At 37.5% G+C, this 115,088-nt stretch overlaps 1 protein-coding gene across 5 annotated transcripts; it reads right to left on the bottom strand.

Moving 5' to 3' along the window:
* Window positions 1-12,178: 12,178 nt before the first annotated feature.
* Window positions 12,179-98,969, bottom strand: LOC131067087 (uncharacterized). Of its 5 annotated transcripts, none has more exons than XM_058002013.2 (8): window positions 98,579-98,969; window positions 98,393-98,502; window positions 16,129-16,337; window positions 15,836-15,983; window positions 13,471-13,537; window positions 13,247-13,349; window positions 12,757-12,899; window positions 12,179-12,656 (listed from the first exon to the last, which is right to left on the bottom strand). In XM_058002013.2, the coding sequence occupies exons 1-8, from the start codon at window positions 98,807-98,809 to the stop codon at window positions 12,555-12,557; spliced, it is 1,113 nt and encodes a 370-aa protein (XP_057857996.2). In that variant the 5' UTR covers window positions 98,810-98,969; the 3' UTR covers window positions 12,179-12,554. The 5 variants fall into 5 exon arrangements, with proteins under 5 accessions (XP_057857996.2, XP_057857999.2, XP_057857997.2 ...); XM_058002016.2 differs by having other exon boundaries at window positions 13,471-13,542; window positions 15,847-15,983; XM_058002014.2 differs by having other exon boundaries at window positions 13,471-13,534; window positions 98,579-98,968.
* Window positions 98,970-115,088: the final 16,119 nt, after the last annotated feature.

The following is a 115,088-nucleotide window of genomic DNA, read 5'->3' as shown; positions in this document are numbered from 1 at the left end:
GTTATTTTTTTAAAATGTAATATTTTCTAAAAATATTAAAAAATTCGACCTGTTGTACCTGCAACTATTGCATCTGTACAACAAGCCAAGGAGGGGGTTTTTTTTTCAATTCGAGATGACAAAGTCCAATTTCGTCGAATGAATAGGCAATCTTAGGGTTTTTAGACATTTTGAACATAATGGCAATGTCGGATTTTGGCCAAAGTGCTCCAAAATTGCAGATTGCTTATGGGATAGGTAACCACCCTCCACCTTCAAACAACTCTAGGTTTGGCCTCGGGAGTCAAATTTGGACAAAACAAAAGGCGATTTTGACTTGAACTCAAACCTTCTCAATCCAATGGTGACCTTATAATTGACCCACCAAGCTCCAATATTGACCTGCAATAGAAAGCTCCAAAATATAAAACCCCAAATTACATCAAATTTCTCTCAAATGACTATCATGGCACCCTATAGGCTTTGAGACCATGTGAGAATTTGCCAATAACAACCAAGATCTAGAGGCCAATGAATACCACAACACAAGAGAGACAAAGATAGATGAGAACAAATTGTATTCTCATCAAGGTGCAAAATTCGATCAATCAATTGGATTCACCAACCATACAATGTATATGAGCCTCTTATAAAGGCAAGACCGTATGGAAATGAGAGCACATAATTATGACATGTGGCTCCATGAGATACAAGGGTAGGTAGGGGTAGGTAGGATAAATAATAGAATATTTCACTAAAGATGGATCACCAACTGAAGGCGGAATGTGACAACAAGATAACACCACAAAAGGTGGAATTTCTCCTACAACCATCTTCCCTAGATGCACACTTCCCTAAGTGTCTCATATGCAAACTACAACAAATTCATTATCCTAAGTCAACTTAAGTTAAGTTTAATTATGAGACATAATTTACACCTATAGAGTGGAATCCCTTGCTTTATGTGGGGTATGTGCAGCAAAAAGCATTAATGTCATACTTGAAGAATGAGAAGGAACAAGGGGAACTATACTAGGCTTATCAAAAAAGGGATAAGCCACACCCATTGATGATTATAGAAGAATCAGTCAATCCTAACAAGATTGTGGTTGAATGGGTCAAGATAACTAATAGGTTAGAAGTAGCCATGAAGATTCATGAATGTAGGGAACGGGATTACCAAAAGTTTGGAACCTTTATGCATGCAATAAATAAGGAAAAGACCATGATTCACTGCCACAACCAATGGATAGAATTACCCCCAAAGGTAAAAAGGAGGAGTTGTACTCCATCCATCATTTTATTGCCTTAGATCTAAGAGCACACAAGTACATGAAGTCCTCAAAAGAAACAGTAACATCCTCGAACCCATTCATGTTCCATCCTCCCATTCTTCTTTATCCAGTACCACATTGAATAATAAAGAAAGTGATAGACATGACAAGGGAGAGGGAATGATGGGAGAAGATTAGATAAGATAAAGGAATTTACTTGCACCAGTTCTCAGGGGTCACTAAGTCTATAGAATATAGGCTATATGTCTTAGGATTAAACCTTAGGCCCTAGTCTACTTGAGGACAAGCAAAAGGAAAAGTTGGAGGGATGATGAGTCCTATAATTGTCTTCTTTTTACCTATTTCTTGCTACTTCTATTAACTTATTATATGTTTTAACTATCTTCTGAACCATACTATCACCTAGTTTATGGTATATACATGACATGTTAATATACAAATGTAATGTCCTAAATTGTACTCCCTTACAATTTTGACCTCATTTGGGCCCTCACCTTAGCATTCACGTTCTAAGGCATGAATAGGACCTAATTATGCTCTTGCTTTGCATATTTATCACCATTTTCACTATGTGCATCATCTTGCCCTCAAATTTTGGAGCATGATTGGGTAGGACCAAGGCACCACGACCTGGTCCCCTCTTAGGACCAAGGCACCATGCCCTGGCCCTCCCAATTAGGGCCTAAATTTGGGCCTCTTAATGGTACTAAAATATGAGTGGGAAATCTATCCCTGTGTCAACTCATATCGAAAAATTAATTTGTTTTTCAACATGCAAGTAAAAAAAGAGGTCTTCCCTCTCTCATTTGATCATATCCAGGAATCCACAAACATGAAATTCAATTTGATGTCAAGCAATCAAGCATTCAAGTTCAAGCAAGCAAGAAATCAGTCCTCATTTAAGCATTAGACCATAGATAAAGTCAAGATTCAAGCATTGGAGTTGACATTCATTTTTGTGTGGAGACAAAAAAACTTCACAAGGAGGTATTGTTGAGCACAATGTACCACTGAGAGGGGAGTGAATCAGTTGTTCCTAAATTCTTTTCCTTTTTACAACAACCTTAGAATATCGGTCATCAGCCCTAAGCACTAAACAATCAAACCGGTAATACAAATGTGGATATCAAAAGAGACAAACACACAAATGCAATCCACAACACAAGATGCATGAGGAAAACCCAATATGGGAAAAGCCTCAGTGAGAAATGTTGCTGGAGTCTACTGCTCCAATCCAGCCTCACAAGTGAGACAATGAATTACAAAGATTTAGGGCACCAACCCCTACTGATTTAGGGCACCAAGATCCAACTTGGTGATGTACAATGAAATATAATTTTGATACAGTTATAGCATCTGGTTGCAAATGAGCTCTGCAACACTTGATCAATAGATTTTTGCCTATTAACAACCATCTCTTCTTCACTGGATCTCACACTATCGATTATCAGATTACTCTCTCTGATTCTTAGCCTCTCTTCTTTCTCTCTCAACCTCACAACACACTATGTCACACTCAGATGCCTTCTTGATCAATCACACCTCACTGGTTAGCTTAACCATTAGACCTGCAACAATTTATCGGTTCCTCTGTCTCTACCAGTTAAACCCTCTCACCAATTCGCCTGCTAACTCACTCTGCAACTTTCTTAGAATAAATTCTAAGGAAGATGATCTTTTCTTTTTTTCTCAAGCTCTCTTCACTCTCCTTCTTCACATCAAGCATCAATCATTTTTGTCTCGAGCTCACATATTTATCATCTAAGGTTCCCGCAAAAACTGCATTCAAATAGTGTCGTGTTAGGTTTTGCCTTCACCAAATATATCCATATTGGATTTGATTTGATCTAGTTTTCCAGGGAGATGATCTTCATGTCATCAATCAGCACCACACACACCTCGCATTCCAATGTATGTTTTCTAAAACTGGAGGTCTGCACCATTCTTTTCTACTTTTCTCTGTCATATGCCATTAATGGCTCAGTTGTTTCCTTCAGCAAACGGGTACAAAGATCAAATCTTCTTACAAGATAAGTTCAATTGCATGCCAGCTTGTCTTCCTCAAGCCGCAATCTTTTGGCATCCTCCATGACTTGCGGGTTCTTCATAAAAGTTGACCTTCTTACTAACAGTTACGTCGATGCACACTTCACCGACCTATGCTTTATCACCACCTAGCTTCCAGTTGTTATGTTTGTCGACATCCACCTCTACTTGGTTTGCTGTGTCAGTTTGACATTCTTCATTGATCAAGATTGACTTCCGGTTCAATTCACCTTACCGGTATAACCAACAAACTAAACAATCACTCTTACCGACAACACATCCTCCTAACAATTCATCTTGCCTTCCGGTATGTCTTCATGCCATTCTTTATGTTCTGCTCACCGGGTGTTGTTGTGATTTATATAACATTTCGCCTCTTCATCACAAACAAACAACCAACCTTCATACCAGTTCATGCCTTACCGGTAAGCTCACTTTATCGGTAGATGACACAATTCATGTGTACCGGTAACCTTCCTTCTGTCTACTTACTCACATATGGATTGACATCATATGTCTTACTTTTCTTATACCGGTCACCACTTCTTACTCATCGGTGACCTTGTCAAACCAGTTGACATCAATGACAACTTAATGTCTGTTGGTGTAAATAATTATTCATCTTGGATATTATTACACCTTACTTAAGTTTACTTAGGTACATGCATTTCATAGTAGTTTGGGTATGAGACACTTGGGTGTTTGTACCACATTGGGATAGTGTGTGTAGGAGAATTTCCACCTTTTATGGTGTGATCTTGTTGTTACACTCCACATTCAGTGGGTGATCCACCTCATGTGGAATATTATATTATTTCTCCTACCTACCCACACCTATTTCCTACCTACCCTTGTTTCTTATTGAGCCACATTTCATGTTTGTGTGCTCACATATCCATATAGCCTTGCCTATATAAGCAGACTCATATTCATTGTATATATCGCTTGATGATCTAGTTGATCAGTAGTTTCATCTTGATAGAATACAGTTTATTTCTATCATATATTTTGTCTCTCTTATTTATGCTTTCCATTGCCTCTTGATCTTGGAAAAATCTCACATGGTATTAGAGTTAGTTCATGTTTCACATGGTATCAGAGCCATTAGAGTGCCATTGGTTTGTCAATTGAGAGAAATTTGATGTTATTTAGGGTTTGCATTTTGGAGTTTTCTATTGCAGGTTATTATTGAAGCTTGATGGGTCAAATCTGAGGTTACCATTGGATTTAAGAGGTCCAAGAAAGTCATTTTTGCCTTTTATTTCATCAAAATTGGACTTCAGAGGCCAAATCTAGAGGCATTTGAAGTTTGACGCTGCGGCGGAAATTTTCCAGAAATTATAATTTGGTAGGCAATTTTCAAATAGCGATATCTCACTCATCCGTACTCGTTTTTTCGAACATTTTTTTTTGTTTTGGGGTAGAATTTTATGATCTATATAGTAGTGTAGGAGTTTTCTAATTTTCGGATACAGGTTTTTCAGAAATCGTGAAATCCCAATTTTTACAACTTTGGAGGCTTCGTTTGGGCTCATATGGACTCCTTTTCAGGTGCCATTTTCTTTGAAAGTGCATATTTTTTCATCTACTTTCATAATCTGCCATCTATTTGTAGTGATTTTAAGTAGAAATTGTACTTTCAGTATTTGGCCATTTTTGGCATATTTGGTACTTGTATTTTGCTTGGATCTCAGTTTAGATCACTAGCAGTATTTGTTGAAGTCTCTTAGATCTCATTTTTGAGAAGTTGTAAATTGAAATCAGAATTCCACCTTGCCTTGTTTTTTGCAAGTGGCCCATTGTATACGCACTAAGTATAAAGTGCCAAAATCACCATTTTGGGGGGATTTCCTGATTGAGTATTTTGGGGGGGTGTCTTGTGTGATTGTGCCTCTCTCTATCTTGTTTTTTTTCATTTTGGTGCTATGGGTTCTCCTAAATTTCCACTTTTAAATCCTCATAATTATGCATCATGGAAAATTAAGGCATGGAGTAAACTAATGGAAAAAGGACACATTCATTATGTAAATGAAACTATTACAGCAACACCTGATCCTAAGGCTTATCCTAATACTCAAATTGAATGGCTTGCTAAGAATTCTATGGCACTTGGAACTCTTAGAAAGTATGTATCAGATGACCTCATTTTTCACATTGATAAGTGTACAACAATTAAAGAGGCTTGGGATATTTTTAAGAAATTGTATGGTCAAGTTGATGAGATTAAGGGCTACAAGCTTGATAGTGAACTCACAACTTTGGATCCCAAGGATTTTGATACAATCCAAGATTATGTCACAAAAGCAACTGAGCTAAGAGCAAAGCTAAAGGATTGTGGAATTGACAAAAAGGATGCTCAATTGGTTTATAACTTGTTGAGCAAGCTTCCTTCAGAGTATGCAGCCTTTGTATCTAGCTTTCACACCCATAGGTTAGCTCAAGGTTCCTCATACACTTCTCCCTCATTTGATTCATTCACGGAGATGTTGATACTTGAGCAATCTAAGTTGACCACAATGGGGATTCTCAAATCCTCAAAGTCACAAGCTTTGGTGGCTAATAAAGGGAATCAAAGTAATCAAGGAAAATGCAAGAATCAAAAGCAACCTAAGTCTAAACCACAACAAGATGGAGCACAATCTTCCTCTCCACAACAAGGTGATTCACCATTCTCACCTAAGAGGAAATCATATAAGGACAATCTTTTTGTGGATATTGCAAGAAGTCAAGACATGATGAACATCATTGTTATAAGAAGGATATTGATGAGTTGAAGAATCTTCTTGAGAAGAATAGAATCAACCTACCTTCTAGAATGTCTACATCGACTTCTTCTTCTAAGGATAAAGGAAAGGATTGCTCTTTTGGGATAGATAAAGGAAAGGGACAAGCTCTTTGTGCTACTACAAGTCATGATTCAGGGAGATGGCTTCTTGATTCAGGGGCTTCTCATCATATGGCATCTTCATAGTCTATGTTTTCTACATTTGAGCCTTGCCACATGCTACAGATTTGATGGGTAATCATACATACATGGATGTGATTGGGAATGGATCTATTGTCATTGGGGATAACTCCTTCAATGATGTGTTGTGTGTACCCCACTTGACAAATAATCTTCTTTCCATCTATCAAATCACACATGGGGCAACTAGGAAAACTGTAGAGTTCACACCTGATTTAGTTATCATTAGAGACTTGGAGAGTGGAGCTATCATTACGACTGGGGTGGTTGATCATGCATCTCGGTTGTACTCTTTTTCAGATTTTGGTCCTATTGATAAGGTTGGTTCTTCCTATGTTGATGATTCTGATTTTGAGGAGAACTTTGGGCATGTGAACTTGGGGATTCTCACATGTGACCCCATTCTTGAGCCTTGCATTTCATCTCCTTCTATTGATATCACACTACCTATTGCACCTAATGATGCAGCTAGGGCGACAGTTTTGCCTTCTTATGATTCAGTGCAGCGGGATATTTCATGTCTTCCAGCTTCAGTTGATTGGGATGCCTACTTGACAGACATTGCAAGTTTGTTTATGGACTCCTACATTGTAGATTTGGGAGACACCATTCATGACATTCATCTTCTCTTTGATGAAGATGGTCCTTCTTTGATTGTTGCGAGGGATAACTCTGACCCTCTTGTGCATTCTCTACATGATCAATCTTTAGAGGTTGACATGATTGTGGATACTTTTGTACAACACTTGGAGGAGGTCTCTTTATCTTTTGAGACATATGAGTCTTTGGATATTGTTCTACATCCATCTCCACTAGATCTTGGAGTGTCTTTTTCAGCAATGTGGCACAGTTTACCACCTTTGGAGGGGGTATCTTTCAGCATCAACATGGGGACACTTGAGCAGTTTTCAGAGATTCCTTTCATCATGATTATTTTTGGTTCATCTTCCCTTCATGGTTGGGGAGAATTCATGGATACACCTTTGGTTTTGTTTCTTCCTAAGAGAAGGAATGTTAATCGACGTTCACGGAGCAGTTTCTTCATTCATCTTCGAACTTCTATCATTGGTGCAGATTCCAGATTGAGGAGGGGGTTCCTAGTATCTCTTATTATTCTCTCATATGGGGGGGACTTTTTCCTCACATGGGGTTTTGTCCTTCACATACTTCTATGAGGGTTCTTTGTATTTAGTTTTCATCTCTCTTTTGTGGGAGGGTTTTTTCCCATATGGTTTTTCTCTCTTTCCCCGCTTTGTTAGAGATTTCCTTGCATTGGTTTTCATGCATTTTCATTTGTACATGGGTACCTAACATGGCCTCGTAGCCGGGACCCATCTTGCATTTCTTAGTTGCATTGTAGACTTAAGTGCATTCCCCTAAGTTGCACTTAAGGGGGGGTGTTGGTGTAAATAATTATTCATCTTGGATATTATTACACCTTACTTAAGTTTACTTAGGTACATGCATTTCATAGTAGTTTGGGTATGAGACACTTGGGTGTTTGTGCCACATTGGGATAGTGTGTGTAGGAGAATTTCCACCTTTTATGGTGTGATCTTGTTGTTACACTCCACATTCAGTGGGTGATCCACCTCATGTGGAATATTATATTATTTCTCCTACCTACCCACAACTATTTCCTACCTACCCTTATTTCTTATTGAGCCACATGTCATGTTTGTGTGCTCACATATCCATATAGCCTTGCCTATATAAGCAGGCTCATATTCATTGTATATATTGCTTGATGATCCAGTTGATCAGTATTTTCATCTTGATAGAATACAGTTTATTTCTATCATATATTTTGTCTCTCTTATTTATGCTTTCCATTGCCTCTTGATCTTGGCAAAATCTCACATGGTATCAGAGCTGGTCCATGTCTCACAATGCCAATAATGCCAACAAGTATATCATTTGCGTTTTGGTCATTATTCAACATCTCCCTCAAAAGGAGAACATTTCCTTTACTACAATCCAATCAGATTTCATTTCTATTTCATGGTTAATTTCAAAACCGGGGTTTGACGTAAGACAAACCCATATTCCCAACCTTTTTCCCTTCCCTAGTGTGTGCAAGAACAAGTATGGAGCTATAATCTTCAGGATAAGCTTTATTTACAGAGACGAATCAATTCCCCATTGGAGTGCAAAAAGTTCAGAGGACCAGAGCGACCGTCACACTGGTCCCAACAAATTAGGAGCTCATTTCGGGAATAGGGTTGAATCCTCTTACAATCCTCAAATCTAGGTTTGTGGCTCAATCCAACGACTGTAGCTTACTCTTTATGCATTTTTACATCAATTCTAGCACATTTATCCTAATTTCAGCAAATTCAATAAATCTATTCAATTCGTGTGTGTGTGTGTGTGTACAAGATCTAGTAATGAACACAAGATGCATACACAATACATGGAAACAACAAATTCAATAAATCAATTCAACTCGTGTGTGTGTGTGTGTGTGTGTGTGTGTGTGTGTGTGTGTGTGTGTGTGTGTGTGCAAGATCTAGTAATGAACACAAGATGCATACAAAATTTTACATAGAAATTCTTGTGGGAGAAAACCACAACAAAATATTATTTTATATAAAACTTCTCTTACAAATTTTGTAGGCACCAACCCACTGGAAGCACCAACTCAATAAGATACACCAATCTCTTTTCATAGGAGGCACCAACACCTTTTATATAAGGCACCCACCTCATCACAGTAGCATCGTTGTCTTCTGAAAATAAACCTCCTCAAATTTGCACTTATTTATCTGCACTTTCAAATCTACACTTATTTACTTTCAAATTTCTAATGATATTTTTCTCAAATTTGCACCTTTTATCCTCCCAAATCTGCACTTATATATTTCCCAAATATGCTCTTATACACTTTCATATTTGCTCAAATATACCTTCAAAAATCTACTCATAATCCCTTTACAATATCTTCATAAATCTGCTATAAATCATGCACACATCTGATCATACATATCTCATTAATTTTACTTTAAATCTACTTTTGAACTCCACATACATTCATCATTTATATCTGCACTTATCTTTCATTTATAAGCAGCATAACTCATCTCAAAATCTGCTCATACTATTAAAAAAAAATTGCTTATAGGATCTACTCTGGATCTACTATGAATGGAATGATATTTAATGAAATGCTTGGTTCAAATAATCCTCTATGGGTCTTCTATTTATATACCCCTCAATATGCACCCTTTCACCAAAAGAAATGCCTCTCCAAGGTGGTTGGCCAGGGTAGGCATAAATATATTTTATTGATTTTAATTTCATTGCCAAAGTGGGTGCTAGAAAAAAGGAGGTCGATCATCCTTTACAGTATTTTAAATTTGAATTTCATTCTTGGCACCAAGGCATATGGGTCTGCCCATATTTGATTTCATTTTATACAAGGTCGACCCAACATAAGTTTAATTTATTTATGTAAGAATAGGTCAGCCCAAAAGAGTAATATTTAATTTAAATTCATCATCTTTATATCTGCATATTATCTAGTCTTAAATCTGCATATATTTCTTTTTTTGATCTTCTCAAGTCTGCAATAAAGTCTGCTCCAAAATGATGCAATTTCTGATCCAAATTCTACCTTTATTTTTGCTCCAAGTCTATTATAAATTTGTAATAATGACTAATCCAAGATTGTCTTATATCTCTGCTCAAACGTTGATATGAATTGCCTCAATAGACTGATATATATTACCTTTATATGATGGTAGGATTCACCTCTATAACATCTAAGTTTTCTATAAAGTTTCCTCAAAACTTCTGCTATAAATCTCTTTAAATATTCTCACAAACTTCCTATATGTTTACTCATAAAGTCTGATGTACTTCTACTCTAAAATCTGTCATCTGTAACTCTTCTTTGACATCAAAGACAATTCCCCCTTAGATCAATGACAAATTCCAACAATTTTGACTAAGCAATTTGGCATCAATGACAACTTTCAATAATCTCTCTCCCATCTTGACATCTTGACATCAATGACAAACAATTCCAACAAAGTTGGTTGCTGAGACAATGTAGAATAGCCATAAAATAAACCTAGTGAAACTTGACCTTAAACAAAGCTAGATATGAATTTCACCCTTCATTTGTTGAGGTCCTTGTTTAAGGCATCTTTGATAGCAATCTCGAAGCCTCAATTCTAGATCCTTAATTCAATTTCTATTTTCAACTATGGCTTGTTCTATGATAAACCCAAGAAGTTGCACAATGTCAGATTTCTTATACACAGTGATACAATTTGTATTGAAATAAGTGCATAGCTTGAACTCTGCCTAATTCTATTTGGACTCCACAAATTCTCAATCTGCCATTTTACCAATTCCCTTCTAGGTTCGAAACCACAACTTGCACAAGTGATTCAAGTTAGTTGTGTGATTTGTAAAAATGAACCCTAAACTTTTAGTTTTCAAATTCAAATTTAATGCCAATCTAGCTCTTCCAGCTAATTGTTGTGTCAATTTCAAGTGTGATACATTTCACTTCACACCTTTGGAGTTTTTTTAGGATTAAATTTAATTCATTTTTGAATCATTTAATTTTTTAATAAAAGCAGTCAAGATACATTTACTTGCATAATCAAAGTATTTATTATTGCATTACTTTTTTGCATCATCATCCAAGGCATCTCTTGCATACTTTCCTCAACTTTGATTATTTCTAAAAGTTGTTAACTCAATGTCCTACGAATTTTTATTAGAATACTTGCTTGCATCATCAACTAGAACTTCCTCTTGCCTTTGATTATTTCTAAAATTTATTCACTCGATGTCCTAGGAATTTGATGAAAGGAAGATATTCCTTGTCATTGACAAACAAGTTTTTATGGAAAAATAAGTGTCAAAATAAACTAAAAGTAAGCAACAAGATTAGAACCACGCTTGTACTAATCTTATAATTGTGAAAGATAGACAAATGTTTATCTCTTCAAACATCCATTTAGTTGTTCTTGATTTTCTACATATTGACATATCGCTTACAACCATCCATCACAACATATTTGCATCTAATTTCCAACTGAATACATTTATTTTGTTCATTCAATTTTACACATTTATTTTAGTACTTTATTCCAAATAATTCCTTTCCCATATTTTATAATTCTATTTAATCATCTAGCTATTAATTGAATTATTTACCTTAGAGATTTTATGTAAAAGGAATTTTATTCCCCCTTACGCTATTATATGCTTGAAACTTAATTATTTAGTCTTCTTTTTTCGTTTCAGTTGACATCAAGCCATAACCGTTATGTGAAGGCAAAACTTAAAATGAATTAAAATGTGCTTATAATATTGTCTTCCAATATTCTACACCCACATTTGCTTCAGGCTTGGAGTAAATTATAATTTTAAAAATCTTTTGAAGATGCCATTACATTTAACCTTGTTGCAGCTAAACCAAACCAAAAAGTAAGGTTGAGCTTTATCAGCATTGTGAGATTGTTCTCTTACTGTCGATGTCCACAACATATGGTCAGAAATTTGTGACACCAAACCTAATTCATTTTTTTGTCAAAACAAATCCTACTGTTTCCAACAAATTTATTTAACCAAATTAAACTTAACAAATAAGAAGAAACAACCAGATTAAATTTAAAAAAAAATAAAATGCCTTTCACTGGAATTGGTAACATCAATCAAGCTTTAGGGGAAGACCTAAAAGAGTCAACAACTCCTGTTTCTAAGAAGAACCAAACTCGCCAATGCAATTAGATTAGGTTGAGATGTCCACAATAGTCAAAATTTGTGATAATGAAACTTCATTTTATCTGGGAACAAAACAAATACTTTTACTGGAAATGATACTATCATTCAACTTTATTGAAAGACAGAATTTCAAAAAAACCCTCTGTTTCTAAGAACCAAACTGCTAAATACAATTAGATTAGCTTGAAACAAATTTTGATGGTCATTTGCTATGACTGTCATCTTTGGACCAATTAGTTTAGGCAAACATTTTCAATATACCAATTTCATTCATTGTAGATGAAGCCGTTCTTAAAAATTACATATAATTCCCCATAAACTTTGGCCTTTGTTTGGTAGGTAAATTCGCAACACATCATTCTAATTAGAAAAAGACTCTTTCTATAAAGCCAATATGCAGATGCACTCAAAGAACCGGCATCAAAACATGATTTCCTACTCGATTCAAGAGATGGTATTTATCAGTTATTCTTTGTCCACTATAGATTATCAAGTAGCAGTAATGAGCATAAACAGTATACAATAAACTATCTTGGAGGCTTCTGGAACTTCCCATGAACCCAAACACGCTGCATTTTCTGTTCTTTTCTACGATTGAACAGTTGCACACAACAATACCGACTCTCAATCTGTATCACAACACAAAGTGGTAATATCACCATCAGCATAAACAAACAATGTATACATATAAAGGTGCTGAGTTTCTTGGGCACCAAAGACCTACAATACCTCAACAAACCCAGCACTTGTAAAAAGCTCCCTTAGAACATCCAAAGAGAAATAGTAGGAAAAGGTGCCATCTCCTCGTACATAATGACGATCACCAATGTTTTGAGCAGGAGGAAATCGTAGCATTGTCATGTCATAAAGACCTGTTCAAAGAATGCAAATAAAGCATCTTTAAGTAGTTAACAGAAGTCTCGAATTTAACACTTGGTCATTTAAAAGGCAGTGATGAACAAGGTCACAGAACTGTTGTTTAATGCACCATATATGCATCAGATAAGGATGACACGCAAATTAAAATGTATGTGAAGTGAACCAACAGAAATTGTGTCCTACATAGTCTCCAATATTTAATAATGATGTAAATTCGAAGAGTTTATTGTACCATGATAGGTTTATCTCCTTCCGACTTTTAAGGAAATCAACCATCCTAATATCCTCAATCCTTCTAGAAAATTTACATATAACTGTATTTATTTAATCTAGCACTTACCATAGTCTCTGAAAAATAGCATCCCCCCAGGCTTCAGAATCAATAAGCACTCTTTGATGACATGCACCATTCTATTCAAAGGTACTGAAGACAAAGTGAATATCTGTAAAGAAAGCCCAAAGGAGCTTATTTCAGTTTACGTAATTTTAAGATTTGCCCAAATTCTTTTCTATTGAACATTACAGTCATATATATAAATAAAAGAATAAAGATAACATCTGTACATGCTCGTATGCAACTGCTATTTTTTGGCAAAGCAATGCCTTCGTTTGCATGGAGTTTTTATCCCTGCTGAACTAAATTTCAATTTGTCACTTAAAGGAGATCATGGTAGTGGTGCTGATAACAAATTTAAAAGTAATGAAAGCACAAAAACTGAAAAGGACATCAATGATAACAGAAGGATTTAAAATAACCTTCAAAAAGTTCAAAGAGGCCCTTCAGAAAATTCAAATTATCACTATAATTTTTGGAGAAAATAGATATTAGTTACCAGTTGATCAATGACATATACACTTTAAAAAGAACTGTAGATAACTATTTCGCCGAGTCCCAGCTATCAATAATTTATTATATCAAGAGAAAGATTTGTTTGCATTCCTTAAGAAGATTCTAATGGCTGGTTAAATTGAAGGAAAGCAATTGATGCATAGAGGTGTTTCAAGGTTGGTCATCATCTATTGTTGCAATCTATACCTATACAAACCCCTGGATAGGGGTGCAGCATGAAGTCAACCATGCAAATTCTAGAACAAATTTTCCAGCATAGAATGGTTTCTTGAGTTGCCGCTGCTCAAATCAAACCTGTTTGCCATGATAACTGTCTCTCTCTCTCTCTCAAACCAGGCCATAAGATATTGCAAGAAGAAGCCCTTGGTGTATGTGATTGTGATGATGCCAATCTTGCACTTTAATAGTGGAGAGGAATTCACTATATATTATGGTTGGATATTTTTGTAATGGACACAATGTACTTACATGATAAAAGCATTTCGCTGAAATAATGGAAAAAACAAGGGCAATTCAACTTAACTCAATGCAGCGTATATATAGTTGTCCAGTTAAAGTAGGTAGGTGGGAAATAAACATTCAGAAAGATCATATAAATTCGGGTTATACCTTGGAAGGAAACAAAAGAGGGCAGTAACTTTTTAATGTTTATCAGGACTTAAAGATTTCGGAGGATTTGTGGTTTTATGAGAATATGTACAGAAAACAAGATATGGTATCAATGTCCGAGCATAAGCAAGGCAGTTAGGACTTAGCCAACTGAATCATTAGGATGGTTTCAACTATCCATAGAATATGGAGATTCTGCAAGCTTACACATTTTCATGAAGCACGGGCTTAGTTCTGTAGATTTTAGACCTTAGGTATGTTAATCAGACTTAGATAATTAACTATGCCCTAGTTTGTAATCAGATTCACAGTATTTTAATAGACCAGCAGAAATTAAATATGCCCTAGATTATAATCAGATTTGCAGTATTTAACAAGTCAACATAAATCAGAAATAAAACAGTAGACAACAAGCATACCCTGGGAAAACCTCTAATGAGGAAAAAACCCAGCATGAAAGACCCACAGGTCAGATTATATATTCTCCTCTTAAAATGCACAATTACAATACTTAGCTCTTTCTATCAGATCTGATCTATTTGTGTAGCAGATCTGCTCTTTCATGTTCTTCAAGATGCACAACATCACTTAGGTTATCTTGCACCAATTCGCATAAGTCTGAATGAGTTCGCCTTCTTCCTTGTCAATTCGCACTTGATAAGCAGAGCTGTTTTCCCATTCGCATAGGTGAATAATGAATGAATGTGTAATAACTTGCAATTTGTCACTTATTTATATATGCATCTTTTATTCCTTGAAATGCAAGTCGGCCTCCTTGGGTTTTGGCGCTAATATTAAATGGTGAGTATTTTTGCATAGCGTGGTAATTGTTTGTGCATAAGATAGGGTCACGTTACCCTAGGATAGGACCCGGTCCTAAATGGGGTTTGGATGTTGCCTTAAGGCAATCCGAACCCATATAACCCTAGTTATAATCAACAAGTTCTTAATTCCCAAGTTGGAAAATATTTTGATAAATAGTAATATTCTCCTATTCCATTGGTTGCAGAAGAATAGAAATTTTAGAAGTTTTATGGATATTTATTGACATTCATACAAGACTCCAAAATATTTAGAACTTTAGCCAATCTTCAGAAGTTGATAATCCATACAGACAAAAGTTAAAACCAATTCCAAGAGCAACTTGAAACAGCAACACTTTGGATTGCGGAATTTTTAGCATTTTGCAATGTAACACATATTTCCAAGCATCTGAAATGATGAACTAGAGCTTTATAAACAACTTGGCAGTTTTTGGAATTTCAGAGGATTTTCCCACCCTAAGCCACATTTCACTCAATCTAAAGATACAATTTCTACACAGCAACAAAGTGCTCAAGATAAATAAGTAAAAAATATATAAATAGAACATTTTACACATGCCACTTACTTCAGGCATACAATTTCTGTGCTGCAACATGTGCGCAAAGCAAGGAAAAAGCACAAAAAATATAAAGAAGATGAATTTACCTGTTACTCACCAATGTCACAAAGTCTACTCCACCGGTGCAGCACTGTTTATTCCTCTGATCAGCATTTTCTTTGATATCAACACCTTTGTAAGTTGTAACGCCATAGCCCTTAGCCAAAACATCATCAGCATCAAGGTGATAATTGCCTGGACACCCAATGGTTTTGTGACATGTAAGAAATGAGCTACACAGTAAATTTCAACAAATAATTTACATAAAGCTACATTCTTCAAAGCAAACAACAAAAAATTTCAGTCCATGGCATTTTCTTAACATTCCACATTTGAAAACCTTTCTCATCCTCTAATTGAGGCTGATATGATTCTTGGCACAATGTACAGCATAGCCAACTGGGAAATGTTCCAATAGAAAAGTCACAACAGAAAGGTTTGAATCGATGTGCTCCAGATATTCCAATTGTAGCAACCACCATTTCTTGAGCTCTCTCCAGAGCAACCATGCTACAGTCGCATGCATAGACAACAATACTGCTATTTTGCCTGAAACACCATTTCATTGGTATAATAGCGCTTTAGTAGAGGTAAAATAGAGAAAAAGGATTCATCCCATGAATTTTGCTTCAACTAGTATCCTAAACAGCAATAATCACTAAGTGCAAATTAGAAAATACTTTGGTTTTGAGGAGTCAGAAAATTGCGAAACCATCAAAAATGTAAAAAAAATTAACTTTTAAGCCGAACAAAAGTTTCTCATGTTAACCCAAAAATAACATGAAAAGGTTGATGAAATTTCAAAAGAAACCACTCATCTTTAACACAAATTCTCTTCAGTGTACAAAAAATTGTAAAGCATCTGAGAGACTTATAGTTTAAAAGTTCTTGAGCATGTGCAAGAATTATATTAGAAACAAACAAAACTATAATTTTTCAGCATTAATAATTTGCTTCTAATAAAATGGGTACAGGTTGTCAACATAATTTGTGAGCTAAAATGCTTGTGTAAACACTGCACATATGCTTAGCCCCAAGTTCAGTAAAGGGTATAAATAGCCCATTGCCAAGACAATGTGTTTTCAATATAAGTACACGTGATGCATGATCATCCAGGTTCATGAGCAACCCTGCATCATCCAGAAACAAAATGAGGTAGGCTAATAAGACTTTTAGGTTCATGAGCAACCCTGGATCATCCAAAAACAAAAAAAGTGTTCCAGCTGACTTTGGCAAGAGTAGAAACATATAGTGCATCTTCAGTACAACTAGTTTCACTTTGACAGCAGCCTATAGCATCTTCAGCAGCACATGATTTTGATCGCAGCATGTGTGCAACTTCAACAGGACCATTAATTCACTTCAAAAATGGCCTAGCAAGAACAAGGAACCATTAAGATAGATATTGGGCCAAATCATGTGGCATGATGGAATAGTCCTTCCACAACAACATTTGGCATTTAGGGCAACTAAATTGAATCAAAACCCTCTGCACACAAAAAAAAATGGACAAAAGAAATCAGGCAGGTCAATCTTAGAACAAAACGGTCTCTGAATTTTGGACTGCAAAGAATATTTCGGCAAGGGGAAAGCAAATGGCAGAGCAGATAGTGAACTATCTAAAGAACAGACATTATGGAAAAACTAGTGAACAAATGAGAATAACTAACAGAAGAAAGATCAATGGTTTCTTCATCCATCTAGAGGAATAGAGTAGAGTCATGCCATTTTCTGTTTTGTAATAGTTAGGGCATTGTCATTCTCTACATAACTGTATGTCATGGAAGGCTGATTTCAATGTTAATCCAAGTAAATCTGATATTTATTCCCTCTAGTGTCTGTGGCTGTTCTTTGAATTTTGTTAGGCTACTAGGTAAGGCTGTCTCTAGTAGTAACCCCAACCTATTCTACACCAAATGGTATCAAAGCAAGCTATCTTGTAGGGGTTAGTGTCTTGAAAAAGCTCTAGAAAATTATTGTATATGTAGAGTCTTGAAACTACAAAGAGCAATGAGTGAAATACATGGCACATAGGGTAATATTGAGAGAGCTAGGGTTGAAGATATTGTAGAGATATTGATAAGAATTACAGTCAAATTGGATGAAACGCTGATAGTACAAAAGAAGAGGAGTACATGTTGAGGATGTAAGTGATGATGAAAAAGTAGAAGGCCAACAGCCTGAAGTAGAGGACCTGATGGATGAACCTAAAAGCATATTTTTGAAAACTATTTCAAAGATAGGTAGTAAACCAAAGTTGGATACTTGTTGGTGTGAAAGGGGTATTTTAATTAGCATGTTCATCACCTAGGTTCTAATCACACATGTTACTTAAGTTTACTTAGGGTACACATAGGTGCTAAGAATATTTCAAGAAGTCTTAAGTGTCATGTGATCTTATCTATCACATTTACTTCTTGTTTCCTTGGTTATCTTGTTAGTTGTCTCAAGTCATAAGATTAAGACATATCATAATCTTATGCAATCCTATGTTCATCTTGGCCTATATAACCAAGGGGTCCTTTTTGTAATCTCGATTATGTTGTAAGTAATCTATCATTTGCATCCTTTGATAGAATATAATTTTCTTTCATTGTTGATCTCTCTTGTGCTTTCATGAAGTGCCTAGATCTTGGGTAGCTATAATCTTCATCCAATCTTGGATGGCATAGAGCATTCTATACCATCTCTTACACAGTACTAGAACTTGTGGGATTGCTTCTTGTTAGTCTATTTGAGAGATCTAGATTGCGAATCTTGGTAGATCTCCAAAAATTGATTATGCTCTTCTCTTGCATTGAATGATGATCTAGAGAATTAGAAAAGCTTGATTGAAATACCAGATTTGAGAGTTTCCTCTATGTGGCTTTGTATTGCAGGTCAAAATTGGAGCTTGCTAGTGCAAATCTAAGATCACTATTGGGTTCAGAGGGTTCAAGAAACTCAATTTTTCCTTTTCTTTCATCCAAATCAAACATCGAAGGCCGTATCTACGAAGATTTGAAGTTGGGAGGTGGTTGCTAGATCCAAAAGGAACCTACTATTTCAGAGCATTTTGGGTCAAAACAGACCCTGCCATCACACTCAAAAGGCCCAAGGACCCTAAGGTTGAGAATCAAAATTTCAAAATCCAAGCACTTAACCCTAAGCCCTCAGAAAATTTTTGACCCCCCTCACTGTGTTGTTGTCCAGACAACCATACGGACATTAACGCCATCACTGGTGCAATCATGGTCGCAGGTCTAGTAAAAAATAAATCTATTTTTAAACAATTTTTTCAGATTTAAGAAAAAAAAAAAAATTGTGGTTTTTCTAAAACAAATCCTACAAGTGCAAGTACCCACAAGTACACGTCCCTACCCCCCATCAGGCCACATGTCAACATTTCATTCAGTGTGTAGACCTTCGTCATATGACCATGCCAGCAATCGGCAAGCGAAGCATATTCCAAGGAATATTCCCCCTACCCACTCGAACAATATTTTGAAGACATCTTCAAAGCCACCTATCACCTAGAGAGAATATTCCAATAGAAAGGGGAATATTGTATTAGCCCCTATGCTGACATCAACATTGCATCAAGTTCACATCAATAGACCAATCCCCAATGAGCCTACCCCCTTCCTGGCTGCATTTTTTACTTTGTAAGCAAACTTCAAAGGCTCATAACTCAATCATCCAGCCTCCTTTTTGCAAGAAATATATTTTTATTTGAGATAAAATTGTGTACTCCTCACAGTGGTGCAATTGGGTTTTGATTTTAGTGCCTAGTTTTTCCAGAAATTGCAGCTTTCCACAGGAGTTGCTGAGCAGTTCTCATTTTGGGTACTTTTGGAGCTTCGTTCTTGCTCCTATGATAACAATTTTGGGTGTCATTTTTTAATTTCCTATACTTTGCAGTGGAGTGATCAAATTGATCCCATCCTATGTAAAACGTGTACTTTGAGCTTGTGGCCAAATTTGGCATCTATAAGTACTAAGATCAAGTCTAAATTGTTGTTTTTTGCATTTAGCACCAATAAATGCACTAAGCATAAAATGTCAAATCATATTTTGTTAGGGGGATTCTTGATTGAGTGATTTGGGGGTGGGGGGGTGGAAGCGGGGTTATCTTGTGGTGGTTGATTGCTAAGTCACCAGGTTCGAATTCGAATTTGAAGTTCGACAGCTTTGAAATTCGAATGAAGTTCGATGAGGAAAACATTTGAAATGTATAAAATTTGAATTAAATTCGCCATATGTAAATTTTTTAACTTTTTAATAAATATATGTAATATATCTATAAAATTGCCTAAATAGTTTAACATTGATAAATAGATTTGAAATCATTACAAAAAGATGACACATTTATAAAATATAAACCATAGGAAACATATACTTTCACGATTGCAAAGATGTTCTTTTGTCAAAAAGGTACAATAATAGTTAAAGACTTTAGAACTTTAAAATAACTCTAAGTCATCAAGAGCACTTGGTTGGGATGCCAAATCATCATCATCTGTATCACTACTCAATTCATCATCTGCAAAGTCAGGCTCATCTGCATCTGGCATTACTAAGCCTTCAAGAGTTTGTTCTAAAGAAGTGTTCTTTGCTGATTTGTTCATCAGCAATTTCAAATTGCTGCTAACATAGACAAGATCTCCCAACTTTCTAGTCAACAATTTGTTCCTCTTTTTGGAATGGATGTGGTCAAAGCAACTCCAGTTCCTCTCACAAGCTGATGAACTTGCTCCCTGACTCAAAATTCGAATAGCAAACTCTTGCAGTTCAGGAGCTGATGATCCATAAGCGATCCACCATCTATATCCAGGCATATGTGGCGAGTCATATTTGGCTTCTGCCCCTCCAAACATCCCTTCTCCTCTCTTATATTGCCAACTTTGATCTTTGATTAGTGCTGCAATTTCTGGATCTGGTACATACCTGCTAATGGCTTGGTAAAGCCCTGCCATGATTTCATTGTCACCCCTTCTATCAATAGCAAACAACTTAGGCTCCAAAAAGCAAGCTGCTGCATGTAAAGGTGTGTGCATCATTTTCCATTTGCAATCAACTGTCTCCCATATCTGCATATATTCTGCTTCTTCATTATTTAGTGCTTTTTTAATAGATTCCTTACACCGGTCCATGCTTTCATAAAGCATGCCAAGGCAAGGGGTGTCACCATCAACCATACGAAGCACATCAACAATTGGTTCACATACAAGCAAAACTTTTGCTGCACTTTCCCAGAAATTGTTGTTTAGGATGATTTGCTCTATGTTCTTCCCCTTAGGGCCTTTAGAAAGCACTGAAATTTCCCACTGATTGGAACAAATAACAGATCTCAAAGCTGCTTTTTCTTCAACCACTCTTTTCAAAGTGATATAATATGAAGCAAATCTTGTTTCACAAGGCCTCAACAATTCCTTTGATGCATGCTGCCTATAAATACTCAATGTGAGACAATGATTCCGTATGAAATTTGCAATTGCCCTCCCTCTGTGAATAGCTTCATTTACCCATGTGAATTTAGCCAAGTCATGAAGCAACAAATTGAGACAATGGGCTGCACATGGGCTCCAATATATCTGTGGGTACTTCTCTACAATCAGCCTCCCAGCTCCCACACAATTTGCTGCACTATCAGTTACCACTTGAACAACATTTTCCACCCCTACGTCAAGAATGGCTTCCTCTAATATTTGAAAAATATACTCTGAAGTTTTTTTGTGGTTCATGGTGTCAATGACTTTAAAAAACACAACACCTTCAGGACAAGACACCAAAACATTAATCAATGGCCTTTGACACATATCTGACCATCCATCACTCAATATAGTGCAACCTGTTTCCTTCCAAGTGGCTTTGACATCAGCTAATTTCTCAATCACTCTATCTTTTGACCTCTGCAAAAGAGTTGTCCTGATAGCCTCTGAACCTAGGGGTGTGTACCCTTTGCCAAACTCTACAATTTTGTGAATTGCATTACAAAAATGTGGATTTCTTGCAACATTGAATGGAATAGCACTTGTGTAAAACAAATCAGCAACTGCATCATCCACCTATTGTTTCTCTACTGGTTTCCAAAGGTTGTTCAGTGTTCCACTCTGTTTTGATACGCTCACCGGTTTGGATTGCACAGAAGAGGAAGACATGATAGATGTGAATCTAGATATATCTCCTTCAATTCTCTGTTTCTTTTGTGCCTTCTTCATTTTGCCTACCATTAAAGCAGCCAACTCTCTCTAAAATAGCTTTAAGTTCTGGAGTCACACCTATACATGCTTGAACACCTCCACCTGACCCCCTGTATTATCAAGGAAGTGGTCCCTAAGCCTTGTTAAAGTTCCAATTATAGTTCCCTCACATAGGTTACATTTGATGTGAGTTCCATTTCGGGTCACATGCTTCCATGCCTCAGACGTTGATTTAGGAGGAGCCATTAAATGGAAATCTGCATTTTGGAAAGAAAAATTAAAAAACAAAATAAACACTACATTTATTTCAACCTTTCAAAATAGAAATACTTAATTTTAATAAAATATTTATTAATATATTCTAAATATTTTAGCAAAAAATAAACTAATACTAATTTCTATTTTTGTTTACTAAATTTATAAACAAAATAAAATAATAATAAACTACATTTTTTTAAACAACACTATAATAATTATTAATATTTTATTTTAACTTTATAAAATAAATAAAAATTAAAAATCAAATAATATAAATAATAAACAACATGTCAAAACAATTAATAATTTAATACAATAATATTAAACTATATATCGTGTCTTAATAAAAACTAAACATTAAAGTATTAAACAATATAATATTTTGTTTAAATAATATAATATTATAAACAATAAACAATACACAAAATATTTTGTTTATTTTGTATATTGTAATGTCACATTACAATATACAAAATAAACAAAATATTTTGTTTGAATAACCTAAAAATATTAGGTTTAACTTTTATCCAAAAAAAAAAAATTCAACCTAAAAATTTCAGCGAAGCCTACTTGGGCAAGGAGACTGCAGGGCGTCGAATACGGCAGAGGCAAGGCGTTGAACATGACAGGGCGTCGAACACGACAGAGGCAAGGTGTCGAACACGGTGGTAGAGGGCTGAGGCGAACTCACTATGTCGCTTCCTTCAGCTTCTCCCGCGACTTCCTTCGGCTTCCTGCGGCTTAAACACTTCTCCCGCAACTTCCTTCGGCTTAAACACTTCTCCCACGACTTCCTTCAGCTTCCACACTTCGGGCGCTCATTTATAGAAAAAAAACCGAAAAAACCCTAAAATCGCAATTAAAAAAAATTTACTTGTTTCAATATACGAAAACGAATTTTATACTCCGTTTTAAAGTTAAGGCAAATTTCGAACTTCAAGGAAGAAATTCGGCCGAACCTGGTGACTTAGGTTGATTGCATTCTTTGTGCTTGTTGTGTGTTCATGCAATGGGGAAATCTCAAATTGAACTCCTAACTCCATATAATTATGCATCATGGATAAAAACCATATGGAATTATCTCATGGGAAAGGGTTTATCTTGGCTATCTAAAGGAAACAATTTCTCAACCTACTAATCCTAATGCACTAATAAGATGGGAGATTGAATGAGAGAAAACACTTGGATGTATATGTTCATTAGTTTCATTTGATTTGCAGTTTCATATTGAATCATGTAAAACAACTAAGGAGGCATGGGAGACTCTTGAACAATTGTCTAGTGAAACTAATAAGATCAGGGGATATCAAATTGATAATGTTTGATGAATCTTGATCCAAAAGATTTTGACCACATCCAAGACTATCACCAAAATCAAGCAACTAATAACAAAGCTAAAAGATTGCAATATTGAAAAGGAGGATTTACGATTGATTCTAAGTGTGTTATCAAAGCTTGGTCTTGAGTATTCAATGTTTTGTTTCTAGCTTTTTTACCCATCGGTTTTCTATGGGAGCATCATATGGTCAATCCTAAGTTTGATGATTTTGCAAATCTCCTAATCCAAGAGAAAGCAAAGTTAATTCAAATGGGTCCAATTGTCTTCTAAACCACAAGCATTGGTGGTAAGTGAGCCTAGGGTACAAAAAGAAAAAAAGAGTCTTGATAAGGAAGAAAAAGAAGAAAAAGAACAAGCTAAACAAAGAATCTCAATCCTCTCCCTCTCAAGGGGAATCATCTAAGAATGAGAAGCCTAAATGTGCATATTGCAAGAAATCAAGGCATGATGACCACCAATGTTATTCAAAACAAATTGATGAGTTGAAGCATCTTATTAAGAAGAATCAAATCAATATCCCCTCCTATAATAGAAGTCTAAGCTCAACTTTATAGACTAGATTATGAAAAATGAAGAAGTATTTTGACTGAGTCAATGGAGGATCCTAAAAAGTAAAGTTTGCCTCCACTAGAATGAAAGGCCATGCATCCTTTTGGTGTCATGCCCCACCAAATTACAGAAAGCAATAAACAAATCACATTGTGGTCTTTATATCAGCTAGGTGATGTAATAAAAAAAACAACAACGATTTATTTGGAGGCCGACCTAGATTAATTTAATTATGGAGATTAAAATATTACAGAGGCCAGCCCACATTAAGTTTAATATAAAATTCATTATGGGGGCCGACCTAGATCAGATTCAGTATAAATACATATAATCGGCCAAAACATAGGGCAGCAATCAGATAGAGGAAAAAGCAGTGCTTAATATGTGAAGAGGTGCGATTTAGAAGAAGTGTGATCTGCGAGTGTGCAGTGAATTAATTCTGAGGGTTATGTCCCTTGCAAAGGCAATGAACTTAATGAAAGGACGTGACTCTCCCATCATGAAGATATTAATAGGAGGGAGAGCCATTGTTGAAGGCATCAATCCATCAATAAAAAGAATATCATTCAGCAGAGCAGAAAACAACTAGCATTGCTGCTCATAAAGAGCAGATCAGTCATAAGGTATCAAACAGATCAAGAAGAGTGATCTAATAAGCATGGGTGCCCATAAGAGCAGATCAACACAATATATCATCGAGGGAGAAGATATCAGATTCAGACATCAGCAGTCCAACTCAGCATGCAAGAACAGTATTACCTGCAATTTAGCATGGAAACGAACATGGCTAATGATATGGATGTTTAGTCAAAATTACCTTCCTTGAGACAATATAGGAAAATGTTCATATACTCTCTTATACATACATATATTTGTATCATATATTCTTTTATATGGTAAATAAGGACAGTATTGCATAATCTTTATGTGTTTGATTAATGCTATCAATCATGGTTAAGGAATAAGGGGATATAGGGAGGGGAAACAGCGATAAGGTCCTCTCCTACGTACGCCACCTCATGGTGGCGACCGAATGGTCCCATGAGGCCAATGGGGCACAAGGAGTGTTGCACTTGGGCTTACGAGGGAGGGATTCTCTGGACACCCTATTGCAATCGTCTTGACTTCCCTATCATAATTGGCCATGAGATTAAGGAATTCAAGCATAGGGGAAGATAAAGGAAGGATGGTAAGGGAAATGGCTACAAGAATCCTCACTAGGTACGTGTTGACGTGTATTTTGTACGCTATCAAACACAGAATAAAATACCCACGGGTACCTTATCCTCTCTTGAATAAAGCCTCTGATTGCTGAAGATGTCGCGAAAAAGGATCAATCAGGATGACTCCAATGTTCTTTGATGTAGGGTCTCTACGTGTGGATAAGCACCAGTGGTCGTTGTGAATGCTGTTTCATCAAGGGGTCTTACGTATCCGAATTGCAGGAACAGAAATTTCCTAAACTAACAAGTTCTCAAAAAAGATCAAAAGATAGGGTTTGCAAGAGATGAATTCTAACCTAATCCTAAGAATAACTCAATGTAGGCTAGACTTGGTAAGATTCTACCAATTTCAGTATTGCCAAGGAATAACAACTCTATTGAAATTGATGCGATCTTCTAAGGTGACTAATGATTTTTCAATTCATCAAGAATCATAGACACTACCATGAAGGTACATATCAATAGTTCAATAATGATTGAAGGTTTAAGCAATCCAAATATCTCCAGTTGACCACACAAGGCGTTCTTACAATCAGTAAGAAGCTAGTGGTTTGGAACGTGAATCTCACCAAAGATCAAGCCCAACACTTAGTCCTTCAAACTTAAATACTATTTCGATTGAGAACGATTCAAGAAAGTAAACAACCATGAAGATAGCCACAAGAATTGCAATAAAACACTATAACTTCAATATTTTATTGATCTCAAAGCCAAAATAGACAACAATTGCTTGAAATTCCTTCTTCAATGCTCAATCTTGCTACAAAATAACTCTCTTCTCTCTAAAATCTGACTTCTATTCTCTCATCTAATATCTAATATCTCATTTCTAATGACAAAATGAAAATGAGTGAGGATGTACATAGCATCCTCAATTACAATGAACAGCCCAGATCAAAAGAAAATCAACGGCTGAGATTCTGACACCTAAACCCTAATTAGGGTTTATTACAAAAAGTTCCCTTTTTAGTTGAACAATATTAAATGCATAGCCAAATATTTAATTGGCACAAAAATCTAGGAAACATAGACCAATGATAATTAAGGTGCCACATCATCTACAACAACCTCTCTTCTAGAACCTTATTCCCTTTCCAATGCTCTTTCTTAGCATATGCAATGAATCTGGACACAATTCCTTCAATCTCAGCAATAGGAATCTCGGGAAGATTCCTCATTCGTTCCTCCAAGTGGATAACCTGATCAAAGGCCTTGAGAAGAGCCGCATCCCATCCAGGTTCGAGTTCTTTGATCTTCTCAATCAGGAGCATAATAGCGAACATTTGATCCCATTGCCCATCTGTGATGACATTCTCATCCTTGCAAAAGATGACCTTGACCCTTTCTTCCAACTCTTGAAGGTCCACATCCGTTTCAACTTCGATCCTCCTGCCAAAAATGGTACATAACACCTCAAACACCTTGTCCTGAATTGGATGGATGACTCTTTCAACTTGATTGCATTTGGTGCTGATGTCTTCGAAAAGAACCTCCTTCATCTGGAGTAGAGTTGAAGGAGGTCAACTCCAGTGGTCAACTCTACTCAAGATGAAGGAGGTTCTTTTCGAAGACATCAGCACCAAATGCAATCAAGTTGAAAGAGTCATCCATCCAATTCAGGACAAGGTGTTTGAGGTGTTATGTACCATTCTTCGCAGGAGGATCGAAGTTGAAACGGATGTGGACCTTCAAGAGTTGGAAGAAAGGGTCAAGGTCATATTTTGCAAGGATGAGAATGTCATCACAGATGGGCAACGGGATCAAATGTTCGCTATTATGCTCCTGATTGAGAAGATCAAAGAACTCGAACCTAGATGGGATGCGGCTCTTCTCAAGGCCTTTGATCAGGTTATCCACTTGGAGGAACGAATGAGGAATCTTCTCGAGATTCCTATTGCTGAGATTGAAAGAATTGTGTCCAGATTCATTGCATATGCTAAGAAAGAGCATTGGAAAGGGAATAAAGTTCTAGAAGAGAGGTTGTTGTAGATGATGTGGCACCTTAATTATTATTGGTCTATGTTTCGTAGATTTTTGTGCCAATTAAATATTTGGCTATGCATTTAATATTGTTCAACTAAAAAGGGGACTTTTTGTAATAAACCCTAATTAGGGTTTAGGTGTCAGAATCTCAGCCGTTGATTTTCTTTTGATCTGGGCCGTTCATTGTAATTGAGGATGCTATATATACCCTCACTCATTTTCATTTTGTCATTAGAAATGAGATATTAGATATTAGATGAGAGATTAGAAATCAGATTTTAGAGAGAGGAGAGTTATTTTGTAGCAAGATTGAGCATTGAAGAAGGAATTTCAAGCAATTGTTGTCTATTTTGGCTTTGAGATCAATAAAATATTGAAGTTATAGTGTTTTATTGCAATTCTTGTGGCTATCTTCATGGTTGTTTACTTTCTTGAATCGTTCTCAATCGAAATAGTATTTAAGTTTGAAGGACTAAGTGTTGGGCTTGATCTTTGGTGAGATTCACGTTCCAAACCACTAGCTTCTTACTGATTGTAAGAACGCCTTGTGTGGTCAACTAGAGATATTTGGATTGCTTAAACCTTCAATCATTATTGAACTATTGATATGTACCTTCATGGTAGTGTCTATGATTCTTGATGAATTGAAAAATCATTAGTCACCTTAGAAGATCGCATCAATTTCAATAGAGTTGTTATTCCTTGGCAATACTGAAATTGGTAGAATCTTACCAAGTCTAGCCTACATTGAGTTATTCTTAGGATTAGGTTAGAATTCATCTCTTGCAAACCCTATCTTTTGATCTTTTTTGAGAACTTGTTAGTTTAGGAAATTTCTGTTCCTGCAATTCGGATACGTAAGACCCCTTGATGAAACAGCATTCACAACGACCACTGGTGCTTATCCACACGTAGAGACCCTACATCAAAGAACATTGGAGTCATCCTGATTGATCCTTTTTCGCGACATCTTCAGCAATCAGAGGCTTTATTCAAGAGAGGATAAGGTACCCGTGGGTATTTTATTCTGTGTTTGATAGCGTACAAAATACACGTCAACAGAATTGGCGCTAGAAGGAGGGCTGAACCACCATAATTCGGAGAATTAAAGGAACAGTACTATCAAGAAAATTTACCCAGAAAAAAAAAGTACACATTCCAAGCATGATCATGAATCATGATGGTGTTGCCACATGAAGGATTGAATCAAGTAGTGCAAGCTAATTTGGAGATAAGAAACATTCAAGAAGATATCGTTTCAGGATTGAATCACCTAGCGTGGAACGCAAGGAGAAGTGAAGCTGAGTATAACAGAGTGAGGATCATCTTGGAACAAGAAGAAGACAGAGTTGAACAACACCGAAGGGCTGCCGCTAGAGAGCTTCGTAATCAAAGGAACCTGCAATAATCTCCGCAAGACAAATCTTCACGCTGGATCGCATTGGTTCTTTCTCGCCCGAGAAACATCAAAGAATATTGAGGTCGACACCAAGCGTCAAAAATCTGGGCGAGCTTCAGTTTACTTCAAGGTCGAAGCGAGTCAAAAGAGAAGATACTCCTAAGGAATTTGAACTAAGATTAGAAGAATCTCCTGAGTCATCACAAGCTCTGTCTCTTCAAGAACAAGTACAAGCAGCAATTCAAGCAAGTATCCAGGCGATTTCTCAACCAACAAGCCAAGCCAATTCATCAAGTCTCTTGTCAAGCTTTCAAACTTCAAGAAGCATGATGGCTCACAATGCTCCTCCTCCTCCTCCTCCTCCTGCTCATGTGCTTAACGGCGCTACTTGGCTGATCAACAACCCATCACCATTGGAATTTGCAATCTATCACGATATGCCAAAAAATCCAGAGCATTTTTGTTCCAAATTCGATGTCAGTGATTTCAATCGTACAGCGGAGGATCATATCAAGATGTTCGAAGATCATCTTCGTAACAGGCGAATCGAATATGGAGATGTAGCATGTAGGCTTTTTCCCTACTCATTGGGAGAAGAAGCATACTTCTGGTTCATTCACTTGCCTACGGGGTCAATCAGGACCTGGGACGCGATGAAGGATGCATTTATTGCTAAGTTTGGCATACCAACCACGCCAGCCGAGCTATATAGACAATTTGTTGAAATCCGGAGGAGAGAACATGAGCCAATCACCTCTTTCAACAATAGGTTCCACCGCGCATACACGATGTTAGGACATCCCTACCTCATTGCCGACCCAAGGGAAATCTATTATGGAGCCCTAGATCATCTTACCGCCATGTTCGTGAGGACACATCCTATCCCGAATGATCTAAACACAGCATATGCAAAGGCTATTGAAGTCAGTAAGCACATGGGACAGAATATTACTGGGCCACTACTACATATGGGACCCGTTGCAGCACCAAATCAAATGCAAGCAGTTGGTATGGCATTGGCCAACCAAACTCCAGTTATGAACCCCATTCCACAGGCAACATATCCTAGTGTTCCACTTTCACAAGCCCCACCAGCACAACGTGTGTACTTGCAAAACACAACAAACTCCTCAAGAACACAGGAGGAAAAGGATGAAATGAAAGAGTTGATTGAACAAGTCAAGAAGCTGTCAACCGAAGTAACTCATCTAAGGAATCAGAATAATCAACTCCAAAGCATGCAGAGGGTCAACCACGGCCAACAAACGAACAATCAAAATTTCCAAGGAAATAATAATCAAGGTTTCAAGAACAATTATCAGGGAAATAACAACCAAGGCTTTCAAAGGAAACCATGGAATACTGCTCCTAATAATGGAAACATGGTGACGCCACTAGATAACCCATCAAATTCCCAAAATCAAGAGAATCCTCCTACCAGTAAAGTCTTTCTAGCAGAGGCGGCCTTATCCAGCTGGTGTAGACTCCACAATACAAACCAGCATTCTGAGTTGCAGTGTCCTGAATTCAAAATTGCGGCCGACATATTCCAACAAGAGATGCGTAGCAACGATCAACCTGAAAATTCGCCCATGACTAGATACGAAATGGTCCCAACTACACGGTATGATCAAGCCATGATTGTGGAAAGTTATAAACATTCACCAGAAGAAGATAATCAGGTTCGAAATGGGAGATTTCCACCAGAATCTGCTAATGGACCAATGGTACCTCCGGGTTCCCAGTTCCCACCTGCATCTGCAAATGAACCCGTTGAAGACTCAGAATATTATTTTCCACCATTGAACAACAATGTCCTAGTCGAAGGAATAAAGGAGGTATTCCACCAGTCCTCGGGAGGCATCAACCAGAGAGTATATCATAGAAATCAGAGAAATCAAGAACCCCTAACTACATCGATACCTCCAAACAATTTCTCTACTCCTCCAGATCCACAGGCTAGTAATAATCCAGAGTATCCTCAGCATACGCAAGAATATAGGCAAAAGAATATTGCACCTCCCCAGGGCAATGAAATGAAGAGATTGGCCACGTTGGTGTTAGAAGAACTCAAGAAAGTCAAGGTTAGCCTACCGCTCTACGAGCTACTCAAAGTCTCAGAAATTAAAGATGCAGTGATTAATAGCTTAAGTGAGTCAAATACAGTAAGGTCGAATGTTCAGAATCAGGCGGTTAACCATGTCCAAGCTACCATCAACGTGACCCAAGAGGAAGTTGATAACAAAGAGCAATCTGAACAAGACGAATGCATGGTCCAGACCATAGCCTTCCCAACCAAAAAGGAAGATATGTTGGAAGGCAAGGTATTACTCAAAAGAGGCAAGACTAAGAAAACTCAACCCGCCATCAAAGAAAGTCTCACCACTAGTCAGAATCTTCCAGAGAAAGAGGTTGCCGTTAAGAAAGATATGGTCAAGAAAGGGAAATCTCCAAACAAGACGAGCCACTCAAAAGAAGAGAGCCCAGCAAAGAATGACAATCTGAAGGTCAATGAAGTGAAACATCAAGAACACAGTGGGGATTCCTCAGTCCTTTCCCAAGGAAAAGATGAACCGGCCCCGGTCCTACTATCAGTCAGAATTTTTGGGAAATTACTACACAATTGCCTTTATGATTCAGAAGCTTCTAGTAATGTGATGCCCCTGGCTGTCTGTCAGAGACTAGGAATAACTCCTGCTCCTACCAAAAGAAAAGTCACTTAGCTAGACAAGACAGAAGTTCCAGTCATGGGAGAGTTGAACAATATCCACATGCAATTGGCTGCAGACCCAAGGGTTCAAAATTTCATCGACATATCAGTCGTAGATATTCCTGATTCATATGGGATGCTTTTGAGTAGAGATTGGTCACGAAAGTTGAATGGGTATGTGTCAACCGACTTTGCACATATGTGGTTACCATGGAGAGGAGTCCCAAACCAAATCAAAATCGACAACACTCCAAGATTGAGACTTATGATAACTGAGTATGGGGAAGATAATGAAGTCCTGTTCTTAGAATCGGATCTAGGGACATACAAACCTAAAGTGGAAGAGGTCCTGATGATACAAAACTTGCAAGACAAGGACACTCAACAAGAGGTGATGGAATCTACAGAAATTGTTGTGGAAAGTGACCAAGGATCCGACCAAGAAGATGATGGAATGTTTGAGAATTTCAGAAAATTCGTACATAGAAACATACAGCAAAGTGTACAACTCGGTAACTTGGCATCCGTCCGAGATCTACTCCTCCCCAACTGGTGTAGGATACATAATGTCGTCCATTCATAACTATCCTGTGCTTTGTGCCAGACTGCATTGGAACAAGTATACAAAAGAGTCCCACAGACATTGATTGTAAAAAAAATGGAACATTCAAAAGTTGAAAGCTCCTCAGAAGATGAAAGTCTATCCGACACATCAACCGAAAGCCAGGAGGACCGAGAAGCGGAAGACCAAGAGAATGTAATATGGACATTAAGGTTCGATGGATCTAAGTCCAAACAAGGATCTGGAGCAGGCTATGAATTAATTAGCCCGACAGGAGAAACTTACCTTGCCGCTCATAGATTACAATTTCCTTGCACCAACAACGTAGCTGACTATGAATCCTTGATTCACGGGTTATTGATGGCTATCAAAAAGAAAGCAAAAATACTGCAAGTATATGGAGATTCAGAAATAGCTATAAGACAAATCAGAAGGCAATATGTCTGCCATGACAAAAGGTTGACCAGATACCGAAATCGAGTTTGGGACCTCATCGAGAGTTTCGAGGCCTTCAACATCGAGTCTATATACAAGCATCAAAATCAAGTGGCTAATTCCCTTGCACAGGCCGCCAGTTCTTTGATACCATTAGCAATGGAAGGATTGAAGAAGTTCACAGTAGAGCTAACCTCAGTACCTTCAGTCCCGGATAACATCACCAATTTTCAAGTTTTTGAAGATGACAAGCACATACTGGATTTCTTGACCAACACAGATGTCTTCCTAGCTCAAATCATTGATGAAGAAGAAGTGGAGGGAGCAGAATTGGATGCTGAAGGAGTTTTGAATTTGAAGATAAACACTATTCCAAAAGGTATGGTGGAGTTAGAAAGAATCTTTGATCCCGACAAATTGAAAGAGATGAAAAGCCACAGTATGGAAGGAAACATGTGCGACACAATCAACATTGGTGATGACATACAAGTTAAGAATGTGTTTATTGGAAAGGCCTGCACCGCACCAAAAAGAAATGGAATTTTGAAAAATATGAGAGATTTCCCAGACGTCATCGCATGGAGTTATGAAGATCTCAAGACTGATGACACTGCAATTATCACTCACACAATCCCTTTGAAGCCAGGAAGCAAACCATTTAGGCAGAGACAAAGGCCGGTTAATCCTTTATTGGAACCCCTGATATGTCAAGAAGTTAAGAAGCTACTCTCAGCCAAAATCATTTTCCCAGTAAGACACTCGACGTGGGTCGCCAACCTGGTTCCTGTTAGGAAAAAAAGTGGAGAGATCAGATTGTGTGTTGATTTCAGAAATCTCAACCGAGCTTCAGAAAAGGACAATTATCCTCTGCCGTCGCTGGATGAAGTATTACAGATTGTTAATGGGTCACAAATGATGTCCTTCTTGGATGGATATTCAGGTTATAATCAAGTTTTGGTCAAGCCTGAAGATCGACTAAAGACCGCTTTCACTACCAAGTGGGAAACATTTGCATACAAAAGAATGCCTTTCGGACTTATCAATGTCGGGGCCACATTCCAGAGAGCCATGGATATCGCCTTTAGAGATTTAATTGGAAAATGCATTATCATATACATGGACAACATTACAGTTTTCTCCAGAAAAAGAGAAGATCATGTGGATGACTTAAGAAAAGTCTTCCAAAAGTGCAAAAGATATGGTGTTTCTCTCAACCCGAAGAAATGCATATTTGGGGTAACAGAAGGAAAGCTTTTAGGACATGTCATTTCAGAAAGAGGAATCTCCATCGATCCTAAAAGAGTAAAAGCTATATCTACTATCAATTTGCCAGCCAGTAAAAAGGAACTCAAATCATTCTTTGGCAAGATCAACTTTGTCAGAAAATTCATCACTGGATTTGCTGAGATAGTCAGACCTTTGAACGAGATGCTGAAGAAAGACGCAAAGATCGAATGGTCACCACAAGCCAAGAGGGCATTCGAGGAGATAAAGACGGCAATTGCAGAAGCGCCAGTATTGATCAGTCCTGATTACCTCAAACCCTTTTACCTATATTCCTTCGCTTCTGACTACACTTGTGCTGCTATTCTCACCCAAAGAAGTAAAGAAAGGGACGAGAATCCAATTGCATTCATGAGTACCCCGCTGAAAGATGCAAAACTCAGATATCCCAACATTGAAAAACAGGCATACGCACTGGTCAAGGCCATTAAAAAATTCAGACATTACCTCTTAAGGGCCAAAATTTATGCAATAGTTCCAGATGCAGTGGTCAAAACTCTCCTCATGCAAAATGAACTAGGAGAAAGAAGAGGCAAGTGGGTCGCCATTATCCAAGAGTTTGATATTGAGATCCAACCTATGAAACTTGTTCGAGGACAAGCTTTAGCACAGACACTGGCAATTGACGGACCCGGATTAATCCAGCAAGTTTATGAATTAGAGGATGTCACCCCTGATGAATGGTACAAAGAAATTGTGACATACCTGCTCAACAACAAATGTCCTGCTCACATGACACCCACACAGAAAAGAGCACTAAGAATAAAGTGTCAACATTATATGCTTCAAGGATCCGTTCTATATCGCAGGAATCACGAGGGAATATATCTGAGGTGTGTTGGCAAAGATGAGGCCAAACAAATAATTGAACATTTTCACTCCAAGTTTGGGACCGGACATGGGGCCAATCTCGCTACAGCTCATCAGATCTTAAGAGCAAGATATTACTGGCCTACACTTTTCAAGGACACATTTAATCATATCAAGACTTGCCACACCTGCCAGGTCGCCGCCTTCAGAGAGAGGAATCCTGCCATGCCATTGAACCCAGTGAAAGAAGCAAGACCATTTGCCAAATGGGGAATGGATTTTATTGGTGTCATCAACCCCGCATCCTCGGCACAACACAAGTATATCATCACTGCTACTGATTATTGTACCAGATGGTCGGAGGCTCAAGCTCTCAAAGTATGTACTACCGAGGCCGTAATTAAATTCCTGGAGGAAAATATTATCACAAGATTTGGATGTCCTTATGCATTGGTCTGCGACAATGGTTCAGCCTTCACGTCATTGAGATTTTCGAATTGGGCTTTTGAGTATGGAATAACCCTCAAATTTTCATCAAATTATTATCCTCAAGGTAATGGGTTAGCTGAGTCAACTAATAAAAACCTACTCAGTGTTATCAAGAAATTACTGGAAAGGAGTCCGAGAGAATGGCACACCCAATTGAGATTTTCCCTTTGGGCAAATAGAATCAGGACCAAGAACGCATTAGGGATTTCACCTTATTTTTTGGTTTATGGCCAAGACCCGGTATTTCCCATGCAACTCAGGATCCCGACTTTGAGATTTATTCAGGAATACATGGAAGACACCGATGCTGTCCAAGCCCGATTAACACAATTATTGAATCTTGAGGAAAAGAGAGATCAAGCACTGGAAAATTTTGCAAAACATCAAGGAGTTGTGAAAAGATGGTTCGATCAACAAGCTAGAGTCAAGGCGTTCCGGATCTCAGATCTTGTCTTATACTGGGATAAAGCGCACGAGAAAAGAGGAGAACATGACAAATTTGATAAGCTTTGGAAAGGCCCTTATCAAATTTCAGAGATTTTGGGAGAAAATGCATTCAGATTGAAGACTTTAACTGGGAAAGATGTCCCATTGCCTGTCAATGGGAGATATCTCAAACATTATTTCCAGTCCTAGGATGCAAAAGGCCTTCCCTTGTACATAGCTAGTTTAGTTTGCTTTCGTTTTTCGTTTGTTTGGTTTGTTTTGTTTTGGTTTGCCTTTCGCTTTCTTTTTGGTTCCTAGTTTAGGTGTCTTGTTTGGGTTAGTTGTTTGTCCTGAGGGGTATCCATTTGAAATTGGGTGATTTTGTCATGTAGCACTCTGACTTCTCACTCGATTGAGGGTTTCATTTGGACAATTATGAGGTCTTTTGGAAACGCAAAGAGGTTTCTTTTGATAAAACTTTGAGTCAGGCCGTGTTTACAATGAAGTAAGATTAGCTTATTGAACTCAGATATTTTTGTCCTCCAGTTATTATATCTTTTTCACACTTATAATCTCCGAGTCATTGTGGTTTTCAGGCAAAGCTGTGATCGGTGAAAAATCTAAAATTTGGCTTCAGCGCCACCGCAATCCTCAAACCCTAGTGAGCTTCACTGCTTACAAGCCAAAGGAATTGATGGAACAAAAAGCAATATCAAAAAAAAAAAAAAGAGAAAATGAAAATAAGAAAGATCAAAAGAAAAGAAAATGAGCCGACAAAGAAATATCAAATTGGCTAAAAGGGAATATACGGATAACTCCATCGGGGCTATAGATGCCTGGCTGGCAATGGAGCAGTGTTCATGAGCTTGCGGCAATAACCTCGTCGGGACTATGGACGTCTGACTGGCAACGAGGCTCTATCCAAGATGCTTTTGAAGTTCAGATAAATTACGTAGCTTATCACAGGGGAACCTGGAGGATCATGATTGTCTTGTTGAGGGGAATTAACTCATTTGCACACACATGGGTAACTGTGGACTTGATACTTTGTCTCAATATGAAGATCTCTTCTTGTGAGTGTTGTTTGACTCCTGGTTTTGTTGAGGGAGGTTTTCTGAGTTTTTCTTCAAGAAGGATTGATTCCCAAATGTTTACCAACATTCTCAATGGTGTCGCCAGATGTTGTGACCATTTCACACATCGTCCCATTAAAATGGGGACCCCCTCTTTTTGCTTTTGTTTTGCCTGTTCTTCTCTCTGTTTTTAGGGTTTTGAGTGAGTGAGTGAGTTGTCTGGGCTAGGGCTAAGCCTTAGGGGTTTCTTTTGGATATTTTTCAAGCTAAGTCCAATCAAATTTTGAAATTTATTAAGCGTCCTCCCGAGAATTGAGATTGAGTCGATAAGGTGAGTATGTCAGGAAGTCAAATAGGTCCCAGGTTAGGTCTAGTCAGGGTTTTTTGGGGTAAAAATCAAATTTTGTCTAAGTGTTAGCATTTTGAAGATGAAATTGTATATTCTTGCCTAGGTAAATTTTGATCAAATTTCGGAGGCAAGATGATGCCTGAAACAAAGAAAGTGCTCCTGTCCTTCACTGGAGGCCCAGGGCGAATTTCATTCTAAGTGCAATTTCTTGTTTTGCGAGAGCTTGCTAACTGATTCCTGGCCTTGAAGATGACCTAACTCTGCCTTGTGAAATGATTGGAGACCTAAATTTTGAATATTTTGGCCAGAAAAGACGAATGTGCTCCCGTCCCTCACCAAGGGACCAGAGCACAAATGTTATTTTATGCATATTTGTCACTAACTTTTCTATTTTGTTTTGTGCAGGGTCTTCGGGAATGATAATTGGACATGACTTGATACTTTTGAAGATTTTGAAGGCACAGAAATGGTGAATTTTGAAGGTTGAAGGAAAAAGTGCTCCCGTCCCTCTCCAAGGGACCAAGGCAAAAGTGCTCCCGTCCCTCACTGAAGGACAAAGGCGAAATGGCTTATTTGAGCCATTCCTGGCCTTGTTTGGTTAAATTGAGACATCAAAGGCATGGTGAAGGACGAAACGAACATGATAGAGCATCCAGACTTGATTGAAAACAATGAAATGATGAAGTTTTTGCCTAGAAGGTAAAAAGTGCTCCCGTCCCTCACTGAAGGACCAGAGCACTTCTCTTTATATACACAATTTTAGACCTCTTTTGGACATTAACTTTTATTCATAGCGTGAAGTAAGATGAAATCTTCTCTAGCAAAGGAATTTTGAGGTAAAAAGTGAGACAATTTGACTTAGAGGGCAAAAAGTGCTCCCGTCCCTCACTGAAGGACCGGAGCACTGAATTTCAAATTCGCACTATCTTTGCAAGGTTAAGATGATTTTATGATTTGAAGATGTTAAGGGAGGCATGTTTTGTCCATTGAATATAATTTAAGCGGTTCACAAAGGAGTAAATCAACCCAAATGACAAAAAGTGCTCCCGTCCCTCACTGAAGGACCATGCCACTTTTTCAAGTTTCTCTTCTTTGTTTGGTACTTTATGGCAAAACTTGACTTGGATGGGAAGGACGAAGGATGTTTTATGCCTTGGACGAGATTGAACTTTTAAAAGAACAAAGAAATACACCAAGATGCAAAAAGTGCTCCCGTCCCTCTCCAAGGGACCAAAGCGATTTTACAAAAGTGCTCCCGTCCCTCTCCAAGGGACCAGAGCGATTTTCCAAAAGGTGTGAATTTCCTACAAGGCCAAGGCAAGTTTGTGATGGAAATGAATGGAAGAGGACATGATTAGCCCATTGAAGATAATTTGGGAAGCTAGCAAAGGACGGATAAGCTTAAAAATGAAAAAGTGCTCCTGTCCCTCACTGAAGGACCAGAGCACTTAACATGTTATCTCGCCTTTCTCGCCAATTTTGGACAAATTGAGGCCAAGGCGCAAGTTTGAAAAAGTGTTTAAAATGCCTTGAAGTGGAATTGAGATGCGAGAGTTGCAAATTTTGACGACAACTTGCAAAAGTGCTCCCGTCCCTCACCAAGGGACCAGAGCGCTTTTTTCAAACATGACCATTTACCTTGCATTTTGAAAGGATATTTTTATTACCAAGGCTCAAGATGGAGTGAAATATGATATTCTACACCTTGAGGGTAAATTGAAGATTAATGTGATCAAGAATTCATGCAATGGACTCAAAAGTGCTCCCGTCCCTCACTGAAGGACCAGAGCACTTTTTATGAAAACAACTAATTCCCTCCGAGATTATGCTAAGGCAAAGTTGTGTGAGATAGGAAAGAACTTCTAAAGCATGGTGAACGAAGGTTTGACTTCAAAAATTGAGAATCCTAGCCTAAAAATGAAAAAGTGCTCCTATCCCTCTCCAAGGGACCAGAGCGCTTAACATGTGCATTCTTTATTTTTGCCATATCCCAACGTTGACCTCCTCCAAATCGCATGAAATGCCAAAATCATTAACTTCGAAATATTTGAAAAATTTAAATTAAATTGGCATTTAATAAAGGCGCATGGCATTTAATAAATTAATTTTGAACCTTAGAAAATCGATTTTTTTATTAGAAAGGCATTTAAATTAATTTTTATTAAATTAAAATTGAAAAAGGAGCGCTTGAGGTATTATTTTTATCCATTTTATTAGGTCGGCCTCTTGTTTTTGCAAATTTATTTATTTTTTGGCCTATTTTGCCAAGTCGGCCTATGGGGAGATGAAATGGTGAGCGCCCTATATAATGGGGGGTATTTTGAACAATTTTAATCATCATTCATTCATTATTTCAAGTGCGATTTGAGGAGCAAGGAAGGAGGTGCAAAATCTGGTCTAGTTGGAGCGAATTATCCTAAGTGTTAAAGGCTTAAGGAGGTGGAGTTGATGCTTGAGAAGATTAAAGGAGGCGCATTTTGCTAAAGGAAGGACTTCAATCTACATTTTGCCTAGCGAATTCTCCTTATTTTTGCATCATTTTTCAGAATTAATTCTCAATTGGAGGTATGGCGAGATCATCCTAGTCCCAATGTTGAAATTTTGAATTTTGAACTTCAAGTTTTTGAAAGTTGCGTAGTTAATTAGGAAATGATAACTCAAAGATTTATCATGAAGTTTCCTAATTAAAATCTTAAATCTTCCTTTCTACTCTATATTTCTACGTTGCAAAATATATTACTCATTATGAAATATTGTGTAGGTGTCAAGATGGCGACCCCAAAGGCAGGAGCATCCACTAGTCGTCCAGCTCTCATGAAAGAAGATCAGAGGAATGAAGAATTGGAGACCAAGATCGTGTCAAAGTGGAGCAACATTGGAGATACCAACTTGGGAAACTTCAGTGTCAAGCAGTTTCGAGAGGTCCCTTACATTGGCAAACCATCACCCGTCGCAAGGAGAATAATTGAAAGTGGCATCATCAAGGCAGCCGGTTTCCCTCTAGCAGTCCAGTGCCATGAGCTGATGATCGAGTGTGCTCTCCATTATGACCCACAATCAAGATCGATCGTGTCCAAGGAAGGGAACACTTTGGCTTACCTTTCAGAGGAGGCTATAAGTGAGGCTCTCCATCTTCCAAAGCATAAAGATATGATTTACAAAAGCTTAGAAGGAGCCAGGTCCATGTATGAAGATGATCCAAACTCTTGCTTGAACATCATCAATAAGAGTTGGTTACTCAAAAGTCGTCCTCGCCTGAGCAAGATTCCCAACACACCACATAGGATCGACTTCCAGGAGGAGTACAGAGATTTGATAACTTTGCTCAATCGAGTTACAGGGGCACCTCAAGCCTTCTATTTTGAGAAGTGGATGTTCTACTTCATCCAAGTGATAGTTCAAGGAAAAGGAACGATTCATTGGGCTAGAATTATTAGCCATTGCTTGGACGTGCAGTTGAGAAGACTAAAGGCTACCAAGTCATTCCACATGAGCTCATACATCATATATGCCTTGATCAGGAGTTTCGAATATGCAGGACTACCTCACAGAGGAGTGATCGGAAGAGGATCCGGGGAAGTCAGAGTTTGTGATTCTTATGTTCATTTGCATCATCCACTAGGAAGTGACTACAAGTTAGTCAATGATACCTTCACAATGAACATCACTAGGATATTGCAGGGCGGGATTCACAATCGACTATCTCAAGATGCACAAGAACTTATAAAGAGGTACGGTGCTTGGTTCATCCAATTTCAAAAGTTTACATATATCAGAGTCCATGGATGTCCTTCACCCCCATACATGTTGCTGAGGTATCCGACAAACAAGATAGTTCTACTTGAGGTGGCTAGGCAGTTGGCAAACTATGCGAAAACATTCAGACACAGGCATAGAAATGGAGCTCCTGTGCCCATCATATTGGGGAATTCAGTTGAGGTATGTCCTAATGCTCTAGCTTGGATGATGCAGAGAGGGAGTTGGCCTCATATTCATTCGCATTCTTTGCCTTGAGGGAGAATTTTGATCCTTATGGGTATATAGAAGAGACATATGGTAGGAAGTACAAGCACGAATTTCAGGTAGAAGACTTTTGGATGAATCTCTCAAGTGATTTAGAAGTGAAAAGAAAGATGCATTCCAGATTGCCTTTAGATTTCATCAAAAAATGTAAAGTTTACAGAGTGGCCGATCAAGCTCAGGACAGTGGCAGACATCTCCAGTCATCCTATGATAGAGAAGACAAAGCAGTGAAGATAGATTGGAACGAGCCTGAGATTATGGATTTGAGAACTTTGATGGCTCCAGTTTTGTCATATACTCGCAGATGGGTGGATGTACAACATCAAAAGTTAAGAGAACAGAACATACCAATGACTTATACTTTGGAGGAAAGACCAGAAGAAGGAGGAGCAAGCGCAAGTGAAGACAATTCTCATCCTAGAGGCGCGAAGAGGAAAGAAAGACCCGAGAAAAGGGCACCCTCTAAGAAGAAGCAAGAGGCTAATCGAGATCGCTCATCAGGTACATCATCTCGACATGAGAAAAGGACAAGTCAAGTTGAAGGACAAGAGACGACGATGCCTGAGGTAGATGAATCTATGGAGTCAATAGTACAGAATGATAGACCTGAAAGAGGGAAGGCACCTCAACATTCATCAAGTCGATCTCCCCAAGTCAATGAGCTACATGAAGACAAGAATGATGAGGAGTGACATCTCCTCTCCGAGAAGAAGAACCATTGCCTAAAGAAATACAAGTCAGAGAGACAAGATCCGCCATTCCAGATTGGTTGAAGGAGAGATTGACAAGGGCGATTGTGATTGAGGATGAAGATAATGTGATTGACTTAGAGAGCCTTGTAGGGAATTCTCAGGAAGTAACGGAGAGGAAGAAGGCCACCAAGATGTCCAAGATGATCAGAGATGAGACAGGGTCCAGGAAGTTATAGATAGCTACACCAGCAATGGACAAGTATGAAGGTGAAATCCTTGCAGAGGAGTATGATGTAGAAACATTTGAACTTGGTCCACTCACCACTGAGCAGGCACTGGATGAGGCAACCGATTCATTTGAGGCACTTAAAGACAAGCTTAGGGAAGAAATGGAAAAGAATAGAAAGCTTGAAAGAGAGGTCGGTGCTTGGAGAGGCTACTTTAGCCATCTCAATCAGCCCTTGGGACGTCAGGATCCAATAGTGTCTCCTGTGCAAGCACTTCCCCTTGAATCAGTTGGCGAGGCAGAGAGAGTCAAGAGCTTGGTTCGGCTTATGAGCTCTTGGATTGACAAATCCCACACAGTTGTCGTTGAATTTGCAACAAGATTGATGGAGACAATCCACCGAGCTATCCAGGTCCTTGAGATCGTCCACAACCTGATGATAACAGTAGCCGCTTTCACTCACACTAGAGATGTTATCATTCCTGTTCTACAAGTAATCAAGCAAACACCAAGGAAGATCCTAGCACAAGAAAAGATAATGGATGGAGGAGCTCATAGTTTACTCCAGTGGTCAACTCTACTCCAGATGAAGGAGGTTCTTTTCGAAGACATCAGCACCAAATGCAATCAAGTTGAAAGAGTCATCCATCCAATTCAGGACAAGGTGTTTGAGGTGTTATGTACCATTCTTCACAGGAGGATCGAAGTTGAAACGGATGTGGACCTTCAAGAGTTGGAAGAAAGGGTCAAGGTCATCTTTTGCAAGGATGAAAATGTCATCACAGATGGGCAATGAGATCAAATGTTCGCTATTATGCTCCTGATTGAGAAGATCAAAGAACTCGAACCTGGATGGGATGCGGCTCTTCTCAAGGCCTTTGATCAGGTTATCCACTTGGAGGAATGAATGAGGAATCTTCTCGAGATTCCTATTGCTAAGATTGAAGGAATTGTGTCCAGATTCATTGCATATGCTAAGAAAGAGCATTGGAAAGGGAATAAGGTTCTAGAAGAGAGGTTGTTGTAGATGATGTGGCACCTTAATTATCATTGGTCTATGTTTCCTAGATTTTTGTGCCAATTAAATATTTGGCTATGCATTTAATATTGTTCAACTAAAAAGGGGACTTTTTGTAATAAACCCTAATTAAGGTTTAGGTGTCAGAATCTCAGCGGTTGATTTTCTTTTGATCTGGGCCGTTCATTGTAATTGAGGATGCTATATATACCCTCACTCATTTTCATTTTGTCATTAGAAATGAGATATTAGATATTAGATGAGAGATTAGAAATCAGATTTTAGAGAGAAGAGAGTTATTTTGTAGCAAGATTGAGCATTGAAGAAGGAATTTCAAGCAATTGTTGTCTATTTTGGCTTTGAGATCAATAAAATATTGAAGTTATGGTGTTTTATTGCAATTCTTGTGGCTATCTTCATGGTTGTTTACTTTCTTGAATCATTCTCAATCGAAATAGTATTTAACTTTGAAGGACTAAGTGTTGGGCTTGATCTTTGGTGAGATTCACGTTCCAAACCACTAGCTTCTTACTGATTGTAAGAACGCCTTGTGTGGTCAACTGGAGATATTTGGATTGCTTAAACCTTCAATCATTATTGAACTATTGATATGTACCTTCATGGTAGTGTCTATGATTCTTGATGAATTGAAAAATCATTAGTCACCTTAGAAGATCGCATCAATTTCAGTAGAGTTGTTATTCCTTGGCAATACTGAAATTGGTAGAATCTTACCAAGTCCAGCCTACATTGAGTCATTCTTAGGATTAGGTTAGAATTCATCTCTTGCAAACCCTATCTTTTGATCTTTTTTGAGAACTTGTTAGTTTAGGAAATTTCTGTTCCTGCAATTCGGATACGTAAGACCCCTTGATGAAACAGCATTCACAACGACCACTAGTGCTTATCCACACGTAGAGACCCTACATCAAAGAACCTTGGAGTCATCCTGATTGATCCTTTTTCGCGACATCTTCAGTAATCAGAGGCTTTATTCAAGAGAGGATAAGGTACCCGTGGGTATTTTATTCTGTGTTTGATAGTGTACAAAATACACGTCAACAGTACGCCACCTCATGGTGGTGACCGAATAGTCCCATGAGGCCAAGAGGGATTGAATATTCAAGCACCCTCACATACCTTTTATCGTAGCCTCCCTATGGTTGAGATCCATCGTTAAGTTATGTGCATCTTATAATAAAGTTGATGTTCCTAAACCCTAGCAACGAGATCTGTGTTTTTCTTAGTATTTCTAACAAAGATTTGTTTAATTATGTTTTCAATGATTATCTAACATGTTTGCAGGACCTCAATTTGGGTGATCTAAGTTGGTACGTAACCCTATTCCATCTCCTACTTCCTTGGAAATTTGATTTTAGGGCAAAACTAGGGCATTTGATACGAAGGGACATTACATTTGGTGGGATCATGTACAAATAGAGAGAAAACGAGGTCAAAAGAAAATAAAATCTTGAAATCAAATGGTTATAAAGTTGCAGGCCAAGTTCCTACCAACAAATTATTAAGTTTGTTCAGGAAGTTGCATAAACTAAAGAAAAAGCTAAAAAGAGATGAACATTATGGACTACACAAGTAAATTCTGTAGTTTAACATTTAGGCTAGCCATATAATGGATGAGAAAGAAAATATTTTAAGGTGTGTTAAATGACTCGGCATATCTATTGAAGATGACATTAGCATGATTAAAGTGAGATCAATAGAGTAGGCTTATTAATATACTTTGAAGGCAAAAGGGAATTGACAAGCTAGCAATAGAATAATTCCAAAGGATGAAAACAATCAAACAGTAGTAGAGGACAGCAAGGAAATGAGGGAGAGTCCAGCACTACTCAAAACAGTAATTATCATCAAAACGCAAGAACAGAAAATTCCTCACATGCACAAAGTTATTATGGAAGAAGAGATAGAGTATTTACTGGAACTTACAAGTGTGGAGAGGCTAGTCACTGGAAATTAAATTGTTCACAAGTACAGTAATCTAATAGTGGAGTAAATGAGGCAAGAAATCACATTTCCCAAATTACCAAGGAGAGTGTCACTTCACCTATGTTAGGAAATATGAGTTAGTGCTCTTTGTATGTGGGTAAATAATAATTATGTGAGTTATTATTATTATGTAAATGTTAGTGTTTAGTAATATTATTGTTATGTTAACAAAAATACTATTATAATTTGGAGTTGTTTTAACAGCTCATATGTTTTGAGTTGTGTATTGTTACGTGAGTAACAATTACAACTAAATATGGATTTGTGGAGATAACCTCTTCTTGAATATAGGAGTAGACTCTCCTATATATATGTAATATACATTGTATGGAAATGTGAAGTGGAAGCACGTATTATTTGATATTGAATTATTAGAAGCTTCATTTGTCTCAGCCCATTTTTCTGTTATGGTATCAGAACAGGTTAGATACTCTATAACTCTGCATTGAAATCTGCACTGATCATAGAAATGATCAACATTAGAAGGTATGACTCTATGGTTAACGAATTACTTCATTGATCTCTTGCGTAGACATTTTAAAATCTCAGTATGTTAAGCATCCAAGCAATATTTCATGTGTATCATATGTGAAGAATAGTGTGATAGTATTGTCTCAAAGATAGATGTGTCATCTCCACTAATTATGATGTGTTCTCAATATGTATCGAGTCAGCTTGACAATTAGCAAGTGAATATTGTAAGGCTTTGAAAGTGTAAGGAAACAGTTGTAGCTCTCATTCACGCCCCTCACAATTCCTTGTGCTTGGCTAAGAATTCTCCCAACACACAGAGAAGGCATAATTTGGTCGTTGTCTACATGCTTTGTCCTTCGCTACCTTTACACAAGGGATACAGTCTATTTGCTATTTGTTGCAACATTGAATAGAGTTGGCTTCTGCGTAAATTCTAGCTTGAGCGTGAGTATTCTCAAAAGCGCAGCTCCAATCCTGTGCAACACATTTCAGAGTTTAATCCATTCCTATCACTTTGTTTTGGTCTTTGGATCCATATGCTAATCACAGGATTTGCAGAGAAAGAGAGTTAATCGCAGTACAAGAAATCTGCAGTCGCTATGGATCTGTTGATGTGTTTTTCATGCACATGCGAACACAGAATAAAATACCTAAAGGTACCTTATCCTCTCTTGAATAAAGCTTCTCCGAATGTTGAAGCTCTCACAAAGGCTTTATTCAAGAGAGGATAAGGTACCTTTAGGTATTTTATTTTGTGTTCGCATGTGCATGAAAAACACATCAACAAAATTGGCGCTAGAAGGAGGGCTGATCATTGTCAAGCCGCAATCAGTGGAACTTATCAAGTCATATTTAGAGAAGATATCCAGAGTTTTTTACCCTCCTTCGCATCAACAGAATTGGCGCTAGAAGGAGGGCAGATCGCGATAAACGCCTGAACAACTGATATCCAAATTTTATCAATTTCTGTTCGAGGGAGTAATTTTAAGGACTTTTCACCCTTCTCCCACGCTCAACAAAATTAGCAGTGCCTGACACCGAATGCGAACTCTTGAATCCAAGGAAGATCAGTGGAAAGTCATCTTCAACACTCGACGGAGGTTGTACAGAGAAGGAAGGTGATCGTTGAGTCATCAATTGGACTTGCAAAGAAAGGAAGAGCTTTGCACAGCTAGAACCAGATGAGCTTTCAATTTGAATCTGAGATATTCAAGATCTCTCTTATTCCTGAAAATACAAAAAAAAAGTAAAAAACCAAAAAATCCCAAAAAAAAAAAGTAAAAAACCAAAAAATCCAAAAAAAAAAAGTAAAAAATCAAAAAATCCAAAAAAAAAAAAAGTGAAAAATAGAAAATCCAAAAAAAGTGAAAATAGAAAATCCAAAAAAATCAAAAAATCAAAAAAGAAAGACTTGTACTTGACTTGGAAGGGGATCATTTTCTGTGTCTTGATGCCGACATTTGTTGATTACTATATCTTTACACATTAATATACTTCGAGTCCTTATGGTTTTCATGCAAAGCTGTGATTAGTGAAAAATCTAAAATCTGGCTTCAACGCCACCGCAATCCTCAAACCCTAGTAAGCTTCACTGCTTACGAGCCAAAGGAATTAATGGAATGAAAAAGCAATATCAAAACGAAAAAACGAAAAAATGAAAGAGAAAAATCAAGAAAAAAATGAAATGAAATGAAATATCAAAATTGGCTAATGGGAATATGTGAGTAACTCCATCGGGGCTATGGACGCCCAGCTGGCAATGGAGCAATGTTCGTGAGATTGCGGCGATAACCTTGTCGGGACTATAGACGTCTGACTGGCAGCGAGGTTCTATCCAGGATGCTTATGAAGTTTAGATATACTACGTAGCCAATCACAGGGGAACCTAAAAGTCATAGTTGTCTTGTCGAGAAGAATGAATACACTTGCACACACCTGGGTAATCAAAGACCGAGTGTCTGGATCTGGTTGAGGATTTTCCTTCCACTTTGAGTGCATTTCCTAATCTCTTGATAAGTTAGGTTGAACTTTCCGGAGGTTCTAAGTGTCAATTGAGTCTTCATCTCTAAAATGTACAAGAACATTTACTCAAGGTGGCGCTAGATGTTGTGACATATTCACACATCGCCCCATTGCAAATGGGGACCCCTACCTTTTTTCCTTTATGGGGTTTGCTTTCTAGGGTTTTTAGGGTTTTGTCTGTTAGCCTTTGCATTTTGAGTGTCGCCAGGGGGATCACTAAGATAGCAGGCTCTATTTTAACTTAAGGTGAGTCAATGGATGGTCCGGGTTAGGGTCATCTTTGAAAGTCTTCCTTAGGACAAAGTTTTGCTCTTGTTGCTAATTGTGTCTTGTTTGAGTTTGAGGAGGTCAATGAAGCTTGGTGAGTGAATATCCTCTTTGAAGGTCTGAGTTAGTTCAAGTTGGTGAGTGATGAAGTATGGAATGTCATCCTGATCTTCAAATGTCCTGAAATTTGGCTAAGTCTGGAATGTCATCCTGATCGTGAAATTTGACTGTATGGAAAATTGAAGAATCCTCCAAAAACTAGATTTTGCATTAAAACTCTTGGGAGGTCCGAAACCACTCTCAAACATCCTGACAGTATATATGGAATATAACTTAAAGTATAAGATATCTTTCTTCTTTCTTATACTTAAATGTTATATTCCATATATGAATCCTGACAGAGAGACCAAAATGTCAAATTTCGCTCCTGACCCTTCCAAAGGGTCCAGAGCGAATTCCTCTATAGGTCATTCTACTTTGATCCAAACTTAGAACTAACTCATTCCTAGGCATTATTGAGGGCAAAACACTTATTTGGAGTGAAGAAATATGAAAATGAAGTCAGGATTTGAGCATAAGGAGGAATTTCGCTCCTGACCCTTACAAAGGGTCCAGAGCGAAATTCACTTTTCCTCTATTTTGCTCTTTGATATGGCCAAGTTTTGGATTTTTGAGGCATGGTTAAGGAGGCTTTGATGCATATTTGTTGTTGAGAAGAGGTTTGAGGCGATGAAGTGGTAGAAATCAACCCAAAAGGAGAATTTCACTCCTGACCCTTCCAAAGGGTCCAGAGCGAAATTCCCTCTGGCGCTAGAAGGAGGGCTGATCATTGCCAAGCCACAATCAGTGGAACTTATCAAGTCACATTTAGAGAAGATATCCAGAGTTTTTTACCCTCCTCCGCATCAACAAGATCCTTGTACCAAAGCCACTATGATGTATTTGTTTCGGGAAGTAGCTGCCAAAGGACATGTTGCATGATTTTACGATTTGAGGGTGTGGTGGAGCACTGCCTTTTTCTTGACATGGCTAGGACTTCTTGTGACCATTTCACACATCGCCCCATCAAAATGGGGACCCCCTTTTTTGCTCAAGTCCTAGTCTCTTAGTCTAATATCTCCCTCTCGTAGGTGAAATGAGTGAGTCTGTCGACTTCCAGTAGCATCTAGATATCAGGGGAATCAAGTCCATCATGAGTTCAACCAAGGAGTGTGAGAAATTGCTCGTTAGGGATACTATGAGTGCCCCCCCTCCTAGAGAAAATTTCACTCTTGTTGCCTCAAGTCGAAGGAGAAATCATATCCATGAGGTGGGTTTTGAGGTCTTATAGTACCTAGAAACATGAACTAAGGCATGAAGTAGTGAGATTCAACCCAAAAGTGTGTTTTCAAGCTGTTTCAAGTGCTTAAGATTGAGGACGAAAGCTTCAAGTGCTCCTCTTGAGGAGCAAAATTCATTTTGAACACCCTTAGTTGAGAGCGAAGTTGTTTCATAAGCCTCGTTTTGACAAGTTTGAATGGATAGAATGAAGTGAGGTAACCGAGCAAACACTAAGTGTTGAATTTCAATCAACTTCATGTACTGACCCACAAGAGCGAACTTTATGTGCACCTCTTGTGGACCAAATTTCATGTGCCTCTCCCACAAAGTGAAAATTCATCCTAAGACTTCATGTTGAGCATTGCATGATGCATTAAAGTGAGAGAGTGAGTGAAAGTGTGCTAGGGTGAGTTAGAGTTCCAAATTGAAATTCACTTCATGAGCTTACCCTCAGGAGCGAACTTCATGAGCTTACCCTTAGGAGCGAACTTCATGCGCCTAGCCTCAAGAGTGAACTTCATTGCCATCAATTTTGGAGCGGATTTCCCTTAGAAGCCTTGTTTGAGTGTGAATTAGAGCGTTTGAATGAAGATAGTAAGCATAATTTTGATTTGAGATCACCTCAAGTACTCCTTAATAGGAGCAAACTTCATGTGCTAGACAATTGGAGCGAACTTCATGTGCTGGCCTCCAAGAGCGAACTTCATGTGCATGAGATCAAGAGCAAATTTGCAAAGATTTCTTGGAAGACCATTGCCTTGAGCTGATTTAATGCTTGAAAAGAGAGATCTTGGAGTCAAAGTAATGATGAAAGGCAAAATTTAAGAGTTACTTCATGTGTTTGCCTTTGAGAGCATACTTCATGTGCAAGCCAAGTGGAGCGAACTTCATGTGCCAGCCAAGAGGAGCCGTAATGTCCCCTCCTCAGTAAGGAGTAATCAGAGGTCCAATGGCCTATTCTAGAGACCCGTAGGCTGTTTGGAATGAGGAATTTGGGTTTCCTATTTTCTAGGAGGATTCTTCACAGTTTTCAAGGATGTTTTGATTGGAGTTTGGCAGGAATGAATCAAAGTTTCCTTCTGGGTTTTATGTAAGCTTCGCAGTGGTATGACATGCAATCAGTTCAGGGGAGTTTGTAGAACTTACTATTTTTAGTAAGTTGATGTTAGTTGTCTTGATTACTGGGTTTTTCTAGGTTTCTCGAGTTGAGCTAGAGGGTTCAAAGAACAGTCTTTTTGGTGAAGTTTCTTGGACTTACTATTTTTAGTAAATACTATATTTGACAGTTCTATTTTTGGCAGGTTCAATCAAGTTAATTAACTTAGTCTCAACTCTTTTTGGCAATAATCAACTTTTGGAAGGGGAAAAATATTTTTTAATAAAATACTTCAATTATTTTGGCCTAGGCGTAATTGGTGTTCTGACTTAAGGGGTCGACATGGTATTTTAATAAAAAAAATATAACAAGTGTAGGGGGCGATTTTATGCCTGGGTTATATTATTTCCCTAAGTCATTTTTGAGCGCCCTCTTTATACTTTATGTTATAACGATTATTTATCCAAAATGGTGATTTTGTGGTGACATTTGCTTTGGGCGAACTTTGCCTAGGAGGGTGAAATGAAATGAAATGAATTTGGGCACCATGTAAGGGATTTGAATTTGAATTTGGCTTGGCAAAGGTTATAAATTGGAGACTTGGGCTCTCATTTGGATCATCTTCAACATTTTTTATAACTAAGTGCTGCCGAATTTGTGCCAGACTACTGCTTCAAAGTTGAGTGCTTCCTAGCGTGTGCCAGTTTCGTGCTTGTGAGATAGTACCTAATTGTGGGAGAGACTATTTCTCATCCAGAGGAATAGAATGAGCTTCATTGTGATGGGTCTTGCTGTGGTATTTTCAGTTTTCTGAGTGAAGGTGTGTTTTGGTGTGTTGCTGGTAGTGAAGTGGCTGAAGTAGTATTTCGAATATACCTCCCTGCCTGTTGATCATCTCATTCTGGGTATTGGCTCTAATGTTTTCTACCATTATGGCGATGAGGTCCACCAATTTGCAGCTGCAAGTTCGCTGATCTGAATTTTATGTTGCAAATTGAACTTTTCAGCTGGGGCACCATTCTCCATAGATGCCTTGGGATGTGTGCCGCTGGTTTTTGGACTTAAAGTTGCAGGTTTGAGGCTCTAAAATGTTCGCTGAAGTCATTTAGTTCATTTGCTTTTGATTTGGTGTGATTCCGAGTAGATTTGAATTAGTTATGATCATTTTGGTGTTTCTAGTAGTAGCTGGTCTGCGTGTTATGCATTTTCAGAACTAAGAACAGCAATTGTTGCTTAATGTTTGAGTTGGTTTTAGTGGTAGCTTTCACTGTGATTACATTGTTCTCTCATTCTAATCATTTATCTCTATATTGTAAGGTTGAATAGTAGTACTATCAAGTATCAACCACTTCTAGACTGTAAAGCATACCCGCTGAAAAGTGGAAGAGACTGGCTTGCTGCCTACATTTGATATTTGTAATTATGTCCTCCCACTGCATAAGCGGAAGAGTGATATTTTGTTTGTAAAGGTCCTCCCGCTGCATAAGCGGTTGAGTTGAGTTTGATGTAAGTGTTCAGTCCTCCCGCTGAAATATTGCGGTAGAGTGATTCGTGCTTGGTTTTGTCATTGTTCTCCTTGGCTGGTTTGCCGCCCATTATTGTAATCAGTATTTTCCAGCAGTTTACATCTAACGATACCCTGCTACCGTATGCTCTCACCCTCCCAGCTTGGGCTCTTGGTGATCAAAAGGTGTAGGGTTCCTTTCAGCTGGTTTAGTTTTCTTTCTCTAACCCTAACGAGTGTGGTTGTGTTTGTAATCTTGTTGAAAAAAATTTTAAAAAATTGTTGGGGATATTACATGAGCGAACTTCATGTGCAAGCCAAGAGGAGTGAACTTCATGTGAGAGGGTTTACGAGCGAACTTCATATGAGAGGGTTTAGGAGCGAACTTCATGACAACCTTCATGACAGCGAAATCCTTTATGTTTGAATGCATTTTCAAAGATTAATCAAACATCACTTTGGCGCCAAAATAGAATTCGAATTTGAATAAAATGAGTGATAAGTCTGCTAAATTAGAGTGGCATTGAAAAGGTAATTTGTAATTTTATTTATGCTAAATCAGGTCAGCCTTCTTAGGAAAAGACACAACCTTTTGCCTTGAGCGCCTATTTAAGAAGGATGGAATCACCCTTTCGAACATCAAATCAAAGCAATCCTTCTCTAGCGAATTTCAAGCAAACAGCGAACTTCATTAAGATCAGCGAATTCAATCAGCATTAAGGGCGAATTCAATATTAGTGAATTACATCCTTGTTGACAGCGAAATTCATCAGGAAGAAGGTGAATTAATTCAAGGAAGCATATATCATCAGCGAACTTCAACCATAAGAAGGACAGACTTATTCAGCAAAGGAAGCACAAGAGGCGAATTTTATCATCTAGCGGCAAAATTCATTTGAAGAGCAGCAAACATCTTGGCATTATCAGACACCTCTTTGATCAGGTTGAATTATCAAAAATTAAAGGTAAGTCCATCATATTAATTGAGGAAAGATCGGGTACAGGTCTGATTGGAGTTGAATATTGATCCTTTTATTAAATCAGATCTCTCTTATTACTGTTAACCTACTCGAAAATGCAGATAGATGTTAGGAATCAATCTTATTTAGCACCTAAACCAAGTGGAACCGTGAACCGTCAAGCACTTATCAAGGAAGACTCGAGGAGCGGTGCATCAGAAACCAGGATCATGTCTCATTGGAGCAGAATAGGAGACACCAATCTCAGAAAATTCGACACCAAGAAGTTCAAGAACCCGTTGTACACAAGTGAGCCCACTGCTACAGCTAAGAAGATGACCAATAGCGGGATTATAAATGCAGTCGGCTTCCCTTCTACAGTGCAATGCTACGAGTTAATTGTGGAATGTGGTCAACACTATGATTCTCCCTCAAGAAAAATAGTGGTGAAAGATGGAAGAGAGCTTGCATATCTCTCTAAGACAGCAATCAGTGAAGCATTTCATCTACTCGAACCTAAGGGCATGATCTATGTAAGTATGGAAGGAGCTAAGTCTGCCTATGACGATGATCCAGAAGCTTGTTCAAAGATCGTCGACAAGTTTTGGCTAAAAAAGAGCAGAGATGGTAAGAGCAGATGGCCCGGCAGATTACATAGAGTGGACTACAAAGATGAATTCAGAAACTTCATCACCCTACTTCATCGAGTGGTTGGTGCACCTGAGGCTTCATATATCAAGGACTGGATGTTCTACTTCATAGAGACAGTCACTCATGGCAAGGACGCAATCAATTGGGCGAGGCTCATCAGCAACAGTATTGATCTGCAGTTAAGAAGGTTGATGCACACTAGAACATTCTACATGAGCTCCTACATCATATACTCTCTTGCAAGAAATTACGAGTATCCCGCACTGATGTATAGGGATATAGTCGAAAGAGGACCAGGAGAAATAAAAGTGCATGAGTGTTATACACAACTCCACCATCCGACTAAGCAACACTATAGGAGAGTGAATGATGCATTCACTATGCAAATCATGAGATCACTTCGAGGTGGACTTCAACAAAGACTCTCTCTGAAAGCACAAGCAGTGGTTCAACATTATGGTGCATGGTTCATCCAATTCCCAAAGTTCACTTATATCAAAGTTCAGGGATGTCCTTCTCCTCCCTACATGTTGCCACGCTACCCGACAGACAGAATAGTGCTACTCGAAGTGGTGAGGCAAGTGGTGGCATATGTCAAGGCATAAAGGCATAAGCAAGGAACCAGTGTTTCTTTTCTTATTACACTTGGAGACTCTATTGAAGCGTGTCCTTCCTTTTGAGTAGCTGAAGACGCTAAGAAAGAGTTAGCATTCTATTCACTCAAGCCATTCACTTCTAGAGATTACTTTGATCCATATGACAATGTAAAAGAAATTTTGGGAAAGAAATATGGACACCAGTGGCAATTAGAAGACTATTGGATGAACATTCAAGATGATGTGGAAGTGAAGGAAAAGATGTATTCCAGGCTACCTCTCGATTTCATCAGGAAATATAAGTTGTTTAATGTTGTTGATCGAGTACAGGATAGCGGCCAATATCTCCAATCAGCCTATGCCAAAGAGAGCAAAGAGATCAAGATCAATTGGGTTGACATGGAGGTTGTAGATTTGAAGGAGTTGATGAAACAAGTCTTGGAATACACTTGCATATGGATAGACATACAGAATCAGAAATTGAAAGAGTAGAATATAACAATGACATTCCATTCAGAAGCGAGGAAAGATAATGAAGATGAAGCAAGCGCAAGTGGAAGTGCTTCTCAACCATCTCACTCAAGAGATTCAAAGAGAAAAGATGATCGTGGAGAAAAGGAATCATCAAGGAAGAAGCATAAATCAAGTCCCAGTCATCCTTCCTCCAAGCGTGAAGAAGAGTTGAACCAAGATGAAAGACACAAAGAACAGAGGGTAGATAAGGAATTAAGTCAAGCAGCAAATGAATCAATAGAATCCACTGTTCATAATGATAAAGGCAAAGAGAAATCATCACAATAACAAGAAGATCTCACTCCTCACATTCAAAAGATCAATGGAGATGAAGAAGACGACAATGATGAGATTACTTCACCACCTAGAGAAGAGTAGGTGCTTGAAGAAACACAAGTCCAAGAAGGGAGATCCTCTATTCCTGAATGGCTTAAGGAAAGACTAGCTCGAGAAGTGATAGTGGTTGATGAAGAACCAACATATGACCTAGAGAGCCTTCTAAGTCGAACTCGAGAGGTCACCGAGAAAAGGAAAGCTACGAAGATGTCTAAGGTGATTAGAGCTGATTCAAGTTCTCGAAAGTTACAAATAGTTACTCCAATGATCAACAAGTATGAAGATGAAATCACAGTAGATGAGTATGATATGGAGACTATTGATTTGGGTCCACTCACCTCCGAGCAAGCCATAGGTGATGCAAATGATTCATTAAAGGCAGTTAATGATATGCTTAGAGCGGAAGTAGAAAAGAATAAAAGGTTGGAAAAGGAGATAAGTGTGTGGAGAAAATATTTCCAACAATTCCAAGAACCATTGAGACATCAAAGTCCAACAGCTACACCACCACCCTTGCTTCCTGCAGAATCAGTTGATCATATGGAGAAGATGAGGAATTTAGCACAACTGATGGACACATGGATAGAAGACTCATATATCAAGGTTAGCAAGTTTATAAAGGGTATAACGAAGACACTTGATACAGTCATAAAAGTCCTTGGAAGGACTCATGTTCTCATAGAAGCCATTGAAGCATTTGCCCATGCCAGAGATGTTATCATTCCAGTATTGCAAGTAATAAGGAAAACACCCAGGGAAGTCTTATCAAGAGAGAAGATAAGAAGAGAAGGATCTACGCCCAACTTTCTACATTGGAGTAGTTTACTTCGCACAAAGAAGATCATTTTTGAAGATATTGGAAACGGGTGCAATCAAGTTCAAGATGATATGCATCGTATTCATGATAAGATAGTAGAAGTAGCACAAATCGTCTTAGAGAGGAAGATCGATCCAGGGATGATTATAGAAGCTAAAGAGTTGGAAGAAAAAGTTAAGAGTTATCTTTCATGGGACTGATGGAATGATCACCAAAAGACAATTGGATGATATGCTTGAACTTGTAGTATTAGCTAGCAAGACACAAGAGCTCGAACCTGAATGGGAGAATGCCATCATCAAAGCCTTCGGTGAAGTCATGCACATGGAGGAATAGTTGAAGTCTCTACCAGAAGTTCCGATGACTAAGATAGAGGGCATAGTGACCAGATTCATTGAATATGCCAAAAGGGAAAGAGAGAAAGGAAACAAGATTCTAGAAGACAGTTTGTTATGATCCTACTTGGCAATTCATTTTCTCATTGGAGGATGTTTCCTCGATTTTTGTGCCAGCACATGTTATTTTCTCATTGGTTGATTTCATGATAATGTTTATCTAGATAGGGTTTCATTTGTATCATACCCTAATTAGGGTTTAGGTGGCAAAATCTTGGCCCTTGATCTTCATTTGATCTCGGCCCTTCATTGTATTTGGGAGTAATATATAAACTCCACTCATTTCATTTGTAATAGATAGAGAAATAATAGAGAAAATAGATCAGCTAGAGATAATAGAGAGAGATTAGAGATATTAGACATTAAATTTCAAGAGTGATAAGAGGACTTGAAGAATTGTTGTTACTTGGCTTTTGGATTAATAAAACATTGAAGTTATGGTGTTTCTATTCAATCTTTGAAGCTTCTTGCATGGTTTTTCATCCTCTCAAGTCAATCTTTGATATTAGTTTAAGTATTTAGATTGAATGATGGAATGTTGTACTTGATTTATTGTGAAGCTCCTAATCCATACCACTAGCCTCTTGCTGATTGTAAGTGCGCCTTGTGTGGTCAATTGGAATTATTAAAAGCGCTTAAGTTCAATTGTTGCTTAATCATGGATGTGCATTCAAGTGATGGTGTCTATGCTTAGCAGCGATTTGAAAATCTTCAAATGCCCTTAGAAGATTGCACTAGTTTTGGTGGAGTTGTTCTTGTATGGCAATACTAAGACTAGTAGAGTTTCACTTGAATCGTCCTTCTTCCATTCATTCCTAGGATAGCTTAATACCTCTCAACCCTCATCTTTTGCCATTTTTTGATAGAACATCTCATAGTAGTAGGAAAAAACTTCATTGCATATCATCTGCGAAGCGCTTCATAAGTCTCTTCATGCGAAAGGCCCCTTGATGAAACAGCAATCACAACGACCACTTGTGCTTATCCACACGTCAAGACCTAACATTTATAAATCTTGGAGTTATCCTTAAGCTAATCTTCAGCATTTGAGAATCTTTGTTCAAGAGAGGATAAGATACTTTTGGGTATTTTATTTTGTGTTCGCATGTGCCTAAAAAACACATCAACAGAATTGTGGAACTTAGTCATATTTAGAGGAGTTATCCAAAACTTTTCACCCTCCTCCCGCGCTCAACAGAATTGGCGCTAGAAGGAGGACATGCCTCGCTAAAGGAAGAAGATTTCTTTTAGATCATGATTCGAAATGGTACTACCTGAATAATATCTCATCCTAGGTGAACAACAAGATATCATCTCACAGTTGAACACTCTTGCTTGGAGAAACCAAAGAAGTCGTGCTGAATTCCGACAAGTGAGAGCAATAATTGATAAAGAAGAGCAATTAGGAAATTTGCCTCCAGTCATCATTGTTCCCAGAGCAAGCAATAGCAAGAATCTACCTACTACCAATCAACAAATGAGAAATTGAATCAGTTCAAGAGCTTGTATGTTGAGTATGAATCATTATGGTGCTACCCGCCCCTATTAGAAGAGGTGAACCTGCTAGAGAAGGCAAATTTAAGCAACCATGCTAAGGAGACGAAAGAGATAGAATAGCTAGTTTGAACAACCTTGCTTGGAAAGTAAAAACAAGTGCACCACAATACATTGGAGTTACTTTTGTGTTGGACAAAGAAGAGGAGATAGCTGACAAAATTGAAGTTCAAGTTGAAAGAGTTTTGCTCACCCAAAGACTACAAGTCCGAATTGCTCCCAGATAAGTCATTTAAGAACAAGCTTAATTGAAGAGATTGTCATTTTCAATGGTATTGCCACATAAAGGTTTGGACGAAGTAGTACAACCAAACTTGGAATTAGGCAACGTGCAAGAGGACATCATCTCAGGACTAAACGACTTAGCTTGGAACATCAGGAGAAGTGAAGAAGAGTACACAAGAATTTGAATCTTGCTTGATCGAGAAGAAGAAAAAGCTGAAAGGATCCGAAGAGCTACCGCGAGAGCACTTTTTAATCAAAGGAATCCACAGTAAATTTGAAAGTACAACCACTTCACGTTGGAGCGCATAGGTTCTTTCTCGCCCAAGAAGCATCAAAGGATATTGAGATCAACCACAGGAGAGAAGGTGCTAACTGAATTAGTTCACTTCAAGATCAAAACGCGCAAAGAAAGGAGAGACATCAAGAGAGCCAATATTGAGAATAAAAGATCAAATTAGTTCATCTGATCAAACCAGCTCATCTCAGACTCCATCACTCCAGGACCAAGTTCAAGCAGCAATTCAAACAAGCATTCAAACAATTACACAGTCAGCAAGTCAAGTGAGTTTGACTTTGGCAAGCTCTCATTCAACTTCATCAAGCTCTCAAACAACATCACAAACAAGCTTCAAATCAACCACCCAATCAAGTTCACATAGCGCAGCAAGTAAAATGGTTCATTTAAGACCACCTCCTCCTCCCGCTCATGTGCTTAATGGTGTTATATGGATGATCAACAATCCATCCCCGCTAGAGTTTGCAGTATATCACGAAATGCCCAAAAATCCAAAGAATTTCTGCCCTAAATTCAATGTGAACGACTTCAACTGGCCATCACATCAAGATGTTTGAAGATCTCCTACACAACAGGCAAATTGAATATGGAGATGTGGCTTGCAGACTCTTCCCATACTCACTAGGAGAGGCATACTTTTGGTTCATTCATCTGCCTACAGGATCGATAAGAACATGGGATGCAATTAAAGACGCATTAATTGCAAATTTTGGTATTCCAACCACCCCTGTTGAGCTATACAGACAATTTGTGGAGATTAAAAGAAGAGAATTGAATATGGAGATGTGGCTTGCAGACTCTTCCCTTACTCACTAGGAGAGGCATACTTTTGGTTCATTCATCTGCCTACAAGATCGATAAGAACATGGGATGCAATTAAAGACGCATTAATTGCAAAATTTGGTATTCCAACCACCCCTGTTGAGCTATACAAACAATTTGTGGAGATTAAAAGAAGAGAACATGAGCCTATTATCGCTTTCAATAACCGATTCCATAAAGCATACACAATGTTGCGAGCTCCTTATCTCATCGCGGACGGAAGAGAAATATACTACGGTGCCTTAGATCATTTAACTACCATGTTCATGAGGGCCTATCCCACCCCAAATGATTTAAATGCAGCACACACAAAGGCTATTGAAATAAGCAAAAATATGGATCAAAACATCACTGGACCGTTACTTCACATGGGACCTCCTACAGCACCTAATCAAATTCAAACCATAAGTCAAGCTTTAATGCATCATACTCCAATCTTGAATGCGATTCCACAAGCAGTGCATCCCAACATGCAGCCATCCAACCAATTGGTTCTTCATCCAGGAGTAGCGCTTTCTCAAGCCCCACCGGCACATCCAGTCTACTTGCAAAATGCAACATCTACAAGGACGCGGGAATAAAAAGAAGAGATGAAGGAATTAATTGAGCAAGTCAAGAAATTGTCCACTGAAATAACATACTTGAGAAATCAAAATAATCAGTCACAAAGCATGCAAAGGAGCAATCAAAACTATCAAGGAAATAATCAGAATTATCAGGAAAATAACAATCAAGGATTCATGAGTAATAACCAAGGACTCCAAAGGAGAACGTGGAATATAGTGCCTAAGAATGGAAATGTAGTTTCACCACTAAATAAATCATCCAGCTCACAAAATCAAGAAAATCGTCCGACTGACAAGGTCTTCCTAGCAAAAGCAGCATTGTCTAGTTGGTGCAGATTACACAATACAAACCAACACTCTAAGCTTCAATGCCCTAAATTCAAAATAGCTGCTGACATATTTCAACAAGAAATGTGCAATATTGAAGCACCTAAAAATCCTCCTACAACAAGCTATGAAATGGTCCCTACAACACAGTATGATCAAGCATTGGTCGTTGAAAGCTTCAAGCCCACTTCAACACACAAAGATGATCATGCACATAATGGGAAATGTCTCCCAAAGTCAGCCAATGGTGCCACCAAGTTCTCAATTTCCACCTACTTCTGCAAACAAACCTGTTGAAGATTTGACAACATTTTTCCACCTCTCAACAACAACGTTTTAGTCGAAGGCATAAAGGAAGTACAAACGCTACAACAATCATCAGGAAATCAAGGACCAAGAGTATATCAGAGGAATCATAGAAATCAAGAGCCGTTAACAACTTCGATTCCTCCAAACAATTTCTCTACCCCGCCTAATCCAAATGCTAGCAATGTCCCAAGCTATCCACAAGATGCATCAGAATATAGACAAAAGAACATCCATATTGAAGGGGGGCATTTTAGAACTGATCCTCAAAGTCAAATTTGCTAACTAAGTAGCAAAACATTGGAGGCAAGAAGCAACAGAGGAAGGAGGACAATCAACATCCTCTCGTCAATCACCAACAACGAGGCTGCTCATTAGCTTTGGTGGCATTTTATTTTTTAGTATGTAGCATAATATGATTTGTTTTTCAGTGTTCTTGGTTGTTTGAATAAATGGAATTTCACATTGTGGGGAGGAAATATAACCAATGTTCCATTCCCATTTTGCGCCAAAATGACTAAAGTCAAGGGCATCTTCCAGTGGCTGTGACAGTTGTCTATGCTATTTGGGATCGAGTGGCAACGATCGATAACAGTGAATACTGTTGACGTGGCTAAAGTCGTATTCCTACAACTCTATCCGGCCAACACAGAATAGAATTAACTAGCTAAGTATCCTATTCTCTCTTGAAATAAGGAAATCCCAAATGCCATTTAGATTGATCATTTGGGCAAAACCTCAATGTTTCGACTGTCAGATCATGACTGCAGGATAACTCAATGGTATGATGTGCTTTGCTGGATACACAAAGGGGACTTACAGTTAGGCAGAGTCAGTTATGTTCGTACGGGTTCCCTAAGACTCAACGGTTTTGATTCCATCAAATTTTACTTTAACATGATATTGTTTAGACTCCAATTTTGATTTTTTAAAAAAGGAAAAAAGGAAAGGGAAAGAGAGAATATCTAATTAATCTACCTAAGCTAGCATATTCGGAAAAATAGATAGAAACCTTTAAAAACCCAGATTAAACATTATCAGCTATTTAAGCACAATTCTGTAAAATCTAGTGCAATCTTCAAAGGGAATTGGATTTTCATGTTATTAAACATAAATACAGAATCAGACATCCATTCATTTGATGTTTAACAACCGAACAAGAGCATAAAAATTGGTTCAGACTAACCATGCAAGAGGAAATGGCAATCAGCCAATCCTTAATGGTGTGAACACTAAGGTTTCTATCAAATATGATCCTAAAAAATACTATCTGAAATCAAAATACATAACATAAAAATTAAAAGGTGAAGAAGGAGACCATGCACTCACAAGGAAACAAGACAGCTTTAATATCCATTAATTCTGCATAAATTTCGCCAAAGTTTTAGCAACAATCTTAAACTTCTTACAAAATGAGGGAGAAACCACCCCTTATATAGATTTTCAAAAATGGATAAATGGCCAAGATCTATTCTTACAAGTGGCCCAGATTCATCCTACAAAATATCCCCCACCAACTATCAACTAACTAATATCTACCAACTGCCCAACATAAAGTTGCTCCCCAAAAAGTGCACCTGCACGGAGCTCGAAATCTACAATGACTTTGGGTAGTTGAAAAAAAACTTTCTCTTGAAAAAGTGCATTTAGAATTTAAAAGAAACAAATACTTTTTAAGAAAACACTTTTTCTTTCCCCGAGGCAGACTCTTTCTCCAAAGATTCAACTTCCCCCTGCAAGTAGTCCTTCCAGATGTCTCGTCCTACTGCACGTTCTGCCCAAAAATAATCCTGGAATCTTATGCACAATTGGAACAATTCCTTACTGGGAGGCATAGGAGGATTACGTATTTTGTACTGCATACCCTCTCGATGGCGATCCACATTCTTCAGCTCTTCGCTCCAGACTGACCGACGAGCCTCAAAACCCAATATGTATGCATGCACCTCACTAGCAAATTCCACGTCCTCTATGGAGTATGTGGTTTTATCAATTCTAAGTTTATCCTCCCACCGTAATCTTACATCGTTATCTTTCATGCCACTATTCCAACCAGGAACCAACGCGCTGAGGATCTTTTCACCAATACACTCAATGCCAGCCAAAGCATCCTTGCACTCCTCCTGCACTTTGTTTATGGTGTCCCTCATATCATTTTTCATGTTGACAATCCAGAACCACTCCTTGAAAGTGTTGATGTCGTGGGGATCTAGGATAGTATGCAGTGTGGGAATTTGAGTGTGGGTCCAAAATAGGGCCCTCATGATGGGCAAAACCATGCCAACCATCTCCTGGACATTGAAACATTCTTTCTTCACTGCTGTCATTTTATGACACCCTTGGTCCATCAGTGAGAACCGATCAAAGATATGTTTCATGGACTAGCGCTGCCCCAGTTTGATCAAAGAGGAAACAATGGAATCATGAACTGTGAAGTGTTGTCTTGTCAGAAGGAAGTTCCTAAGACTTCCCTTCCTCAACCCCGAAACTCCAGAACCCCTAGATTCCCAAATTCATAAGTCTTCTCTTCCTCAACCCCGGAACTCCAGAACCCCCAGGTTCCCAAGTTCCTCAGTCTTCTCTTCCTCTTCCCCGAAACCCCCAGGTTCCCAAGTTCCTAAGTCTTCTCTTCCTCAACCCCGAAACCCCCAGGTTCCCAAGTTCCTAAGTCTTCTCTTCCTTGACCCCAGAACTTCGGAACCCCCAGGTTCCCAAGTTCCTAAGTCCTCAACCCCGGAACTCCGAAACCCCCAGGTTCCCAAGTTCCTAAGTCCCCAATCCCCGGAACTCCAGAATCCCGAAATCCCAAAGCCTAAGTCTTCAATCTTCCCAACTTCGAGAACCCGTGTTTCCGAAATCTTCTGTCTTCCCAAACTTCGGAAACCCAAGTTTCTCAAGTCTTCCAACTTCCTTTCGGCTTGCAACACTTCAAGATGGCGTGATCAACACTCAAAGCTCTTAATGCTCCAACAACTCTTGCTACTTGTACACCTCCTTTCGTGGAGCTACTTATTTTCTATATAAAGGCTATTATGCCTCATTGTAAAGGGTTCTCTCCCTACTAGCCTGACCTATTCTATGCTCTTTCACTTCTCTTAAAGACGTGTATTATCTTGCATTTCTGCAACTGTAAGTTTGGCCATTGGCCTTATAATGAATTGAAATCATCATTCTTGCCTTACTTCAACTTATGTGTGTTGTGTATGTGTTCTTACCTTCATTGTAAGTGTATGTTTGTGGATTTCTTTCACATATATGTTGTGTTAACCTGTTTCTGAGTGTGACTTGTGGTAAACCTTCTCCCCTCTTGACTTTCAGGAAGTCCTAACCTCCATACATGCATTAAGGTCATTCATGCAACTGAAGTTTGTGCATCTCCTAGGTATTTTAGTTGATTCTTTGTGTCATTTCGGATGGGGAGAGAAACATCTCTTATCTTGGTGCATCACCTCCTTTCATTTTAAGCATTTCTCTCTTCCCTTTTTCCTCTGCAAGTTGTTAGGATAGGTTTAGAAGTAAAATTTGGAGTGTTGAGTTGGTTCAACACCTGCACTTGGATTGAGAAGGAAGCCGACCTTCTCCGAGGATTCAATCCCCTTGCGCAAGGTCCCACACTTCGGGGTTGTTTCCATGTTTCACAAGGGGGCTGAGTTGATAGCTCAACAAGGGTGCAAGCTTTTGTGATAACAGTTTTTGGCACGACCAGTGGGACTCATCCTTCATCAAGCTGAAGATTTGGTATGTTCTTCAGTGTATTCAGCCTTGGAGGCAACATTTCACACACCTGGCGACTCTAAGAGGAAATTTACTAGTCAAGCACTCCTAAGCCCAAGACAATTGAAGATTCGGTTTGTTCTTCAGTTCATCAAGCCTTTGGAGGCAACATCTTTCAAGCACCTAGCGACTCTGCAATCATTTGGTGGATCTGTGGTATGTTATCAGTCTCTGGTTGAGAGGGTCCATCTGCTCTTTTAAGCATTTTGTTAAACAAGCTCCATCTCTTTCAAATGCTTTAAAATGAGTTCATATCATGGGTGTAACTTCTATTCACCTCCATTCTATGAGAATGCCAACCATTTTTCCCCTCCTTACCAACAAGACTGAACTAGGACTGCTCCTAGTTTCAACCCGAATAACTTTACTTCAGCAGCAGTTGGGTACTTTCCTAATGCCTGCCACCCACCCACCCCTGCTCAACCTTCTTGGCAGCCCAACCAGCCCCAAGATGATGAAAAAATGCAAATTGCAGAACTCAAAAGTGTGTTGCTTGATTTCACCAAGCAGCTGGAGGAGTTCAAGAGGCAACAGGAGTGGGATTTGCAGCAAGGTCATCTTGCTTATCAAGCTCAGCTTCAGCAACAACAGATGGGAGCCCAAAGACAACATGAGGAGTTCCTTGCAAGGCAGCTTGCCTTTGCTAGGAAGAAAGAAATTAAGCAACTAGCAGCCATAGAGATGCGGCTCATACAGGAGGAGGTTTCTGCCCCTAGGGTTCCTAAGTTTGAAATCCCAAGCTTCAGGCAGGGGAGACCTCCCAAGCCTTCAACTAACCCCACTAGTTTTAAAATTCCAAGTTTCAAGGGAGCTTCAGCTGTTGTTATATAAGAGCCTTCTCCTCGGTGCCTATTGTAAAACGCCCCACCACCTAGGTCCTTTCCTGATGCTATCTCCCTTTTTAAGGGCGGACCTATTGTATGGAGGACGGATGGTCCCCATCCTCATCATGAGGAAGGGGTTCGATCAGCCATTGGTGAGTCTTCATATGCTCTAAAGGAGGAAGAATCGGCGATGTTGCAGGAGGATATTGAGAATAATCAGTTGCAACAGCAAGTCATTGAACAAGAGGAGTGTGAAGGTAAAGAGGAGGACATTGTGCTCTCATTTGACAATCTTCATTTCTTTATTGATCATGAGGAGAAGGATATGTCTACAACTCCCCCGGTGGTAGCTCTGGAGCAACAAGCTAGTGTTGAGGAGGGCACAGGGGGGAATGGTTTTGCTACAGATTGCATGGCGGGTGGATCGTGCCATGAACCTGAGGTTGTTACAATATGTTGCCAGGAGGAAGAAACAAAAACAAAGAGACAATCTGAAAATTTTAGATCTTCTTGTGAGGTGTCTCATAAACCTGAGATTTGTGTTGTTGAGTTGGTTATCAGCACATGTGATTATGATGTATGTTGGTTCTTCCCTATCCCTGAAAGTGATGATGTTGAATATGAAGTCTCCATTCAAGGTGAAGATGTTTCTTTTGGCATTAGGGAGGATGTGCCTAAGCTTGAATGTTTTACTTGGGACCAACATACCAAGTTTGATGACGTTGAGCAACATGTTGGTCATGCCGACAGTCTTTTGGTTCCTCAACTTGACAGTATACCTGAGCTTCAAAGTTTCCAATTTTATGTGTCTAAAGAGCCCCCTTGTGCAGGCCAGGACAGAGATATGGTATACTTTTCATCACCATGTGAGTTCAAGGCCTTTTCTTTTGGTTTCAACTCACGCAAAGAGGAGGTCGGCTATTGTGGAAAAAATGATGCCCCCTTGTATAAAAGAGATGCCTTCTCTTTTGCAAGGAGTAGTTCTTTTGATGCTAGCCAACTCCTAAAAAACTCCCCCCTTGCTACTATGTATATGCTTCATGCATCCCCAGATGTCTCAGGTGGCCAGTTTCTATGGCTTCCCTATGGTGGCAAGGTGAATGGTGAAGTGTTCTTTCACCACATGAGTAGCATCTGTGATCTAATGCATGCATACATGAGATTTCAACCATTGCAGCTAGATGGTGAATGTAACAATGGTATGAGGGGGATCAGCTCCTTCAAAAGGTTCCTCTTTGACAGAGGCAAAAGCATCAGTTGCCTCTTTATTATAACAATGTAAATATTAGTTAGGTTTCTTGTTTTCCAAGAAGTGCACAAGCACAGGCTGTTCCCCTTCCGAATAGCTGATCTTGATCCTTTGCAGGTTATAGAGGAGAGAGTTTTCTTCTTTCTTGCAGTTGTGACTCTGTGCCCAATGGATGCTCAAGGCTACTGATCTATATGCTTAGCAGGCAAGCATCCCGCAGAGGCCGCCAAAAATGTTGTCATTTTATGACACCCTTGGTCCATCAATGAGAACCGATAATAAAATAGAAGGTCATTGCATTGTGAAGTGTGCCTTCTAGAAGCTTCTGGATAAGTTAGGTTCGTTGAACCTGGACATGTTGACTTGGAAAAATCTAACTGTTGAGTGTTCTCCTTGTATTCTCCAATTTGTGATAGCTTAAGTCTGGAAATTTGTTTGGAATAGTCTTCTTGCCACTATCTGATCTTGATTGGGAGTTTGTCTTTGACTCTTCAAGAGATTAAATCCTTCAAGAAGTCTAAAATTTCTTTCTATATTTTGCCAAGTCTAAAGACTTTCTTTCTTGATTCTTGGAAACCCCTGTGCCTATGCCACAATGGAGGAAATTGGAACTTTTCTATGAAGTATCTCCCATACTTAACCAAACTTTGGCTGGTCAATTTTATTTTGTGGCACCTTCATGTGGATCCTTCAACACCTAGCCAAGATTTTGACCATTTCTATGCTCAGACACACTTTTCCTGTGGATTTGCGTTCAATTCTGGATCTGGCTTGTGCTGAGTAGAACAAACTCCGCCCTTGGACAAGGATTTTATTCATCTTCTCCTTACTTTCCCTCTTTATTCTTCTTCTTTCTTCTTGTTTCTCTTCCAACATTTAGTAAAAATTTAATTCTTTTGGTTGTGGAAAATTCCATATTAGCCATTTTTTGTGTCAAACTTTTATGTTTCAACAGTTCGTTTGTTTGACCCTTGGTTTCATGTGCTACTTTGTCAAATCTGTTTTTCCTAGCCATTTTTGTGTGTTCGGCACGACAAGTTGATTGTCTTCATGTCTTATCCTTGAGCCATATGCAAATTTTAATGTCTTGCTTAGGCATCTTCACATATTCCATTTATGCCTAGTCAACTTGGAATGTTTATGTCTATCCTTCTTGGCAAACTTTGTGTAATTCACCTTACCAACTTGTATTTTCTTCTAACCTTGTCTAAAGATCTCTTTGCTTTTCTCCTTTAACCTTGTCTTCATGGCAGACTTGGAGTCTTTTATGCCAAGTTGGACTTGGCCAATGTTTTGCCAACTTCAACTTGCCTAAGTTGGACTTTGCCATCTTTTAATTCTTTCTTGCCAAAACCTTTTTCTTTTCTTCTTGGGCGGACTTGGAGGAAGCCTTGCCATATCTCTTTCCCCTTACCATATCTTTTTCTTTGGCGGACTTGGAAGATGTTTGGTCATGTGCTCATGCTTTATTTGTTTTTCCAATGTTTGCTTTCTTTTGTGCCGAACTTTGAAGTGCTTTATCCATCCTAACCCATGGGTGGAGTTTACTTGACCTTAGGATTTTCCCCTTGATTGCAAATCGGAGTTTGATGTTCATTTGCCAACCTTTTAGGGCATGGGCGGGGTTTGAAGAAGCTTAGACATTGTCTTCTTATGCTTGGCGGACTTTGAAAGTCTCTTGCCAACTTTGTTTGCTTTATCCTTTGCCATTTTGGCAGACTTGGACAATCTCTTTCCAAACTTGCCTTGCTTTTGGAGGGTGGACTTGGACAGCCTTATGCCAAGTTTGGGCGGGGTTCAAGAGTCTCATGCCAACCTTGATGTGTTTAATCATGGGCGGACTTCATGTGTTTGATACCAAGGCAGCCTTGGCTTAGCATTGGGCAATTATTTCCTTGGCGGACTTCACATGTGCCTTGACATGTTTGTTCTGCTTAACCTCAAGTAGGAGTTTGTTTTACTCTTGACATGAGTTTCTTAACTGAAGGTAGGAGTTTAGCAAGTGTCGGACAACTTGTTTGTGCATGAGGCGGACTTTGAAGAGTCTTAGCCATCTTAGACAAGGCGAACCTTGTTGTGTCTTGGACATGCTTCCTCTTCATGCTGCCTTTGCCATCCTTCTTGACCTCTACGGACTTGGAAGTCTGTGTACCATTCTTGAATGTGCTTAGGCTTTGACATGATTCCAAGCTGATCAAACCTTGTTCCCTTATCATGGGCGAATTTTAATTTGGACAGCCAAGTGCCATCTTCTATGCTTCTAGACAAGGCGAACTTCAACCTTTGTGCCATTCCTCTCCTTGGGTGAACTTGTCCTTTATACCATGAATTTTGATCTTCCATGCTTCTAAAGAAGGCGAACTTCAACCTTTGTCTGGCCTTAACCTACAAAAACACATAAAAATTCCATATTATTTTCAGATTTTCATTCTGAATTTTAATCCTCTTTTTTGAAAATTTCACTTTCAGCCTGTCAAAAGGTTAAGTTTCTGCGAAAAAGTGAACTGAAAGTGAAGGATTTGGTCAAGAAATTGATAAAATTGAGAGAACTAAGACAGAAAAGTAAGAAAATTCAGTCGGATTGAATCTTTGAATGACTGAAATTTACCTTCAACTCTGAAATTCCGTCTTAAAATTTGAAAAAAGCACCTGATTTCTTGATTTCAACACTTAGAAGAATTTTATTCTAGAAAATTTCTCTTCAAAAATTCTAAATTCACAAATTTTAAGAGAAAACTTCTTCTCAATTGCTCTCCAAATTCTCAACCTGAATAATAAATTGTGAAAGTGAATGGTTGAAAATATATAGAATTTAGGATTTTTAAACTTAGAAGTTTTATTTTTTGTTTTTTAATTATTCTATTATTTTTTTGTGTATTTTTGTTTTGAGTCTTTCCAAAATGGAAAGTTTATTTTCCTCTCAAAATTTCTTGAATTAATTCTTGAATTTCTTGAATTTTTTTTTTTTTTAATAATTTTCGAAGTATGGAATTTTCTCTTGAAAATAATTTTTTTAGTTTTGGAAAATAATTAAAAAAAATTATGTGACAAATTTATTTTCCAACTTGCTTTACACTTCCATACCTTAGTTTTTTTTGTTTTTGTTTTTTCTTCCAACATGGTCTAACCTCAAATAGGAGTTTAACTAACTCTTGCCAAGAGTTAATTAACCATTAGTAGGAGTTTACCAAGTGTCGGACATTTTCACTTGGACAAGCTTCCTTATGCCTTGGCGGACCTTGATCATGCTTGGACATCTTCCATGCTGGACATTCTTGGGCGGACTTGACTGATCATCTTCCATTTCACTTGTCTAACTCTGAGCCTTAGCAGACTTGACTGATCATCTGCCATTTTCATTTCTTCAACTAAGGCAAAAATTTTAATGAGTCATCTCCCACTGTTACCTTCATACATGATCAACAGTTCATCTGGAACAAAACCCTAATTAGGATTTCTACTTTGCTTTTTGCACTTGGAGACCTAATTTTCGAAATCTAAGAACATGGGCACTGATCATATGGCTGATCTTCTACAACAAAACCCTAATTAGGGTTTGTATTTTGCTTTTTTTACCCTTAAAGACCAAATTTTCAAATTATGAGAACATGGGTAGTAATAATATGGCCTAAAGATCAAAACCCTAATCTCATAAAAAAGCAAAAAAAAGCAAACCCTTGCTTTTTATACTCGGAGGCAAAATTTCTCGAATCTAAAGACATGGGCAGGATTGAAATGACCTAAGGAACAAAACCCTAATCTCATAAAAAAGCAAAAATTTTGAAGCTCTGCTCTTTATACCTAGAGACACGATTTTCAAATTCCGAGAACATGGGCAGAGATGAAATGACTTGAGGAACAAAACCCATATGCCACTTTCAAAAAAGTAGAAATTTCTAAAAATAGCAAGTTGTCAAAAATGACCCAAAGCAATTGCGATCCTCGTCCTTCAGACCTTCTAAGCACTTTGACAACATTCATACATGACTCTGAGCATGATTTCTCAACTTGGCTTGGGATGAATTCTCAAAAACTCTAACTTCTCATTATAAAAAGACTGGTGATTAGCAGTTGCAACGCCAAAGCAGAACCCTAAAAAGAAAAAACAAGCGGTCCCCATTTGCAATGGGGCGATGTGTGAAATAGGTCACAACAGGACTTCAGACACAGGATGTAGATGGGTTCAAGATGATGGTTATAGATGGTTTCACAATCACAAGCACTAGGATGATCCCACAGTTGAGTTTGCAGTTAGGGAACTATGAAGTAAAGGATGACTTCTATGTAGTGAGCATTGGTGATACAGATGTAGTGATGGGCATTCAGTGGCTTCGTTCCCTTGGGGAAATTACCCTTAACTTTCAAACCATGGAGCTGAAATTCAAATCCGAAGGTTGGAATGTGGTATTGAGGGGAATCTCAAATGGAGGACCCCAAGTTGTGTCATTCAAACGAATGGAGAGATCATGTAGGCATGATCAGGTAGAGTGGGCAGCGGAGTGTGTGATTATGCCCACAGTGACAAAAGAGGTTAAGAGATCCTATCATCCAAACATACAGGCTTTGATCACTAAACATAGCAAGGTCTTCAGCAACATTCCTCCAAGTAGGCCTCCTGATCGAGGCATTGAGCATATGATTGAGTTGGAAGAGGGAGCAAAACATGTTATAACTGCTCCATACAAGCATCCTAAGAGACTTAAAGATGAAATTGAAAATTCTATTAAGGAACTCTTTGAGATGGAACACATAAGGCCAAGAAGAGCCCTTTTGCTTTTTCTGTTGTGTTGGTGAAGAAGAAGGATGGTATGATGCGCACATGTATTGATTACAGGGCATTGAACAAGAAGTCTATTGAGAACAAGTACCCGATTCCACACATAGATGAGCTCATTGATGAGCTGCATGGGGCAGTCTATTTTTCTAAAATAGACTTGAAATCCGGTTATCATCAAATCAGGGTCAGAGAGGAGGACATAGCGAAGACAGCATTCAGATGTCACTTTAGCCATTTTGAGTTTCTTGTCATGCCTTTTGGGTTGACAAATGCACCTGCTACCTTCCAGTCTTGCATGAACAGGTTGTTTAGCAAACAGCTACGCAAGTTTGTGTTGCTTTTCTTTGATGACATACTTATTTACAGCAAATCATGGGAAGAGCACTTGAGACATGTGGATGAGGTGTTAGTTATTTTGGAGAGTGAGTCCGTGTTTGCTAAGGAGTCCAAGTGTGAGTTTGGGATGACTAAATTATTATATCTTGGGCACATAATCAGCTCTAATGGAGTTCGTGTAGACCCTGAGAAATCAAAGCTATACTTGATAGGCCTCCAACTACCAATCTTACTCAGTTGAAGGGGTTTTTTGGATTGTGTAGGTTCTATAGGAGATTTGTCAAATGGTTTTCACAGGTTGCTGCCCCACTTACGGATGTGACAAAAAAGGGAGCTTTCGCACAGTCCGAATCAGCACAATGGACCTTTGATCACTTCAAACAATTGATGAGCTCATGTCCTGTTTTAGCCATTCCGGATTTTTCTAAGCCATTCGAGTTGGAATGTGATGCCTCAAGTAAGGGTATTGGAGCTGTTCCAATGCAAAGCAAACACCCAATTGCCTATGAAAGTAGAAAGTTGAGGAGCTGAAAAGGGGTATTCCATCTATGACAAAGAGATGTTGGCAATAATGCATGCTTTGAACAAAATTAGATAGTATCTTGTTGGTGGGAGGTTTGTAGTCAAAATGGACCATAATAGTCTCAAATACTTCCTTAATCAAAGAGATCTTAATGAGAGGCAACAAAAATGGGTGAGCAAACTCCAAGCATATGATTTTGACATCAAATATGTCAAGGGGAAACGTAACATTGTGGCGGATGCATTGTCAAGAAGGCCACATTTGTGCACAATTTCAGAGATAGCAGCAGATTTGAAGGAGAAGATACAAGCTGAGTATGCAAAGAATGCTCTTACTACTAGCATTCTTGATGGCACATTACAAGATGACAGGTACAAGGTGAAAGAGAGTCTTATTTTCTAAAAGGAAAGAATAATGTTAGTACCTGAAACTAAGTTTAAAGTGCAGATTTTAAAGACTTTTCATGACATCACTTTGGCCGGTCACCCTGGTTGCTACAAAACATACAGGCAGATTCGTGAGAGGTTTTCATGGAAAGGGATGAAAGATGATATTCTTAAGTACGTTCATGAGTGCCAAGTATGCCAATAGAATAAAGATGAACATACTTACCCTACTGGTCTTCTGTAGCCCCTACCAATTCCCAATCAGAAAGTATCGCAATGGACTTCATCACAGGACTTCCCAAGGAGCAAGGGAAGGATTGTATTTACACAGTGGTGGACAAATTGACTAAGTTTGCACATTTTTTTGCCATTTTAGTGGGGTATACAGCGGTACAAGTGGCTGACCTGTTCTTTAAAGGGGTGTTTAGACTCCATGGAACACCTAAGACCATCATCAAAGACAGGGACAGCAAGTTTATGAGTTTGTTTTGGCAGGAGTTGTTCAAGCTATGTGGCACAAAGTTGACTCCTAGCACTAGTTACCACCCCCAAACAGATGGGCAAACGGAGGTAGTTAACAAATGGGTGGAAGGAAACTTATACAACTATGTCTCAGGGCAGCAGAAGGCATGGGTTAAGTGGTTGCATTTGGGAGAGTTCTACTACAACTCCACTTTCCACATGTCTATCAAGATGTCTCCCTTCATGGCATTGAATGGGTATGAAGCTCCTAGCTTCATAGATTTACTCTTCGGTGACTGCAGGGTGCCCAGAGCTCGGGATCTTCTTTAGGAGAGTCAAGATATTATGTGATGATCAGCACCATATTGAGAGAGAGCTTGAGGTGGGAGACATGGTTTATTTAAGACTGTAGCCTTATAGGCAGTCCCTCTCAAGAAGAGTGGGTCAAAGAAGCTTAAACCACACTTCTACAGACCGTTTAGAGTCACCAAGAGAGTTGGTGAGATGGCTTATGAGCTCGAGCTACCTGAAGGTAGCAAAGTGCACAACGTCTTCCACATGTCACGCCTTAAAAAGGCACTTGGGCATAATGTGATACCCTCAGCAGAGTTGCCTCTTTTGGATGAGGAAGGCAAATTGATATTGATACTTGAAGTAGTGATTGATTTCAGGGAGTGTAGTGTCAAGAGGAGAATTATCACTAAGTATCTTGTGAAGTGGAAGAACTTGCCAATTGAGGATGCTACATGGGAGAATGAGCAGATTTTACAGAATCCCGAGTTGCGATTGCTTGAGAACAAGCAATCTTAGGGGAGGGAGGACTGTAATGTCCCCTCTTTGCGCCTAGCCAACATGGAAGTACCATTAGCCTATTTCGAGTTCTTGTAGGCTAAATGGTTTTTGGTTAAGGGACTCTGTACCCTGGTTGAGATTGTGTAGGAGTTTCTTGAGCTTTTCGGCAGAGTTTTCTATTTTTTGATAGGAGTTATTTTAGTACTTACTATTTATAGTAAGTCAGTGGGCCCCCAGTTTCTTCAGTCAATGCAGGGTTCCTATCTTTAACTTTGGTGAGTTCAAAGGCTTCAAAGAAATATTTGTGTTATTGGCCATTTCAATCTTTTTTAATGTTGACTTTGAGCCTTTTAGAAAAGTACCCCATGGCCTAGTTGAATAACATTGTTTTTAAAAGGGAGACCATTATATTTCCTTGACTTAAGGCTAAAATAATGCCTTAGAAAGTGGATGCCTAAGGGAGAAAAGGAAATATTTAAGATACAAAATATTTTAAGGCAAAAAAAGTGGCAAAACCCTAAAGTTGACCTAATTCACTCTCTCATTCTTTAAAAGGGAGATTGAGCCTTCATTTGTGCATCTTTGTTTTGGTGTATATGACATAATGCTGCTGGAATTTCTCCAGAGAACAGAAACTGCTGGTTAGAGGATGAAAACCCTCAGCTGGGACACTAGTTTCAGTGGTGAGAGATCCCCCTAACTGGTCATTGCATCAAAGATTGAAGTTTCAGTGACTTTGGCCTGTGTAGGGTTTTTGGTTATGGAATAATGCCAAGTTACCAGTACGTCACTTTTTTCCCCCAAATCCGGGTACAATACGTATCTAATTCGGATTCGACCTGGAATCCCTATGGATTTAGACAAGGTTCCATTTTTTTCCTCCTGAAACGAATCCGCTTTTTGAGTCACGAATCTCGACGCATCCGTTGTAGATGTGGCGATTCCATTGGGTTTTTTTCACGAATCCGCGTCACGCACGAATTTCAAGGGGTTTTTACTTACTTTTCACGGGATGGAATCGCATCGAATAAGTTTTAAACCCTAAAGCGAAGTTAAAAATGCAGGGAAAAAGGCAAGCACCATTCCTGCGACTGCGTGAGGGCACAAAGAAGGCGCGACGACGACACAAAGAAGGCGAGAAGGCGTGATAGGAGGCGCGATGGCCGTTCCTACCAGCGACAACCATTCCTACTAGCAACGGCACGGGAGCTAAGGAGGTATGAAATAAAAAAAAATTAACTCTTTTAGACTTTTTCTATAGTTTTGTTTTCAAATGTTTGTTTATTTTAATTTGTTTGTTAAATGTTTATATTTAAAAATTAAAATCATATTTGTCTATTTTAATTTGTTTGTTTTTATTTAAAATCATATTGTAAAACTATTAGTCTATTTTCCTATTTAAATATAAATAAATAATAAAACTATTTTGGCATTTTGCTAGTTAAAATATGAATATTCATATTTAAAATAATAGTAAATACAAATCAAAATTATATATGATACTTAATTTTAATTTGTAGTATTATTATTTATTTTATTTTATTTTAAATAGGTATATTTTAATTATTTGTGTAATTTAGAAGTTTGTAAATATTTAAATGTTGTTATAGGTTACTTTCATAATTATAATAATTTCACTTTCATTTTAAATTAAATTTAAATATTTAACATTTATAATCAATTGTTAAATATTAAATTTTAATAATTATTTGTTAATTTGTTGTAGAAATCATAATGGCAACGACTGCTAGCTCTATTCCTCAACGGACTTTCAAAACTGACCCAAATTCACCTTTATGGAAATATGTCAAAATAATAGACCAAATAAAAGGTGGTGGAACATTTAATTGGATATGCAACTTCTATAGTGTGAAAAAAACTAGCTCCTACAGTCGTGTCAAAAGCCCATTTTTGTGCCATTCCCCAACGAGGAATCAAACCATGTCTAGGAAAGGATGGAAATGGGATGTCACCTCAAGAAATAGCAGGATATATTAGAGAGCAAGAGGAAGCAGATGCAAGAGTTGGTCGTGCCTCAAACCATCCTTTGTTGACAAGAAGAGGGAGTAGATCAAAGAGGCCCCCTACTTCTCCATCTTATAGTAATTTTCATGATATCGTGGTAGAGAGCCACCCATTCTTGGACCCAATTAGTGAAGAACCTGTTATTGTGAAGAGAAGCAGGGGACCATTAGAGAGAGCATTTCAGAATGATGCTAGAGAGATTGCAGATAAATCCGTTGGAAGATGTCTATATGCAAACGGTTTGTCATTTAATGTGGTACGATCACCATATTGGTAGGATATGTTGAGAAAGGTAAATGAGGCTCCACAAGGGTACATAGGGCCTGGTTATGAGAAGGTGCGTAGCACCTTACTAGCAAAGGAGGTAAAAAACATAGACAATGCATTGGCTCCCATTAGAGATTCATGGAAACAAACAGGGGTGTCCATCATTTCAAATGGATGGAAGGATACCAAAAATCGGCCATTAATTCATGTAATTGCACTGTGCCCTAAAGGGGCAATGTTTATGAAAGTTGTGGATTGTGAGGGACATGTGAAGGATGCACAATTTATTGCTAACATCCTTATACAATGCATTCAAGATGTGGGACCTCAAAATGTTGCCCAAGTAATAATGGACAATGCAAAGAATTGTAGAGTTGCAGGTATGTTGATTGAGACACGGTTTGAACACATATTTTGGACACCTTGTGTTGTCCACTCTCTCAACCTCATACTACAAAAGATGGGCAGGAAAATACATTGGATCAAACAAATTTATGCTGAGGTTGAAGAGATCCAAATGTTCATCACAAACAATAACATGTCACAGGCCATTTTCAAATCATTTTCACAGTTGTCGTTGCTAAAGGTAATTAAAACACTTCAATTTTTAAAATCTACATTTCACTTTTGTAATCATTATTTTTATTTTTTTTTATCATGTCTTCTTTGTATTCTAATTTTTATTTTGAATTTTTGAATAGGTTGTCGAGACTCGATTTGCATCCAACACAATTGTCTTGAAGCGACTTGTGAAGGTGCGAGAGCCACTTGCTAGCATGGTAATTAGTCAAAGTTGGTCCCTATGGATGCAATCCAATACTGAAAGGGCAACAAATGTAAAGCACATGATCCTAGATGACACTTGGTGGGATCGAGTGGAATATCTTTTGAGTTTCACTGAGCCCATCATGAGCATGATCTGTTATACTGACATGGATCACCCATGTTTGGGAGAGGTATATGATGGCATTGACTCGATGATTGAGAAAATGAAAGTCATCATCAATGCAAAAGAGCAAGATCCCGAAGAAACTTTCTTCAAAGAGGTTCAATCAATTTGTGTGAGCAGTGGAACAAAATGACCACCCCACTACATCTTCTTGCATTTGGATTGACTCCCAAATTTTATAGTGATGAAATGCTTGCTAAGCCATCAAGGGTACCACCATATAGAGATTCATAAGTCAGTGAAGGGTGTAGGACAGCACTTACTAAACTCTTCTCCGATTCTGAAATGGAGGATTTAACGACAAGTGAGTTTGCTGATTTTGTAGCCTCCAATGGTCAAAGTGTTTCCGCTCTCCGTGATAAGTCTAAGAAGGATGCTCATGCTTGGTGGTACCTCAATGGCCATACATCACCAAACCTTCAAACTCTTGCAATCAAACTTTTATCGCAAGTAAGTTTCTTAATTTTTATTGCTCTCTAAATTTATATTTTTTACTATTTTATAATTGTCGCCCTCTCACTTTGTGTCAATTATTCAAAAGGTTGCTAGTTCCTCTTCATCTGAGCGAAATTGAAGCACATACTCCTTTATCCACTCAGTGAAACGCAACCGACTGGCAGCAAGTAAGGCGGAAGAGCTCGTTTATGTGCATTCAAACTTGTGCCTTCTTACTCATAAACAAAATGAGTACAAGGATGGGAGCACAAAGTTTTGGGATGTAGATCCAGAGCGAACTGATTTGGATTTTTCAGCTGCCACACAATCTTTACTTTTTGGGGAGACCAATAGCCAATTTGCTGCTAGTGCAAGTGGCAGTGAGGCTGCATGTGGTTCCACTACTCTACCTACATCATCTAATGTCAATGATGATGTTGATCTTGATCTTCCTAGTGACCCATATGATGCTATTGCTGATTATTAGTTGTGTTATTTTATTGCTGAACCAATGAACAATGAATTCCATATCTATCATAACATTCAAATTTTGACAAATGGATATTTCATATTAGATTAGACTTACAGTAAATTTGTAATTTTGTTATATTTATATCATATATGATAGTTCCAAGTTTTGTTTAGTATATGGATGATATGTGGGATTATAAATTTAATTTTTGTTTCTACTTATTAGACTGCATATATGTATATATTTATGATTTTTACATTTTTTTGTACAGACGTACCCAAACGTACCCAGCCCCCCCCCAAAAAAATTGTCGTACCAGCGTACCGTACACACGTACCCATACCCGTACCGGCAACTTAGGAATAATGAAAATTTTCAAGGTTTTCTGATTTGGGTTTCCAGTTTTGGTGTGTGGTTTGAACGTGTGGTGTGGGTTTGGTGTTGACTTGGTTTCATTTTCTGCACGCTGGAGTTGATTTTCAGAAATCTGGAAAATCAGAAAATGCCCTAATCTAAAGTGCTGAAGCAAACTTGTGAACCTATCTCTTGAAGGCTGGAGAGTATCAATCTGGGTATTACTTCTATTGACTTATCACAGTTGGCTGATCCATTTTGTGCCATCATTTGCATTGTTTGGCAAAGCACAGATTTTACTAGAGCAAATCGCTCCTCAAGGTGGCTGTACTGCTTGCCCTTAGCTGGTGTTTCAGACTGAGTTCAAATCAGTCATACTTGGGGTCTAAAATCTGCATATTGTGACATCAATAAAAGGGGTAATTGCTGGTAAAGTTTAAGAAGCTGATTGCTGTTGGTTTGGCACTCGCATGTGCCCTTTCTTGTTCCATGGGAGTGAGTTTACTGCCCTTATTATGTTCCAATTTATCATCAGGACATTCTGATGTCAGCTGCTTGTCTTTTTGGTATTGTTTTGAGCTAACACATGTGTAAGGAATTGAACATCAGTAGTTGTATATACTAATATCTCGTATGGTTATGCATTGGTTAGAATGATTTCCTGTTAAAAGATTCATATTATTGCATGCATCTGAAGCTAACATTTAGTAGCCAAGCTGACTTGTTTTCTATATTGTTTCCGCATAATTTTTTCAAAAAAAAAAATCAGGGGTGAACATTTCAAGCATACATGGTGCGGACATCTTGGCTTTATGCCTATCACTTGCATTTTCATGAAAGTTTCTAAACCATTTCAAAATATCCATTTTGTGCAGAACCCTGTCTTCGAGGCATTGTGTTAAACAAATCATGGGGCTTGTCTATGCTTTCGCAGTTTGCATGAGTTCTCTAAGACTGATTTATCATCAAATCTATTATGTGCAGATCCTGCAACATAAAAAGTCTGTGAGACCACATTCCTCTGACACATGTTAAATAGTTCCAACCAATGAAGCATTAATTGTTTGGGGAATTAATTGGCAAAACAAAAGCATAAGATTTTTTCAAAAAATCGGGAAAAAATCGGATTTACAAATTGTAAAAAAACAATAAAAGATATTTTTTTATACATTTAAGGGCATTTCCATAGCATAGAGATATTGAAAGCAAATAAAATCAACACATGAAACGTAAAAAATAGATTTTTCATTGTTTATATTCATATCGTTGATTGCATTGCACAAAACATACCACAACATAAACAATATCTAGATGGTGATAGATGTCAAAATGTCAATTAAAATATTGTTCAAGATCAGTGTGATTAGAAACATGTAGCAGCAGGTGAAAAATATAAAAACCTGAATAATGCTTTTGCGGTATTTGGTGAGATTATAAGTAGGTGCCCTCGACTTGCAACCAGCCGAATGCCAACAACCCCCCACCCTATGTCACAAGGTTCAAGTTTGAATTCTTGTTCGCCAACAATAAAATTCGGATGAAATTTGACAAGGAGAAAAATTCGGAAAAGAAATTCATCATTAAATTCGCCTATATAATTTTATTTTATATTATATATAAGTAATAAATTAAATAACAAACACTGTGTAATATTTGCATACATTATATTATAAATTAAAAAAAAAGGTAATATTCGCCAACAATAAAATTCAGATGAGATTTGACAAGGAGAAAAATTCGGAAAAGAAATTCATCATTAAATTCGCCTATATAATTTTATTTTTTATTAAATATAAGTAATAAATTAAATAACAAATACTATGTAATGTTTGCATACATTATAATAAATTAAAAAAAAGGTAATATTCGCCAACAATAAAATTCGGATGAGATTTGACAAGGAGAAAAATTCGAAAAAGAAATTCACCATTAAATTCGCCTATATAATTTTATTTTATATTAAATATAAGTAATAAATTAAATAACAAATACTATGTAATATTTGCATACATTATAATAAATTATAAAAAAAAGGTAATATTCGCCAACAATAAAATTCAGATGAGATTTGACAAGGAGAAAAATTCGGAAAAGAAATTCATCATTAAATTTGCCTATATAATTTTATTTTATATTAAATAAAAGTAATAAATTAAATAACAAATACTATGAAATATTTGCATACATCATAATAAATTAAAAAAATATAATATAGATATGTTTAAAATCTTAATTTAAATATTATTAATATATAAATAAAAAATATATTAAAATTTACATATTAAATTATAAATGTGTTATAAATAAAAATTTAATTTAAATATTTTCTAACATTAAAACTTTAATATTGAATAAAAAACAAAATAAAAAAACAAATCATGTAAAACACAATTTATAAAGATATTAAATTTTATTTTTAAAAGAGAGAATGCCTCTCACTGTCGTGCTTCATATCTGCTCCTCACCGTCGCGCTACAACACAAAGCTCCCCGCAATTTCCAGGCTCTTCTCCCACATTCTTTCTGCAACTCCTACGTTTTTCACGTTATTTTAGAGACTTTTTTGCACATTTTCGCGGGTTGTTTTTAGGGTTTAGAAAAAAATTTGGTTGACGCGATTTTCTCACATTTTAATCGGCGATTTTTGCAGGTTTTAATTGCGTCTACTCGCGAAAAAATCGTTGACCATTGGTCAACGATTTTTACTGCCGATCGAAGGGAAAAAATCAACAGAGCTACCGATTCCCGATTAATCGCGACTGGTCGCCGATTATTGCTTCTTTGGTTCCAACACCACTGTGCCATGCAAAAATATTTATCCAAGCATTTTTTCCTTCGGCTTCTACGGGGCGGTTTGTCGAACAAGTGATACGCTTTGCTATGTTTCCACATTTTTCTTACTTTACTGCCAATACATATATAATTGTATAATCCATTTTCATTATGCTTTGATGGATGTTCAAACTTTGTTCTTTCATTGCCATTATGGAAATGTTGGCAAAACATTTGTCTTTGTGTTCACCAATTGCATTTGCTTGTTTGCTTCTAATGCCATTCCAACAAATTCTTCTTGTTTAAATCATTGTTTCGAGATTTCCATTGTCAATGCAGGTAAGAGTGTGATTAAATGCTGATTGAATTCATCCCTATGTCTGGCTGCAAATGTTGTGGTGTCTTATCAGGCAGTAAACTTGGATTTTGGAAGATTTTTGTGCTACCATATATCCTTTCAGGCCACCATACCACTTATTAGAGAGCTGGGTGAATATTCAGGTGCTGCAAGATCATTATTTTCTGTTTCAGTCATCGTTGAAGTCTCTTAATATCTATGTCAGACTTGGCAGTATCATTTTAAGGTGGTTGTGAAAAGTCAACCTAACATCTGGAGTTGATTGTATGTTCTATGATCAATATTGGATTGTTTCAGCTAGCTGAATCAACCTTGAAGGTATCAGTTTGTGTTCTGGTTGATAACTTGTAATGTCCCCATTTTTGGAGTTATAATAATTAATTAATTTAATTAGTTAAGTTGTCCAAATTATTGATGTTTCTTATGGATAGCTTTGATTAATTATTTTAATTAATAATATTAAGTTAATTATTTATAAAATTGTCAAATAAATTAAAATATTAAAAGATGACTTTATATTTAATTAATGTAACGCAGTGACTTAATTAAAAAATTATATCATAAAGTCACTTAAGTGAAATAATATTATTTCTAGAAGCTTCTAGAGATGAGCTGAAAAAAGTATAAAGGGAGATCTAGTGGAGCTTCAAGGCAGCTTGGGTTATTCATTTGGGTATTGATTGGGTTTTGTGGAACCGAGGGGTTTCTCCAGATCTTCATCTTTGGGAACGAAAACTCCCATAGATAGCATAATTGAGGGAGTGAAAGATCTTCCGAGGGGTTGCAGTTGAGAGTGGGAGATAATTCAGTCTTCCATATTGTGCCTAATGTGTTTTGTTGCATATTCATGGTAGCTGGTTTAAAGGTGTATTCAGTTTATCGTTTTGGTCATCCTATGTGCATTAATCTTTATTGGAGAAGGGAGACGATTTAGTTGGAAATCAGTTGGATGTGGGCAATTGGAGGCAGCTGCCCTTATTGCAGGTCTGAGATGACTCGAAATTCTTCCTTCATACCCTCAATTTTGCTTGTATCTCTTAGTTGAAGCATCAAAGTGAACCTTGGAGGACAGCGATTACATTGGGGATTTTAGGTGATTCTCATTGATGCATTTGGAAGGAGAAATAGAAAGGATTTGGTGACAAATCAGGTCTGAAGACAAAATTGTAACAGACTTCCATTTTCTACAAATTTGCTCATAGTTCTCCATATTGGCAAAAAATCTCACCAAGAAGGATGGCGTCACACTTAAGGGGATAAGGCGATCATGTTAGGAGACCAAGTAAAGGTATAGCAGCCGATCATAATTTATTTTCAGACTTCCATTAGGAACAGGGGCGATTTTAAAGAACCCTTCGATTTGGTGATGGAAAGGGCACAGCGGTTTGGATATTGATTGCTTCTTCAACCACCAAGCAAGGCGATTATAATCAGGTTCTATTTTGGGCATCATTCTCTTTGTAATTACATATTGTATGCTGTTCAACATGGCCGCCTTGTGTTCTAAGAAAATTCTGAGTATTCATGAATAGGTTGCTAAGTATTTGAACACGTGTGAGTAATGTAATGACCCTATTGTCTCTTGAATAAATGGGGTAATTGAGTTGCATCTCTTGATCAATGTTACAAAGGTTTCACGCCAACTGTTTGTCAAAATTATAGTCTGCTGTAGCTTCATGTTCTTGCATATCTATTCATACTATTGCATTGGTAAACACAAATACAACTTGCACCATCACCCTAGAGGCTTATAGTGTTGATTGGTAGCCATCCTTTGATTATTCTTTGTGGTTTATGCTTCCAAACTAGGTTACCGGGTTCGCCTCTGGGCCCCCCTGGTATGGGTCCGATTCGACCTGGGTTCGACCAGGGTTCGAAAAACCCAGAGTGGGTAGTCGAACCCAATTAAACCTGGGTGGACCCAGTCGAACCCGGGTGGCTGGGCGGCCCGTAAAGTCAAAAAACAATGCAAATTTAATTTTTTTTTCAATTCCGCCTTGTAAAAAGTGAAAGTTATAACCTAAAAAAGCAGAAAATTGATGCACGCCATGGAGTTCTGTGTGGGTTTGAAGGTTGTGATTTGGTGTTGGCGGCGGGGGCGCTGCCCCTCGACCCCGCACTGTACCACGACAGGAAGCGCGCCCTGGGCGCTGTTCCTCGACCCCGCAAGGGGCTCTGCCCCTTGACTCCGTTGGGGGCGCTACCCCCAGACCCCCACAAGGGGCGCTGCCCCTTGACCCCGTTGGGGGCGTTGCCCCAAACCCCCATTAGAGAATCCATTTAATGATCAAACTTTAAATTGTTGAAAGTTGAAACAATGATACTTGAATAGTTTATCATTTTGATATTAAACTTGATGTATATGATGTTGTTATGGTATGATCATGATGCTATGATTACAAGTTTATGTTGGTTTTGTTGTTTATATGATGCTATGTGACATGCTAATCTTAATTCATGCTTATAGGTTGCATATGTATAATTTACATGTTTTTGTACTAACGAACCCAAACCCCTTTTCAAAATTTTGCCGTACCAGCGTACCGGGTTCTTCGAACCCGAACCGGTGCTCGAACCCGAACCGGTAACTTAGATTCCAAACACAAGTCTGAAAACTTGCAACAGTCAAAACAGCATAACATGCAAGTTATACTGCAGTCTAGAAACCGCATAACATGCAGGTTATACAGACTGAGACATGGAACAGCAGGCTGCCAACTAAGTGTTTGACGATATCCCTTGCATGTTTAGTCCTATAACAGCATGGGATATTACATAACTTGTATATTTGAAGCATATATTTTCAGAAGTGTTCAAGATACACCACCCCACATCCCCTGGCATGTGTACCACCATACCAGGTATTGATACAGATACAGCACACCACAAATACCACACGGATACTGTAGCCCGAAAAAATTGCAGTTTCCCGGCAGTACTGGATTCAATTGCTTATAATAGCTGCCCTAATTAAATGTGTTGGAAGGGGTTTTAGCTGGAATTATTTTTGGTCACCAAATTTAAAATAAATGAAATCGCATTTCTGTTTAAAGCAAAACCCAGCATAGTTGTGGGGCTTCAACCCTAATTGAGGCCAGCTCCACCATGGAGCCCACAGCACAATTGTGCCATGGCTGCATTGGAGCCACCCCTTTGGGGCTCAATTGAGCAGCAGGGCTTCAAATCTATCTACCAGTCATGGTCTTTCTATTTTTTATTTATTTTTAATATAATAGTATAATAATAATATAGTATAATAATTATAATATAAATATGATATAATAATTATAATTTATAATATATAATAATACGATAAAATAATTATTATAGCATATAATATTAAGTATTACATAATAATATAATTTATTTTTATTTTTTTGAAAAAAGGTGGCAGTGCCACTTAATATATTTTATTTATATATTTCTTTACACAAGCTAATTCAAAGAGCTCCTGGAGAAAAGAACCAGAAAGAAAAACTCTGATCCTTGCTCGATATTACATAGAAAGGTTGTGAAACTTAAATCCCTAATATGCCACAAAAGTACAATATATCTCGTAATGTCCAGAATACCAAATGCCACAAATTATCCCCAAGTATCAAATGCTTCCTGGAGTATGTTGACCAAGATGAAGTCCGAACCAAAACATCATGAAAGTTGTACACATTTACATAGCAGTCTACGGTCTGCCTCGCTTCACAGATGCCCAAATCAACATCCATTCACATCATTCAAATACTGCACAACCACGGAACCCTGCAATTATAATACCTCACATACCAACTTTTTATCATTATGAAAACAACTGCATAACCATGTGCAATATTATCCTGTACCCATGTCCTCCAAAATTATTTTTCTAAGGATTGGAAAAGAATCGAGATCGCAATTCGGAGCCATCATATTTAGTTCCACCTTGGAACTTCCCATATTTGCCAAATGATCTACAACCCAGTTTCCTTCTCTATACACGTGTGAAATAGTAAAATTTACAAATGTATCAATGAGTGCCCATGCTTGTTCAAGCAAATATCTTATCTGCCAATTGTCAATATTTCTCTTTATGCAAGTGTTGATAATAATAGTTGAGTCGCCTTCGATGTGAATATAAGAGATGTTCAATTTTTTAACTAGTAGAATGCCTTCAAGCAAAGCATATACCTCTAAGTAGTTGTTAGTACCCTGTGGAATGGAAACAGACTTCAAAGCAAAAACACACCCTGTGTGGTCCCTAATGCATACTCCTACTCCTGCATCACTCGGGTTCCCTTTAGAGGAGCCATCAAAATTCAATTTAAAATGTGTTGAATTCGGAGGACACCATTTCACTTTATTTCTATCAATTTTACTAATCCTCACTCTCGGAAAGCAAGGTGATACGGGAATAGAGATGCCCTTCCAGCAATTAATAACTTGACCATCCCAAGAAGTAAATTCCTTACTTGGATTGAACTGATTTGAAACATGAGCATTAACCAGTTCTGATACTGATTTTTCAATGTAATTGAAAACATCAAAAAGAGGAGATGTTTGCTTTCTAAAAATACACTTATTTCTTTCCCACCAAAGTGACCATACTACTGTGGATGGGATCACTTTCCAAATGCATGCAAAAAGAGAGGATGAGTATAAGACTGGCCAAGACTAGAACAAATCCCATACATTATTTGGAAGAGGGATGCTAAAGGAAAGTTTAGCAAGCACAAACATCCAACAATAATGAGCAAAATCACATTGGAGGAGGAGATGATCTAATGTTTCATTATGCTCACCACAAAGTACACAGACAAATGGAGGTGCAATATTCAATTTATCAAGTCTCTCACTGGTAAGTATTCTCGTGTAGAGCAAGCCAAGCAAATATCCCTGCCTTGGGAAGAATAATGTTGTTCCAACAGAAGTTATAAGCTCTTTGTGAATAGGATTGAACCGACATCTGATGAATTGCCTTATACCCTTCCTTGATAGAGTACTTTCCGTTCTTCGCAAGGCACCATATCAATTTGTCCGAACCATTAGAGATAAAAATAATGCGGTTCTTGAGAATCAAAGAAAATTTTACCTTTTGAGCCGGGGAGATTGGGAGTGAAGTTGGATTCTTCCAAATGACACGATTTGAAGGCTTCTCAAGATCATCTATGTAATCATAAAGGTAAGATCCCCATTGAGTAATAAATATGGGGATTGCATCTACTAGAGATTCCTCAAGATTAAGAGGGGGTAGACCACTCCATGAATCATGTTAGAAGTTGACATCTTTGCCATTATGTACTTGCCAAGATAAATATCTAGTAATCACATTCCTAGAAGCCATCATGAAGTTCCAAACTGCAGAGCCTGATTGAGGATCAAGGATAGTAAAAATACGTGATGGGGTAGGAGTATCTAAATACTTTGCTTGCATAATTTGACAACACAAAGCATGTGGTTTTACATAAATATTCCAAACCAACTTTCCCCCAAAGGCCTTGTTCCTTTTTGAAAGATCGTGTAAACCAACCCCGCCCATAGATTTACTTGTAGTCATTTTGTTGAGAGACACAAGCGGGATCTTTTTATCTTCTAAAAGATTACCTTTCCAAATAAAATTCCGAATAATTTTCTCGATATTGGAAACAATAGATTTCGGGTCTTGAAGGACTGAAATGTAGTAGTTTGGGATTGTAGCCAAAACAGTTTTGACAAGAAGGATTCTGCCTGACAAAGATAACCATCTAGCTTTCCACACAGAAATTCTTCTTTTTAATCTGTCAATCACAGAATTCCAAAAAGAGGGTTTCCCTACTCCCATAAAGAAAGGGATGCCCAAGTACGAAGATGGAAGAGAATCCACTGGAAAGCCCAATGTCTGGATAATGCTATTAGACACCATTTCAGAAGTATTAAATATGAATAATTTAGATTTCTGAGCACTGATTTTCTACCCAGATCCGGAAGTATATATGTCCAACATTTTCTTAATATGCCTTGTTTCTTGAATGTTGGAACAACCAAATAAAAGTGTATCATCTACAAATAAAGTGTGGGTGATGGAAATTGAAGTATTAGGGATGCATACCCCCTTCCAAAGACCCAGAGTCAGTTGTTTATTGACCAATCTGCTAAAAGCTTCTGCCATGATAATGAAGAGAGAAGGTGATAGTGGGTCACCTTGTCGAACTCCTTGAGTGGCTCGAAAAAAACCAGAAGGATTACCATTAATAATAACTGAGAAATGTGCACCAGAGAGACAATTTTTGATCTATTTGCACCACTTCTCCGAAAAGCCAAACTTTTTAAGCACTCTCAAAAGAAAAGACCAACATACTTTATCATATGCTTTCAACATGTCTAATTTAGTTATGAAAGCAGGGGACTGTGAAGACTTAATTGAGTGCAAAGCTTCATGGGCCACAAGCACACCTTCCGATGTTTCCCTGCCAGGAACAAAACCTCCTTGTTGAGGAGATATTACTTTAGGTATCAAGGATTTTAACCAGAGATAAATAGCTTTTGTGAAGATCTTGTAAACTATATTACACAAGGAGATAGGCCTAAAGTCTGCAAAAGATCGAGGGTTGTTGGATTTGGGGATAAGAGCAAGATGGGTTAAATTGAAGTTCTTGAGTATAAAAGCTTTTTGTCTTGACTCCTCCAGAGCCATTAAAAGATCAAAACTTAAAATGTCCCAACGCTTTTGAAAGAATAGCATGGTGAAACCGTCAGGACCTAGAGCCTTGTCAGGAGCCATCAAAACTACCACCTCTTGAAGTTCAGCAAGAGAGAAAGGTTGCATCAGATAATCATTATCACGCTGTGAAATCAGACAAGGGATGAAATCTAGCAATACCTAGACACTGGACTCCTCAGGAACAAAAGGAGGAGAAGGAGCAAGAAGATTTTTAAAGAAGAGTTCACCCTCTTCCCTAATTTCTTGTTCATTAGTTAATTTTATCCCCGAAGAAGAGGCATTTATAGAAAAGATAGTAGATGCAGCTTGCTTAATCTTTGCGGATGCCTGAAAGAACTTAATATTTTTATCCCCGTCTTTTAGCCATAGCTCCCTTGATTTTTGTCTCCAATACTCCTCCTCTCTAGAGCAACAACTCTTCCTAGTATCTTTGTAAATGCTTCTGCCTCGAGAAGGTTTCAGGATTAATCCCATTAGAAAAGATAAGTTCGTTGATGTCCTTTAATTCCTTCTCTACATTTGATTTATCTGCAAAGATGTTTTTGAATACTTCCCTATTCCAGACTTTGATATTTGCTTTTACAAACTGCATTTTCATATAAAGTTGAAACATTTTGTTCCCCCTACAGAAGGGGGCACTTACCCACCATTGACGAAGCAGAGCATGAAAGTGTGGGTGCCGAAACCACATTCTTTCAAATTTAAAAGAAGGTCTATGATGGGAAGCTTCATGTTTATCCAAGCATAATGAGATAGGAAAATGGTCAGATCTAGAGAACGATAGAATATTTAGAGCTGAAAGTATATTTTTGAAGGATCCATTCATATGAAGTGAAAAACATGTCCAATCTACTTGCTATTTGAAGGGAAGTTCTCCGGTTTGTCCATGTAAATTGACCATTAGAAGGTGAAATGTCAGAAAGGGCGTTATCAGACACAAAAGATCTAAAGTTATCAATCACCTTAGAAGCAGTAGGGTTGCCTCCCTGTTTCTCATCCTAAGACAAAATGGCATTAAAATCACCTCCTAAGATGATTTTTTGAGCTCCCTGTAGATGGATTTGATAAGATAAGGTATTCCAAAGAGCATGTTTCTCATGAGGAGCTGTTGGACCATAAATATTAAAGAGAAGAAAGGATAAATCAAAATTTTCAATAAGAATAAGATGCCAATTTGTCCCTTGGTTCAAGGTTTTTGCTTTGATTGTCCTAGGATTCCACAATGTCAGAATACCACCGGAAGCCCCTACTGCAGGAACATGTATGAAATCCCATAAAGTCCATTTTTCAAAAATCTTTTGAGAGGCTTCATCAAAAAACTTTGTTTCTTGCAATAAAATGATGTTTGCTTGGGAGGAATCCAGCTGCTGCTTGATCCCGTCCCCTCTTGTCAGAGGCATTCAAACCTCTGACATTCCAAGATATGATCCTCATTGCACCCGAGAAGAACAACATGTTCTTCTTGGTCTTGAGTGGGGTGAAAACTTGTCTACAATTGTAGACTGGAAACCAGCTGCGATCTCTTCTTGGATTTTAAGAATCTTGGGCTTCCGACCTCTTTTTTAATTATTATATTATATTATATTAATATATTAATACTAGCATATATATCCTTCTCGAATTGATTCAAAAATTAGGTGCCTCAAGAAAGATATCTCTAAGTTTTCTCTACACTTTTTTCTTGGCCTTTTAGGGTCCACTAACTAGTCGCAACCCTTAAAAGCTTTATTTATAGTTTTAGTTTAATTGAAATATGACATGAAGGCATTAGGCCACCATGCAAGTTTCACATATACTTATCTATCTTAAATTTTTAAGAAAATTTAAATAAAATAATAAATAGATTTATATAATTCAAATAATCGATCATAAAAGAAGATCATATATATGGGTTTTTTCAAGTATAAATATTAAATATATAAAGTAAAATATGGTGCTGAGTTCAAATCTTCTACAATACAAATATATATATATATATATATATACACACACACACTTCTAATAACTTAGGAAATTGTGTTATATACATGAGCATGTTTTTTTCATGAATATCATATCTTGCTGTTTCTATGTTAGGGGCCTTGAAAAATGGCCCTAATGTCCATGCAACTTCGATTTTCATTTACATGCAGATTCTTAAGTCTAACAGTTGATATTCCTAGTTCTTACAACCAATTTCGTGTAATGCCCCTATTGGGAGTTTACTCAATTTGCCCTAGAATTCCTAGTTGAAGCCTGGATTAGTGCCTTGATTTAGATCCACAATATCTGATAGTTATGTAATTGCTGTGTGATGTATATATATGTGTTAATTTCTGAGTTTGTAACTTTGTATTGGCTTGAGTGCTGGTTGATCTTCTCTTCTTCGATGCTACTGATTTGTTGTTTTTTGGATGAATCCTTGTGCTGATTTACAAACTGACACCATCTTATGAATATCGATTTGCTTCTATTGATTGCTGTACCTACATCTGAGTCTCTTCTCCCTCCTTTTCATGCCCCCCTTGATCGCTTGGTACAGTGCTTTTATACTTCTCCATCATGGGTGTATAGGGTTGTGACTTTTCTCACAGTGGTGATCTTTGGGAAGGAATGTGTCCTCTTGACAATCACATAGCTAAACTGCTGCTTCATATTGTGCCTTGTTAATTATTCTTAACTAATTCTTTGGTCATGCCGTAGAAGAGATCATACGTAATCTATTGAACGTAGATCTTAAGATATTGGGTTTGCAATGTTCTTGACCATAGAAGATAAGCAATGGGTTTGTGAAGTCTGGTCTACAATATTTCCCCTCATAGGAGATAGGTGAGAGGAAGAAATTGTGAAGTCTTACTGTAGTAAGACAATTTCTTCGATGGGTCTGCTGATCAAGGCATGTGGGTTGCTGATTAGATGTATCAATTTGGTGGCATGACATTTCAGTCAATAATGCCTGGGTTTGGAATTCAAAGTTCATGTTTACTATTTACATTATAATCAACTGCACAGTTTACCACTAATTAATAACATGTTATTGTAAGAAGATCTTGGACGATTCACTGCCAGATCCCTTTTTAATTGCATATCATTATTCGCCAATTTGGCTTTAACTCGGAATCAGATGATATAATTGTCATTTTGGTATTGACACAGTTCCGCTTGTTATATGTCAGTTTGGCATTGATTGAAATTTGCATATTCTCATCTGCCATTATGGCATTAATCGATTCTATTATATGCTCTGCTAGTTCAATGCTATTGTAATATGAATGGCTTGCCACCAATTCATTTGTGATTACGTGCTTATCTATAACCCAATTTGTGTATGCTCACACCTTGACCACACCAAGTGCTTGGTGATCAGAAAGAGCTTGGGTTTGTATTGATTATTTTCAAAAACAAATTCATCTTTTAACAGTCCTGCCAAGGACATTGCACTAAAGCAGTATTAAGAATGTTGGTTGCCCCAAAAATCATTGGCAAAATCAGTATAAAATGCTGAAACTTCTATTTTTTAATTATGATAATGACCCACTGAAGAATTGCAAAACTAAGAAAAGTACTTTCTTGTCTCTGCTAGGGTTTTTTGACTCTTTCTGTCAAGGTAGCTCTAGTAAATATGTCAACCTTTACCAGAATATCTATAACTTTATGTAAGCCCTATTTTGAGTGAGCTCTGTGTCCTCCTATGATACTACCGCTTATATAGATTTGTTTATAAGAAGAGTAAATAGCAGTTCCCCTGACAAAATATTTTAGTAAAAGACGTAGAAAAGAAGGAAATAATTGGTACCCTTGTAAGTTCATAGATCTATGTTTTCCACTAAACTGACCCATATTAGAATGACAATAATAACAGTAGAATGAAACTATGCATATGCTTAAATTATGCTATAATAATACTGACAAAACTTGAATAAAAGTTCCTCGGTTAACAGGATGGAATGGAGAACACAAAAGAGAAGAAGGGCCAAAAGGAGTCTCCCAATTCATGGACTTATTGTTAAATTTTGTAACCCAGATTAGTAATCAGATTATCAGTATTTAATTGTTTGCTAATATTAAATAAAGTAAATGACAGAATGAAAGTAAGTGCATAAGAGACAAACACAAATACCCTGGGAAAACCTCCAAGGAGGAAAAAACCAGCACTAAAGACCCACAGGTCAGATTATGTATTCAATCTGAATTGTACCAATACAATACTTAGCTGAAACCTTCAACCTCTTATCAAATCTGCATCCTTTAACAGTCAGATCTGCCCTTCTAATTACTCCAAGTCTGCATTAAATCTGCTCTCTAACAGAAATATGGAACATCAAATGCCTTTGACCTTCTTGGATAAGTTCGCCCAATTTACTTCTCAATTTCGCACACTTAGTTGCAGAGGTATTTCGCTTTGCAAGAGGAAATAAGATTGTATTTTTGTGTTTGGTAAATGATCATTATTTATATGATCATTTAACCCACATAACCTCTAAGTCGGCTTTGTTTTACATATTCATTTTGGTGCCAAGTTATTAATGTGGCGTGGTAAATAAGGCTGGTCTTTGTTTAGGGGCACGTTAACCTTTTAGGGCCGGTACTCCACGTTATACTTAAGGGAAGGGGTTCAGATGTTGCCTTAGGGCAATCCGAACCCTCTTTCCTAGTTACAAACAACACTCCCTCTTAACTAGGGAAGAGGAGAATACATAATCTGAACCTTTAGAGTTCCATCTAGCACACAAGCATAGAATTACATCTTCCACCTAGCACACGAGCATAGGATGGTTCTAGCACACAAGCATAGAAAGTGTAATACAAAAGTGGGTCTTTACATAATTACAATTTTCCATCTAGCACACTAGCATAGAGTGGATCCTTTCATTCTTGCACACAAGCAAAGAATGATCAAAACACTGCAGATAGAGTCACTGAGATTGAAGCTCCCTCTCAACAAGGACTTCATTTCCCATAATACCAAGTCTGTCTCTGAAGTATTCGAACTTCACTCTGGATAAAGGTTTGGTAAGAATATCTGCAACCTAGTCATCTGTGCTAATATACTTCAGCTGAATGGTGCCTCTTTGCACCATATCCCGAATGAAGTGATAATGGGTTTCCACATGTTTGGACAGATCATGGAACACAAGATTTACCGACATCTTTATACAGCTTTGATTATCACAATGAATAGTGGTAGGACCACTAGGTTGACCAAATAATCCAACAATAAGTTTGAGAAACCACACTGCTTCTCTAGATGCAACTGATGCTGCAATGTACTCAGCTTCTGCAGTGCTCAATGCTATTGAAGATTGCTTTCTACATGCCCAAGAGATTACTGCAGAGCCCAAGTTGAAACAAACACCCAAAGTACTTTTCCTGTCCTTGACACTTCCTGCCCAATCTGAATCTGAATATCCTTCCAATAAGATTGAGCTATTAAATGAATACTTTTGCCCATAGCCAATAGTGCCACACAGGTATCTCAGAATGTGCTTGGCAGCAACCAGGTGAACAAGTTTAGGCAAGCTCATGAACTAGCTGAGGGCATTCACAGCATAACAGATATCTGATCTAGTATTGACTAGATACATCAAGGATCCAATCAACTGCATGTACTCAAATGGATCTGCAAAATCAGAGTTAGCTGCAGAAACACTTAACTTCTTTAAGTTAGATTCCATAGGAGTAGACATAGATTTACAGTCCATCATTCTAAATCTTTTCAAAATGTCAATAGTGTATTTTCCTTGACTTAGAAAAATTCCACTGGATTTTTGCCATACTTCTAACACTGGGAAGTAATGCATTAGACCTAAATCCTTCATTTCAAATTCTGAGGCTAATTCTTTCTTACATCTCATGATTAACTTATTTTCACCAGTGAGAAATAAATCATCCACATACAAAACCAGAATAAGCATATCATCATTATATACTTTCAAGTAAATGTTAGCATCAGCATCATTCTTACGAAATCCTAAGCTTAGTAGGTACTTATCAATTCTTTCATACCAAGCACAAGGAGCCTGTTTGAGCCCATATAAGGCTTTCTTCAACCTGCAGACATGAGAATCTCTTTTATGGATTACGTAACCTTCTGGTTGCTCAATATAGACTTCTTCCTCAATGACACCATTGAGGAAGGTTGTCTTAACGTCCATTTGATGTAGTTCCCAACCATTGGCTGCAGCAATAGCTATTATAGATCTAATAGAAGTATATCTAGCAACAGGAGCGAATGTTTCCTCATAATCTATTCCTTCCTTTTGAGAAAAAACACGAGCTACAAATCTAGCTTTATATTTTTCAATACTACCATCAACATTATGCTTAATTTTAAATAGCCATTTAGAGGAAACAACAGACTTACCTTTGGGTCTGGGTACAATGTCTCAGACATCATTCTTGATGATAGACCCATACTCTTCATCCATGGCTAATTTTCAAGCATGATGAGACATGGCCTCTTCGACATCGTGAGGTTCAAACTCAATCATGTTACACATTACAGAAATGTAGTTGGCGTGATTTTGGGGTTTCTTGCTATCTCTAAAGGTTCCTCTAGGAGCAACAAATCCTTCAGCATCTTGAATACTGTTTCTAACCCAAAGTGGCCTTTTTTTGTTGAACACAATATCCTTAGGTATATCTGTAGAGTCCATGGGTTCTACTAGATCATCCTGAACTTCCTGATCCGGGAGGTCAACGAACTCCTTCTATATCTCAGGGTTAGCATCAACATTTGAATCTTGATTTTCAATCACATTATCATCATTATCAGATAATGATCCTTTAGATCTTTTGAAAGCAATATCTTCTTCAAAAGTTACATCTCTACTTACCTCAACATACCTTTGACCTGAAATGTAGATCCTAAAGGCTTTGGACGATTCATTGTATCCCACTAAGATGCCTTTCTTTCCAGAAGAATCCAACTTGGTTCATTTTTCTTTAGGCACATGAACATACACAGGGCTCCCGAATATCCTTAGGTGGCTGATGTCAGGTTTGATTCCTGTAAAGGCTTCTTCAAGAGTTACATTCTTTAGAGCACGATGAGGACACCTATTTTGAATGTAAATTGTTGTTTTGGATGCCTCCGCCCATAGGAAAGGTTGTAGGCCTTGATCATGAATCATGGCTCTTGCAACTTCAACAATGGTCTTGTTCTTTCTTTCAGCAACTCCATTTTGCTGGGGATTGTAGGGAACACAGAACTCCCTCTTAATTCCTATCTCAATACAGAATTCATAAAAACTACCTGAGGTGTATTCACCTCCATTGTCAGACCTTAAACATTTAATTCAATTTCCAATAGAGTTTTCAACCAAGGCTTTGAATTCTTTAAATCTGTTTAAGACTTCTTCACACTCTTTAGAATCCAAGTTTTCCTAGAGAAATCATCTATGAAGATAACATAATAAAGGAAGCCGCTAGAAGATGCACCAGACATGGGACCACATAGATCTGAATGAATAAGTTCTAACCTTTCTTTAGCCCTACTATCACTTCTATGAAAAGGGTTCTTCACATTCTTACCCATTGCACAACCTTTACAAGCATCATCACGGGATAAACTAAGTTTAGGCATACCTTTAACCATTTTACCAAGAGTGGGCAGAGCTTGAAAGTGTAGATGTCCAAGTTTTCTATGCCATAGCTCACATGATTCAGGGGCCTCATGAATGAGAGCTTGAATTGGGTTAGTTGCAAGCTTATATAAACTATCATATCTATTTCCAATAGCACGAGCAGATTTGAAGTTAGATTTCTTAGACCAAGCAAGTACTTTCCCTTTAGAAAATGCTATTTGTAAACCCTTATCTTCTAAAGCAGAAATGGAAATAAGATTTCTTTTAATACCAGGTACAAAAAGGATATCACAGAGTTGTAAGGAAATACCAGAATCTAGTTTTAAAGAGGTAGTGTCAGAACCTTTTACCGAGTATCGAGTATCATCACCGATTACCACATGAAGGTTGGTATCCTTTTTTGTCAGATCTAAAAGATGCTCACAAAAACCTGAGATGTGTCTGGAGGCACCACTGTCAATTATCCAAGCATTACTGTCCGTAGGAACGTTGCTTGATAGAGCAGAAATAAGAAGATAGTCCTCATTTTGTTCAACAACTTCATTTCAGTTGACTTCTCTTTCCTTAGGATCATTCTGACAATCTCTAGCATAGTGACCATACTTATCACATCTGAAACAGCGAATGTGGGAGGAATCTCTTGACTTTTTCCTTGGATCATAAGAGGAGGATCTAAAATCTTTGCTTCTCTTTTCTTTCTTCCAATGCCCACCTTTCCTAGACTTAGTTATAAGAAAATGATTATCATCTTTGTGAGAGTTCTTGAGTTTTCCTCTTACCTCAATTTGAGATTCCTCTTCAATGCAATCAGATTGAAGATGCTCAAAGTTGGGACGATCAGCTCTTCCACCAATGCTACGAAAGAATGGTTCCCATTCATCAGGTTGACCATTTAATGCAATCATGACACCATTTAATGCAATCATGACAAGATCTTTATCTGAAATTTGGCAATCAAGGGTACTTAGCTTGTCCTTTAGTTCATTGATCTTATATGAAGTAGGCCATGATTGAGTCTTCTTCTTTCATTTTGATGTGAAGTAGCTGCTGCCTTAGAGCAAGAGCTCTGTTGAGGTTGTTGACTTCATACATCCCTTCCAAGTGTTTGATCATTTCCCTGGCAGAAGCAAATTTTGATATGACAATGACAAGATGATTCTTGACGGGTTCAATTATGATCTTCCTAGCCTTGAGGGAGTCTTTCTTGAATTGCTTCAGTTCTTCAACATCTTCAAGAGGGGACAGCCTTTCTTCTTCTACGAATTTAAGTAGTTCATTCTCTTCAAGAATCAATAGAATACGAACTTTCCAAGCAACAAAATCAAGGGCTCCATCAAGTTTGTCTTCAGCCCTCAAACCTGACATTTTAATCTGAAAACAAACAGCAACTAAATGCAACAAATGATATACTGAAATCTGAAGTTAGTAACACCTTAGCTCTGATACCATGTTAAATTTTGTAACCCAAATTAGTAATCAGATTATCAGTATTTAATTGTTTGCTAATATTAAGTAAAGTAAATGACAGAATGAAAGTAAGTGCATAAGAGACAAACACAAATACCCTGGGAAAACCTCCAAGGAGAAAAAACCCAGCACTAAAGACCCACAGGTCAAATTATGTATTCAATCTGAATTGTACCAATACAATACTTAGCTGAAACCTTCAACCTCTTATCAGATCTGCATCCTTTAACAGTCAGATCTGCCCTTCTAATTACTCCAAGTCTGCATTAAATATGCTCTCTAACAGAAATCTGGAACATCAAATGCCTTTGACCTTCTTGGATAAGTTCGCCCAATTTACTTCTCAATTTCGCACACTTAGTTGCAGAGGTATTTCGCTTTGCAAGAGGAAATAAGATCGTATTTTTGTGTTTGGTAAATGATCATTATTTATATGATCATTTAACCCACATAACCTCTAAGTCGGCTTTGTTTTACATATTCATTTTGGTGCCAAGTTATTAATGTGGCGTGGTAAATAGGGCTGGTCTTTGTTTAGGGGCACGTTAACCTTTTAGAACCGGTCCTCCACGTTATACTTAAGGGAAGGGGTTCGGATGTTGCCTTAGGGCAATCTGAACCCTCTTTCCTAGTTACAAACAACACTTATCAAATTCAGTTTTGATGGGGCTTCTGGGAGTAATGCAACCGAGGCTGAAGCTGGTAACTACCTAGCTGTTCAGACAAAACTTGGCTAGTTGCATGTCATAAGTTTTTTGAGAGAAATAAATAACCAGGCTGAATCATAGGCCACTTATGGTTGTCTAAGACTAGAATCTAAGGTGTACGGGACAGTTGGGGTGGCAAGGATATAAAGGATGGATGCTGCAAATCAGAACAAGAATTCTGACACTGTCTTTCCAGAATCTCTATAGAGAATCTAATTAAGTAGCAAACAATTTTCCTAATTAAGCCATTGAACAAGGCCAATCAATGAAAATTGAGGACTTGGCTTAGTTAAAGTTATGATGAAGGTGGCTGTAAAGCCCAGACTGGGCACAAACTGAGCACTATAAGAGGTAGTTGCAGATAACTCATAATCCACACAAGCAAGATAAAGCACAGCCAGCCCAGAAGATGTGCAAGCCAAATATCAAAGGAGTGGCGATACCCAATCAGAGAAGTAACACAAAAGAACTACTATTGATTTTTGCTTTTCTTTTTTAGCTGGTGATGCTCGAGGCTCAAACAATAATCCACACTTTCAGGAAGCCCTACTTCAAATGAATGTGCATGGAACACCAGAGGCCAGACAATCCCAGGGACCTGGGATTATACCCAACCACAGGAGGAATCACCCCACCCTTGCAAATAGTAAAAGCCCAATACCCTTATCTCTACATACCGGAAATGGGGTTATGTTACATCCAATTGAACATTGCTTGAGAATGTTAATTTCATGATATGCAATTCAGGAATTGGAAAATGTACACAGGAGACCTCTGGCAAATCTCTCAAATCATCTAAGCATAAACGAACTGGTATTCTATGGATCTGTCTTTTCTTATTGTAGGGCATGTTAGATACAATGTTGTCGTAAAAAGCAAACCGCTATACGATTCAAGAGCCGGATATGGTAATGTACAAAGGCTGAACTCCCAGCAGTCCTAGTAGCAGTGGATGACACATAAATGGATCCGGAAACACGACAGCCTTGCAAACAGATTACATAGCCAAATAGATTCACCTCTACATAACCAATAAGAGTGCTTTGCCAAACCCAATTGGGTATCAACTGAAAGGATTTAAATCAAGAATAAGAGGTCTTGCCCTATCCAATAAAGCATCAGCTAGAAGACTTTGAACAATGAAAAAGAGGATTTGACACACCCAATTGGGCATCGGCTCAAAGAGTTCAGATCTTGTTTTGCAAATTGGGCATCAACTCAAAGAGTTTAAATTATGAAACATGCAAATTATGTCTGTTCTTGTTGCAAGAATCTTGGTTTCTATGTGAACATGAAATCCTTTTTATTTTAGAAGGATGAAAATATAAAAAGCTATACTAAATAGGTTGCAGAAAATACCGCAAGATAGGAAGTACAGAGCTGCCACTCCCGCAACCAACTTCTAAAACACTAGTACTATCATCTGCTTTCAACAACTCGGGGAATTCTTTTAACAGATACTTGCGCTCCTGAATTGAATAACAGATTATATTCACCGTACAGAAGAGAGAGTATAATGATGAAAAAACGAAAGTGTTGGTTTACCTTGAAAAATGTTCCTGCAGAATGCCGTTGATGAAAGCTCTGCCATGCTTCTTTGTTGCTGGCTTCTTCAACTGATTCGCTAAACTTGGTTGTATCCGGGTGCCGACATTGATGCTTTGATTTCGTTTCAATTTCATTTCTTAGGTCTTCCCACTCAAAATCTTCGCAATAATATGAAGTATCCCCGCCGTTTTCCACTGCAACTTCAATCCCAGAGCCTTTACTTTCCATTTTCTTCTAAAACTGGTGCTATTTGAGACATTGTCTACTAACAGAGGTTCCGCATGTAATTAACATCTACCTCCTGGGTTTTGAACCCATGCCTTCGGCTACCCGAGGGCTTTCGAACTTCCAACTCTTCATAGGGAAAAACATTTTTGTGTTTTTTTAACGTAGGAGTTTTCATTCATAAAGTTCTTTTCTTATAGGTTAACAACTACACTGATTAATAAATAATTACTAGCAATTGTATCTTGCTTGCGTATGTCGAAGAGGTGTGGAAGGTCATGTTGGCAATTTTTGTGTCAATCCTTGTAAAGTTTGGTTCAGAAAGTTCAGTGTTATATAGCACGTCATGTTAGTCGGTGCGGCTAGCATGTCGTGTTATCGCACTCAGCAGAGTCAGTTGCTTCTTTATATTTTTCAAAGCACATAACACAAAGGTTATGTGGGTGTCAATAACACAATATGTTATCAACCCGTGCCTCGCAGTAACACTAGCATCTCATGTGAATAACACGTCGTGATATTCACTATCTTTTATAGGCGTCGCGTGTTATTGACTGCATCAAGCTATAAACCGAAGCGTGTTATTCGGTTGGCAGTAAGTCTTTTTGTTATCCCGTAGGGCGAAAGAAGAAATCAAAAGGTCGTGCGGGATAAGAGAGCAAGCAAAGATAGCCTTCCTTACCCCGCACCAAGATCAAGGCGCAATGCAATATCATGCGAGATAAGAACAATAAGCATTTTGCTTTTCCCTCAAGGCGTAGAAAGGCAAACAAGGGGCCATGCAGGATAAGAGAGAAACGAGGGTGGTGTGGCATCGTGCGGGATAAGAAATAACAAAGCAGGTGTTATTTTGTTATCCCACAGGGGTAAACTTTAGGGAACGAAGGTTATGCGGGATAAGAAAACCATAAGCATTTTTGTTTATCCCACAAGATGAAGTGACCAGGGCGCAAGGTCATGCGGGGTAAGCAGTTCCAAAGGCAGAATATGTGGTCTCCCTTATCCTGCACTAAGAAGAATACAAGGCTAAGGGCCATGCGGGATAAGAGGGGTGAGGGGCGGATGATGGGCCCGATGACTTAGCGGCCACGTCAGTGATGGTGAATGACCTTGTGGGCTTGGTGGGCCTGCCCTTCCTCTGATGCCTCTTGGCCATCCATCTCAACTTAAAATCCGATCCAACGGCCACAACTTGTTCTTTCGTTGGTCCCCTTGGCGCTCTCTTGGCGAGATCTCGCGCGTCCATCTATGCGCGAGATCTCCTGATCAACAGCTATCATTTGAACTTCCTCTGAGACATTAGCATTTAAAATTTTGTCGGCGGGTTATTGTCGACCCAATGGTTGAGACATTCTTCCTACTCAATCAGTGCCTCATTCTTGGTCAGATTCTCATCCAACCACTAGATTTGTTCGCCTTTACTCCAAATTGGACCCTACAGGTCAATTGTTTGACGCCACCATGCCCTCTTGAATACAGAGCAAAGACTTTTTGTCCCTACAAGTGTGCTCGATCATGCTTGTTGACGGGGATTGCTTCACCGATGGCTTATTTTTCTCTTTCCGAGGCAAAGGACATCTTGCAGAGAGATTTTGCTCATCGTCAGATCCTTCCTGTCTATCTAATCTCCTCCCTCTTGCATATTTTTGTATCCTGACCCTAGGAGGGTTAGGATTTCAGTCAGTAATTCAATTCTGAGTTATGCCTCAACTATAAAGGCAAATTTTGTATTTTTTCCAAAGGATCTTCTCCTCTTTTTCTCTTACAGTAGTCTATGACTTGCAAATGTAAAAATTACCTTGCCTGTACATTAATAGAATTTGCTTGCCTTACCTTGTTTCAATTTATGCAAATTTGTGTATTTCTCTTACCTGTTTATGTGAATGCATCTTTTTCTTGTTTTCTCTAAATCTGTGATAGCATTGACTCCTCTTAAAGTGGCATCTGAGAACATTGTTTGTTCTTGTGCCATTGTTAAGAATTCCAACCTTGACTCAATCTTAGAAAGCTAGACTTAGATAGAAATTAGTGTATCTTTTGGGCAGTTTTATTGATGTTTTATGCAGTTACAGGTGGGGGTAGATCAACTTTCAGTCTAGGTGCAAACATTTTTTCCCTTCTTTCATGCAACCCTTCTCTCTCTCCCTTTTCCCTGTCAGAGCAAAGATTAGTTTTACCAATGTTGGGTTGGTCCAACACCTGCACTAAGATTGAATAGGAAGTCAACCTATTCTCAAGAGACTTAACCTCACAATCTGCAAGTCCCACACTTGGGAGGTTGTTTTGTGAGATTTTGCCAAGATCAAGAGCTCAATGAAAAGTACAATAGAGAGACAAAATAGATAGGAATAAACTGTATTCTATCAATATGAAAAAGCTAATCAACTGGATCATCTATCGTTACATACAATGAATATGAGTCTGCTTATATAGGCGAGGCTATATGGATATGTGAGCACACAAACATGACATGTGGCTCAGTAAGAAACAAGGGTAGGTAAGAAATAGGTGTGGTAGGTAGGAGAAACAATAAAATATTCCACATGAGGTGGATCACCCACTGAAGGTGGAATGTAACAACAAGATAAGACCACAAAAGGTGGAAATTCTCCTACACACACTATGCATTTCCTAAGTAAACTTAAGTAAGGTGTAATAATATCCATGATGAATAATTATTTACACCAACACCCCCCCCCCCCTAAGTGCAACTTAGGGGAATTCACTTAAGTCTACAATGCAACTAAGAAATGCAAGATGGGTCTTGGCTACTAGGCCATGTTAAGTACACATGTACAAATGCAAACGCATGCAAACCAATGCAATGAAATCTCTCACAAAGTGGGGAAAGAGAGAAAAATCCAACGGGAAAAAACCCTCCCCCAAAAGAGAGATGAAAACCATATACAAAGAACTCTCATAGAAGTATGTGAAGGACAAAACCCCATGTGAGGATAAAGTCTCCCCCATGTGAGGATAAAGTCCCCCCCATATGAGAGAAGAAGAAGAGAGACTAGGAAGCCCCCCCTCAATGTAGAATGTGCACCAATGATAGAAGCTCGATGATGAATGAAGAAACTACTCCATGAACGTCGAACAACATTCCTCCTCTTAGGAAGAAACAAAACCAAAGGTGTATCCATGAAGTATCCCCAATCATGAAGGGAAGATGTAGGAAAAAAAACACATGATGAATGGAATCTCTGAAAACTGCTCAAGTGTGCCCATGTCGATGTTGAAGGTTACCCCCTCCAAAGGTGGTAAACTGGTCTACACTGTTGAAAAAGGCACTTCAAAATCTAGTGGAGAAGAATGTAGAACAATATCCAAAGACTCACTTGTCTCCTCTAAAGATAAAAAGAACACCTCCAACTGTTGTACAAAAGTATCCACAATCATGTCAACCTAGAAAGAAGAATCATGTAGAGAATGCACAAGAGGGTTAGAGTGTTCCCTTGCAACAATTGAAGAAGGATCATCTCCATCAAAGAGAAGATGAATGTCATCAATGATATCTCCCAAATCTGCAATGTAGGACTCCACAAACAAACCTGCAATGTCTGTCAAGTAGTCATCCCATGAAACTAAAGCTGGAAGACATGAAATATCCTGTTGCACTGAATCACAAGAAGGAAAAATTGTCACACTAGCTACATCATCAGGTGCAATAGGTGGTGTGATATCAATAGGAGGAGATGAAATGCAAGGCTCAAGAACGGGGTCACATGTGAAAACACCCAAAGTTCTCCTCAAAATCTGAATCGTCAACATAGGAAGAATCAACCTCATCAATAGGACCAAAATGTGAAAAAGAGTACAATCGAGGTGCATGATCAACCACCCCAGTCGCAATGATAGCTCCACTCTCCAAGTCTCTAATGATAACTGAATCAAGTGTGAACTCCATAGTTTTCCTAGTTGCCCCATGTGTGATTTGATAGATGGAAAGAAGATTGTTTGTCAAATGGGGTATACACAACACATCATTGAAGGAGGTATCCTCAATGGCAATAGATAATTTCCCAATCACATCCATATATGTATGATTGCCCATCAAAATTTGCGGCATGGTGCAAGGCTCAAATGAAGATAACATAGACTGTGAAGACGCCATATGATGAGAAGACCTTGAATCTAGAAGCCATCTCCTTGAATCATGACTTGTAGTAGCACAAAGAGCTTGTCTCTTTCCTTTATTTGTCCCAAAATAGTGATCCTTTCCTTTATCCTTTTCCTTGGAAGAATAAGCCGATGTAGACATTCTAGAAGGTAGGTTGATTTTGTTCTTCTCAAGAAGATTCTTCAACCCATCAATATCCTTCTTGTAACAATGATGTTCATCATGTCCTGACTTCTTGCAATATGCACAAAAAAGATTGTCTTTATAGGATTTCCTCTTAGGTGAGAATGTAGAATCACCTTGTTGTGGAGAGGAAGATTGTGTTCCATCTTGTTGTGGTTTAGACTTAGGTTGCTTTTTATTCTTGCCTTTTCCTTGATTGCTTTGATTCCCTTTGTTAGCCACCAAAGCTTGTGACTTTGAAGATTTGAGAATCCCCATCTTGGTCAACTTAGATTGCTCAAGTATCAACATCTATGTGAATGAATCAAATGAGGGAGAAGTGTAAGAGGAACCTTGAGCTAACCTATGGGTGTGAAAGCTAGATACAAAGGTTGCATACTCTGAAAGAAGCTTGTCCAACAAGTTATAAACCAATTGAGCATCTTTTCTATCAATTCCACAATCCTTTAGCTTTGCTCTTAGCTCAATTGCTTTTGTGACATAATCCTAGATTGTATCAAAATCCTTGGGATCCAAAGTTGTGAGTTCACTATCAAGCTTGTAGCCCTTAATCTCATCAACTTGACCATACAATCTCTCAAAAATATCCCAAGCCTCTTTAATTGTTGTACACTTCTCAATGTGAAAAATGAGGTCATCTGATACATACTTTCTAGAGTTCCAAGTGTCATAGCATTCTTAGTGAGCCATTCAATTTGAGCATTAGGATCAACCTTAGGATCAGGTGGTGCTTTAATAGTTCCATTTACATAATGAATGAGTCATTTTTTCATTAGTTCACTCCAGGACTTAATCTTCCATGAACCATAATTATGAGGAGTTAAAAGTGAAAATTTAGGAGAACCCATAACACCAAAATGAAAAAAACACAAGATAGAGAGAGGCACGATCACACAAGACACCCCCCCAAAATACTCAATCAAGAACCACCCCCCCGCCCCCGCCACAAAATGGTGATTTGGCACTTTATACTTAGTGCTCATACAATGGACCACTTGCAAAACAAGGTGAGGTGGACTTATGATTTCAATCTTACAACTGCCTCAAATAGGCTATAAGAGACTTCAACAAATACTACAAGTGATCTAAACTGAGATCCAAGCAAAAATACAAGTACCAAATAGGCCAAAAATGACCAAATACTGAAAGTACAATTTCTACTCAAAATCACTGTAAGAAAGTGGTAGATTATGAAAGTAGACAAAAAATTATGCACTTTCAAAAAAATTGGCACTTGAAAAGGAGGTCGTATGACCCCAAACGAAGCCTCTGAAGTTGCAAAATCAGGGATTAGACAGGTATAGTCATGAAGATCTATAATTTATGAAAAATCCGTCCATCAAAATAATAAAATTATTCCATCACTGCGAAGAGCACAAAATTCTAGCCCATTTCAAAAAAAATTGCACCAAAAAAGGAGCAAAAATGAGCAAGATATGGCCTTCCAAAGTTGAACTGCAAAACTGAAAAGCTCAATGAGAGGGGGTTAAAAATTTTCAAAATACTGTTGATGTGGTGCTGATGTCAGAAAATGATGGGCTTAAAATTGACACCCGTCTGGTCGTTGCACCCCTGCAAAACTTGTTTGTACGATGACATCATCATCCATGTGGCACAGTGACTAGATGTACAGCCGAATAGAATGCTGCCATGTGGCACAGGGGCTCGAAAAAATGTGTGGCTGCTAGCTGTCAACACGGAGTGGGCGCCAACTGGGCAGATGAGGTGGCTGAGGTGTACAGTCCGCGTGGCAGTACATGAAGTTGGGGAAGTCGATGTTGGTCTGTTTGCGGGTCTAGCGGCGGGGTCATGACAGGTTCGGCGGCGGGGCCAAGGGCAGTGAGAGGACTAGCAGGCAGCGTACCAGGCTGTCGATGCAACAAAACACAACGTCCAGAGCTGGAAGTCAGAAGTGCTACCGGTGATGCAGGGCCACCGAATTTATACTCAAAATTCATGGAAATAGCCTCCCAGACTCAACCGTGATGTCCAAATCATTGTATGATGCCCCCAAAAATAGCACCTCAAATCCAAAAATTGAAGCCTCCAAAAGACTAATCAAAGAGGCCCTTTAGGCTTTGATACCATGTGAGATTTTGCCAAGATCAAGAGCTCAATGAAAAGTACAATAGAGAGACAAAATAGATGATATGAATAAAGTGTATTCTATCAATATGTAAATATTGATCAACTCGATCATCAATCGTTACATACAATGAATATGAGCCTGTTTATATAGGCAAAGCTATATGGATATGTGAGCACACAAACATGACATGTGGCTCAATAAGAAACAAGGGTAGGTAGGAAATAGGTGTGGTAGGTAGGAGAAATAATAAAATATTCTACATGAAATGGATCACCTACCGAAGGTGGAATGTAACAACAAGATAAGACCACAAAAGGTGGAAATTCTCCTACACACACTATCCTAATGTGGCACAAACAACCAAGTGTCCCATACCCAAACTACTATGATATGCATTTCCTAAGTAAACTTAAGTAAGGTGTAATAATATCCATGATGAATAATTATTTACACCAACATGTTTCCATGTTTCACAAGGTTGATAATCAGGGTTGATCATCACAGGGTGCAAACTTTTGTGACAACATGTCAATTAGGGCAAAATTTGATCAATTTTTTGTTAGAGTAAAAGGTTTTATTTACTTAATTAATTTAATCATATTGATTAATTAATTAAGTCACCTTTTTTTTTTTTTTCACTTAAGCTAAATTTAGAAGCTTTTTTAGGCATTTAATATGCATGCATCCCTTAGGTATATTAATAATTAATTCATTATTAATTATTAATTTCTTTTTAGGGTTTATATCTTTAGAATTAGATTTATTTATAAGGATGACATATCTTTCATTGTAAATCAAGCAATATTCAATCAAGCATTCAGTTCTTGTTATTGTCTTCAATATTCTCGTTTGTTGTGCAATTTCTTCTTTGTATGTAACAGGTATTCTTGCAGATGATTATCTAGGCTTATGAGAATTCAACAATCATGAATTCTAACATGGTATCAGAGCTCAGATCTGAAGACCCTGTATGCCTTTTTTGGAGATATTCACAATTTCTAGCAATCCGAGCACATTGGGCTCAAACCAACATCACCATTGGACTCAGAATGTCCAAAAACCCCAAGATTGCCTATTCATTCGCTCAAATCGGACACTGTTTGCTTCAGAGAGAAAATTTTCCCTACTTAGCTAGCGTACAAACATGGGTACAATTTTTTATTTTTTTATTTTTTTATTTTTTAAAAATCAAAATAAAAGAAATTTTTTTATTAAAAAATCTAAATTTAAATTTGGAAGTTTTTCTTTTTTATTAGTTTTTTTATTAAAAAACTTTTATTTTTTTATTAGTTTTTTTTAAAAAAAAAATTTTGAATTATTTTTTTTATAAAAACTTTTCATGCCTTTTTATTTTTTAAATAAAATATTTGCATGTTTTTTTACTAGTTTTTTTTTTTTTTTTATTAGTTTTTTATAAAAACTTTTCATACCTTTTTTTTTAAATAAAATGTTTGCATGTTTTTTAATAGTTTTTTTTAACTAAAAATACTTTCTTTTATTGCATGTGTTTTTTGATTTTTTAAATCATTTTTTTATGCATGTTTTTTTTTTAACAAAAAAAACAAATTGTTTTTTTTTTCTTTTTTCAAAAAGTTTTTTTTTTGCATGTATTTTTTTGGTTTTTTAATCAATTTTTTTTGCATGCATTTTAAAATAAAAAACAAATTGTTTTTTCTTTTTTTCAAAAAGAAATTTTAGGGGGCGTTTTTTTTTGTGTTTTTTTTAATAAAAAAACTATTTTTTCCCTAATAAGCAAGCTTAAGTGAAAAAAGAAAAAGGTGACTTATATATTGGAAGAGGGGAGAAAGATAGATATATACAAGAAGAGAAAGGGAGAGAGGTAATGGTGAAGAGATAGATAGTGGGATACAGAGAGAGAGAGAGAGAGAGAGAGAGAGAGAGAGAGAGAGAGAGAGAGAGATGTCCGGGTAGATAAAGATATTGATAGAAAGTGATAAAGAGAGGAGAGGGAGGAGATAAATATCAACAAATAGAGTGAGGAAGAGGGAGTGATATAGATAAAGGAAAACAGTTAGACAAAGAGTGATAAAGAGAGATATATAGAGAGGTATATAGAGAAGTAGATAGAAAGAGGAGCAAGAGAGATAGATAGATAGAGAGAGAAAGGGGGGGTAAGAGTGAGAGAAAGAAAGTGACAAAGACAAGTAATAAAGGTTTAGAGGGAGGGAAAGAGATAGAGAGAAGGAAAGATAGAGAGATAGAGATATAGATAGGGAGGGAGAAACAAGGAGTGTGTATATGAGTTAGAGAGAGAGAGAGAGGGAGAGAGGGGGGGGGAGGCATGGGGATAGAAATAGGGCAAGGGAGGGAGAAATAGGGATAGAAAGAGGTAGAGATAGGGATAGAAAGGAGATACAAGGAAGATATAACTTGTGATATATAGAGAGGGTGAGATCTAGGAAAAGATGAAAGGAGAGAGAAATAAAGATTGAATGAGGGAGACAATGAGTGAGAGGGAGATAGAGAGATAAAGATATAGGAAATGAAAAATAGAGAGAGTAGGAGAGATGAAGGGAGAGGAGTGTATAAGAGAGAGACAAAGATAGAGATAGAGATGGCAATGGGGAGGGAGAAATAGGGAATGTGTGACACACACACACACACAAACATAAAGAGAGAGAGAGAGAGAGAGAGAGAGAGAGAGAGAGAGAGAGAGAGAATTCAATTGACATGCTACTGTAAGCATAACTAGCCAAGGACACATGATATCCTTAAATTATTAGCATGAAACAAGTAATCAAAATTTAGTTTCTTTCTCTTGATCTCTTACTCTTAAATTTTAATTTAGGTTTAAAGATGAAAATTATTTTATTATATAAATAAAAATAGAAATAAAAATTTAAAGATAATTATTCTACAATAAATCAAAATTTAATAAGACAACAATGTATAAATTAAATTGATTCTATTATCTTTAAAAATTATTATTTGTAACTCCATAAGACAAAAATAATTAAAATTAAATTTTAACTTAATGTATATTAAACCTTAAAAGAAGAAGATGATTATTAAAATAATTTAATAAAATAAAAGATAGGATATCCTAATAAAAGAAGATAAACTTATTATTTTTCTTATCAAAAGATGATAGAAATAAAAGATAGATTTTTAATTCAAAATATAATTATTGTACAATATTTAAAATTTTAATAATACAAATAATTATAAAGTAAATTAATTCTAATAATTCTGAATCATTATTAGTCATTTCATTAAAAAAATATTAATATTTAAATAATTTTTTAGTTTAATGAAAAATTGATCGTGTAGTCACATAAATCTGTCCATTTAATTAAATGAATATTTAGTATTTATTTGATTATTTAACCATCAATCAAATATTTAATTAATTCATCTTAACCCTCTTCTCCTATTAATTAAATAAATTATTCAATTTATTTGATTTAATTCACTTAACCAAATTCAGACCATTAATTAAATAAATATGATTTATTTGTTTAATTAAATCTTCTCTCACATTTAAATAGATTTATATTTATTTAATTCCCCCAAAATCTCATCTTTCACATTTAAATAAATTAACACTTATTTAAATCACCCTTATCCTCCACCCACTTGCAAGTTGCAAAACTATTTTAAATAAATAAATTCATATTTATCCTCACCCACTTAAAACCTTTAATGGTTTCCCTTAAAGTCTTCAAACTTAATGGCTTATTTTTAAAGTCTTCTCAAGCCTTTAATGACTTCCCTTAAAGTCTTCAAACTCAATGGCTTCCTTCTAGAGTCTTCTTAAGTCTTTAATGGTTTCCCTTAAAGTCTTCAAACTTAATGGCTTTTTTCTAGAGTCTTTTTAAGCCTTTAATGGTTTCCCTCAAAAGTCTTCAAGCATTTAATGCTTTATCTTCATTTTTCTCATGTAAATAAATTAAGATTTATTTAAATAAAATCTAAAATTCACATTCACATTTAAATAAATTAATATTTATTTAAATATTTATCCAAATGCAAATTACACCATTTAATTGAAATAAATGATTTTATTTCAATTGAAAATCCCAAAATTCCTCCCACTTGCATTCTCCTACAAAATCCACTTGCATGCCTAAATCCCTTATAGATTCTTCTAACTCCTTCTAATTAGCCTAATCTTATCCTAATCATTGTCACATTCCTAAATAAAAGGAAGTCACTTCTCAAAAACCTCCAAAGTCTTCAATAACCATTAAAGGCTTTATGTCTTCAAATGGTTAACCTCTAAAGTCTTCCAAATCATTAAAGGCTCTTACATAACCATTTATGGTTAACTCACCTTTTACCTTTGGTTAGAGACTTTCCTCTAACTTAACCATCCTTTTAACTAATGGGTCTCTTCAAAGCATTTATTTCTTTGACTAAGGTAACCATTTAACCCTTGCACATTCATTTATCCCTTGGATAAAAGGAATATTCATTAACCTAACCCTAACCCAACCCCCTAGGGTAACCATCATGTCCCCTCAAGCATTTAATGCTTCTTATCTCTCCTCTCAAGCCTCCTCATGGTGACACTTGTCAACATGAGATTGGGTTGAAAGTCTCACATGGATTGAATATCTTTCGATCCTAACCCTTGTTAAGATTGCTCAATCTTAACCCTTCATTTCCCCATTTCTTCTATAAATAGAATCCTTCTCCTCAAGCAAAGAATGAAGCATTAGAGTATTGTTGCTATATTGGTATTGACATAGAGCTTTTTCATAGCATCACTATCTACACTTGCATAGCATTTGTTTATCACATCCAACCATCTTGAATCTCCATATGACATCTGTGGCTAGTGCTAAAAGCTGAGAGCTTCACTCATTTGGGACTTGGAGAGGGGAGAAACAAGGGAGAAGCATCAAAAGGCATCATGGAAGCATCTTAGGGAGGCTCTTCTTCTTTGTTTTGTTTTGTTAAACTTCTTTCATGCTTTTTGAAATCTCTTTTGATATGTTTGGAATGGTTTTTAGTTCTTTGTTTTGGTTTTATGGTTGAAACTAACTTATTAACATTGAATGTTGTTGTTGCCTTGTCCCCATTTCCATGACATCAGATCGTTTAAAAAAGCAGGAAAAATGGCTAATTTTTTCTTTTCCATTTTTGAAACTTAAAAAAAATGGAATATTCAAATCAAAAAAGATAATATTAAAAGATATTCTTATCAAAAGCAAAAGATAGTAGATTTTATGTTTTGCACACATTCTTTTTCTAAATAATAAGATTAAAAAATGTTTTTTAGTTTTTAATCATTTTAAAAAAAATCAATATTAGTGTAAACATACGAGATCAATACAATTGTCTTGCATCCTTCTAGTCAGTTTTAAACCATTGATTTCTATAAGTAGGTTGCACACTTCATAATAAAAGAAGATAATATTAAAAGGTATTCTTATCAAAAGCAAAAGATAATAGATTTATTTTTTTGTGCACATTCTTTTTCTAAATAATAAAATTAAAAAATATTTTTTTAGTTTTTAATCATTTTTTTAAAAATCAATATTAATGTAAACATACGGTTGAGATCAATTCAATTGTCTTGCATCCTTCTATTTAGTTTTGAACCATTGATTTCTATAAGTAGGTTGCACACTTCATAAATAAAAGAAGATAATATTAAAAGATATTCTTATCAAAAGCAAAAGATAGTAGATTTTCTTTTTTGCGCACATTCTTTTTTCTAAATAATAATATGAAAAAATGGTTTTTAGTTTTTAATCATTTACTTTTAAATCAATATTAATGTAAACATACGGTTGAGATCAATTCAATTATCTTGCATCCTTCTAGTTAGTTTTGAACCATTGATTTCTATAAGTAGGTTGCACACTTCATATAGGGTATAGTAGTTTTTTCTTTTTTGTGCACATTCTTTTTCTAAATAATACGATTAAAAAATATTTTTTAGCTTTGAATCTTTTTTTTTAAATCAATATTAATGTAAACATACGGTTGAGATCAATTCAATTGTCTTTCATCCTTCTAGTTAGTTTTGAACCATTGATTTCTATAAGTAGGTTGCACACTTCATATAGGCTATAGATTTTCTTTTTTGTGCACATTCTTTTTCTAAATAATAAGATTAAAAAATATTTTTTAGTTTTTAATCATTTTTTTAAAAATCAATATTAATGTAAATATACGGTTGAGATCAATTCAATTGTCTTGCATCCTTCTAGTTAGTTTTTGACCATTGATTTCTATAAGTAGATTGCACACTTCATATAGGGTATTGCCTTTGACATAAAAATGATTAAATAATAATAATTTAGTTAAATAAGGTGAGATTGATAGCCTATTCTATATTGTAGTAAATGTTAAAATTAATGAAATTAATATGAGAGTATTTAATTTGAGGAAAATATTGTTGTATAAATGTTAGAAATTCACTTATTATAATTGGAGAAGTGATATATGTGAGTGTAAATCTAAAATTTTGTGCAAAGTGAATTTATGATTTGCAAATTTGGTCTAGCTAAACATTATGATCATTAAAACTCGTTTGCATATATTTTTGTGCTCTAAATTTGATAAGGAACATGTGATGTTTAGAAACACCTTTGGAGAGTGTTGAATTTTGAGGATCATGTTCACATTGATCAAAACCTCAACTGGATCAATTCTAAAAATGGTGAGAACAAGAAGTAAGTGTGTAGTATGCTTATAAGATGATACCACTAACAAATAAAGAAAAAATGATTCTTCCTTTAGCTATTTAACCTAAGTGATATCCTTTCCACTTTCCAACCATGATTTAAATGAATTATCCCATTAGTGCCTTAAATGCACCACCCTTTTGTGCAATTTGGAGTAATTTGCATGTTACTTGACTTATAATTACTACTAAAAATGTCGACAAAGTTTTGAATTTTCAAATTATAGCATTTAGATCTATAGGCATGGAAATAATTTGAATAAATGATGGAATCAAATACCTAAATTAGAGAAATAAATGATAGATTCGAGGATGGGGATTAATTTCTAAGGATCTAAATGATGATGGGACTTGCGTAGGGCAATATCATTTGCTAAATTTTGTGTAAGATACACCATCTTACACACTAGTTAATAAATAAAGGATATTCTAATCACCATGCATACAAAATATAAGGGAAAAGAATGGGTAAGTGATTTGCCATTTTATTTTCCCCCACTTTGACTTGCATGTGAGCTACTATGAGAATTAATATCAAAGGAAAATTGAGAAAACAACATAAAAAATGAATAGTTTTGAGACACTAAGTGAAGAATCTAGGTCTACATAAAGTATGTAGATCATGGATGTTTATTATGTACTCTCATGGTCATGTATTCCATTAAGAAGCTACAAGAATAGATTAAAAAGATATAATAAATAGCATATGCCAAGCATATATAAAGATAACCATAATCACAACCTACTAAAGTTTGTCTATATAAAGTAAAAAGGAGTAGGCTAAGAAATTTGAAGTAGGAATCATATCACTTTAACCGAGCAAAAAGTATAATGACCAAGCAAACAAATGTCAAAGGACATCAACCAACCAAAAAAAAAAGTGAAGGGCTCTAATTACAAGAATAAGGTGATAAAGGAATTTTTTAAACTTTTGATGGTGCTTTGCTCTACTTTGAACTTTGTTGTTCGCTCCTCCTCTTTTGGCAATTGTGTTTCATCTTCCCACATAGGCACAATCTTCGATATGCAAGGTCAATTCATACGGCTCAAGCCTTGCCAAGGATGCATAGGAGGATCCAATGCTTTGAAGGGTAAATAGGCATCCCAGAAAAGCCATATGAGATCAGTATGTGCATCCAACATTAATTAAAAATCCACACTACTATGCCATAAAATGGAATCAAGCATAGTTTACTTCCCGCATTAACCCTTAGAGGAAAAGTGGTTGCAATTTAAAATCTTGCTAGATCAAACAATAGTTTCAGCAACATGCATACATTTAGATTCAACAACACATAATCATAAAAAAGAAGAAAAAGATAGAAGAATAAAAAATAGAGTTACCATGGGGAAAACCCTTTCAGGTAAAAAACCCCACACTCCAAAATCAGAGAGCCATCGTATTGTTCAACAATAGAAAATAGTTACAATACAATCTTCAGGCTCTAGGCCTTTACATGGATATTTAGCTCCATCCTGGAGAAAATTCGGCAACATAGCCCCTGTAAAATGAACTCCTCTCTTCTTTTTAACTCCTCTAGCAATCCTTATATTTGTAGAGCTTACAATGCAATAAAAAAGCTTCCCAAAAGTGTCCACATTCAATATATCTATGAATGTAAATAGAAACTTCCTTTCACATAACTCCTATATAAATAATATTTAATACAAATATTATTTATCACAAATACAAGTCATCCAAGATGAGATAAACATGCCTTTTGCTAATATAAAACTTTCCATTTTTCTACAAATCTATCCACGTGGAAGATTTGGTCCCATTGAGAACCTTTTCAAAAACATGCACGAGAAAGGAAAACAAACTATGCAGCCACTTGTCGCAAGGAGGGAGTTTTGAAGAGCTCCAAAGAAAATTTCTTCTCCAAAGTTCCCTCCTTGTGACAAGTCACAATTTCACTTTCTCCTCAAAGCTTGTTATAGGTCCAACTTGCCATTGGGCCTTGCAAGTAAGCTTTGCACTTTGGAAACTTAAAATGTTCTATTAAATAAAAGAAATCAACAAACAAGACCATTAAATTAATTAAATAATTTCCTTGAGACTCCTAAGGTTGAGGTACCTTAATCCCAACAATCTCCCACTTAACGAAGACCTTAAAAGAGTCATCTCATCACTAGATTTGCACTGCTAAGAGCCACCCAATGAAATCACATCATCACTACCATCCATGAAACCACATAGATCCAAAACATGTTATCATGCTCCATCAAGAAATATGCAATAACATCCATGATTTCCACCATCTCAGGCAACAATCCCTGCCATCCTCCAACATGCCACCTATGGAAGAAAAGGAACAAGCCAAGGTGAAAAAGTACCAGTCCAAAGAACACAAGCATAAGATCCCAATGATATTAAAGGCTACATGATACTGCCACCACTCCACTAAGCTCATGAGCTATACAAAAGCATCAACAACATCAACTTCAAAGCCCGTAACCAAAACACAACTGTGAAGTAATTCTCCAGAATACAAGATAAAACACCCCAGAAAAACAATTAGATTGACTGCTCCCATCCAACTGATAAACCCACGCAACTAAAAATAGCACCCATGACAAGTGTTAATCCATCCAATCACACATACCTCAAAGGTATACACTATCAATAAACTCATGCCACCTATATAAATAACCCCAAGAAGCTTCAACCTCAAGCTCCATGTGCAAACTAGTCAATGAAGACCAAACACATTCAGGAACTCCCACTGCATGGGTAATGACAATTATAAAAGGATTAAAGGAATACATAGTCTACCAATCACAATACATAGAATGTGTAACCATGTAGTAACAAGGACCACCCACAAAGATATGCACATCCTACAAACAAAAGTGAGTTCTAAGAAACATCTTTCTCAACAAGTCTCCATAGCTCTTCTAAGTTCTCCACATCTGGTAGAAGAACCTTCATGTCATCACCCAAGTGACAACAAATTACCACAACTTAGCAATCACTACAACTCCATACAAACCCTCACATCCAATGCCAAGTGAATCAGAACATCTAGGAAGATAACTAAGATCAAAGAGAGAAATTGTAAACCATAAACATGTTGCTTTCCTTCTACAAACACCTCTAAATGTCAGTTATGCCAAGTAAGATCTCCTTCATGTCCCCATGTGAAAAGTCATAATAACATCCAAACCCATTCAACCTCAAGAGATCAAATATAACATATGCATCATTAACCTACATGTATGTAAGCCTCTC

The sequence above is a fragment of the Cryptomeria japonica genome, chromosome 8 (genome assembly GCF_030272615.1).
Source record: "Cryptomeria japonica chromosome 8, Sugi_1.0, whole genome shotgun sequence".
NCBI classification, from domain to species: domain Eukaryota; kingdom Viridiplantae; phylum Streptophyta; class Pinopsida; order Cupressales; family Cupressaceae; genus Cryptomeria; species Cryptomeria japonica.
This window is presented reverse-complemented; position numbering and strand designations above follow the sequence as displayed.

Bases quoted from the DNA above. Each gene is read 5' to 3' on its own strand.
- LOC131067087 (XM_059209854.1), bottom strand. From the start codon at position 21,586: ATGTGTCAAAGGCCATTGATTAATGTTTTGGTGTCTTGTCCTGAAGGT.